Here is a 137,418-nt window from a genome sequence, read left to right on the forward strand (position 1 = left end):
AATAATGGACAAGAGCTCCTCAAAAGAACTAATTATTTGAGAGATTCCGAATTCAGTTTTTAAATGAAATACTTTTTATCAGACTTCACTTATCTTTCGATAAATTCCGTATCAAAATTCCTTCTCTAAAGAACCAGAGATTTAACCAAAAAAAATCATCAAAATAACAAAGAGAGAGATTTAACACACAAAAGAAAAACATAAATGATATTATTTGTGAAACATAAAATTAAAACTAAAAATAAATAAATGAGCAAATTGTCAAATATCATCTGAAATTTTAAAATTCATCAAATACCTGACTGAAATTTGGAAATAGGTAAATACCCCATAACACTATCGGTCAGAGTTCATGGCGGGATAATTTGATTGACGTTTTATTTATAATTTCAAAGAATATTTGTTTATTTTCAAATTTTGAGGGATATTTGACGAATTTTATAATTTGAGAGGATAATCGGCAGTTTAGTACTGTAAATGATAAATCCCGTAAGGATTAGGAGACAGTAATTTAGGGGTTTATTAGAGAATATATCAATCACTCACTTCTCTCCGCCGCCTCTATTTCTCCCATTTCCTTCCCTTCTAATCAACCTAGGGTTCTCTATTCGTCTCTTTACTCGACCAATCTTTAGCAATGAGTTTAGGAGCTTGCACTGACCTATCGCATTCTCTTGCCGCAGTAGCATCAGTTAAACCTAATTCTCGCAACTGTAATTGCACACCCGGAATCACCTACAGTTTGCGCAATGCAACAGGAGGTCACAACGGTGTATTATCAATGCCGATGTCGAAAAAGAACGAGAACAGAGTCGTTGCTGTTAAAGCTGAAGGTCAAGGTCTTACATATAAGGACGCTGGTGTTGACATTGATGCCGGTTCTGAACTTGTTCGAAGAATAGCTAAGATGGCTCCTGGAATTGGAGGTTTCGGTGGTTTGTTCCCCCTTGGTAAGCGATTTTTCTTAATTTATTCACTTATTTTCATTTGATTTTTGGAGATAAAACTGATTATGTTTGAATTGATTTTGCCACTAAAATTGATTTTGACTTAGTTTGGATTGACTTATTAAATAAGTTTTTAAGTTAATTAATAAGTTCTCACTAACAATATTGTATTTTTATAAGCTATTTATTCATAAACTACCTTGACAAACTTATGGATAATACATAAAAGTTTATTTATTTGCATAAGCTGTTTTGCATAAGCTCAAAAATAAGCCAATCTAAACGGGCCCTTATTTGAATTTACTTATTTGAGCTTTTTTATTCGCATAATCACTTGCGAAAGTGTTCTTCTTAAAGCTTATTTTCGTAATTTCACCGAATAAGCCAATCTACACGGGCCCTTTTTTGAATTGACTTATTTGAGCTTTTTTTATTTGCATAATCACTTGCGAAAGTGTTCTTTTTAAAGCTTATTTTCGTAATTTCACCGAGATAGCTCATTAAAACGCTTGTAGCTTATATGAAAAATTTGACTTTTATTTTGTCTTGTATTATAGAAATAGCTTATAGATCAGCATTTATATGATTAGTGTTTATGTTATAAGTCCTTAATTAAGATATTTGTTCAATTAGGTTCACAAGCTGTGATTTAGAGCTTTTGAGTCTAGAGTCTAGAATTGAATTTTAGTAAATTTTTAAACTCACTTTTATGTGAATTAATCATTTTACATTAGTTTACTTATAACCAAAATTCATTTAATTTTTGCTGCCGCCAAAGCAACCAAACTCTCAATCACTTTTGTTTGTTTAGTTCATTTATATGGGATTTTGATTTGGCTTGTTTTGATTAGGTGATTCATATCTTGTTGCTGGTACTGATGGTGTGGGGACGAAGTTGATGCTTGCTTTTGAAACTGGCATTCATGATACTATTGGGATTGATCTGGTAAACTTTTTGGATTACTGATGTTTTATCATGAAACTGTGTTTCTGTTGCTTTGGGCATGGGTTTTAATTGTTGTTTTCTGTTTAGGTTGCCATGAGCGTCAATGACATTGTTACTTCCGGGGCAAAGCCTTTGTTTTTCCTTGATTACTTTGCTACCGGCCACCTTGATGTGGATGTTGCTGAACAGGTAATGGATGTGCTCTTGCCTGGTTTGTTTTGGTTTTTTTTTTTTAAGATTCACCGTGTCACAAAAATGCTTATTCCTTATTTAATTCCCACCTTTGCAGGTCATAAAAGGAATTGTTGATGGTTGCAAGCAATCTGATTGCGCCCTTCTAGGTGGAGAGGTATTGAAATACTTGTGTTTGTTTATTTTATTTTTTAAAATCAGTATTTAATTGGATGCTCTGTTGTCTAGTTTTCCAAGCCATAGTCTAAGACTTTTACCATTCAAGGTTCTTATGTCTTGTAAGCAATCTAATTGGATGCTTCTTGTTTTATTGAACATTACTTATGAGGATAAGACCTGTTCCATTGCTTCTTCTTGTTGTTTTATTTGATGTTTCAAACTTGTTCTGACTTATTTTTTAGCATCACTATTCATCTTTTGCATGTTTAAATGGTGCATGGATTCTTGAATCTAAATTTATTCTAATTGACATTTTATTCAATACACATTAGATTATTGCAATCTTACGTTGTCATCAAAATAGACTATGCACATGAACATATTAGATATTACTGTCAGTTTCTCTACTAAAATACACAATCTCATTTTTCACACATGCTCACCTGCCTGTTAGTATAAATATGGATTAAGATAGAATATAATTTTTACTTATCTCCTCTCTTCTTTAATCAATTCTGTACACTTCCCAGACTGCAGAGATGCCTGGTCTATATAAAGAAGGCGAGTATGATCTTAGCGGCTGTGCTGTTGGCATTGTAAAGAAGGAGGATGTAATTAATGGGAAGAACATTACCGTTGGTGACATTATTATTGGTCTGCCATCCAGTGGAGTTCATTCTAACGGCTTCTCACTTGTACGAAGGTTGGTTTTCTCGTATGGGATCTTTCTGTTTTATAAAATTATTAGATTTTGAAATGTACTCAAATTAATATCTTGGCAGAGTGCTTGCTCAAAGTGGGCTTCAATTGAAAGATAAACTTCCCGGTGGTGATATTACAATTGCTGAAGCTTTGATGGCTCCAACTACTATTTATGTTAAACAGGTCATTTATCATTCTCTTGACATTCTTCACCGCCTTCTTTTAAAACTCCCTCCCTTTTTGACACGGATTACGGCTTTTATTCTTGAAACAGGTGCTTGACATAGTCAGCAAGGGAGGGGTAAAAGGAATTGCCCACATCACTGGTGGTGGTTTCACAGATAACATACCCCGAGTTTTTCCAGAAGGCCTTGGTGCTCTTATATATGAAAACTCATGGGATATACCTACAGTGTTCAAATGGCTTCAGGAGGTAATTCACAATTCTGACTTTACCTGAAAATAACAAGTTAGCAGCAAAGGATTTGTTTTTAATATTTTTATCAACAGTAATATATTTTAAATTGATCTTCAAATATTTTGGAGACAAAAGTGCACTTTACTGATAAGGTCTCATATTAGGCTGGGAAGATTGAAGATGCTGAGATGATGCGAACTTTTAATATGGGCATCGGGATGGTCCTTGTAGTTAGTCCAGAGGCAGCGAATGGAGTCCTTGCAAACCTAGTTGAGACTGGGAAAGCCTACCGTATCGGTGAAGTTATAAGTGGAAATGGTGTGACCTACAGTTAGTTCAGTTTAAGTTTAATAATGTTGTACTATTTAATACTTTCATGAAAAGTTTCACGCTGAGATATGAAAAAATTTCTAATTCATGCTATCTGGTCCTTGATAGCTTTCCGTACATAAATGTTAGTCATGGAACTAGCAACAATTTTGTGGATTCCCAGGTAGTTGAGTTGTTGGTGGAACATTTTGGTTTTTGCTTGTAGTGAAATACATTTGAGTTTAATGATCATAATGTGACTGCTAACTGGTTCACGGGGACATTAAATTTTATGTAAACCTAAGTTGGAGCTCTTTTTTAGTCGATGTACTCTTATTAATACTTACAAAAATGGCTACAACGTTTTCACATTGTTTTCTGTTTTTATGAATCTAGTACCTTGGCTCCTTTTTCACTAATTATGATATCTGTCCTGATGATAATAACCTCTCATTTTATATTGTTGTACATATATCTACTTAATTGGAAGTTGTAAACAGGGTATCTCCTACAATGGTGGCCATATTTCTGGTTGGACTAGAATAGAATTGTTCAAAGGACTATCTCAAGCTTCTTGCTTGACCCATTCATGCTAGTCCATAACGTCGAACCCGTAAAAATCAAGATATGAAACTGTATATTATTTGAATGGTAAACATGAGGTCAAGAGCTCTACAATGGTGAAAAAATATAAACCAGAGCTGAATACTCCTACCAGAGTACAATGCTCATAACTGGAGAAATTTCTCTCCTTACCAACTCTATCAATATTTTTGAATGAGTTAGGCGTTATCCTTCCCTCTTTTATAACACAAAGGTTCTCTAAAAGCAGTGAATTTTCCAACCGACTCTTATTCAGTTGTTTTCTCTAAACCGATGCCCTATCAGAAACACATCACTAAGATGACTCATTTTGAAAGGAACTAGTAGTGCCCTATCAGTAAACCATTTAGTCATTCAATTAAAGTAAATCTTTTGTAAATATCCATCAAAACTAAACAACTGTATCAATTTGAATAATCCCTTGATGCATCAAAATAAATTAAAATAGTAAATAGTGTTTCATCAAAACCAAGGAACTTTATTTATCGATTTGAATAACCTCTTGTATTACTCTGCAAAATTTAAAATTATATATATATATATATATGTAATTTTTTTTATCTCACTCCACTTATATATTTCATGTACTAACAAATTTTTATTTCATTTGGGTAAATATTTGATGTATGTAATAATAGTAATACTTTTTTTTTTGAGTTTAATAATAATAGTAATACTTAATTAATAAAATGGTTCCTTAAAGACATTTTTGGTTTCATATTGGTCCCTTAAAGAAAAAAATGTCTAAATAGGTCCCTTAAAGAAAAAAAGGTCTGAATAGGTCCCTTAAAGACATATCCGTTAATCAGTTTGGTCCTATTTAGACATCTTTTTAGGGACCAAACTGATTAACGGAGATGTCTTTAAGGGACCTATTCGGACTTTTTTTTCTTTAAGGGACCTATTTGGACCTTTTTTTCTTTAAGGGACCAATCTGAAACCAAAAATGTCTTTAAGGGACCATTTTATTAATTAAGCCATAATAGTAATACTTAATTGACCGTAAGTTTTAGCCCTAGTTCAATTGTCAATGTCAATATTACTAGTTTGACGTATTCGAACTCATCGTCACAATATGGATAAGAATTTTTTTCAATATAAAAAAATAATAATGTTTACCACTTTGTTTACTTTCACTATCAGTTTAATCTGATTCGAGGATCTGTTTTAACAAGTAGTTCTTGCCCCTTCAATCGCAATTGTAGGCAATGGAACTACCACTTTGTTTACATGCAACATAATAACTTTGAATTGAAATTAAAAATTGACTTCTAAATACTCCCTCCGGTCCTTTTTATAAGAAACACTTTGGAATTTTTATTTGGTCCTTTTTATAAGAAACACTTTGACACAATTCCATTTGTACCCTTATTAAATACAATCAAATAATTCATTATAATGCTAGTGCATTAATTAGAGAGACCTATTTCTCATGTTAGTCAAAAGTTAGTTTTGGAATATAACATAAAATGTTAGAATCATTAATGAGAAAATTTACCTTCCTTGGTCTGTGTGATTTTGTCAAAGTGTTTCTTATAATAAGGACCGGAGGGAGTAAGAAATATCATTTTTTTACAAAAAAAAAAAAAAAATTGTAATAATTTTTACAGTGATGTTTCAAATGACTTGGTACTCGTCTTCCGTCTTCTTTCCCTCCTCCTCGTTTGCTACATACTACTAAACTGAAAGAACGCTCTTTTGGGTTTAAAGCTACTACCTTTCTTTCTACAACACACCTTAATTGCCATATACCCGGTTAATTTTTTAGTATAAATTATTATTATTATTATTATTATTATTATTATTATTATTATTATTATTATTATTATTATTATTATTATTATTATCTTTTATATTATAAGCTTGTATACACAAGCAAACTCTAAACCCTAATTTGTTTTTCCTGTTTTCCCTCCATTTTATCTTGCAATTTTTATTAAAAAATAATACAATTTTGTCTTGACTAGGATTCGAACCCGCAACCCTTCAATGCAAGATAATATTTCCAACCAATATGGCAAGTATACCAATTGTGATTAAAATTATGTGCAATAATTAATAAGCACCATCAATTTTAAAAGTATATCATATCAAAATTATTGTTGACTATATTATTCATCACGAAATATTTTTATGTCTTTCCTGATCAATGATTTTTTTTTCTACCGGATCATAAATTTAGAGAATAATTATCATGTGAGATTTGGAAAGTTATTATCACGTGTAATTTGGAAAGTTATTATCAAACTCAATTCTACTAAATCAATTTTTTTTTGCAATACAACCAAACACAACCATAGTCATGTCACTAATCACATTCATTATTTTGTTTTTAATATTGCATATTTAATATTAACCGATGATCAATTGATATAATATGCACTAGCAGACCAATTGTGATTTAAATTATGTCCACAAAGTGTTAAGCTCCATCAACTTTCATAGGACAATTAAGCACCATCAATTTTCATTGCACAATTTAAACAATTAAAAATCGATAATCTCTTATATTATAAGCTTGCTAACATAAGCTAACCCTAAACCAAATTTTTTTCCCCTCATTTTCTCTTTCTTTTTATTGCAGCTTTATATTAAAAATATACAGATTTGTCATCGAACCTGCATCTCTTACTTACAATAAAACCTTTCAACCGCTAAAACATGTGCTTCAATTATGAAAGAATTTAGGAATCCTAATATGTTAACCCTGTTTTCAATAAATTTGAACGGCGGAATTAATCACAATTTTTATTTATTTATGGATGTCTACTTAAGTTTATGTTCTTGATTACGTCTTTAATTTATTTTTTTTAACCTTTAATTATCATCAATTTTTTAACCTTTAGTTATCAGCAATTTTTTTTAATAAGTAAACAAAACGATGGAGTTCAAAAATTATTTAAAAAATATATAAAATATAAAATAAGCACATAAACAAATATAAAATAATTAGTCTATGAAATTCCATATACTACTCTTATTGAAAATGCTCTTAGAATTTTTGTATTTTATTTTTTATTGTTACATATTACACCTAATTAGACCCATGCACCGCATGGGTGAAAGTTCTAGTTATTATTATTATTATGAGGGGTTTAAAAAAACCCTAGTTTTTTCTTTCTATTCATATGTGATTGTTGATCAATTTTCTTGTTTTCTTGTTACAGCTATTTGGTAGCTGATGAATAACTGCATCAATTTAATTGGCAATGGCTTTTCAAGACTTTGAACCAATCTTTGCTGAACCTAAACTGGAGTGGAAATCTCATACTTCTTCTTTGCGTCCTTTTTTGTTCCATGCTTATGCTCCTTATTCTTCTCATCTTCTCATTCATGTCACTGATTTTCACTCTGATACTTGGGAAGCTAATCTTTCAGTTTCATTGCTTGAGGACATTGTGAGTATCCTCAATCATGTGCTGTGACAAAAGTTGATTTTGAATTAATTCAATTGATATTAGTTTAAACTGAATTGAATGTGAAGTGATTTATGTTTGGATAAGGATAAAGTTTTGTTACAATTGCCAAAAATGTTTCACTCTTATGATATTATTAGATTAAGTGGTAAAAGTTAAGCTAAAAAGTTACTTTTTGTTGCCAGTTTTTCGATTTGGTGCTTAATTGCAAAAACATATATGTCATGCATGAATCACTAAGTTTATGATCCTGAATTTGAATTATTATTTTTTATGCTTGTCGTGAAGTTGTACTATTATGTGAAAGATCATGATTTTTATTTATAGTGATTGCCATCATTTAAACTTCTGTGCAGAGGGATATTATTGGAATAGGGGGCTCTTGGTCAGAGTTTGTTGATTATTTTGTAAATTCTCTCAAGTCAGAAGATCTGAAGCTTGTTCTAGAGGCGAATTCAAATTCTGATGGTAAACGATGCTTACCACGTCTACTTTTTGCTTCTTTCTGATGAAAATTTTATAGTCAAAATTCTCTGCTTTATAAGTAAGGATGAATGAACTAAATTACTTCTGTGATGTTTGAATAGGAAACATGAATAGAATGAGTTGAAATTTGAATTATTTAAAATTGTGTATAACCCTTGTTGACTTGCTTATGACAGTTGCATCTTTGTAACTCTTGTGGAGATGGTTTTAATGACATTAATTTGGTAAATTCTTACTGAATTTATAGTCTTGTGCAAGAGATATTATGATTTCCTCTTTATAATCTTCGTATAAATATCTTATGTGGACCTCTTTGATATATTGCAATTAAGAAATTCTCTGATGCATCATGCATGTGATAAAGAATGCTATGCTGTTTGTTTTGAGGAAGTATACTCGTTGTTCACTCCCATATGTTTTGTATTACGTATTTCAGGTGTTAGTTCTGCTAAATTAATTGCTCAAAAATCAAAAGGAATGCCTCTAATCACCATTCCTCTGACCAAACTTGTGGATTCTGGTGCTAGCGAAGCTGTGTCAAATTTATCCTTGAGCCTCTTTAAGGCATTCAAAAGTATCAAATATTCTCTTGTAGATGGTTAGTTCATCTTCCTTATGTTGTATCTTCGTTTGAATCTTAATAAAAGGACTTGATTTCCGCTTGGTTGTTTCTAATTATGTGCATAAATGATAATTATATTAATTTGAATTATTCGGCTCTATCTTTAGACGTGCCTTCCAAAAAAAATTGTGCAACTAATATATAACTTCAATTGGATCTATATGGTTTGTGCCGGAATTAACTGTTACATGTTTTTATTGTGCCATCAGGGCAAGAACGCTCTCTCCAGTTGACAAACGTGATGACAGCTGAGAAGGTACAATATCTAAATTGAGTTGAACTATTATGGCTTGCAGTATTTATTTATATCTTTTTTGGTTGATTGTTTAGATCATAACTTTTTGGTAGGGATTCCTAGGAATTGATTTGGAATTTACAGCAGTAACAAAATCAATAATTGCAGAAATTTATAGGGTCCTCAATTTTTTAGTGTGTGATTTGTTGACATATTCTGAAAGCCTTACAAATTATGCAGTATGCAATTGTTCCTCTCTTCTTTTTATAGGCTAATCATGTGTTTTTATCTGTCCAAAATGCAATTTTACTTCTTTTAAGTGACTCAAATTTGATTATTCTTCCCCACACGCACTGTTCTTATCTTATTATGCCTAACAGGAAAGAAATGAAACCATACAACTGGATCGATGGCAAAAGTTCCAAAAAATTAGTGACTCAGAGAAAGCAGGCGGTTCTAACAATGGAGTGCAAAATTCTCCAGGTGTGTTATGTATTCTGTCATTCTGAAGGTTTGGTCTTTAGCAGAGTTTAAGGTTTCACTGACTTCTGTGTGGCATATGTGGTGAATTCCAGATTATGAAAAAGTTTCTCAAAACAAAGTAAACAATTTAATTATCAAATTTGTCCACAATTTTCTAGATTTGCAACTATATATCTGTCTAGGAAAATGGTAACTGCATTAGGTCTATTTTTCATGTGAGAAGAAAACAATAACCTGAAAAGAAAAGAGAAGAAATGCTACTTCTAGCACCATTTTGAATATACTGGAATATGAAGAATAATGTCGGAGCTTCTGCTTACATTTTAGTGTTGTTCCTTGTTCATGATGCTAAAGAATTTGCTTCATCACTATGGCTTATATTTTCAAGGGTTAATTATTTTTTATTTTTCCACATTCCTGTTAATTTACAGACAAGCAAACAGCTCGGGATAAAGGTACTACAAAAGTTAAGAATCGTGCAGTGCCAGCATATCGCAGGCAAGTGTTCTTACTATCTTACAAATCTTAACTATGGTAGTGCAGATTCAGATTCTTGTAGGTAAGTGTTCTCGTGCTATTATGACTCACTCACCTTTTTTCTTGGCAGGACCAAAGTAAGAGGGGCCCTCTTGCGAGATAGCGATCCTGAGTCTTAGCCCTTAATTCGAACCAGTTGTTCTATATAAAGTTAAAAGATTGTCCCAACTCTATGTGTACTTCCTTTTCACTCTATTACCTCATTTATTGTATATCAATCAATATAGCATGGAAAACATATATTACTTGTTAGGCCATTCACATAAAATTTCAATGATTCGTTCACTTGTCAACTCAGCAAATGAAAATTGCTCATTTGATGCATGTTCCTCTCTATGCTTGTTTCGTTTCCGGGTAATCCCACATGTCTCCTACTCTCGAAGACAATTTTTTTTTGAAGTCGTTGGACACTAAATATAAAAACCTCGTTCACCGAGATTCAAATCATAGTTCGCCAGTTTTAGAAGAATTGGTCCTTTCAACTAGACTCAAGCCTTGTTGGTAAATGTAAACTGATCTTACATTATTATGATGAGCTTGTTAATGCTGAAGTTATTGATACATAGAGGGGTGCTAGGGTCACACCTTTTATCACACTTCTTTAAACACACTCTCATTTATTGGTCCACATCACTTATGTTTTTAATTTTATTCCTGGTCACCGGTTACTAACTTGGGGAGAGATCTTAATTTATTTATTTTCAATCTATATTTGAACAGTAACCATTCATCTTCCACTCTCCACTTTCCATTTCCTCGGCCTATCTCTTCCACACTCTTCCGTCGCAGAAGCACTGACAAACTGGCGGCAAAACAACCATTGACTATATATTCCAATGAAATCTAAAAGAAATATCACAAAATAATTGAGAAGGAATTAAATTGTACGGTAATAATAAATTGATGATGTGGCCCAATAGATAGTAGTGTGTTGAAAGGAGTGTGTTAGTCGGTGTGACCATAACATTACTCTTGATGCATAATATTTTCAATTAAACATCAACACTTTCTTCATTTTGAGTATATGATAAATCTTGTTTCTTATAATATCGGAGAAGGCAGAAATCTGTGATAAGTAGTCCACCTAAACTTTTAAAAAATCAGAATTAAAAATAAAATATTTATGATTAATTTGAGAAAAAAGCACTTATTCTAATCATAAGTAACACAACAAAAATAATTTCTACTTTATATAAAATCTTAAAAAATTAGTTAAAAAAATCTTAAAAAATAAATTGCATTTTTAGAACAAAGCTGATGAATTGCCTGAAATGAAAAAGAAAATTTGGAGGGATGAGATGAAGGAATCTTGATTGAGAAGAGAAAGACAATGCTGTGACTTAAAATAATCATATAAAAACAAAAAATCCAACATAATATCATGTTAGTACAATTTGTTGACACTGCCTGAATCTATAATTCTTTACACTTTTTTTTGGTTGATATTATCTTCTTTGGTTGCTATCACAAGTAAAATCCAAGACATGTGAACCTCAAGAGAAAGAGAGAGAGAGTAACAATAATTCACAAACTCACCATAGACTTTATCAAATGACAGAATTACCACTGTTAACACCTCTCTGTGAACATTTGTATCTTAGAATAACATAAGAAATGAATCTGTAAAACATGATGAAGCAAACAGTGACACCAACATTCTTCCATCTACTTCTTTCTCCTCCAAACCCTGCTTCTTTAAGCACATCCTCTCCCTTCATCACACATGCACCAAACATGTACTCCAAACACTTTTTTGAGTTGGAGAACTCATTGATCAGAAACCCTTCAAAGGGATACTTAAAAAGTGATATATAATGCATGAAAATCCAGTAACTAGGAATCTCATGGTTTGATATGAAGTAACCAGAGAACAAGAAGAAAGAACCTATAACACCATTAATCATTGAATTCCCAACAATGAAATTAGGCGCAAGAGCACTGAAACACACCACAATTGAATTGGCTGTGTAAAGAACAAGCCATATCAGTAACAGAAAGTGCAAAAAAGCAGTGAAGTTTCTGTTGAGTCCAACTAGCCAGTATAATGGAACTGTGAACAAAATGGCTAGGATTAGAAGAAATGGCAAGTAAACTAAGCCATTTGCAATAGTATAAGACGATACACGGTAGCTCCCACAAGATGTTTCCTTCATTAGAATCTCTCTTTCTTGTAGAAAAATTGGTAGAGCTTCTATGCTGCTTGATAACAGAAAAGTTAATATGAAAGCAAATAGACCAATCCTTTCTTGTGTTCCTCTTATATCATCTTTGAGGTTACAAAAGATTGATCCTAAAACTAGTCCTGAAATCAGCATCTGAATTGTCCTACATGCAAATAACTCTTTTGTACGAAATATGTTTTTGGAGAATCTATGAGTTAGAATCATAGTTTCACTCAATCTAGAATTTGCAAAATCATAAGAGAAATCCATTCCAGTACTATTGATGATATCTTCATCAATTACTTTAGATTGTTGAAATAGCTGTTGCAAAGTGAACTTACCACTTTTACTCTCACCTGATTGTTGTTGTTCATCATCACCACCTTTCTTCTGTTGCATTGTTCCTAACAATCGTCTTGGTGGTTCGGTTTCCACCTGACATTGTTGCTGCTGTTGTTGTTGAATGATATCAATGGAATCAATAGCAAATTCAACTAAATTAACATGCAGTGGAAGCTCTAGACCCATCAATCTCAAATTCAAACTCAGTAATTCAGCAGTTCCATGATGTAACACAGAACCATTAGCCAACAACAACAATGAATTGAACAGCTTCACTATTCTGAAACCAGGTTGATGAATACTTAGTATTATAGTTCTTCCCCTAGTTTCAGCCATAACCTTAAGCATATCAATTATTTGCAAAGCTGAAGTACTATCAAGCCCTGAAGTTGGTTCATCAAGAATCAAAACTTTTGGATCATGTATGACTTCAACACCAATAGAAACTCTGCGCCTTTCACCACCTGATATACCTCGGACTCGATCGTCACCAATTCGAGTCCTCGCAACATGATCAAGTCCAAGCTCTTGAATCAATGACTTGACCCTTGAACATAGTTGTTGTTGAGGAAGCTTTAGCCTTAGTTTTGCACTGAACATCATGGTTTCTTCAACTGTAAGTAAGGGAAACAAAGTGTCCTTTTGAGTAACATAACCTGATAGCTTTCTGAACTGAGATTTGTCAACAGGCTTTTGGTTCAACAACACTGACCCTCTTTGTGGACTGTGTTTACCTGCTAAGATCTCAAGTAGTGATGACTTTCCAGCTCCACTTGGTCCAACAATTGCTAGGATTTCCCATGGTCTTGCCTGAAAACTCACATTCTTGAGCACATGCCTAACTCCACTGCAACTTTTTTCAACTCTAGCTTCTTCCTCTTCTATTTCTTGACCATTGGCATTATCTAGTTGTGGAGATTTGCTGAAGATTTTAAAGGGGTGTTCTGTTTTGTTTGTGTGGATTTTGTAGTTTATGCCAATGGCTTCAACTTCACAGCCTTGCATTTTCATTTGTTGCATAGGTTGTTTTTTTGTTTTAGCCTTATTTTTTTCTCTCTTTGATTCTTCTACTCTCTTCTAGTTGTTAAACTCATTATTTGGTTTTCTTCTTCTCCTCTCTCTGTTGTTTGCTAAGTTTTAAATGAAAGATTTTGGACTCAACTACTGACAGAGAAACAATGGGTGGTTTGCAATGACACTAAGGTCCTCGAAGTTTGTATATACAAAGGTTCACGTGCACTTCTTGCTGTTTCTCTACCAATTTTATATATTTGGACACAACACAATACTAGTGAAAATCTAATATCATTTATTAATAACTAATATAAATCACAAATGTTATTCTATACTATATATGTGTGTGTTAATAGTAAGGATTAATATTCTTTTAATACCGGCCGACATAGGTTGGTCTAGTTTGTTTGGATTCAACTCAAATCTCACAAAAATATGAGTTCGAATTCTGTTGCCGGCCGATGTGAGGATTTCGTTGGTAGATAATATGAATGTATCTATGTCAACGTAAAAATCATCGATCTATAGTAAAAACCGGTTCAAGATTTTACTGGTTGAACCATGATTCTGTTTGGTTCTTGAAACATTGATTTAGACATTAATCTATATGTGATTGAAAGATAGAACATAGAATAATACAAGTGGATGTTTTGTTGCCTTGTTGGGTTTTTGTTGTTTAATGGACAGCTATACATTAAGCACATCTTCACTGTGGTCACCAATTGTGTCTATAAAACAGTTTGAGTTATGAGAAAACAGTAACAGTAGAAACTGATATGAAGTTAGGACTTACTCATCCAAGTGTTTGATACTGTACTGTTTTACCTTAGTCTTGGTGATTTTGTATCATTGTTTTTTTTAATCAATTTTAATCTCATTGTTTTTTTAATCAATTTTAATCTCATGTCGGCATGTTCACACTGAGTCACTGACACCCACCCAAAAAATTAATGGTAAATCTAATTTTGTTCTTGCACTAAAAATCTGTTAACAATGATATACTACATAGTGGTGGCTTCTAACATGAGGGAGCTATCAAATCCCTCACCGGTGAGGCACTTAAAAAATACCGTTAGATTAAATGGATGGTTAAGATCTTTTTTTAAAAAAAGGAAAACACCTATAGATATCTACATTCAATTTTACCCTCAATATTATTCTTAATTTCGTATAACATGTTTCGTATAAGTTTCTTTTTCATCCATGTGCAATCCACAACAAAAACAAGTCTTCATCAAATCACAAAAGCATCTGCAATCATAGCCATCTTCCTTAACAAAACCCTAATTTCAAAACTCTGGCTCTCTTCTTCATCTTCCACCCATTCCAAAATTGACTCGTCTTGTCTCCATAGATCATTAGGCACCGCCAATTCCAAAATATGAAATTATTATATTCTCTTTTCTGTGTTAATTCAAAAATAAACAAAAGTGCTTTGTTTATTTCTTACTTGCACTATTTAGCAGGTTTCTGAGAAAGACAGACAGAACGAAACAAAAACCTAAAAAATAGGTTTTTGAATCTTTTGACTTCATCTATGGCTGGGTATGTAACCTTCGTTTACTTACAATATCTTTGATTTGATTATCATGCTCAGTTTTCAGTTGATTTTCCATTTCAAACATCGTAGTACAAGATGAAACTGTTTTGTTACAATATTGAGGTTACCTAGTATCTTGTGAAAATTGATAGCTTTTTTGTGATCATGTTAGATTTCTAAGTTGGATTAGTTTGTCTTTGCGATGTTTCATGTTATATGTTTGAATGTTTGTGTTTTTGTGCAAGTTGTTAGTTTAGGTGTTTTATCAGCAGCAGCCTGCTCTTGTGTATATGCAGGCCATCATGGTTGGTTGACAATAGTAATGTATGTGTATTTTCTAAAAGGAAAATTGCTACTTTTCCTGATAATATTTTAGATACATTGTTATGCGATGGAAGTTGCGTCTTATATTAGGTTAATTCATATTGTACATTATATTCACTTTCAACATTCCTTGTCTCTAGTTTTGTACTTGATAGTTAATGGGTTATTTAGGGAGTTTGTCAACAGAAATAAGGCACATTGTCTTTAGACAGGAATGGGGTTAAGCTATCTAGTCAAAATCGTGCTATAGTCCCGCGAAGTGCCATTGAGGGTTGAGGCAATAGCGGCTGAAAAGTGGCGCAATCCCGGTATCACAGCGGTTTGATGGCTGCTATTGCAATTTTGGGGGAAAACTCTCAAAAAATCTAATTGTCTAAATTATTTTTTATTTGTTGTGGGTATATTGGTACTTTCAATGTTTCACACCTGTTGAGTAACCGATATAATAATGTTACTAAACTTCTGGTGAAGAGGAACCCATGAATTAATTACATATGCAATCTCTTTCATACTTTGTCATTCTCATATTGTGCCTGATGGTATTTGTAGACCAAATTAGATACTTGTAACATGAACTCGTGGGTTATAGTTACTAACTACAATATCTGCACAATTTGTTGGACCTGTCATGGTACATTGCTGGGGTTTTAAAAGCAACAATGTCGTCTGTTACAAATATTGAAACTTCATTCTTTTTTATCTATATATCCTATGTATGCATAGCAGTTAATTGTTATAAAAAAATTTGACATTTAATTTTGTTTTTATGTTGTAAGCTTGCAAAAGAGTGGCCGGGCTTACCAAAAGGTGTTAAATTTGATCCATCTGATAAGGAGATAATTTGGCACTTGCTTGCAAAAGTTGGTGTAGGAAATTTACAACCTCATCCTTTCGTAGAAGAGTTTATTATTACTCTTGAAGTGGATGATGGAATTTGTTACACTCATCCTCAAAACTTACCTGGTTGGTGGTTTGTTTGTGCTTTACTCAGATTTGAATTGATGATGAATTTTCAATCAATCTGATAAGCTTCGATGAAATTTTAGGTGTAAAGCAAGATGGAAATGCAACCCACTTTTTCCACAGAGCAATTAAGGCTTACAATACTGGCACACGAAAGCGCCGAAAAATACATGATCAGGATTTTGGTGATGTCCGCTGGCATAAAACTGGAAGAACTAAACCAGTAATCTTGAATGGGGCTCAAAAAGGCTGTAAAAAGATTATGGTTCTGTATATGAGCAGTGCGGGGGGAGGAAAAGCTGAGAAAACGAATTGGGTTATGCATCAATATCATTTAGGAACAGAAGAGGATGAAAAAGACGGGGAATTTGTTATCTCTGAAGTGTTTTACCAGCAGCAGCATGTCAAATTGGGTGATATAGATGAACAGGATATAACTGAAGCCACCGAAGAAACAATCATAAAAGTGGATCCGGTTACTCCCAAATCGGTGACTCCTGAGCCTCCTCACAATGAAAGGCAGTATTCAGATGTTGATCTAGGATAATTGCACCGTTGTTACCTCAGGCCGCTGCCTATTTGAGAAGTACCTGACCCATGGTTGGTATCAGTATCGTAAGGACATGAGATTGCAACCTGGTGATCTCCTTAAGTTTACCCTTCCTAAGAATCCAGGTTTTATGTTGGTTGGTTGAACTAATTCGTCGTCGTGATCGTGCTTGAACAAGTCTCAGTTGAAGAAGGGTTTAGAGTTATTTAGTAACTTCTGTTTCAAGATGTCCATGGTTTGCTTTTGTTTTATGTAATATATAATCAAATTAGTGTCCGTGCTATGTTTTTATCTAGGAAAAAAGACTCTGATCTTTAACTGATGTTTATATGTTATGCTTTGTGTTGGATTGCTCCCAGTGTACTAATGAACTATTTCTTGAAGTTTATAATGAATTAATCCTGGGATTGCTACTAATTGGCTTTTTATTATCTTTATTGTATATTTGAATGTTTGTTTAGTATCCTTTGATCATGCCTGTTTGTGTGCAAAGTATATACAATAAATTAGGGAGTAAATTATAATAAATTCCCACACATCACATTGCAATGTATAAATTATGTTCGATGGGCCTAACAATCTATATTTGTTTCATTTATAATCACTCAGTGCGTCTGCACAGGTAAAAAAAACTAGTAAACAAGAGTACAATGATACATGCAAGAGACCAAGACTGTTAAACATCAAATAACACCTCATCCTCGGAAACAATAATATTATTAAAAATTTCACTAAAGAAACTCAAAGTTTAAACCATGTTGAAGAAAAAAGAGTGTTGTGTGAAACAACAATAAGAAAAACTAATCAAAGTAATCGGAAAAAAAACTAGGCATTATTATCCTTCGTTGATTCTTTTGTCTCGTCTATTTCATCATCGTCCGATGATATGAAGATGACATTGTTAACATTGTATTTTGACGTTGAGTGTTCCATAATGTCTATGTTGTCATCATCATCAAATGATATGATGGTGATAGTTTCCGACAAAATTTTGGATCGACGAAATCGAGACTTAGCCAATTTGCGTTTCATGGTTTTTGGTGGCTTCTGTAGCCTGGCCTCTGTTATGACCAGTTTGTTGTGGACCAAGTTTTTCAATTCATCTATGTCGGATGAATCAACCTGCCATGATTTCTTGTCATTAATTACATAACTTATAAGGAAAATTAGAAAAGTAAAATCTCAAATTGATAAGGGATCAAAATAGTAGCTTACATCTTTTACAGCAGTTCCTTCATGTTTAATGGGCAAAGAACCCTTACCATCCCCATTAATAGTCATTCTGCCACAAATATATGAATATAAAGAGAAGAGAAGCTGTGTTATCTTTTTGAAGGAGAAACAATTTCAATATATACTGCTGCTTGGTTGCAACTATTCCGTAAAAAAATCAATAGAATGACAGAATTTGTGCAAAGCATGTTTTAAGTGTGTTTTATTCAAACTGAAAAGTGAGGATTTTAGGGAAAGTGGAAACAGCATACACTAGAATTTTGCTGGTTTTTTTTTTTAATCATGAATTATGCTAGTTTCTTAAAAATAAAAACAATGACACATGGCAATATAAAAGGAAGGCAAGCCTGAGATAATGGAAGCTCAAGTCAATGGGTGGAATGAATTTAACGATTAATGAACCAAAACTATTTTTCCGGGCCCATGACTCTTTTTTCCCCTGAAAATTCAATTTTGCCCTTAAAAAAAATCGAAACGCATAAACCGAATTTTTTTAAAAGTTTTTCTAGTCCAAATTCAGGAAAAATTTGGAGAACAGAAACCGAGGTTTTTTTTCAACACAAACAAAATTTAGTAAACAAAAATCGAAGATTTTACGGAAGGGCAAAAACGGAAATTCAGGAGAAAAAAGAAACATGGGCGGGAAGAGTATTCTTCTTAACCCCCAGTAAGTGTACAATGAAACTGCAACCACAACAACAACAATCCTTCATCAAAACTGCAACCACAACAACATCAACATCTTCATCAAATCGAACTTGCAACCACAACCATCTCCGTGAACGAAAACCTAATTTCAATTCTTACATCTTCTTCCTATTCCGCCAATTCCAAAATCGACTCATCTTTCCAAGCGCAACACCAACTTAGGCCACTCAAATTCGTGAATCTTTCTCTCACAATCTGTCTTCCTCACACCGCGCCACGTTTTTGCACCGGTAATTTTTTCTTTATATGGTGGATATGATAATTTCTAATTGATGATTTTAAATTGCTTCATTACAAATCTTGGTCTTCTGATTGCATAATTATATTTAGATATAAGTAATGGATGATTAACCTCTAAAGAAGGGAATAGATTCTTATTATCAATCAAACTCATGCATGAAAAAAGTATTATGTAAAGAAACTGATGATTATGAAATAAGTATTATGTAAGTTTTTCCTTACTGATAATTATGTTTCCTCTCTCTGTTTCATGCATTCCTACTCCCCCCTTCAGTGTGCGACACACACTGCTAGACGTCGATCCTAGAACGTGTTTGAGATGGAAAATAATGTTGAAGAGCATGTGCAGATGGATGAATCTGTTGCCTCTATGGAGGTAAAAAGAGAAATTTGTTAAATACTAGTATTAGTGTATTGTTTTGGTACATATGTTGAAACTATGTCATTTGTTGTGTTAGGGACTAGAAGACTCGTCAGTTGGAGTAAGTCGTGATGAAGCACCATGTGACACCACTGACGATGATGCCATTAGTGTTGAGGCTAGTGAAGGCACCGGAATTTTTTTAAATATTGATAGTATGGAGGATATTCTTAGCTTGAACCTGAAGGGGTTAAGTCCCCATGAGACAAGGAAATTTCAGTTTTCAAGCTTGGAAATGGCTTATGAGTTCTACAACCGGTATGCTAGAATGAATGGGTTTGCAGTCCGCAAGAGCAAGATCCTCTATAGCAAGAAAGGGGAAATATTACAACGAACGTTTGTATGCCATAGAGAAGGGTTTAGGGAGGATAGAGGTTTAACAATAGAAAATCGTAAGCGCGAGCGTAAACCCGAGACTCGGTCTGGATGTGACGCGAAATTTAGAGTTCATATAGATACTTTATCACAACGTTGGCAGATAACTGTTTTTACAAATCAACATAACCATGAACTTTTGGATGAAAAGTACTGTGTAATGCTTCCTGCACATCGAAGAATGAAAGAGTCAGATACAGTGCAGATGAACGATATGTTGAAGGGTGGTATAGGTCCGTCTCAATTCTATGCTTCTATGGCGAACCAAGCAGGAGGTTATGAAAACATAGGGTTTCGTAGGAAGGATTTATATAATCAGATAGGAAAGCAACGCCGTTTGAAACATTGTGATGGTAAAAATGCTTTACATTATCTTCGTGGGCTGGCATCCGATGACCCGATGATGTTTTATCGCCACACCGTCGATGGCGAAGGTAGGCTTGAACACCTGTTTTGGTGTGATGGTATTAGCCAAATGGATTACCAAGTTTATGGGGATGTGTTGGCATTTGATGCAACCTATGGAAGGAATAAATATCACTGCCCCTTAGTGGTGTTTTGTGGTGTTAATAACCACAATAACAATGTTATATTTGCCGGTGCTATTGTTGCAAATGAAAAAGAAGAAACTTATGTGTGGGTTCTTGAACAATTTTTGAAAGCAATGTCAGGCAAGTCGCCTGTATCTGTCATTACTGATGGCGATCTTGCAATGAAGAATGCTATTAAAAGGGTATTTCCGAATGCATATCATAGATTGTGTGCTTGGCACCTAATTCGTAATGCAACGTCTAACATTGGAGTTCCTGAATTTGTCGGTCAATTCAGGAAATGCATGTTGAGGGACTATGACCTGGGTGAGTTTCGACGCAAGTGGACTGAAATGGTTGACACATTTGGGTTGCATGAAAACAAGTGGGTTACAGATCTTTATGCAAAGAGAAAGATGTGGGCTACAGCTCATATACGTGGAAATTTTTTTGCTGGGTTTAGAACTACCTCCCGGTGTGAGGGGTTACATTCAGAAATTGGCAAGTTTCTTCACTCACGATATAATTTGAGTGATTTTTTACTACATTTTCATCGATGCCTTAATTACATGCGTTATAAGGAGGTTGAAGCCGACTTTGCTTCTAATTACGGTGATACTGTTCTACAAACAAGATTTCGAAGCATGGAGAGCTGTGCCGAGAAGTTATTTACTAGGGAAATATTCTTTATATTTCGTGAATTTCTTGCACGGTCTGCAGAGATGGTTGTGACAGCAAGCAATCAAACTTACACGTGCTTCATATACACGGTTTGTAAGTACCAGGCATCTAAACGGGAGTGGAACGTATCATTTTATCCGGATGATAATGTGTTTAAATGTTCTTGCAAAAAGATGGAATCATTTGGCCTCCCATGTGAGCATATTATTGCAGTATTGGTTTTCTTAGATGTTGCAGAATTGCCAAATACTTTGGTAGCAGCTAGGTGGACAAAGAATGCAAAGGAAGCAATATGTAGCACAAATAAGAATCTTCCGAAATATTGGGATTCACATAAGTCGTCTAGATATAGTGCTCTTATGTTTCGATATATGCGTTTGAGCAAATTAGTAAGTGAGAGTGGTGATGATTTCAATTATCATATGGAACAGGCTGCTGCTGATATTCATAAGATGGAAACAAAGAGGGGCTTACATGATGATGGTGGAGCCACAAATTCAGGTCAAACTGACCATGAGATATTGAGGGATCCTGCTCCAGTTAGAAGTAAAGGATGTGCCGGTGTATCTTCATCATCTACTCGGAAGAAAAGGAAGCCGGGTCAGTGTACTGTTTGTAAAGAGTATGGGCATAATAAGCAAACATGTGAAATACGTCGACATCGTGCTAACAAGACACACTCGGCAGATGCAGATCGTCACAACAATGACTTCAGTGATGACTCTGTAAGTAACCTTTTTAATTTTCTAATGTAATGGTATTGTGATATCCCACTGTTATAATTATTCATGGTACTTGCAGTTGCATAATGATCTTGACTGAATTGTAAAAGTGCATCAGCGAAAGAAGTATGGAAAGGGATGCAACTTGTAAGGTAAACATGTAGTTAGTAATTAGTTGGATGTATAATGAGTATAAATTAGATGTCTAAACATTGATATGTGGGGTCTGTATAGCTGAAGAGTATATTTTCTTTGAATTTGGTATTTTATATATACACGATTACTTTTTTCTTTATAATTTGTGCATTGATCTATGTTATGTTAGTAAACTAGTCATGCTTCAGCATGTCAGTACTTGGTCATAGTTAGTAACATAAATAGTAGTAGTTCCCAAAATTTCAGCCCTGTTATCAAAATAGATCAAGCATTTAGTATAGATTTTGTTCATAACCTCATGTTATTCAGTTAGGAAATGATTTTCAAAGTACACTATGTACTATGTAGACCACAAACTTCTGATTCATTATATTTATCAAATTATTCGCTTAATGAGTTTTCTATTTTCAAATGAACATAAATTTTAGATAATTAAAACTGATAATTTAAAGTAAACTGAACCTAAGATTTCAAATTATTTGATTTGGCGTACTTATCTTTTGTATGTGTCGTACTATTTCAACTGACACTAAAACACATGAACTAATCATTGCAGGTTAACACAATTTCCAGAGGAAGGATTATGATTTAGATTGGTTTGTAAATACTCTGATTTCTAAGTACTTTAACTTTGGTTAAACATCGAAGTTCCAAGGGAAGATTTTATGTACTTTCTGTTACTGATGTAGAACGAGTTTCAACAGTTTTTTTGTCTTCTTGATCCAATAAGGTTCATTGTTTCATTTCATTGTTCTATTCATGAGAATATGTTATCCGCTTCTTAGATATACTATCCTTTCATAAAAAATTAAATGTAAGGTGAATCCTTGAAAGAAATCTTCGCAGCTACTGTTTTAGGTGAGAATTTTAACTGTTTGTATGTGCAGATTGGGTGTATTCTTTTGACAGCCCAACACTGTTGTTTGACATTCTGCTGAAAGAGTAACAGCATCATGATCATCTACTTTCATTTTGAGAAAAAACGGTAGTGGAAAGCCAACTAATTCAATGTCAATTGTAGCAAATATATCCTACAAAACGGCTGTTAACTTATCAATTGTGTCATCCCTTCTTTTCTGTGTGTGTAGAAGTTCCCTAATTATATAAGATTCTACAGTAGTTTAGTTATTAGTTTTAAAGCACATTTCTTGAGCTAAGAAAAATTGGTTTCACATAACAAGGTATATAAGAAACTTCACAAGAGTCAATATTGATTATGTCAAATGTTTCAAATTAGTATGTATTCCAAAAATACACAGTTTTCGTAATAAATACATTTGTGAAAGAACTAGCAATTATGGGGAACAAACTTACATCACAAGCCTCTTCCAAAAGAGAGCTGCTATATACAACGAAAAGGTTTTCGCGAATGTATCACGAATCCACTTTCAATTCGATTAATTAGTGTATCATTATGTCAATTTTAAGAAGATTTTTTTTTCCAATTAATTATTTACTCAAAAAAAAATATTATGACTGAAAATGAACCAAGCAATTTCAAACTCGACTCAATAAATTGAACATGAAAAAATTAAGACTTGAACTTGATTCCTCATTGATTAAGTAACCTCACAATTCTAGCAAGAACAAGTTATTAGTAATGCGTGTCTACTTACGATTTTTTGTTAAAATATGAAATAAAAAAAATAATAAAGAAAAGAAAAAGGGTGCTGCTACTAGGTGTAGAACACACAACCTTGCAATTCCACATTAGTGTCTTAACCACTTAACAAATGGTATGGTGTGATTTAATTTGAAATTTATAAATACATATCCGTTTGGAACGTTTGAAACTCAGAATTATTTTCCTTTACTAAATGGCATGAGTACATATAGAAATACCTAGAAGCAAAAATAGATAAGATTTAGCTTTTGTAAAAGTACATGGTCTCGGAATATAAGTATATTATATTGAAGATAGATAAACAAGTTCTGAAGTCATTCAGAATATTTGTCAGTTCATGATTTCTGAATATTAATATATTATATTGAAGATAGATAAACTAGTTCTGAAATCATTCAGAAGCTATGTCAGTTCAGAAACTATAAGACCTTTAGAAGCAATATTCCATAAGACTTCAGAAACAAGTCAATTATATACGAAGAATGCTTATTTTTCGGAAATACTTATAAAACATCATTCAAATGATTGGAGAATAATCTTCTGCTATATTGTCAGTACATATGATTGGAGAATAATCATAGTACAATGTTCTTATCGTTTAAGGAAAGAACGTATAGTATTATTGTACTATTTTACTCTAAATGGTAGAGTACTATTATTCAAGGACAATGTAGTGGAATTATATTACTACATAAGGCAATTAATTCAAATTCCACTACAACAATAGTACATCATTAGCTGGAAATCTTATCTTCACTAACGGTCATTCACAAAATGTCTCTACATTTGCTTATAAAATGAAGACACATTTGTTGAGGAATGACTACTGCACTACTGCAAACTTTTGATATACATGCACGAAGCTTTCAAGTTCTGAACCTCTGAAACATTCATTTGCTAGAACACTTAGAAATTTTGTTTCAACTCTTTGTATTTTAGAATTAAGTGTTCAAGTCTTAAGTGGTTTGTATTATCATCTATTCTATCTTAAATTCATATATAATCTTTTTTATTATTTTTGTCGTTTTATTGTTATTATTTGTGTCTTGTTCCTATCTATAATCTGTTTTATTCCTATTTTTAAGCATATCATCTTTTTATTGTATTTATCTTATATTCTTTCTATATTTTTTAAATTTTTTTTTGTGTAATTACAATGAAGGATATAAAACTTGGAATATGGTTATTTTAAGCATATCATCTTTTTATTGTATTTATTTTATATTCTTTTTATTCTTTTTTTTTTTGTGAAATTACAATGAAAGATATAAAACTTGGAATTTTTTTTTCACCACCAATTTAATCTGGTTCGGAGGTCAGTTCTGGCATCAAGTGGTTCCAGCCTCCTCCCGATCGCAGTTGCGGTGGATCGAACTGTGGTCCTTCCTACTAAGGATAAATTAGTAACTTTGGTAGTAATTAATTTTATTATATTAAAAGTAGATATAAAATACTGAGATACGAGGTGGAAATCTATACCTATATATAAAGAGGATAAAAAAAATTGGTGTTAACTTTTCATAATAGCAACAATATTTTATTAACAAACTCTCCATGATATAAGACATTTTTTAACTGTAAAAATCTTTTATTAACAAACTCACTATAACATAAGACAAAATAGAAAACGCGGATCACACAAAAACCTTATTGGATTAGAATGAGAATATTTGTTAGAGTTTTGTTTGTTTGTTTGATGAGGATATAGGAAGATATTGTTGTTTGAGAGATTATGTGAGAAAATATATGGATACGAATTACCTTCTTGGAGATTAAGGGGGGTGTATTGGATTGAGAATTTGAGATTTCAAAAGACTATTTTGACAAAAAAATTTTTGAGGATTTTAAAAGACTTTGTGAGATTGTATTGATTTTGTGAGACTTTTTTGAAAGACTTTTACAATCAAGATTCCTAACACAAGAATTCGTGAGATTTTATAACACAGACTTTTGAGATTTTGAGGTACTATATAGACTTTTAAGATTTTAATGACTCAATAAATTCGATACAAATTTCTTCTAAATAATGAATCAATCAATAATTAATAATCAATGAAAATGAATTATTCCTTAAAAAAAATCAATGAATCAAATAAAACAAAAAAGGAAAAAAAAAAACTATGAATCATAAAAAAAAAGCAACTATGATGAAATTGGTTGTATCGAATTATCAGAAATTGCAATATACCAAAATCAACGAATCAATATACAATGAAAAAAAATAACGAAGACTTTTCTTTTTTATGACAAATTCGTATCAAATTATCCTTTTGGTTGCAAAAAGTTGCAAATAATGTTACAGAAATTTTTCACAGGCATAGATTGAAATGAACCATATATAGTTTGGTTGTTTATTCTTGCTTATGGATGTATACGATGAAGGATTTTAAACTGGAATGATATATAATAGCCATTCAACAAGACGATTGAAAAGTATAGGAGGTTGTAAAAGAAAGAAGGTGAACTCCAATTTTGTCGGCAGAAAAAAGTCTATAGAAGAAAAGAAAAGTCTTGAGGGTTTGAGTGAGATTGTTGAATGACAAAAGTATTTATATTCTCAACAAAAAAGTCTCTCAAAATCCATTTCACAAAAAAATCCATCAAAATCGGTAGACTTTTGAATACCTAGAGACTTTTTAAAAGTCATAAGAAATCTCAATTGAATACCCACTGATTTCGTTGCCCTGAAAAAAAAATCTTAATTTTCTTAATTGAATACCACAAGATTTATTTATATTTTATAAAAGTCTTGATTGAATACCACAAGATTCTTTTTCCACAAAAAAGTCTTTTAAAATCCTTTGAAATCTCAATCCAATACACCCTCATAAGTTGAGTAATATAACATAAATTTGAAACATTTTTTTTTTTCTTTTCATAAACGACAAGTACCATAATAAACTATAAGCTAGCTTATTTGTATTACCAATACACCATTTGTATCATTCCAACTCGACCTATGTAACAAAAAACAAAATCCAATTCAACCTAAGTGATTTTTTTTTACGGTAATTCAAGCTAAGTGATATTTTTTTTACGGTAATCCAAACCTAACACTGTGTTTGTTTAGGTTGATTTACAAAAGAGAGAAATAAGAAAGAGAGAGATAGCAAAGAAATAGGCTATTTCTATAGTTTGGATGAGGAGATAAATCAGGAAAGAGAGAAATGTAATAGTTAGTAACTGCCAAAAACAAATCTCTCCATATTAGGAGAGATTTGTGTGTCAAGAAGTGAAATAAATAATTTTACAACAATACCCTCATTTAACTAGTTTATTTTCTTGTAAAAAGGGTAAATTTGTTATTTTCTCATTTTTATTAATTTCTCTCTTCTCACTTTTCTATTCATCCAAACCATATACAATTTCTATCCAATTTCTCTTCTATCTCTCCTCTCTTTTATTTCTCTCTTCACTATTTCCCTCTTCACTATCTCTTTGGGCATCCAAACATAGTGTAAGTGATAACTAAAAGAAGAGGGAAAAAAAAGACCAAGTCAAAACAGAGAAAACTGAAATCGTGCACTTTTTAAGTATATCACAAATCATAGAGATAGTGGGGAAGTGGTGCGATTATTTCTCTAAAGCAGGGTGATGATCGTTTGTTTTGTAAACCGCAAAATAGTTGTATATATTCAAGTTGCTTCTCGTTGAAAAAACAAAACTCTTCTGCTCTTCTCCTCCTCTGTGTTCACAAATATATCTGGTGGTAGAATGACTATCAAAGACAATGGTAAGGGTAACTTGCCCATCAAACATCAAAGAGCTGCTGCAAGAGAAGAGGTAAGCTTCTATATTATTTTGATCCCATTCTTACTTATCAATTTGAGATTTTGTCCTTATTTTCATTGTTTTGGTTCCTTTGTCCGGCACTGAACTGATTTGTTCATGTTTATCCATATTCAACCACAGTCTTATGATGTACCTGATACAATGAAAGATTTAAAATCAACTGTCGATGATGCATTGGCTATTCTGCAGGTTTACCCAAATCTTTGTATTTTTTCACTTATCTCCAAGTTATTTATCTTTCAAAAAAACAAGTTCTTTAAAGTGGCCATCCTTATATGTTATGTTACTGATTACAACAAATCATGACAGGTTCATTCATCTCAAATGAATGAGATGAAAAACATGGTCAGCATCATGTTAGGCAAAATGGTCCTAATAGAAACCATGTTGCAAAAGGCACCAAAAACCAGCGTACCCAATTTGAGTCAAGTCCCTACAGTAGCCAAAAGAAACAAAGCTTCGGTCCCAGAACAAAAAAGTGTGGCTAAGTCTCCATACAACCAATCCAAATCTTCATCAAATTACATCTTGCTAGATTCAGACAATGATGATGACTATAAAGTCCAGATGAAAAAATCTAGCATTCAGTCCAGCTGCTCACAGGGAAGCAAGGTACAAAATCAGTTTGTAATGATTCTATGTTGAACTGATTATTTTTGTAGTAACTGAACATTACTAACTTGTCATAGACGAAGAAAAAGATATCTCCAACGAGGAACGATACAACAATGTCAAAGAGATTGTCTTTCTCAACTTCACCAATAGGGAGACATTTAAAGGTTCCTAAATTAGAGATTAATGAGAATAAGATAATGTCTAAGGTGAACATATATCAGTCAACTATATTATCTATATTTTGTTTTCTCACACTGCTTATGTAATCGATTACTTGTTAACAGCTTGTTCAGACCAACTTCGTAACCACAAAAGAAATGAAACTTCAACTAGTGGAAGAATATGTTTCATGTTATGTTTTCCATGATAAGAATGATCCCAGGTGTTGATTATTAAGCAGTAATTGTTTTCAAATTTCATGGTGACAAATAATGACAACGTATGTATCTTTAAAATTGATTTTTCATGCATTCAGTGAGGAATTGTTCAAGGTTGAAACCCTCAAAGGCTCGCGAAGGGAATTTCAGACTTTGTGTCCTGGAAGAGTAATTGATAGAGAGGTAATTTCACTTACTAAGTCACAAGTTAAATAATTATTTACAGCCATGTAATAATTATGTTAAATGATTGTAGATAATTCACATGATGTCCTTTAAGATGAACTGGATGGAGAGGAATGCTGCATCACAGACTATTTGGTCACTCCCCCCTTCATTTGCCGTATGTATTTGTTAATTATGATAACAATTATACTACTGTATGATTATCAATATAAAATATTTTCTAATTATGTAGGCTGTATACTTTTCTATTAAAAAAAAAAAAAGACAAATTAGTTTTTTACATAATTCTTTTATATTCATAGGTAGATGTATATGGTGGTGTGACCATTGAAGAGCTCATAGAAAAGTATGGGAAGAACTGGATGCCCCATTTCGAGAATCTTAAACATGTATGGCTTGTGATTTCACTGCGTGTTAAATTTACGATAAACATATTATGAATCCATTTGATTTGTCTAACGTGGCATACTATAATGTTGTTAGATTTATATTCCAATTGACGATTGTGTTGGAAATTGGTTTTTGATGGTTGCTGCTGTTGACGACCAAGTATTGTATCATCTTGACCCGGGGTTTGAAACAAGAACTACTATAACTAGACAGGGGGTCATTAAGAAAGTGGTAAAGTACTTGTGAAAGTTTGTATTTGAACTTTTTGTTAATCTATTAATTACCTTATTTGATTTTACCACTTGAATTTTGTAGTGGCAAGTTATCACCGAAATGGTACAAACTATGGCGCAAGCAAATTACTATCCACCAGAGTTTCTACGTGAAGTGGACAAAGACAATTGGGATATGGCTGACCCTGTAGGACTTGTTTCTGAAGGATTTTGGTAACAAAATATTTAATTTATTTTAATAGATGTATATTCGATTTCCACACACACATATATATATATATATATATATTCACCTTCCAAACACATGTGAATGTGATATTTGTACATTTTGAATAAACAGTCAGCACTCTGCGGTGTGGGTCTTACAGTGGTTAGCAATGGGTTCGTCCTTTACACCAAACATTCATGTCATGGTGGGTATCTTTAACTTAAAATGGTAAATTATTTATGTAATATTAAGTCTTTCTATCAACACTAATATTATCAATTAATTGTAACAGCTGAAAGAAGATGTTGTTAGAATGAAGGCGGCAATGGATTTGTTGTTGGGTGATCATAATGAACACAAAGACATCCTGGTGGAAAAGGCTAGAAAGGCTTGGCATAATAATATCAATAATGCCTAGAAATCCAAAAGTTTCAATTAGTTTTTGCTAGGACATTGTAGGCATGTCTACAATGGGTTAATCTGTTTTCCATTTTTCCTATGTTTTTTTGTTTTTCGATTACTTTGGTTAGTTTTGCTTATTGTTGTTTTACACCGCACTCTTTTCTTTTTTCAACATGGTTTAAACTTTGAGTTTATTTAGTGAAGTTTTTAACAATGTCATTGTTTCATGCAAAGGTGTTGTTTGATGTTTAGCAATCTTGGATGTATCATTTTACTTTTGCTTATTAGCACTTATGGTGCATAAAATCGTTGATCATACTTGCTTTATGATTAAAGAGTTGAGTTACATACAAGTTTTTAATATCAACAATTCTCTGTATATCCGCGATTTTATGAAATCAGCAGTGAATCCAAGCTCACACTTAGATGCCTCTTACAGTTGTGAACATGAATCTGTATATTGTTATACTCCCTTGTTTTGGCATTATTTTTTCACAGCATTCGCTCTTGTACTCATCTCTTCCCCCATAGTTTTTGTTTCTTATACCTTGGTGTAAAAAATGTGGAGAACACATTATTCATTTATCTATTTTTGCTGGAAATGTAAACAAGAAAATGACAAGTATTATATATATGTATATGAACAAACTAAGTAGTACACTAGGTTTTCTATTAACTTCTAACTCAGGCGGCAGCTTCGCTCCACCTTTGCTTATTCCTTTAGTATATAGAGTACAGTAAAAACAATAGTAGCTTGCTTCTTTATCAACAAATATTCTATTTTACAATCTATACTTCACTAATTGCATTTGGCAATACTAAATTTGTGCTATTCTGGTTCTTGTTAAATCTGCTCTTTATTTTTTCTTTTAAGGATAGCTTCACAGACACTTCACTAATGCTTTAATGGAGGACAGTGACTTGAAGTTATTCCAGTGAATGCATCCCTGACAAAATTGCAATTCTGAAGGCTAAGTAAGAGTGGAGCATAATGTTCCAATGCATAGCTTTCCTTAGCTGCGGCTGCGAATTGCGCGTAAATTTCTGGGGTCACCCTACCAACTGTAGTGCAAATACCCGATTCAGATACCTCACATACATAATTCTTCCAGACCTGAAAATTTTAAACAAACAGATTTAATGTGATCCTCTGTATATCATTTGCAGACAGAGAGACTGAAACATGATACAAAAATTTAGAACAATCCAAGAGCAAAACTTAGAGGTTATTCTTCAATCCAATTTCCCTATGTCGATGTTTCTTTATTCAGCTAACTGATTGGCAAATCATCAAAATAGTTAGAAAGTTTCTATTATGTTTTTAGCTATACCTTAAGAATTTGACAGAAATGTCTCATAATTAAATCCAATAGAAGAAACCAAAACTAACAACTTGTTGAATTTCTATAAAATTCTCTAAATTTTTTCAAAAACCAACTTGGTCATTGTTTATAAATCATCTTTCAACCCTGCATGTACACTTATTGATGAGTAAACCATAGAGTTATTAGGATTATTGTGCACATCATCAACAACCATCTTGCAATCCATTTCAAACAACACCTTAGTGTAGCCAAGTGTTGATATCCATTGAAGACTTTGCTGCAAACACCATGCTTCTGCTTCCGCTGCCGAAAACTTTGCGTTGATGCTTGCTGTCATAGCTGCTACAAACTGTCCTTTATCGACCCTTATGCACGCTCCCAGTCCAGCCTTGTTTTCTGTCGAGGAGAGTGCTGCATCTAAGTTGCACTTGACGAAAGTGGTAAAGACATGATATTTAAACAAAGCCATAATATATATTATGTATTAATTGAAGTATTTAAAGATACTCAAGAACACTACTAGCATGCTCAAAACTAGCCTGCATAACTTACCAAAAACCACCATATAACAGCAACAAAGGGATCAACAAGAAAATCCAATTCAAAGCAACATTCTTCACTAAAACATACATCAATAAATAATGTCACTAAAATACATTTACCTATGATAAAATGCAAGTGTCTCATTTAAACTTGTTTCTCTTCCTCATCTGAATCAAAGCTTTGTTGAAGTAGCCTTTGCACATCTCATAGTTCTGTTAGCATCTTCTAAAAATCACTTGAATCTATTCTTGAACCAGGAAGAGCTGAAAGTATTAGTATGGCATCTCTAACATTTTATCTCCACTTTTCTCTTTTCACCCATATAACTTTTCAGTTATTTAAAATCATATCAAACAGAGACAAATTATACATCTACTCTAGATTATCTTAACAAGTAACTCAATATATCTCTTTCTAACTTTAGATATCAAAGATTCATGACAGATCCAAGTATAAGAATAATACATCATATCAAACAGAGACAAATCATTGATCATATTCTAACAATTTTCAACAGTTCGTATAGATAGATGAAAACTAAGGATGCACAAATATAAATTTCAACATTCATGACAGATCCAAGTATCAGAATAATTTTTGTAGACAGAAAATACAAAAAATATGATATCCTTATGTTGATACCTGAAAGTGAAGCTTTTAATTTGGGTTCCAGTTATTGCAATTTGAAAAAAGAACGAAATAATCAGAAACAACATAAAAGAGGAGAGAAAGAAAGAAACAACAGAAAAATATGACCTTAATAACTTCACCGGTAAACTTTCACCACTAAGGTTCTTCTCCGAGACCCATTTGCTACCGTGACCACCAGACGCCGTCGCATTTAAAGCATCGCAATCGATTTGTGATTTCATTCGGATACGTAGGAAGAGGATGATAAGAGAATTCCAGATCTGATATTAATGTCTCATTTTGATGTTTACGGTGGCAAAACAAAAACCAAATTTGAGACTGGTTCAAATCAAAATCAGTTCAAAACCAATTCACTATAAGAAATCCAGTTTTTGTATCAAACAAGCTGGTTCAGATTTGAAATACAAACCAAACAAATATTATAAAAAGGAAATGAAGCCAAAAACTACCTCTGAAACAGTGTTAGAAGTACTGAATTATGCTCCCAAATCTCCTACTAAATTAACTTCATCATCATTACATTTAATGATTTATAACAAAACAAAAAATAGTCACTTGGATAGTTGGATTTAGGATGATTTTTTTTTTTTTGGAAAAGCAAAAATAGATTAATAAGTGAACTAAGCACAAAAAGTGCTGGTTCAGAAAACAACAGTATGATACAATACACTCCTCCCTTTCAACAATGGAACAAAAATACTGGTACAGCCCCTGTACTAAATCAATACAACCATAATGCAACCACCTACTCTAACAAAATATAAATCATGAAGCTGGACCTCTATAACACAAAACAGAACCAGCATAGCAGAAGCACAACAATACACAGACAGCTTCACTAATGAATTCAACAATCGACACCCAGCTAGCTCCTATTGAAACAAAGCAGCACTAATCCAACACCAACTAGGACATTTGCTTCTGCCAGCAGAGATGCAATTTCAGTCTCAGTTTGATAGTAATCACTAATCAGCACCCATCATCATGGTATCCTAGATAGCAAAATCCATAAGAAGGCGTATACCAAATAGAAGATGAAAAAGATTCAATACCTTGCATTTTTCTACTTTGGTGGGTGGTAAGAATCTCGGGGAATACCTTGCATTTTTCTACTCTGGTGGGTGGTAAGAATCTCGGGGAAGTGAAGAAAGGTGTCTTTGAATCATAGAATTGAAATTTTGGAGGCTGCAAGTAATGACACAAATAATTAGTAAATTTGCTACACTTATCTTTATGAGCAAGAACTTGCTCCAAAGTAAAATTATGTATTCACTTTTTCTCGGTTGAATCCGGCTGAATACCATTATAGTCAGTGAGCATGACCTTAAGAAATACTGTATGAACCTATATAAAAATAAAGGATTACCTTGATCATTCCAGAAAAATGAAGGATCATACAAACCACTCATATACTCAATCTGGTTCTGTCTTTCAACTTTTCTTCATCCCTTTCTGACTTCCATTCCCAATATTACTTATAGCTCTTTGCATCTGCTCTTGAAGCTAATTCTAAACTTTGAAAAGTACAATTGCTACTTGCATCTTGACTACTCAGAAGAACTTGAGAGTCTAGATAAACCATAAAACATAGTATAAACTTCATATAGCTACACCCATATTAATGCCTAACCAACCAACACATCATCATCTCATAGCTACACCGCCCATATTCTATGCCTCATCATCAACAAATTTCATATCTATGCCCTTACTAACAAACCCATAAGAAGGCGTATACCATCACTGAAAATATTCACACAATCCATTATTATAAACTGACAAGGAATTTAAATCATCATATTCATACATGAAGTAACAAAAATCGATTTTAATATATTAGTAATAGATAATGTAAAATGAAATAATAATACTGATATGGTAACAGTAGCTTTCATGTTTACAAATCCGTTTTTGATTTATATTGGCTACTTTATATATTTTGAACCTTCCCTTCCCTTCCCACTCCCACGCTGATAGATTAATTTGAACATAAGCAAGCAAGCATTATCATTACTGAGGGTCAGTCAGTCACAGATCGTGAAAGCGCCTTTTTACTCTCTTTCTTCTTCTTCCCTTCCTTCCTTGGGATTGGGATTTCTGCTCTTTTTACAGACAGATCTTTCTCGTTCGGTGACTGACTGCTGTTGGTTGAATTGGTACTGCCTGCTCTTCTTCTTCTTGTAACAGAGGTGGAAATTCAAGGTTCGCTGGCATTCATTACTTACACTACGCTTCACTCCACACTTCGCTTGTGTGTGTACGGCACGAAATCAAGTATTCGAAATATAATCTCAACTCTGAAGCAACAATCTATTGCTGGCTTTACCGTAAATAAAACTATTATTACTGCCGAATTGGTGGAAGATGAAGAAGAGGGTCAGAGTGTTGAAATTAGGGTTTTCTTAAGGGAGATGGCTATGATTGCATATGCTTTATGTGATTTGATGAAGAATTGTTTTTGTTGTGATGAAAGAAAACTTATACGAAACATGTTATACGAAATCAGGAATAATATTAAGGGTAAAATTGAATGTAAATATGTATAGGTGTTCTCTTCTTTTTTTTAAAAGATCATAACCATCCATTTGATCTAAAGGTATTTTTTAAGTGCCTCACCGGTGAGGGATTTGATAGCTCCCTCGTGTTAGAAGCCACCCTACATAGTACATACAATATTTATTCTCCATTTTTCACGTTTCCAAGGTACATAAAATTTATATTTTACAAGTACAAAATTGTGTTTACTACATGAAGATTGATTACGGTGTAGAGATTATTAGGAAAATCTGAAAAGCTAATGATGTAATAATAATACTTACTATTATTTTATTTTATTTTTGACTAAAATACTTACTATTATTTAGACAGGCAATAATAGTTAAAAAAAAATTGGTGCAAATTGTATATCATTTGTGCGTAACTACAGAGACTAATCTCTTAAGTCTTGTGAGACCCAAATGAATGACAAACTTCCCCTAAAAGTTTTAGCACTGTTGTATGCTCAAGACAGAGATCGAACCTAGGACTTTGGTTAAGCTAGAAGAGACCCGCGACATCTAATCTAAGTGTTCTTGAGTAGCAATAGTAGTTAATTTATTATGGACGAATCATAACTATAGACATAGTTTAGAATTTGATTGAGTCATACGGAAAAAAACTTCTTATATGTTTAGTTCAATAGAATTCGAGTTTAAACTCCGACTCAAATAATATTTGTCAAATTTTACTTACGAGTGAAAGAGATTGTTACATGTATCAAATTTTCAGCCTCTTTCTTAATATTCCTCCGGTGTCTCAATTCATATCACTGAATTACAATTTTTGACACGGATGATGTAATTATTGGAAAGTATAGTAAGTACAAACTAATAGCATTTTGTGTCACAAGTATGGAGAGTAGGGTTTGGGAACTTGCAAAGTGGTGGTCCCTTGGGTTCTCAAGTTTGTGGCTGAGATTTCATGATGTTCCAAAGTGAATCAAAATCTTGCTAAAACTGTAGAATTTGACAAGCTCATCAATTATTCAATTATCATCTTTGTCTTCAAGTTCAAGCATCAACTACTTGCAACTATGTCTATTGCCAGACGCAGGTTTCTCCGAATCTATTTTGGACTGCTTGATAAAATCATTCTCACAATGTGCAATATGAGCGCGCGCATACATCTATCTATCTGTTGTGAATTCGTATTGAATAATCACACCAATAATACTTTTGATGTGTGGAGCAAATCGAATAAGCAATCAAAACGTGGAAATAGCAATAATAATCACGAACAAAAGATAAGTAATAAAACTGTAAAGAACACGAAGCAATTGTTTACCTAGTTCAGTCAAAACCGACCTACTCTAGGGGAGAGAGCCACTCTCCGTTCCACTATCAATGAAAAGCTTGATTACAATGAGATTCTCAAAATAGAGTTGCAAGAATTAGACTTCAACCCTAATTCTACCCTTTTCCCGAATCTCTCCCCGTGACCAAGAGATTCAATCAATAAGTGTTTACAAGGTGATGAATCAATCCCCAACCCTAGAGTATGCCCAAGAGAAGTTCTCTAATAAACCCTAGTCTTTTGTTGGCTTTAGAAACCCTAAAATCACCTTAAAAATCAGAAAAAACGCATTGCCTATAAATAGGCTCGCGCAGGCTGCGCCTCGCGCAAACCTCACTGCGCCTCGCGCAGGAGGCAGTGGCTAAAGCTCCACCTGCATATCACAGCTGCGCCTCGCGCAGAATATCCTGCGCCTCGCGCAGGAGGCAGCAGCTTAACTTGTTTTTTTCTGATCATAATTTCAAGGCAATTACAACAATTCTCCACCTTGCCTTTAAATTGATGGTGATGCCAACTTCCCACCAACCATCATGTTGCTCTCTCCACTTGTTTACACCACATCCTCTTCGGCCCCCGGAGTCTACCTCTCCGTGCTCCCGAAAAATGCTTGCCTCCAATTGCCCTTGGATTTTTAGGACAATACACAAGCTAAACCATACCCTCTTCAAACCCCGGATTGTAGCTTTCCGTACTCTTGAAGATATGCTTGCCTCCAACCAACCTTGGAATTTTTAGGTGGTTTCACAAGCTGCAACCTCAAACTCTCCTTGTGTCCAACTACCTCCAGCAGTCTAACAAGTTACCAAGCTTGATCACCGTTGCTTCCACACAAGGTCTCCATAGCCATACCACTTTGGTATACCTCCACCTCAAACCGAGATTCCTCCACCAAAGCCTTAAACCGGTATATCCACTATGTCTTCCACCTTGTAACTGAGTATTCTTACCACCGCCTCTCCAGGCTGTTGTTGAGTATTATTACCACCGCCTCTCCAGGCTGATCAACAAACTATGGGTGTCAACTGGTGATTATGAGTGCTCCCGCACTCTCATAGCCTTCCTCCTCATCAACGGCAACATGAACTGACGAACTACCACTGCCCCTTCTCTGAGGACAGTCCTTCTTGAAGTGACCCGGATCTTGACAATGGAAGCATTTGAACTTGCCACCACTATCACCCTTTGGCCTAGACTTGGACCCATATTTCTTCCCCTTTCCTCTACCTTTGATCTCACTTTTATCCCTCATCACATTCAGCCCTTCCGCACTATCATCAACCCTCAAGTCTCTCAACTTTGTCAACTCCTTGGTCCTCAAAGCTGATTGAACTTCATCCAATGTGATAGTACCTTCTTTGCCATAAAGCAACGCATCCTTGAGATTTTCAAGTGATTTGGGTAAAGCACACAACAAATGAAAGGCCTTGTCCTCGTCTTCCAAATTCACGTCAATGTTCGCCAAGTCGTCAATGATCTTGTTGAACTCTGAAAGTTGCTCCACCACAGGCTTGTTCTCCACCATTCGAAAGAAAAACAACCGTTCTTTCAAACACTGCTTATGTGCCAAAGACTTCGTCATATACAACGCATCCAGCTTGGTCCACATAGCCGCCGCAGTTTTTTCTTTAGCTACTTCCCTCAACACATTATCCGCGAGGCACAAGATAATGACACTCAAAGCCTTATCATTCATCTCGCTCTTTTCTGCGTTCGAGAGAGTATTTGGCATATTCGATATGCCCAACAATGCTTCAACACACTTTTGTTGTGTTAATATTGCCCGTATCTTCACCTTCCACAAACCGAAGTCATTTTTACCGGTGAACTTCTCAATCTCCCACTTAGAACCCATGATACTTAATTCGTTTGATCCCTTGCCCCACGGTGGGCGCCAATTGTTGTGAATTCGTATTGAATAATCACACCAATAATACTTTTGATGTGTGGAGCAAATCGAATAAGCAATCAAAACGTGGAAATAGCAATAATAATCACGAACAAAAGATAAGTAATAAAACTGTAAAGAACACGAAGCAATTGTTTACCTAGTTCAGTCAAAACCGACCTACTCTAGGGGAGAGAGCCACTCTCCGTTCCACTATCAATGAAAAGCTTGATTACAATGAGATTCTCAAAATAGAGTTGCAAGAATTAGACTTCAACCCTAATTCTACCCTTTTCCCGAATCTCTCCCCGTGACCAAGAGATTCAATCAATAAGTGTTTACAAGGTGATGAATCAATCCCCAACCCTAGAGTATGCCCAAGAGAAGTTCTCTAATAAACCCTAGTCTTTTGTTGGCTTTAGAAACCCTAAAATCACCTTAAAAATCAGAAAAAACGCATTGCCTATAAATAGGCTCGCGCAGGCTGCGCCTCGCGCAAACCTCACTGCGCCTCGCGCAGGAGGCAGTGGCTAAAGCTCCACCTGCATATCACAGCTGCGCCTCGCGCAGAATATCCTGCGCCTCGCGCAGGAGGCAGCAGCTTAACTTGTTTTTTTCTGATCATAATTTCAAGGCAATTACAACACTATCGCATCTCATCACCGAGGAACACACGAGTACTAACCAGGAAGTTCATAGTTCAAACTCTAAAAACTAATATAATTTGCTAACATTTGTCTATACAAAAATCTCGTACAGATGTATATATGGTGCCATTTGAGCATAAGAACTATGTTCATGTGAGCATGGCTCAATTGGTTGGGGCGCGTTGCATGTAAAACGTAGGCAATAGGGTTTCAAACTCCGGTATTATAAAAAAATGAAATTTTAACCACTAAACTATTTGATAAAAAAATCTATAAATATAATTAAAAACAAATCAATTCCAACTTAGAATTAAGAACTTATGTGTGATTGTGTGAAATTTGAGGGTGTCATACAATCGCATGAAATGTGTCAAACGAATTCGTTAAACATTTGGTGAGTTTATCTTCTTCTATTTTTTCTAAGAAAAGTAAGTCCGTGACATATCCTTGGAATTGGGTGAAAGCCTCTTTTAGGATATACTATCAATTATCAATTATCATAGTACACTAATCATAAGCAAACCACATAATTATTTCCCAACAAAATATAGTATAGTTAGTAGTAGTAAATCTAATTAGTCCACATATGTTTGTTTCTTTTCTTGTTTTTTTCAAATAAAAAAGTCTAGGTAAATAAAAAAGTTCACAGTTTGGACATGTAATAGTGTTACAACTCTTAGGAAAAGTTGCCGCACATTTGAGTCCTACAAAATTCGAAGGATTAATATGTACAGTTATGCGCAGAAGATTAATATATTTGTAATAGAATTTTCACATTTCTAGTAAAAACTCGAATCTGTGTAGAATAGGAGTTTAATATTTACCAACACATTAGCTGTTGGAACATCTTAAGAAAACGGAATTAATAAGTAAAATGACTATCGTAACGATGAAAATCCATACAAAAAGTTGAAATAAATTATGAGTAGTAATAAGATTTTTTGTAGGCCATGATTAGACAACAATTCTATTTCTTGTAGGCATTTGTCTAATTGTTAATTTATTAGGACAATGAGGATTTGTTAGTAGAAGAGATCCATACATAATATTCTTTGGGGTTGTTCCAACTCATAATCATTTGATTGTTACTTTATATTCAAGCTACTTTGTCTGGATTCCAAATTTTGATTCATGGAAGCAAGAACCCGTGAACTATTTCTGTGGTCAATTTTATAGACCCCAAAGTTCTCACTTTCCATTTGCCCCACCTATACAACAAATTATAATCTATCACTTTTTTTTTCTATTGGACAGTTTTATCATTTATCACATATTTCCTCGTCTCAAAATATAAACAAAATTGTTAGTTGATCTAATGATGATTGATGTTGAACTTAGTTTGAAGGACCAGTGGACCATGGTTCGGTCTCTCACAACTGCGATTGGAACGAGCTGAAACTATTTGATGTCAGAACTGATCCCGAATAAGATTAGATAGTCTAGTGGACCGAATACTGATGGCGAGGGAAAAAAAGTTAAATATATGTAATGTAAAATTTAAACTAAATATATTAACTTTTATTTTGTTGATTCATTTTTATTTATATTTTGAGCCGAGAGTAAAATATAGCTTGATAAACAAAAGTAATTGAAGAAAGATAAAAAAAAAACAAAAAAAAACACACTAACTTAACCCGTGAACCCTCCTCTTTGACAATTCAATTATTCGACACCCTACCCCCATAAAAGTCTCATCCTTAACAAGTGACTTTAGAATATTTTGGATTTAAATGATTTGGTTTTTTATTCGTTAAGGAAATTTGTCTAGTAATCCATTAATAGTCCAAATGACTCTTTATGTCTTTATTCATATTTTTATAGTTTCTTCTATTTAGTATTTACCTTCACCTTCTATTGATGTGGATAATTTTTGGCCTTTTCTCTTGTCTTTACTTAGAAATGTGTCATGCTTTTACTAATGTACGAATATGATTAATCCACTATGATTTTCTCTTCTACACTGGATCCGATCTAAATCAAGAGAGCAACTAGCAAATGTTTCTAGATTAATGCATAATGTATTTGTTGCTTATTGAAAACATTTGATTATAAAGCAAATGTTTCTAGGTTGATGCCTAAAATGTCATTTGTATTTCAAGATTAAACCATAATATATTTTTTGTTGCAATTTGCGAGTTAATTAATGGTAAAGTGTGACATTAAATGAGTTCAAATCCTTTTATACACCCTAAAATATTTAAAAATATTAATAATAGAGAAAATGAAAAGAATAAGAAATAGAGAGGATCTCAGCTTACAATAAATTTAAAAACATTAATAATAGAGAAAATGGAAAAAAAAATAAGAAATAAAGAGGATCTGAACTTGGAATTGGTATGACTTTAATATTTTCATTCGAGAGCATATTTGTAGCAAGATGGTGAAGACCATACCGGTAGACAATTGTGTCTGCTTGCAAATGGCATTGTTCCCAAACTTTTGGGAATTCGAAAGCGAAAACAACAAATAGTTCAAGATGGATCGAACTTTGCTCTAGATATCATGTTAAAGTTTAGAGAGAAACACAAAGTGACGACTAGGATTTTAATAATATCATAATAACATTGCTTGATATAATAAGGGTTACAATACTAATGGACTACTATACTACTAACATATAAAGGTTAATATTTAAAGGTCTAATAATATTATTATCTAACAAGGACGACTAACACGAAAAATTTACAAAATGAGATTTACCTTTTCATTGAAGGCATTAACAAAACGTAACCATTTTTTGAAACGAACAAGGGATGAACAAAAGAAGGATAATTCGGGATAAACTTCTCATGAGGGATGATCATGAGTTTAGTCCACGAGTCGACAATTATGTATTCTTTCATCAATCACGCAACCCAATGAGTTTTGTTAACTTGATCATATCCAAAGCCTTTCGAAAAAGCTTCCGGAGATTTTTTGGATATCCGCTTGATGGAAGGGTTGCACAATCGAACACAATGTTGAGAGCTATCATATAGACACAACAACCCATCGCATGAACCACATGTAATATCATAGCATTGTTTCACTTTCATCATGCTGCTAAAGCCAACGAATTCATCAGGGGTTGATGAATTTTCGAATGATGAATTCAAAGGGTAAGATAAAATTTCCTTGGGTTCTGATAAAATGTTGAAGAGCAATTGTTGGTTTGTCATGCTTGCATCCGCAGTTGAAATTCGAAGATGGCTCTTTGCGAATTGGTGCTCGGAGATTAGGGTTTTCCATGATTTGCATCCGCGGTTGAAAAATATATAATTTTTGCATTCAATTTATCAATAATATACATTCTCTTTTCAAAATTACTCTTCAATTATTAAGAGAAATAATGATCATTTACTTGTCTTTCATTTTTTTTGTCATGTAGTCTAGTAGTTAAGGTGGATAAATGGAATGATGACCGGGGTTCGAATTCCGGCCTCATGCATATATAATCATCGTTTACTTCTTTTCATTTAATTAGGAATATTTGGTGTAAAAAGTTAAGTAATACACCTTCAATTTGGAGTATTTGTGTCGCTGCATCTTTCAACCAAGAGGTCTTAACATTAACGCCGATCAGCTCGCTTTTGTATATAAGTTCAAAAAGCTGGAGGATTGCTTTCATTCATTGTGAAAAAATTAAGCCAACTCTTTTTGCCTACAATTATTGTGTCATCCGCAAATTATAGATAAGATATAATAAGCTCTTCATCCCTCCCAATACCATACCATACCCCTTGAACTCTCTGTTTGGTACCACTTTGTACATCAGGACATTAAAGCCTTCAACTACCATAAGAAATAAAAAAGGGAGACATCGGGTCTCCTTTTCAAAATTAAATTAGTAGTAGTAATCAATCAATATGAGATTTTTTTGGGGACCAATAATAACAATTGATTTGAATTTAAACATATGCGAGTACATTTTTTGGCTGGTAATTTGTGAGGAGTTTTGTTGACTACAAATTTTTATGAAATGAGAAATGCTAAACAATGTATTTGGTGAAGCATATTAATAAAAAATAATCATATTAAAATTTGTGAGGGATTTTTTTTCCGGATAATTTTTATTTTTTTTGGATACAAAAGGGGCCAAAGCCCATTTTTCCGGATAATTTAGTAGTTAGAATTTTTTACACATTGCATGAATAAATAAAGTGTTCAGAGTTCGAATTCAGACTCATATATATAAAATGCGGATATTTGAGGGATTTAGTTCTCTAACTTAACTCTTTACATTTTTATTTTATTTTATTTTATTTTCCTATTGTTATAAAAAAGTTCAATATCACTGATGCACATGTAAAATAAATTATCGTCGGTGCAACTTATGATCTGTTAAAAAATAAGAGACTGGACAAAAAAACTTCTGATGTACTGTGTTTGATTTTAAAATTGTTTCTGGTACTGGACAAACTGGGGGCCAAATGACAGGACAAAAACTGAAATTCTTGTCTAAAATACTAAAATAACCTTTTGTCCACCAAACATCGTACAACACAAAGTTTGTTCAATACCTTAAACGTTTGTCCTGTGCTGTTTTATCTTGTACTGTCATGTACGGTATTCATATTTTACAGATCAAACGGATAAAAAAAAAAACTTCCTACTTTCCCCCCCCTTTTTCATATTCACTTAAATGAGATATTTTACCATTAATAGTTATTATTATTCATATAATAATAAAAGCAATTTTACAATCCATCCAATATTGACATAAAAAGTTTGTAATTTTTTCAAAATATATAAAAGTTAGCAATTGATGATCAAATTAGAGTACTCATGCTGGATCAATTTATAAAGAAAAAAAATTAATTCAGTAAATTAAACTAGTCATGTTTTTTTTTTCATTAAATAAATTTCACATAAAAACATAGAAATAGAAACAATTTTTGTTGATTATTAGTTATGTAGAAAATGAGAGAGCAAGTAAAAATAATTATTGAAAAAGATAATATTTTGAAACAACATAATAAATGTGTTGATAATTTCATATAATAATTTAGGGAGAAAAAAATAGTTTCTTTTTAGTACTTCTCCATCAAATAAAAATTGAACATGAATATAAAAAAAAATTGAACATTGTGTGGGGGTATTATTTTTCTTAATTATTTGCTGCATTTGGATAATCCACAAATTTTGTGCGCGCCTTAAAATAAAGAAAGAAGATATTTTGGCGGTGCGTTGAACTCTCACTGATCTCCAATGATGATGCTGCACCTCCACAACCCTCTTCCTCACTCTCCTCCTTCTTCCTCCTCCTCCTCCTCCGGTACTCTCTCTCCTTCACTCTCTCTGAACTTGAAATTTATCACTACAATTCTATTCTGGACGATGGTTATCATAACGGCGATTTCCAATTTCGTGTACGATTTCAATTCAAAATCTAAAATGTTTCTCAGTCCTAATTAAATTGTGCATGTCATGTGATTTACCAGGAAACTCATTATTTCTCCTTGGTAATCATCATTACCATGTAAACAACTGGAAGAGTAGTTGTCAATTGGAAGAAACTGTCAGATTCTTACATAACAATCATAAGAGACACAAGAAATGTTCTCCGATCCGTTCTTCTCTACCTTCTATTGATCAATTGATTAATGCTCGTGTTATATATTCCGTTGCTCCTTCCATGGGCCACAACCAGGTTTATTGCAACTGTTAGTTAATTGTTTTGAATTGGAAATCATACTTCAGATTGATGGTGTATATATATTAGTGTCAGTGTTGTGTTTGGTGTTATGTCTGTGTCAGTGCTTTATAGTTCATAAGTTTGTTTACCCGAATCGTTTACCTGTATTCCAATATATAATATTTGCTAGTGCTACTGTTGCATTTGAAACTACGAACTGCCATGAAAAAATTTAAAAGGAAAGAAAGTTGAAGGGTTGATCGTGATTTCATTACTTATACTGTGTTTTTAAATTCGTTGGAGAGACCTTTTTGAAGTATGTCTATTGGATTTCAAATAAAGCTATTAATCTCTCTGCATATCTGGCCATGATAGCTCACTTAGAAAGACCGTTCAAATAAAGCTACATAGAAGCCAAGAGTTTATTTAAACCTTTTCTCAATTGTCTTTGCTGATGATGCACAAGACCACATTTTCCATTCAATTGTAAATTGTGTGGAATTCCTTAACTCTGATACCTAATTTTGTCCACTGACGCACAACCAATGCACACATTTCAAGGATTCATTTGGTGCCTTTTACTTTTATCAATCACGGTTCTCTAGTCCCATGTAGGTTGGTTAGCCAAGGGATGCCAAAGAAGTTTTAAGAAAGAGGTCCAAGGATCAAACCCTAGAAGCTAATATAACCACTAACTTACTAATATAACCTAATATAACTTACTAACATGGTGTTACTTGCCACTACTAATATCTCTGAAATCACATTATTGTGATTGTAATCTAGATATTTCACTATAATGTCTGAAATAAAACCTCTCACTCACATTAACAGGAGGCTCATCCAGAATCACATTTTAGAGTTCCTGCAATTGTCAATGCTTTGGAAGAAATGAAACTCACTTCAAAGGTACTAAAAGCAACGGACATGTATGTCTTGGTGATATGTTCTTATGAGTCTGACATATTTTTTTGAAGTTCTTTCTTCAATTGTAGTATTATATATAGGCACTGCCATTTGATAACTTATTTATGTCTAAAATTCACAGAAAGAACTGTTGCATTCAAATCTTGATTTCGAATTTGAATTTGGATACCCTTAAAGAAAGAATTCACTAAATAGACTACATATTTTCCTAGTTCAAACATAAGCTATTTTACTATCCAGAATATATTTCCTATTTGTTTGAAAGACAAATCAACCGCCATGAACAATCTGTTGCTATAGATTATGTACAAGTACATGATTCAATTAGAAAAGTTTGTCAGTTTTAGAAAAAGACCAACTTAACTTGACAATATGTGCAACTGTATTATGATTAGCCATACTTTAGTGACATTAAACAGTAGTTATAAAGTATTTTCTCTTCCAAAACTTTTGTTTATGCATATGATTCAGTTTCGTGGCTCTGAGGTCATTGAACTTCAACATTTTGAGCCTGCCTCGACCGATGACATTGCAAGTGTGCATGCAAGATCCTATGTTTCTGGGCTTGAAAAGGTAACATTTTTTTGTTAAAAAAACCTCCTTGCATTTCATAATTTGTATGTAATCTCATTTTACCACGACACATAATTTTTTTTTGAAGTTTGACTTTTTTTCCTCTCCTGAATCTTCACAGGTTATGGATCAAGCTTTGGAGAAGGGTCTTATTGTCATTGATGGTTCTGGACCAACATATGCTACTTCTACTGTAAGTACAATGCTCAAGCTTTTTCTTGCTTTCCCAAGTTCAGAGTGTCTGCAGCAAGTCATTCTATTCTAGAAACTTCGTATTCTAGTCCATTGTGGTAGAAGATGCATTTATTCAGTAGAAAATCATATTGATTTCCATATTTGTGCATGCTTATTGTGGTATTTATGGTGCAGACCTTCCAGGAGTCAATAGTAGCAGCTGGTGCTGGATTAGCCTTAGTTGACTCAGTGGTGATCTCTCAACCTGGCATGTCCATCTCTTCGTGTTAATCTGTGTATTTGTTTTGGGTTGGGGTAAGTTAGATATGTACAACATATCTGCTTCTAGTAACGATGTGTATAATGGAAACTATTTAGCTCTTTTGTTGGAAATTTGGTTCTTTGGTTTCTCAGAACCAGATATTGACTGAAAATGCATATAGCTACCTTTCTCTATATCTTTCGATGGTTGGTGGCAGTGGGATGTCATGTCACAAATGTAACAAATTTTTGAATTAAAATGTGTTCCTATTTGGCTTTTTGAATGTCCAATGCATGGTATTAAAATAGTTATTGAGTCTCCACTTTCGAGCTTAAGTTTTAGAAACATGGTAGTACTAGTATCAATGCCTCTATAACCAAGTGGTCAAGAGTTTGCTCATTGCTACCTTTATTCTTCCTCTTCGCAATTGTTTTATAGCACAAGTTGAAGGTTGTGTATATGTCTACACTTTCGTAATTAAATTGTATTTTAGAGATTGTACTCGTTATATAAATTTCTCTTATTGAATTTCACATTCAGGTTGCAGCTTCAAAGATAAACAAAGATTCACCTACTGGTTTTGCTTTGATAAGACCACCAGGACATCACGCTATTCCACAAGGCCCTATGGGCTTCTGCATTTTTGGAAATGTGGCAATTGCGGCTCGTCATGCTCAGCGTGTTCATGGACTGAAGCGTGTGTTTATAATTGACTTTGATGTTCACCATGGAAATGGAACAAATGATGCATTTTATAATGATCCAGATGTATTTTTCCTTTCCTTCCACCAAGTAAGATACAAGTTCGGTCCAAAGTTTTGATTATATTTTCGTGGTTTTCTTCATTGGTATTCTTAAAAGCCATTCATAAATAGTAATATCCTCCCTACAACGATTATGCAGTTGGACAAAATAAACTAGCATAAACTTCATAAATGACATTGCTAGGAGAATACTTGTTTTTTAATGGCATTGCTAGGAGAAGACTTGTTATATTTAATAACTTCAATTTAATCGCTTAGGACGGAAGCTATCCAGGTACAGGAAAATTTGACGAGGTAGGTGCTGGGGATGGTTTAGGAACCACACTAAATCTGCCTCTTCCTGGAGGTTCTGGCGATACTACAATTAGAACTGTGTTCGATGAAGTTATTGTACCTTGTGCTCAAAGATTTAAACCAGACATCATTCTTGTTTCTGCTGGGTGAGTTTTTCTTTGAATCATTATCATCAAAACATAGATGGAATTAACAATTTACTATCAATTTCAGCAAGTTACATTCCACCACACCTCTTGATTTTTAATTCTACAACTACATGAAATTTTTATTAGATTTTTCATTCAGGAAAAGACTCCTTCACATAAATTCTTGAAAATCTTGTTTTTACCTTTGGAATTTCTTGCTATTTCATTTGTTAGGTATGACGGCCACGTGTTAGATCCACTAGCTAATCTTCAATTAACAACGGGAACATATTACATGCTTGCGTCCAATATTAAACAACTGGCAAAAGACTTATGCAGGGGTCGATGCGTATTTTTCTTGGAAGGAGGATATAATCTCAAGTCTCTTTCGTATTCAGTGGCAGACACATTTCGTGCTCTTCTTGGGGACAAAAGCTTGGCATCTGAGTTTGATAACCCAAACATTTTGTATGAAGAGCCATCAAAAAAGGTTAAGCAAGCAATTCAGAGGATAAAATGCATTCATTCCTTGTGATGTTAAAAACCAAAACCTGCCTTGAGTGGTCATCGTCCCACTTGTCACATAGAAGAAGCAAATCCATCGTGCAAGATTGCTGTGGTCTTTCAATGAAAACTCCACTCTTGTCTTAGCACTTATCGGTGTAAATAGTAATTAATTTTGTCAAATGATTATGGCAAATTATTCATGTGTAAACTAATTTTCTTATATTCCGTTGCCATTAAGTCAAAGGGTATTCTCATTCCAAAAACACTTGAGAATTTTACATATGTATCGTACATCCAAAGTTACTTCTGCTCGTTTCAAGTATTGGAATATTATTCCCAGAAAATCTACATTGTAGCATTATCGTCTCAACTTTCAAGTTACAGGCAAAAAATACGTAGGTATCGACCTGACTTTATTTCCCAACGAACTTATGCGATTTTTATATATTATTATAAGTTTGTCAAGGTAGTTTATGATAAAATAGTTTATAAAATTATAATTCTTACTAGTATAAACTTATAAAATAACATAAAACTTAATTTATATTGCATAAGTTATTTGCATAAGTTCAAAAAAAAACGGACCCAAGGGTAAAAAATCTACATTTTGAACTAACACTCTCCAATGCTGCACCTACGCAACCTTCTTCCTCACTCCGGTACTCTCTCTCTCTCTCTCTGGTTTTGGTAACTTTGATTTCCAATTTAGTGTACGATTTGAAATCAAACTCTAAAATTGTGCATGTGATGTGATTTAACAGGGAAGGCACTATTTCTCCTTGGTCATCATCATGTTAACAACTGGAAGAGTAGTTTTCAATTGGAAAAAACTATCAGATTCTTCAACAACAATCATAAGAGACACAAGAAGATCCAATCTTCTCTACCTTCTATTGATCAATTGACTAATGCTCGTCTTATATATTCCGTTGCTCCTTCCATGGGCCACAACCAGGTTTCATTTCAATTTTCTCAATATTATTATTACTAGTGTTACTTACTAGTGTTCAAGGTTCAAACCCTAGAAACTAATATAACCACTAACTTACTAATATAGCCTAACAAATCACATTATTTGGGATTGTAATATAGATATTCCACTATTAACAGGAGGATCATCCAGAATCACATTTTCGCATTCCTTCAATTGTGAATGCTTTGGGAGAAATGAAACTCACTCCGAAGGTACTAAAAGTAACGCCCATTTGTGTCTTCGCATTTGATAACTTAATTTGAAGTATTGCATATTTGTTTGAAAGATAAATCAATTTCCATACACAATCGGTTGCTATAGATTTCTGTACATGTTTCGGTTTTAGAAAAAGACCAACTTAACTTGACACTATGTGCAACTGTATTATGATTAGCCATACTTTAGTGACATTAAATACTAGTTAAATACTAGTAATTTATAAAGTATTTTCATTTCCACAACTTTTGTTTATGCATGATTCAGTTTCGTGGCTCTGAGGTCGTGAAACTTCAACATTTTGAACCTGCTTCAACCGATCACATTGCAAGTGTGCATGCAAGAGACTATGTTTCTGAGCTTGAAAAGGTAAGGTTTTTTGTTTGCTTCAACTATTTCATATGTGAGATGTTGTGTTTTCTAGATTATGGAATTTTTCAATTTTATATTATACTTATAAATTCCGCTTGACGTTTGCTAATATATTTTAGGCAAAATTCCATTTGAGTTCGCTTAATCAGTTAATCTTATGCTTCCTTTTGTGACCTGTATTTCTTTTCAATTCTTGCTGTTGTACTTCCAGCCATAGATTTTACGTCATACAAATTAGTAGTTGAATAAAGGAGAGAGAAATAGCTGTTCAAGAGAGAAAGAGCTGCATGCAATAAGTAAGGGGGTCTTCTGTGGCAGCAGGGGATTCATCCCCTTCTCTTCTTTTTGGTTTTTGATATTGGTTACAGATGCCATTAATCATTTTTCCCATTGTGTACACCTTACAATGCAGTGTATCGCAACATTCACCTAATAACTGACTCCAATTTTGATGGGATGGTTTTTCTGGGAGAAATATGGATGCACCCTAGCGGTTAAGTAGTTCTGACTTCTGACCTTGTTACTTTGTCTTTGTTATTTTATAAAATCTATTAATTAGAGTTGCATATGTTTCTTTAGGAGAAATAAGGACGACCCCAAATAATAAAGTGGGGTAAGCCTTATACTTAGTTTTGATTAGGGTATAAAATTACATAATTACAGAAAATAATGTAACGAGTAGGGGGAATCTCGTTTATTATGTTAAAGGAGAAGCCAGGCTCTGAAATACCTGGTGATTCCTTGTTTTTCCTATGCTATAAAACCAAAGTTTCCTCTGTTCTTTCTATAAATTCTAGGGTCTGAACAATTGTCTATCAACTCTGTCTTTCCTATAATGTTTGTTTCTGAACCAGTTTCACTTAATCATTACTTTAATTATGATTTAGTGCACAGTGATTATAAAACGTCATGGCGAGGAAGCGGATTTCTGCTGCACACTGAATTGTTCAGTGTATTTTAGCTTAAACACTACTAATGTATTCCAAGTTCTGACTAATTAGTTTTAAGTATCCTTGTTTTTAGTTCAAAATTTATGATCACTAGCTATTGGCTTAGTTTGTGATACTTAGGCATTTCATAATTTGTAGATAATCTCATTTTACCACGACACAGAATTTTTGTTTTGAAGTTGACATTTTATCCTCTCCTGAATCTTCACAGGTTATCGATCAAGCTTTGGAAAAGGGCCGCCATTCAAAAAAAAATAAAGATTTGGAAAAGGGCCTAGTTTTCATTGAAGGTTCTGGACCAACATATGCTACGTCTACTGTAAGTACTAAGCTCAAGCTTTTTCTTGCTTTCCCAAGTTCAGAGTGTCTGCGGCAAGTCATTCTATTCTAGAAACTTCGTATTCTAGTTCATTGTGGTAGAAGATACATTTATTCAGTAGAAAATCTTATTGATTTCCATGTTTTTGCATGCTTATTGTGGTATTTATAATGCAGACTTTCCAGGAGTCAATAGTAGCAGCTGGTGCTGGATTAGCCTTAGTTGACACAGTGGTAATCTCTCAACCTGGCATGTCCATCTCGTCGCGTTAATCTTTGTAATTGTTTTGGGTTGGGTTAAGTTAGTGGAGATAGATATGTACAACATATCTTCTAGATGTGTATATTGGAAACTATTTTGCTCTTTGTTGGAAATTTGGGTCTTTGGTTTCTCAGAACCAGATATTGACTGAAGTGCATATATCTACCTTTCTCTATATCTTTCAATGGTTGGTGGCAGTGGGAAGTCACAAATGTAACAATTTTTTGATTTAAAATTGTTGTTCCTATTTGACTTTTTTAATGTCCAATGCATTCTAAGTTTTTAGAGATATTCAAATAGTTTTTTTTTTTTTTTTTTTTGAACCAATATTCAAATAGTTATTGAGTCTCCACTTCCGAGCTTAAGTTTTAGAAACATGGTATCAATGCATCTATAACCAAGTGGTCAAGAGTTTGCTCCTTGCTACCTTTATTCTTCCTCTTCGTAATTAAATTTGTGTTTTAGCACAAGGTGAAGGTTGTGTATATGTCTACACTTTCGTAATTAAATTGTATTTTAGAGTTTGTACTCATTATATAAATTTCTCTTATTGAATTTTTCACATTCAGGTTGCAGCTTCAAAGATAAACAAAGATTCACCTACTGGTTTTGCTTTGATAAGACCACCAGGACATCACGCTATTCCACAAGGAGCTATGGGCTTTTGCATTTTTGCAAATGTGGCCATTGCGGCTCGTCATGCTCAGCATGTTCATGGACTGAAGCGTGTGTTTATAATTGACTTTGATGTTCACCATGGAAATGGAACAAATGATGCTTTCTACGATGATCCGGATGTATTTTTCCTTTCCTTCCACCAAGTAAGCTACAAGTTTGGTCCATACTCCATAGTTTTGATTATATTTTCTTGGTTTTCTTCATTGGTATTCTTAAAATCCATTCATAAATAGTAATCCTCCCTACAAGGATTATGCAGTTGGACAAAATAAAATAGCATAAACTTCATATATGACATTGATAGGAGAAGAGTTGTTATATTTATTAACTTCTATTTAACGGCTCAGGATGGAAGCTATCCAGGTACAGGAAAATTTGATGAGGTAGGTACTGGGGATGGTGAAGGAACCACACTAAATCTGCCTCTTCCTGAAGGTTCTGGTGATACTACTATTAGAACTGTGTTTGATGAAGTTATTGTACCTTGTGCTCAAAGATTTAAGCCAGACATCATTCTTGTTTCTGCTGGGTGAGTTTTTCTTCGAATCATTATCATCAAAACAAAGATGGAATTAACAATTTACTACCAATTTCAGCAAGTTACATTCCACCACGCCTCTTGGTTTTTTAGGTTCCCAAGCATAGTTACAAACTTAATTCTACAACTGCATGAAATTTTTGTTAGATTTTTCATTCAGGAAAAGTCTCCTTCACATAAATTCTTGCCAATCTTATTTTTACATTTGGAATTTCATGCTATTTCGTTTGTTAGGTATGACGGCCACGTGTTGGATGATATAGCTAGTCTTCAATTAACAACGGGAACATATTACATGCTTGCATCCGGTATTAAACAACTAGCAAAAGACTTATGCGGGGGTCGATGCGTATTTTTCTTGGAAGGAGGATATAATCTCAAGTCTCTTTCATATTCAGTGGCAGACACATTTCGTGCTCTTCTTGGAGACAAAAGTTTGGCATCTGAGTTTGATAACCCAAACATTTTGAATGAAGAGCCCACAAAAAAAGTTAAGCAAGCAATTCAGAGGATAAAATGCATTCATTCCTTGTGGTCGTCCCACTTGTCACATAGAAGAAGAAAATCCATCGTGCAAGATTGCTGTGGTCCTTGAATGAGAACTTCACTCTTGTCATAACACTTAGCAATGTAAATTAATTAATTTTGTCTAATGATTATGGCAAATTATTTATCTGTATACTAAGTTTCTTATGTTGCCATTAAGTCAAAGGTTATTCTCATTCCAAAAACACTTTGGAATGTACACACTTGGTTTCCTATATTCCTTAATCCTTGTTTATTTTAATTTCTCTTTATGAAAACTACGTTATTAAGTTTTGCATCTGAGCATGAGGACATGACCCTACCATTTTGCATGAAGAGCCAACAACAAAGGGTGGATAAGCAATGCATATAAAACACGTTCGTTCCTTGTGAAATGTTGAAAATCAAAACCTGTCATGCCAATCAACTTTGTCTACCATTAAAATTTCCATTTTGAGTAGGTCCCCTGATCCACAGCATTGCACAGGAGTTTTTTTGTGGTCCTTGAGGTGCGTGAGGTGGTAACAAAAATCTCTTCATAATAAAGAGTTTCAATACTCCAAACTATCTTGATGCAATGATTTCAAAATGTCACAGATTTATTTAACCGACATACACTTAACTATCATATCATGTGATTTTCTTTTCTTTTTTTCTTCTCAAAGCAACAAAGAAGAGATAAATACGTAAAAAAAGTTAAGTACTCTAACCTATTACTACAAGACATGTCACTATTGAACACATGTAACCATATGCAATCGTTAATTGCAAAAGGACGGCTAGATATATCAAACGATGAAAAATATCAAAAGCCATGAAATTGTATAATTTTATTTGACTTTTATATGTATATATATCTATTTAAAGTGAAATATTTTTAGTACGGTTGTTATTGATTAATAATATAAATACATATCAATAACTAAATGCTAATAAGAATGTCAAATATGGCCATAGTGTGGTATAAGTGGTAGATATCTCCTTCAACAAAAAAAAAGTGGTAGATATACAAATTCTTTAACCATTTGATCTGAGTTTGATCTTCGACCGGTGCATACAAAGAATCATTAATTTATTGAAAAATGTCAAACTCTAAAATGAATCTTAATTACTTCAAGAAGATTAATCTCTACAGTTGCGCATGCGCATGTAGAATACTTTACCCAAAAGAATGTCATGAGGCTAAGTTTTCTCATGGAACTGCCTTAAGAAAAACTACAAAATTCTCATGTAACATAAGGAAATTTTAAAGTAATCAAAAGCCAAAATTAACGTCAAAAATGGAAATGGTGGTAACAGGTTAAAGTGTAGCTATAGCTAATTATTCATTTTTTTTAACTTTTCACATTGAAATGTTGCCCCCAACGGTCACTGTTCCATGATTATACGTGGCTTTGATTTCCTGTCTATGTGATCCATGGATGTTAAGTTTCAATGATGAAGCTAAAACACTTGTCTGTGTTCTATAAAAAAAATATAAAACACTTGTCTATGCATCAATAATACATAGTGCTGCTGGGGCTGGCTAAACTAAGGTGTGCGTGACCCACTATCAACTGCATGAGCATGACTAGCGTGAGAATATGTTAGGTAAGTAGAGCTGTGGGTCGCCCCGCATAAATTCGTCTGTTGAATGATCGAGTTTGCAAATGAAAACGAATTATGATATGTTGGTCCGAGTTTGATTCACATTAATCCATAATTAAATAGGGTTTATTGGCACCAATCGGTTAGAATCTTGGTCTCTTAAGCATGTGGTCAAATGTTTGATTTCTAACTGGAGAAAATTTGATTCTTCATTAAGGTTCACAACAATGAGACACGTTATGAGACACAACAACTATTAACCAATTGTTATTTGTGTTTCTTCTATTTATCCGATTAAGTACTGAAATAGTTAAGGATAACGTTTTGGTTGTAGTATCCATACTTGGGATGAAAAAGAAGTTTGAAGAAGGAAGTGATAATTAGTACAAAGGAAGTGATATATTTATTCAACCTAGAAATTTATTTTGGGTAAATAAGCCAGGGATTTCGGATTCGAATGTTGATCTTGTATATAAAATACAATATTCATACCAATTAAATTATGTAGTTATCTACGGTGTCAAAAAAAAAAATTATGTAGTTATCTAGTCTTTATCATAAGAAGAAAAAAAAAATACTTTTTAGGTTACGGACTAAGGGCTCGTTTGGCCCAGCTTTTTTTAGAGCTTATGCAAACAACTTATGCAATAAAAATTAGGTTTTATGTTATTTTATAAGTTCACACTAGTCAAAATTGTAATTTTATAAGTTATTTTATCATAAGCTACATTGACAAACTTATAAAAATATATAAAAATTGCATAAGCTCTAAAAAAAGTTGGGTCAAACGAGCCCTAATACATCAAACATTATATAAACCTAAAATCTAATTTTTTTTTTCTTCTTATAATTAACATCAAATAGCACTATGTGAAGATTAGACCTAATTCGTTATTTATATCATAATTTCAACTCAACTGTAGAACTTAGAATCTTTTTTCAAATACATATAATTTCTATTTTTTGGTACAAGGGTAGGGAAATAATTGACCGTTAAAGAAAAATGTGAGTCATGCATTGATTTTGCAGATAAGCTCATCTTTGTTTAACTTAAATATAGTTGTGACAAAAATTAATTTGAGGTTAACTAAGACATTAATTCTTAAGCTCAAGTGGTTAATAAATTTTCTATATGATAAATTGTTTGGGACCCGAGTTCAAATTTGATGGTAAGAATAATTCTTAGTCAAATTATACTTACCTCTCGTGATCAAACCCTGAATTATCGGTGCTCATTTCCCGGTAACTAGAGGGATAAACCAAAAAGAAAAATTGATGTTAACTTAAAATATGAATGAGTGTAACTTGAAATTTAGGTTCCTTTGGACAGACAGCTGCCTTGTTAATCGGCGGCCCCACTTTCTTATAGTGGTAATCCACGCAAACGCCTAATCTCAATTCTTTTTCTGAATCACAATCAACAACCAAAGTCTCTATCTCTTTTCTAATATTAATTGCTATATATATATAATAAGTTGTTGTGATGAGAGTTACCAAAGAATCATATTCATATGATATATAGTATAACTCAACATAAATAATATATATAGTGCCAAAATCCGTTATATGATGGGAAGTGAAAGTAGTGTAAATCTTCCTCCTGGGTTTTACTTTTCTCCAACAGATGAAGAATTAATCCTTCACTTTCTATATTCCAAGGCTTCTTTACCATATCATCCTAACATCATACCTCAACTTCACTTGTCTCAACATCATCCTTGGGAACTATACGGTACATATATCTATGTCAAATTAATTACTAAAATATTAATATTGAAAAGTGACATACTAGTTAATTAGCCATATTATATATGCATGCACATATGAAACTTCATTCATATTCATATACTACTAGAAAAATTTGGACTAGCTATTAAAATTACATTGAAAAAATTAAATTTGTTATTGTTTTTTCTTAACCCTCACGATTTCTATTTGAGCCAACCAGTTAACGTTGTTTCACGATGTGTAGCAACTTTGATCACGATGTCTGTGAGTTACCATAATTTTCAAAAGATATATCTCTGATTATTCTAAAATCTATTTGAAAATTCTTACTAATTTTTATAGTTGTCGATGTGTGTATATATAAAACCCCAAAAAACGTAGAATATTTTTATTCAAAAAACATAAAGAAATTAATAAGCACGCACACGTCTCTCCACAGGTTCAGTCATCATTGACGGTGTTAGAAACGTTATACCAATATCATGGTAACAAAAAAAACATACATGTCTTATATCTAAGTATGATTTTATATTTACAGGTAAATCGTTGTCGAGTGGAAATCAGCACTACTTTTTCACCGAAGTGAAGGAAAATAGAAGCACTGAAAATGGATATTGGAAGGAAATTGGGGTCACAAAACCTATAAATAATTTGGGAATGAAGAAGTACCTTGTGTTCATCCTTGGAGAAGGAACTGAAACCAATTGGGTAATGGAAGAGTATCATATTTCCTCATATGAATCTAGGAGAAGTCAAAATCAGGTAAATAATTGTGTTTTGTTTTGTTAATTACTTAACCTATTGGTAATTTCATAACTACTAGTCCAAATAGAAATCCAATTTTTAACTAACACTGAATTGATTTAAGTGGTAATGATCGTGGGCACGTAAAAAATGTAGTCACTAGTCAGATGTTTGATCTCTAATTCTATATGAAAACAAAAAGTAGTTGGAATGAGAGAATTCGTCTTGTATATCCCACACATTTTTGATGAAGAATAATGAATCTTGTGTATCCTTCTGATCCTTGTGTGTTTTGTTTTTATCGTGGTTTGTTTTATTTAGGTGGTGTACAATTTATTTTTCTGGCACCCATTTGTATATAATTTTTTTTATGTATAATATTATATTTGTCATTTTAAAAAAATGGCGGTGAATACTTCATACCTATAACATAGTAAAAATAACAATTTGTATTAATTTTATGATTGTGCAAATAAGCAGGATGAGAGTTGGAGCAAATGGGTTTTATGCAAAGTTTATGAAAAGAATGTGTCACAAGAAGGTGCAAGTTATAGTGATGAGGATATTGATGATAATGGAACAGAGGTATCATGGCTAGATGAAGTTTTTATGTCCTTGGATGATGATGATCTTGATCAAACAAGCCTACCTAATTATTAGTAATTAAATATTAATTTGCTTCAATATATTGTGCATATACTTGGTGTCAATTAGGATGTTTGTACTTAAGGAGTTAAGAGGTTTGAATTTCTAGAAATTTAGTAATATGCTTTTGGAAGAAAAATCAGATCTTGAGTAATAATATATGTATTTATTTTTTTTTTGTACCAATAATAATAATATATGTATAAATTTATAGAAATCAATCCTCCAAGTGTCCAACATTTGTCTGCTATAATTTTTTTTATTACAAAATTTATCTGCTATAATTAAAATGAAAAAACAAAAACAAAACGGAATAGCACTAGTAATTACTAGATGCTATGCACACATTTGGACATTATTATTTTGTTACATTCTTTCTAAAATTTTCAATGATTTATTTTCAATGAAAAAATAGATGCTATGCACACATTTTATTAATTTCTAAAATGTAAATTTCCTAATACATTTTTCCTAAAAGAATATAGGCTTAATTAGTAAAATGGTCCCCTTAAAGATATTTTTGGTTTCACATTGGTCCCTTCAAGAAAAAAAGGTCCGAATAGATCCCTTAAAGACATATCCGTTAATCAGTTTGATCTTATTCTTATCTTTTTTTAGGGACCATTTTACTAATTTTGTATTGCATTGTTACATTATTATTATTTTGTTACATTCTTTCTAAAATTTTCAATGATTTATTTTGATTTATTTTCAATTAAAAAATAGATGCTATGCACACATTTTATTATTACTTACGCACGTTTTATTATTATTTAAAATGTAAATTTCCTAATACATTTTTTTTCTAAAAAAATATATAATGATACACACAAATGGAATGCATCCCAATATTCCCACATGTAGGAATTAGTGAATTAGCAATTAGGATACACTTCAACCCTTTGTGCCTCCACTAATTAACTAGCATTATTCATTTAATTGTTCCTAAAATATAGATCCATATACACCACATAAGCCATAGAAATCAACTAGTGTTCCCATTGGAGTGGATAACCACCAAAACAAAATCAACGTTCTCACATTCCAAATCTTCCTCCTCCCCCAAACACAAGATTTTCATCTCATTCTTGCATCTTCTCAATTTCTAGCTTTCAATTTATCAATGTCAACCAAATTACATATTCTATTTTGTTTCCTTTTTGGCATGCAAAACTCATTAGCAATGTTGTATGCATACTTCTTTGTGCCTTGGTAATAATAAGGCAATGCATATTTTGAATCATGTAATAAAAAGTCTCTAATCTATGCATTGGGATTAAATATAAGAGCAAGTGAAAGTGGTGTCAAAATACAGATCTTATATAGATACATAAAGAAAAATGGCTGTTTTGAAAAACACAACATTAGATGAAATGGTGTGTTATTCACCAACTATGATAACAACAAATGGGATATGGCAAGGAGATAACCCTTTGGACTATGCTCTTCCTCTCTTCATCCTACAAGTTATTTTAGTTGTTATTGCCACACGTATCTTCGTTTTCATACTCAAGCCCATTCGTCAACCACGCGTCATAGCTGAAATCTTGGTTAGTTTTTTCTAAATATATCATATATGTAGTATTATTTTATATAGGTAAAGTTATTTTGTTAAACATATATGTTATGATGTGTGTGTAGGGAGGGATAGTATTGGGTCCTTCTGTTCTCGGACGAAACAAAGCATTTGCAGAAGCAGTTTTTCCATTAAGAAGTGTGATGGTGATTGAAACAATGGCAAATGTTGGTCTTTTGTATTTTCTATTCTTGGTTGGAGTAGGGATGGATGCATCTTCATTACGACGCATTGGTAAAAAATCATTTACTATAGCAATTGCAGGAATGATATTACCATTTGGAACTGGAGCACTATTTTCCATTTTTTGGTTGAGAAATGATGGGGATGAAAATACTACAGCTTTTATCCTATTGCTTGGTGTTATTCTTTCGGTCACTGCGTTTCCTGTTCTTGCTAGGATCCTCGCCGAACTAAAACTAATCAACTCAGAGTTGGGAAGAGTTGCTCTTTCATCTGCACTTATTAATGATGTTCTATCATGGGTACTTTTGGCTATTGCAATTGCTTTGGCAGAGAATGAAAGAGTGACATTTGCATCTTTAATGGTTGTATTGTCAAGTGCAGCATTTGTTGCTTTTAATGCTTTTGTTGTAAGACCGATAATTATGTGGATAATAAGAAAAACACCAGAAGGTGAATCATTCAGTGACTTCTATATATGTTTGATACTAGCAGGTGTGATGATCTCAGGTTTTATCACTGATGCTATTGGAACTCATTCTGTTTTTGGAGCTTTTGTGTTTGGTTTGATCATCCCAAGTGGTCCACTTGGTTATGCTCTTATTGAAAAGCTTGAGGATTTTGTTTCTGGCCTTCTACTTCCTCTATTTTTTGCAATCAGTGGATTAAAGACTAATGTTGGACTCATCAATGGTTTTTCTACATGGGCAATTTTAATCATTCTTGTTGTATTGGCTTGTGTTGGTAAAGTGGCTGGAACTTTAATTATTGCTCTTAGTTATCAAATGTCATTAACCGAAGGTGCTGCACTTGGCATGCTTATGAACACGAAAGGCCTTGTGGAAATTCTTGTTCTTAACATTGGTAGGGATCAAAAGGTATTTATTACAATATTCGTTTTGATGCATGTTGTTACGAATTGATTATTCATAACTAACTAATTTCTTGTAGGTTTTGGATGAAGGGTCATTTGCAACTATGGTAGTTATAACTATAATGATGACTAGCGTGATTGTACCTGGAATATCAATTATATATAGACCATCGAGGGGAATGATATCCTACAAAAGAAGAACAGTTCAAATGTCCAAAAAAGATACTGAGTTTAGAGTATTAGTGTGTATTCATACCCCTAGAAATGTTCCAACAATGATCAACCTTCTTGAAGCCTCTAATCCATCAAAAAAGTCACCAATATGTGTATATGTGCTCCATTTGGTTGAACTTACCGGTCGAACATCTGCATTACTCATTGTTCATACCTCTAGAAAATCAGACAACCCTACTCTCAACAGAACTGAAGCTCAATCTGATCACATAATCAACGCCTTTGAAAACTACGAACAACACACCGAACATGTATCAGTCCAACCTTTAACAGCAATCTCCCCATACTCCACAATGCATGAAGATATATGCAATTTAGCTGAGGAAAAGCGTGTTGCATTTATAATCATCCCTTTTCATAAACAGCAAACAGTTGACGGAGGGATGGAAGCAACGAACATGGCATTTCGAACTGTTAACCAAAATGTATTAGCGAATTCGCCTTGTTCTGTTGGAATTCTAGTAGATAGAGGATTAAATAGTTCAAACCGTTTAGTTGCTGATCAAATGTCTCATCATGTAGCAGTTTTGTTTTTTGGTGGAGCAGATGATAGGGAAGCGTTAAGTTACGGTTGGAGAATGTCAGAACATTCTGGAATAAGTCTAACAGTTATGCGTTTCGTTCCCGGAGAAGACATAATGATGATGAAAGATAATGCCAACAATCAAGAGAAACAAAGAGTGTTAGATGTTGAAACAGATGAAAATAATAATGAGAAACAACTTGATGAGAAGTTTTTGCATTGGTTTATGATGTGTCATGTGAATGATGATTCAATTGCATATATTGAGAAAGTAGTTAATAATGGAGAGGAAACAGTTGGTGCTATAAGGTCAATGGGTGATGTTTTTGGGCTTTTTATTGTAGGAAGAGGACAAGGAAATATATCACCACTTACAGCAGGACTCACTGATTGGAGTGAGTGTCCTGAATTAGGAGCTATTGGTGATTTGTTAGCATCTTCTGATTTTGCAACAATTGCTTCAGTTTTGGTAGTTCAACAATATGTTGGTGTTGGTTCGGAAGATGGATTAGGAACACCAGTGTTAACAAACGAAGATTATGTTAATCATCATTCATCAGTTACCCCACCAAGGGGTCATCAAACTGTATTTAATACATAACGATTGTCAATTCAGGTTGTAGCATAATACCAAACTCAATATTTAGATAGGCTCAATGGACAGCTATAGAGGATTTAGAATTTAAAATGGTTCTTCAATGTGTAAGAATTACATACTTTTACAACACTTGTACAAAATGTACATACATATATATAATTCTATTATTTAATATAAGTACATTTTTGAAAGTGACAACATAGATGAAATAGTCGATTAGAATAATTTTATAATTTTGACCGGCATGAATAAGAATTAAGAACAATAGTGTAAAGAATCAAACAAAACTAAACTACTAGATGTATAACCGTAAGTGTTCATTTTTTCAATTCGTGTTATTAATATTATTTGAACATTTATATAGTTTCGTGGCAATTGTATAAAATAAATGGCTTAAATACAATTTTGATCTCCATATTCTTAATTTTAAAATCCAACTTTTTGATCCTCTATTTCAATTATTTTTTGACTTTTGACTTTTGATCTCCACTTCAATTTGGAGTCAATTTTGATGATGTGGTCAAATAAATTATCATGTGGCAAACGACATGTAGATAAATCAAAATACATATGTCATCCTTATTTAATTTAATTTTTTTAAAAAAATTATTAAATATTTACATATGTTATTTACCTTAATAAACCTATTATATAATACAAAACTAACGGAAATGACTAACTTGAAACCTAAAATAAACGTAAGGGACCAAATTGATACTTTTTAAACGTAAGGGACCAAATTAAAACCTAAAATAAACGTAAAGGACCAAATATGTAGTTAAGCCATATTATTATTATTATTAAAATTGAATTAAATAATAATGATATGTTTAATTGTTTAATCCACATGTTATTTGTCGCATTTTGCCACATCATTAAAATCGACTCCCAATTGAAATGAGGAACTTAAATTTAAAAAAAAAAATTGAAATAGAGACCAAAAAGTTAATTTTTAAAATAGAGGATTAAAACTTCAAATAATTAAAAATAGGAGATTAAAACTGCAAATAAAATAGAAGGGACAATTGAGACTTTTCATCGAAAATGTTAGGGTTTATGGTTTCCCTCTTATAAATTGTATTTTATGCACTTTTCGCACCACCGATATCAGTAGACCTAGAGATTTCGGCGGCGTCTCAACAGAGGTGACTCTCTCAATCTCCGTCGCATCCATTCATTGCTATTTTGCATAACGAAAATCTCATTGTTTTGTTAATTTTTGTTTTCTGCAGGAAGAAACAACTTTGTTTATTAAATCAAACAAGCAAATATGTCTGGGTATGTCAATTTTTACTTTACCTTACCTGTTTGATTCTACTTTTTAATTTTGTGTATTCAGAATTTATGGTAATTTTAGAGCAATGTTAGAAGATTTTATTTGAGTCCATTTTTTATTTATTTATTTATTAAGAGTTGGTATTGAAATAGTTGGATCTGATAGATGAAATTTAGAACACAGCTAATAGTATAGTATTGATTGCATTTTTCATAATGATAATCTAGGGTTTAATTTTTGGGTGTATTGTGATCCTTGATTATGTGGAGAATTATGGTCAAATGTGACTAATAGTAATACAGCCTCAATTGCAGATGAAAATTTTATTATAAGCTGCTGGTTAATATTGTCAACATTTGTTCAGTTTTTCGCGATTTGATTCATGTTTCTCTTTACTAGCTTATAAGATTTTTATGATAAGTTGCTGAATATTAAGAAACGTATAAGTTGTGTATTGATTATTCAATGTGTGGCTACTGAATAGGTTTTAAGAGATTCGTTGATAATTTGCTGACTGTTGAGTTTTTTTTTTTTTTGTTTTACAGTGAAGAAGGTGTTGTTGCAGCTGAGCCAGTTGTTGCTGCAGCCGGAATTCCAGGAGAGCCAATGGACATCATGACTGCTGTACAGCTTGTATTGAGAAAGTCACGGGCATATGGTGGTCTTGCACGAGGTCTTCATGAGAGTGCTAAAGTGATTGAGAAGCATGCTGCTCAGCTCTGCGTTCTAGCTGAAGATTGTGACCAACCTGATTACGTCAAGTTGGTGAAAGCTCTTTGTGCCGAGCACAGTGTTAGCTTGTTGACTGTTCCAAATGCAAAGACCCTTGGAGAATGGGCTGGTGTAAGTGCCCTTGCTTTACTGTAAACCTAGTTTAATAAAATTCTGTGGCATTCGGTTTTACAATTGTTGAATTTAGATGGCGAACAATGTTGTTTACTTATTCTTTTGGTTTCGTTTATGCTTTCACATTCTTGATGTATCATTTCCTCGTGTAATTCATTTCTCGTCTTCTTGCAGTTGTGCAAGATTGATTCAGAAGGAAAGGCTAGGAAGGTAACTGGATGCTCTTGTGTGGTTGTCAAGGTATGAATTTCATTCAAAATTGAAATGTTTGTAGTGTTTTTTCATCCTATATATGTATGTATGCTTAACCATTTGCATTTTGCAGGATTTCGGTGAGGAACATGAAGCATATAATGTGGTTCTTCAGCATGTGAAAGCTAACTAAGCTGCAATATGCCTAGATTTGTGGGTTTCAATTTGAAAGTTTTTGTATAAGTCTATGATTTTTGCCTTTTTGGATTATCTACTTAGGGATTTTGATGGTTTAATACTGTACCCATTCTCATTGCTACCTGTTACTTAAATTTGTTGAGACTGATAACTTGTTTGTTACCCATATTCTCTATTTATACTTCTCGAGGTTGGAAAACTTACTATCAGCTTAATGCAAATCCACTTAAACTGGCAGAAATAGAAATTTGATGATTTTCTTTGTTTAATAGTCATTTATGCCAACCAGTTTGTTGTTTGAGAAGACAAACCAAATGTGAATTGACACTAAGTTGAACTATCTGTAATTGGCCTGGTTACACATCTGTTTGCGATCCGATCAGCATGGTGGTTTCTTGCACCGTTGTTTCCATTGATATAATGATGATGGCTTGTATTAGATGTATAAAATAGCTTTTGCTTTCTCAGCTTAAAGTTAACTGAGCTTTAATAGCACGAAGTAAAATGATATACTTCAGTATCGGAAAGTTAAGTTACTTGCTTGGTTGTGTGAGGGATCAATATTCAAATGCATTTTGCAATTTATTTTAAATCATGGTTGGTTAGTAAATGAATGCTTGTTCAGTGTGTAGTAGTGAACAAATGTAGCGTGTTCAATGCCTTGTCATATGTTTGGGTGTGTTTTGTTCAGCACAACCTCGCCTTTTGTTGCATTTCACATTATTTCTCCAAGCTACAAGGATGTTCACTTTTTGCCCATTGACAATGTACACATGTTTATGCCTATTGCCAAACAGACACATACATACTGATCTTAGTCAGGCTAGGTTTTTTTTAAATGCACATGTTGTACTTAAACTTTGTGTCAGGTTCCATTCCATTGCATATCTAAATTCTAACAAGATCTGCTTCTTTGGATAATCTTTCCATGGACGAATCTCAATGACATTCCCGACGGCGACTTGTTCGGATCCCTATTAGTGACTTATCCTGTAACTTTATTCATAGCACAAGCCAAACCTACGACAGGTTCAACGTACAAACATGGCTGGCTGCAGGTTACTGTAAGAATGGAGTGTGGTTGATTACTTGAAATTGGTTGATAGCCATATATGTCTTTTGTGTTTTGATCCATCCATTTGAATGGCCTCTCAATATTGCTATACGAGAAAGAAAATAAAACGAATGGAGTTATAAGGTGGATGAGTTCGTTTGAGGTGAAGGACGCAAGAGTTGAAATGATAAGTAGATGATGAACTCAATTCTACCACTAATTACCAATATCTGCAGTTGACAAATGAAGAGTCACATCCTCATGATCTGAGTACCAGAGGGTCATCATGCATCTTTTGATCATATATTATAAGAGAAAATTGTCCTTGTTTTTAATGAAGTCATTGTTTTTTGTTTAATATTAGAGTTGAAGAAATACTAGCTTTTGAATTAGAAGCTATATATCATAAATTATCAGAAATACCTTCCGTTGCAACATCAAAGACAACAGCAAAAAAACTTATATCACAGTTGATTTACATTTCAGAATCACAAAAGTTAAAGTAGAAAAGGAAAAAAATGTAAAATAAACAGTGGTATATATTTGAAGTGGTAATCAAGGTCCAAAACCTGAGAGAAAGTTTTTATATAGCTGGCACTGCTAAGTATTGGTTAAACAATACGTATGAATATCATGTGTGGTCTTAAGATAGTGTAATGAAATGCTGAAGAGAACTAATCAAACTTGGAGGCCAGTGCTTTGTGTCTCTAACATATGAAAGATCTGTAAAATGAGGATCAAGAAGTGTTGCAATTGTAAACTGGTTTTCAGCAAGCAATGCGGCATGCTTATCTGCATATAAGGCTGCTGCAAGAGCTGCATGTACTTCTGCTTTGAGAAAAAAATAGCGTAAGAGAAAAGCGATGATTTTTCTTCTAGTGTGATTCTTAACGAAAAGGCTATGAAATTGAACTTACCGGGATACCCTTTTAGTGATATTGAAACATCTTCCATTTCTGCAATTGCTTCTTCTCTGTCACCAACTTCATATAGGGCTAGTGCTCTCCCTACCCTTGCATACTCTGAGAATGCTAAGTCTTTGTAGCTTTCAATCACCTGAAAAAACAGGTAGCATGTATATTCTAGTACAAATCAGTCAGATGATTAAACCATAGAATTAGCATAAACTTATTGACATTTGACGCTTAGAGTTTGACATGTGGTGCTTTCGAAATATTGAAGCCTCTAAATTCAGCTAAATTATATATCTCTGTTATCTCCGGTGATTCCAGAAAACAATCAACCCTTACATCAGCATAACAATATTACATTTGTTTGAAACTGAGCTTTAGTAAGTCCCAGATTCTTAGCATGAACTTTGAATAAATATGGTCCTCTACATAATTTTTGGCAGGTAACATTGCCGTTTCGAAATTCCAAAAGCTACTGCATACTATTCCCTGCAGTGGCAGATTGAGTGTCTGCGTATATCTATCCATACATGTATGCACAATATACATATGCATAAAGCCATAAACATGCATATAGATTGTATAATTCGCAAACACAAATTCATGTGTATGTATCTATGCATGGAAGCATATAAGGTTAGATGTAAGAGTATGAAAAGAATTAATCTTGTCAATAAAACCATACATGGATTGCTTTGCTTAAATTAAATGTTAATCCTCTATGTATGATTATTTGATCAGATTAATTCATCATCTTGCTCGACATGGCCTCATATCTCTCATCTACCATTTTATATTTTACTAGACTTATACACTCCTTATCTCTTACAATTTATAAATATAAACTAGTCATCAGAGGAATATAGAAAGCGCGTGATTTGCATTTCATATGAACAATGTTGCAACGGAATTCCATGAAATCATGCAATGAACAATGTCACCAACAACCAAACAACATCTTACATAGAAAAACAATCAACAGAGTTAAAGAATAAGAGGGTAGTTTTTTCTCTCTCTTCAAACAGTAATCTTAGTAGCAGGCATTACTGTATTAGTACTACTAGTAAAACTTAACTAGGTCTAGGATAGCAAATATTAATTTCTTTTTGGGTTATTCTATTAAAGAATAGATGGATCTCATCTTTTATTGATTTAAGAAGCAACTGAAAGAGCTTATTTTAGCTCACACAAACACTTGTGTAAGTGTTTGGAATAGCTTATAATATGTTCATATAAGCTCCCCTAATAGACCTATAATAATAGGGTGTTTAAGGTTTAACCTCATTCTCTCTCTGATTATAGAAATAACTTATATGATATGCGACTAAGATGGACATCAAAACATCCCTTAATTGATTTCTCAATAAAGGTGAACAGAAGAATGAGAATCTAAATTGATATGGTGACATTTACAAAGCCTACAAGGCTACTTTCTACAACTCAATCTTTTAGTTTGGCTAAGCAACTTAATTAAGCACTTATGCTATATACATAATTGCTTATGTATACTATAACAAAAGATAAAATAAAGTCAAATTGTTTTCAAGTAAACCATAAAATGTTTCCGTAGCTATCTGGAAAGCTTATGAAAATAAGTTGTAGACGGGTTATGGACATGTCTAGTTATGTCATAAGTTATTTCCAAAAGCAATCCAATAATCCATTACCAAATTGAAGATATAACATGTAAGAACCTAATGAAAGAATATTGGGTTGTTAAGTAAGCAAAAATGACCTGAGAAAAGTATTGAAGAGCACCATTGAAGTCACCCTGAGCCTGCAAATCCCTCCCTTTCTCTAACAACTCAATTCCAAGAGAAATTCTCTGTGATATTAAAGCACTTGCATCTCTTTCAGAACGAGTTACTGGGTCATACTCAGTGGAAATAACACTGTCACCTTCAGAAAATGCAGGAAGAGGAAGGAAAAGGAAGGTAGAAAGAGGAAGAGAGAAAAGGAACAAACGTCTATTTGGAAGTTGAGATATGGAGATGTGTGGTGGTGATGATGCTTTGCTCTGTTGAGAACAATTCTGAATTCTGAAAGTTTTGAGGTTTCTCAATGGAAGATGAGAAATGGGTGGTGCTGGTGATGCTCTGCATGCACCTACCATACTTCTCACTTGTCACCAAAATATTCAAGGGATCATTTTTATTTCAATAGATAGATTTTTCATACCAGATATTTTGTTTTGTTTTCTACCTCCTTATTAAATATTCAATGCTTCAAAATTACATGGTCAGTGGTATTTTTTAAATAGAAAATGTTAAACAGTGCCCCGGACCTATTTTAAATTTATTTCATTTTTCAGTTTCGAATCTTTTGATTGGATTACTTTTTGATTTTGATGTACGTTTTAAAAAAATTATTTATAAAAATTGTAGAAAATAATAAGTGAATACTGTTGTGTGTTATTCCTCAGCTCAAGGCTGGTTTAAATAGGAAGAGTACAAACATAAAAGGAAATAATAGATAAGCTTAGAATCTCCTAGAAATAACAAACTAGGAAACTAAATATTTTCCAACACCCCCCTCAAGTTGGTGCATAGATATCTGTCATGCCCAACTTGCCGATCAAATGCTCAAAGGTGGGTCTTGCCAAACTTTTGGTTAAGATATCTGCAGTTTGTTTACTCGAAGTTACAAAAGGTAGACATATGATTCCGGCATCTAACTTCTCTTTTATGAAATGTCGATCGATCTCAATATGCTTGGTTCTGTCATGTTGAACTAGGTTATGAGCTATGCTAATAGCGGCTTTACTGTCAGAGTATAATTTCAATGGAAACTCAATTTTCATCTTAAGCTCTTCTAGGACTCTGTGAATCCATAATCCTTCACATATACCTTGAGCCATAGCTCTAAACTCAGCTTCTGCACTACTTCTTGCTACAACTCCTTGTTTCTTGCTCCTCCATGTCACAAGATTACCCCAAACATAGGCACAATATCCAGAGGTTGATCTTCTATCAGTAATCGAACCTGCCCAATCAGCATCGGTAAAGATAGACACATTCCTTTCACTAGTCTTCTTAAAAAATAATCCCTTTCCAGGATTTGCTTTCAAATATCGCAGTATCCTATAGACTGCCTCAAGATGTTCTTCAAAAGGAGAATGCATAAACTGACTTACTACACTAACCGAGAAAGCAATGTCAGGTCTAGTGTGTGACAAATAAATCAGTTTCCCAACCAATCTCTGGTACCTTCCAGTATCAACAGGAACACTACCTTCTTCCCAAAGTTTTGCATTAGGATCCATGGGAGTATCTGCTGGTCGACATCCACTCATTCATGTTTCTTTCAATAAATCTAGAATGTATTTTTGTTGGGAAACTACAATACCATCTTTTGATCGAGCAACCTCCATACCAAGAAAATATCTCATGGATCCCAGGTCCTTGATTTCAAAGTCTAATGCTAATTTCTCTTTTACTCTTGCCATTTCAACTATATCATCTCCAGTAAGGACGATATCATCAACATAAACAATTAGGACAGCAATTTTTCCATCTTGTGAGAACTTTGTGAACAAGGTGTGGTCAGCTTGTCCTTGAATGTACCCTTGTTTCTTCATGGAATAAGTGAATTTTTCAAACCAAGCTCTAGGAGACTGCTTTAATCCATACAAAGACTTATTTAGTTTGCATACATTTGATCCAAACTTGTCTTCAAAGCCAGGAGGAATGTCCATATATACTTCTTCTTCTAAATCACCATTGAGAAAAGCATTCTTAACATCCAACTGATGTAGGGGCCAATCTAAGTTAGCAGCAAGAGACAAGAGAATTCTGACAGTGTTCAATTTTGCAACAGGAGCAAAAGTCTCCGAGTAGTCTATACCATAGGTTTGAGTAAAACCCTTAGCCACCAATCGAGCCTTGTACCTTTCGATTGACCCATCTGAATTATACTTCACAGTAAACACCCATTTGCATCCAACCGTCTTCTTGCCATCCGGTAGTGTCATAACACTCCAGGTTTTGTTCTTTTCAAGAGCTTTCATCTCCTCAAGTACAGCTTCCCTCCACTTTGGAACTTCTAGAGCAACCTGTACATTTTTTGGAATCTCTACACTAGACAATTTTGAGGTGAAGGCAGAAAAAGACGAAGACAAATTTGAATATGATATAAAATTGGACAATGGGTATTTAGTGCAAGATCTAACAGGTTTTCTAACAGCCACAGGATCATCGATATCAGGATACAAAATACGACTCTCAGAAACAGAGATAGACTTACCTTTTCTTTTTTTAGGAAGTTGATTATCCCCCGGTTCAGATTCATGACAGTGTTGAGATGTGGACTCATCACTTTCTTTGTGATTCTTTCTCACAAAAACCTTTCCTTTCCAAGTCTTGTTTCCTGCTTCAAACCTATTATCTTTATATGACTCATTATTTTGTGGCATTTCAATTAGATCACCATTATCATCGTTTTCAAGATTCTCATTGTTTTCTTCATGAGAAAATTTAGGCTCGGATTCACCAAGTTCACTACTCATAACAGGAGTAGGATTAGATAAAGAATCATAACCATTTTTTGTTGGTGCAGAAGTATAAGTCTTAGAACTTTGTGATACCGGCAAAGATAAATTATTAAAAAAACTCATGTCCTCAGTTTGAAACGAATCTTCATTTAAATTCCCCCCCTGAAGATGCGTGTCAAAAAAAGGTTTGTTTTCAAAGAATGTAACATCCATGGTGACAAACATTTTCTGGTTTTTTGGATCAAAACATTTATATCCCTTCTGGGTTGGAGAATACCCAACAAAAACACATTTTATAGCACGCGGTTCGAGTTTGCTAATATTCTTATGTTCATGAACAAATGCAGTGCAACCAAAGATTTTTAAGGGCAAATTGTTTGAAACACGATCATTAGGAAAACATTCTTTGAAAATATGAATTGGAGTTTGAAAATTAAGAACTTTGGAGGGCACTCTGTTAATTAAGTATGCAGCAGTTAAAACTGCTTCACCCCACAAATAATTTGGTACTTTACTTGCGAAAAGTAAAGCTCTAGCCACCTCCAACAAGTGCCTATTTTTCCTTTCTGCAACTCCATTTTGTTGGGGAGTGTTAGGACATGAACTTTGATGCACAATTCCATTTTCACGAAAAAAATCACTCAACATTGTGTTAAAATATTCTTTGCCGTTATCACTTCTAAATACTTGAATATTTGTTTGAAATTGATTTTGCACCATTTTAACAAAATCTTTTACGGCCTGACAAACGTCAGATTTCCCCTTTAACAAGTACACCCAACAAACTCTTGAGTGGTCATCTATAAATGTGATAAACCATTTTTTATGAGAAAGTGTACTCGTTCGGTTAGGGCCCCAAACATCACTGTGAATAACAGAAAAAGGTTTTGATGGTTTGTAGGGCTGTAATGGAAAATGAGAACGATGATGTTTTGCAAATTCACATGCTTCACATTTAAACAAAGACAAATCCTTATTACGAAATAACTCAGGAAATAAGTGTTTTAAATAAGGAAAACTAGGATGACCTAATCGTGAATGCCATAACATAACATCATCATTATTATTATTCAGAACTAAAAAAGATTCAAAGCATGAACTTATTGGTTTGGAAGGTAGTTGTGATTCAGGTTCAATGTCGAAGTAGTAGAGTCCTCCACTCTCCTTAGCACTACCAATCATCTTCCCCGAGTTCAAATCCTGAAAAACACAATGAGTACGGAAAAAATTAGTTTGACAATTTCTATCTTGGGCTAATTTACTGACAGACATGAGACTACAAGATAGATTTGGGACATGAAGAACATCTTTAAGGGTTAGACTTGGAGACAACACAACCGAACCTTTACCCGCAATGGCTGAAAATGATCCATCCGCAATTTTTATTTTATGGTTACCTGCACATGGACTATAAGAAGAAAACAGAGTAGAATCACCTGTCATGTGATCACTTGCACCAGAATCTACTATCCAAGCACGACTGGGACTGACACTAAAAAGGGCAGAAGTACCTTTTGGGGTAACAGAGCCAGAAAGAGTGTTAGATTCAAGAATTTTGTACAGTCTGTCTAGTTGTTCCATCGTGAATGAAAGCTGAATTGAAGAAGATTGTTGCTCTTGATCAGAATTACTGGCTTGGAATGTATGACCCTCACCTCCACCTTTGTTCTTCCGATTTGAAGGTCGCGGAAGACCATGTAATTTCCAACATTGAAAAATAGTATGTCCCAAACGATGACAATATTTGCATTCACGACGGTATTTGAAAGTGGATGATCGTCGTCGAGAATAAAAAAGCGTCATAATTAATAATCTTAGCCAAGTAGTACCGGAAGCAGCAAAGGAAAAAAGTAACGCCGGTGAACAGTACGCGCGAACAGTAATTCCGTGAACAGTGCGCGCCGGTGAACAGTACCACCGGATGAACAGTGTCGTATGAACAGTACCACGGGTAAACAGTGCCGCACAAAATTAGTTGTCGTGGTCGGATTGTAAACACGACGGCGGCTAGGGTTTTGCGGAAGCGAGACCCCTAAAATCGGGAGCTCTCGATACCATGTAGAAAATAATAAGTGAATACTGTTGTGTGTTATTCCTCAGCTCAAGGCTGGTTTAAATAGGAAGAGTACAAACATAAAAGGAAATAATAGATAAGCTTAGAATCTCCTAGAAATAACAAACTAGGAAACTAAATATTTTCCAACAAAAATAAATAAAGGTCGTAATAATATTCAGGTGTCAACTAGACAACAATATGTCGGAAATTAGATTCGGCAAAATAAATAAGAAGAAAAATGAGATGTGAGGTTTAGAACATGGATCATGAAAAAAGCTCTGCACCAGAAAATATTTATAAGCTTCATCCATCCCTCACAAGTGCTTAGGTAAGTGAATATATACATCAAATCTGAAAATTAGTTAATACCTATCTCAAAAAAAAAAGATTTAATACAAACAGGCCTTATATGATTTTATCCTTTCGTACACATTAAGATAGCAAAATGATCATCTGTTCAGATTTTAGAAACAAAAAGTTGAATGTCTTTATATGAAATTAATGTGTTACTAAAAGAAAAACAAGTCTCAAGAAATTGCAGATAACCGTCATGATCAATCTATATTACATCTACATATTCAAGACAAAATAGGAACCTAACATATAGAAAGGGTCTACTTATGCTAAAATAACTGCAAATTATGTTAGAAATCCATGAAAATGGATGCAATGCCCTTCTATTGGAGACTGTGATTCTTAAAATGCAGCTTCTGGTGAAGTAGCTTAAAATCAGCAACAACCGCCTGTGGATGCATCTGACTGGGCTGGCTTGTCCTTAAAAAGGTTCTTTTTTACCCCCTTAGAGCCCTCAGCTAAGAGGCTAGGTGTATCAAGAATCTGCACACAACCAAAGAAAAAAAATCCCTAGTCACCAACGTTATTGTTCATCACAAATTAAAAAAGGGCATTCAACTCATGTCTCAATCCATTTTATTGTCAGCCATATAAATTGTGAAAAATACTCCTTTCCCCGAGGTTTCACAAGGTCATTTTCTCACTTGGACATTTATTTTCCTTCTAATATGTGCATGACTGCAACTTATGCAGCACACTAAATATTGACCTGTTAGGAACCCAAGTCCTCATGAATCCTAACATGGCCGAAATTAGGTTAAGAAATGGGTATATACCTTCAAAACAAGCTCTTCAAAACATTGCTGCACGTTCACTCGAGTTTTAGCACTGCATTCGATAAAAAGGCAACCATATTCCCGAGCAAAGTCTATTCCCTCTTTCTTTGTCACAGCTCTATCACCCTCCTGAAAATACACACACATATATATAACTAACACATGCCAATGCCAAGTCCTCTAATGAAATAGCAGCAATAAGCTCTGATACGATGCAGAAGTCAGAACTAGAAACAAATGTGATATGCAGCTGACTTTCAAGAGTAGAAGCTAGAATTGAAAACCTAGAGGACAAAATGGAGTCCATGTCCATGCAAATCATGATTTGTATATTCTTAAATACCACATAAAAGCACGCAAACAAACTTCCGTCCTTGTCTTCTTTTAGTTAGTTTTAACATGCTTATAGGGTTATTTTTTTCTTCATAAATTTATCATTTCCAGGAGGATAAGCAATCATGCTAGAAGAACCATATGCAAAAACACAAAACTAAAAAGAAAGAAAAGATATGTAGTAGAAATTCCTACAAAGACGTTCAGATACCCAAATGGAAAATAGAAAAATAACTTTATTCCATAGCAGATGGATAGGATGAAAACTTCTAATAAAAATGTGAGTGTCATGCTTCATCCAAAAACGCCATAAAAAGACAGTAGTCTCAAAAATTGTCTCACCCTCCTTTTGCGGAGCTTTCTAAAATGAAAAGACGTAAATTGGTTGAACAGACAACTATTTTTTGCGATCTGCAATTAACTTAAAATACTAAGGCCTCTAGAAGGAAAAAAAAACTAAAAAGTGCTGGAATGACATTGATTTTGAACAATTCAGGCATGTACATCCTACATAAATATATGAAAAACAGAGATCATTTAGACCAGCCAAAAAATAAATGCATAAATGTTGTACTCAAAACATATTCATTGACATGCTTCAAAAACAAGGGAAGGTTAATAGAAATAAATATTAAGAGACAACTCTTGTGCGGATGCTATGGCTAATCTGAGGCGCCACCAAGGTTCTAAGGTGATTTATTATGAGCAAGCTCCTGATAAACTTAGTCTTTTATTATTAACTGATCATGCTGGTTTGTTGTTTTTGGGCTTCAGCCCTCTTATATATTAAGAGAACATGTGACAGTAAATTTCTTAAAAGAATACCTTATCTACTTTGTTTCCAACAAGCATCTTCATGCAGTCTTGATTTGTTGAATAGAGGTCTATTTCCTTTGCCCATATTTCAGATAGATTTGTAAATGTTTCTCGCCGGGTTACGTCATAAACTGCATCAGTTTTGGGGGCAAAATATTGAGATAATCAGCTAATCCAAAACTTAATTTTAAAACGCATCAACTTGAAGAAGAGGACATCTCCCAACTCCAAAGATCCATTCAACAGATTGCAGATTGCAGCTAATACAGATATTGCAGTCATTTTGGCAGTGAATCTCATAACTAACAAAGAAAGTCTACTTTGGCCATTGAATACCAATTCACTAACAAACCAGGTGATTCCAGGATCTACACTCTGATATACATATTAGTGTTCAACTTATCTTACCAAGCAATATGAATGATATCAACTCTTACAAGGATCCAAATAAATAGAATCTGAATTTGATAAGAATAGATATAGAAATTGCATTCTAATAATCAAGATCATTGAGTAGATACTGACATGCTTTGATTTTGTGAGCCAACAAAAAAACTTTTAGGATGGATTAATTAGGCATACAATACAAATCTATAGGCATGGAGAAGTTTTAGCCTTAACTCTACTCAACTCTACTTGGAAAACAAGTAACTCTAAACTCATCACAGAATAAATATATCATAAGCAGTGCCAGCTTAACAAGATAATATCAACCCAGAAAATAGTCTTCTATTCTATCCACCAAATATATCCTAGTCTAGGTTATCATCAAAATTCGAGCAGTAAATAAATACAACAATTGGGAAAATGCAGAATCAAATAAGTGAGAATAGAAACTTGCCCATGATGATTCCTTGCGCCCCTCGATAGTAAGAACTTGTGAGTGTTCTAAATCTCTCCTGACCAGCTGCATTATTTAGTGAAAAAAAAAAACAACTAAAAAGGTATATCCCTATATATACAATCAGACTCTAATCTAATATAACCAACATTACATTGGTCCAGCCATTGTCTCTTTCGAGTCATATGGATGTAAAAATGTGGTTGCGAGGGAAGACTCCCTAAAGGTGGCTAGCCAGATTCACCGACAGAGATTAATCGCTGGTAAAAGTCGATAGTAATTTGCACCAATAACAAATAAAAATGGAAAGTGAATAGCATAGTATACATACCAGTATCCCAAACGGCAAGCTTAAGGTTTTTACCATCCATCGTCAAATATTTGACCTTAAAATCAACACCTGTAATAGTAAATAGTAATAGTAATAAGGAGACACAAAACAAATGAATGGAACAAGGAATGCGAAAAAGAAAAGAAGAAAAAACGGACGGACCAATGGTTGGGGAGAGATCTTGAAAATCATCGGAGGTAAACCTGAGAAGAAGACAACTTTTACCAACACCAGAATCACCAATCATTAACAATTTGAAAGAATAATCGAATTCTTGCTGCCCCGAACTCGAATCCATTGATACCAAACAAACTTAATCTCTGATTCTGTTACTCACAACACACATTAATTAATGAATGAATGAATGAATGAATCTCAGAAGAAACCAATATTAATTATTAGCGGTTCGGAGATCCAGTATGTTTGTATCTTTCACTAATAATGTTTCAATAAGGAAAAAGAAACTAGTTGGTACTAACGTGCATTTACTTAACCAACAAGCATCTCTTAATAATTAAATTCATTATTTTTTATCATAAAATAAAAAAGCAAACTTCCATAATTAACCATCCACCAATTCAACTTTTTTGCTTTTCAATAATTAAATTCATTTGTCAAAAAAAAAAAATTAAATTCATTATTTATTTGTGTAAAAAAAAATCACATTATTTTCTGTCAAAAAAAAAATCACATTATTGCAAAGGACTTAACATTTTTTTTTACAAAACTCAAAAGACTTAAGTTGGTTTATGTTAAAAAACAGGGGATTCTACTGAACTTTTTTGTTGTATCCGATACGGTTTTATCATGTCACATACTATCTTGTTTTTGTTTTGTACTCAGTTGTGTTGCAAATCAAACGTTGGTTTATCATATAAAAATAAGATATGTAAATCAAAATATTTAGATTTTTTCATTAAAAAAAAATTAGATTTTCAAATTGTAAAGTTTTTTATAAATGGTTTTTCTTTGAAAAAAAAACATAAATGACATCAAAGTTTTTTTATAATTTACCCTAATCTCTAAACTATTTTAAGGCGGTTGTATATTTCCCATAGGTACTTAGGTGTGTACACTGTACATTGGTCACATTTGGTCCAAACTACTTCCTCTGTCCTTAATTATAAGCACTCTTTCAAACATAAAATTTGTCTCTAAATATAAGCTCATTTTCAATTCCCTAGACACATTTATTATTAATTTTTCAAACATAACTCTACTTTGCATTGGAATCCGTAAAGTCAACTACAAATAATCTTTTTACCAAGGACAATTTAGTAATTGTAACATCTAAAAAGTACACATTAATTACACTACAAACTTTTCTTAATATGCGTGAAAAACACAAAGAGGTGCTTGTAATAAGGGACGGAGGGAGTATTTGACAAAAATGAGAGATATCTATGTGAAGTGGAAAAAAAAAATAGAGTTGTTTACATCAATTGGAATAATATTTGTTATTTCATGCTCCTTGATAATTTATTTACTTTTTAAAATGTCTTGTTTGTACACTTCTGACTTATTACATTTTTGTAAAAGAGCCTTCCCTCACGTATAATTTCCTGTAGACTGTAGAGGGAAGTGATGAAGAATTTGAGAGTATTCAAGTTGGCCTTATTGGAAAAGTAGGTGTGGACTGTGGAGACTAAAGATGGAAAAAGAGTGTTGGGCCAGCTGGTAGGGGATAGAGACTACGGAAGTGAAGGAGTGTCATTGCTGAGAGTGCTAGGGGGAAACCAAACGTGTTCTTCTGCTGGCATCCAAACGTGTTTCCCAATGTTGAATTGCCTGCAACCTGGCAAAGTGGTAGGAGAACTCCCTAAGGACAGAAGATGATCCGTTTGGGGACTTGTTTTTGGATGAAAAGGACAATGTATGTTTTAGACAACAACAAGAAAATTTAACATTTGTTTGTTCTGTCGGCCGAAAGGTACAGTGGGATTTCTTTATGGACTTTATGAATGAAAAGTCTCTGCTAGCATTTGGACCACACAAACTGCTACGTATATAACACTACAATTAAATATAAAATATACTGCTTCGCATAAAACCACAAAATGATCAAATATTTTGGACACTGGCTCTATCAAAAGTCAATTTTGTTCACACTCCTGTGACTGTGACTGTGACTATGATGTTGTCTTGAAAAAAGTGGGTGTGAAATTCTTTTCTTCTTCTCTGTCATTAACTAGCAATATACAACATACAGGTTACTACAAACACAGTACATTTCCTTTAAAAATAATCAAGAAATTGATACAAACAACAAGGTATCCCCAATCAAATGCACTGAGAGCTTAGGGCCCCTCATTTCTAATGTATAAAGAATAGACACGAGTTTGTGCTTCAGAGTCCAATTTGAAGTGCACCCACATAACAAAAACAGCGCATGCTGGGAAAACCTGTATGTATTTACAATCAACTCAAATGAATCTCATTCTTGGGGACCCACCAGGTGGTGTGGGGGCTTTGTATCTGGATGTTTCATGCCATGGATCAAGAGTAAATGTTGCATTTGATCTCACTGGATAAGAGGGTGTGTCATTCAAAGTGTAACTATTTTGTCCCATTATTGTGTAAGATGGATGAGGAGGAGAATAGAAACAGCTCCTTTGATCCGTTCCATACTGTCGCAATGGACTTGAAGAGGGAGATACCGGTAAAGATGTGATCATTCTTGTGTGATCTCTAAACAAGGGAATTACAAAATATGTTAATCTAAATACTACAAAAATGAAATATATATGGAGATGCAAAAATGAAAAATATGGTAAAGATGTGATCATTCTTGTGTCAGGAGGATATTTTACCTTGGACTCCTTACTGCACGTGGAGCTGCAATAGCTGACTTTGTTGCATAGTCTCCATCAAGTGAAGTTATACTTCTTCGATTTGAATGGGGCTCTAAAACAGGCTGCAAACAGACACAGATAGTGAGAAAGTGCAATCCAGCTCAGCATTAGCAACAGAAACCGAACTTTTGCAACCATGAAATGACATCACAGACATACACATACATATATATATATATATATATATATAGAATCATGACTATATAGTAGCATTGGAAATGTGTAGTTGGAATTATTCCCAGAACCAAGCTGTCCCTGGGGTATTATCTACCTGTTTCTATTTGTATATCCTCATTATGTATGTAATAAAGTATCCATAACATCTTCAGTTAACCAAACCTTAAGACAGCTAAAAAAAGGACAACCTAGTGCTATAAAGCTGTCATCCTGACAGGTTCTAGTCATGATTTATAATGAATATTTATAACTAACCATGATTTGAATGCAAGAGTAATGTAAATTTTCAAAGAAAATAAATAACGCCAAACACTTTACCGGTGTTCTTGTTCCATCAAACATGTAAGAGGAAACATCTCTGGTTGCAGCTTTTGTTGCTGATTGATCTCTAATGAATGGGTGCTCTAGTAATTTCTGGGCTGTTGGGCGAGCTGATGGGTCCCGCTGTAAACATAACATAATGAAATTCTTCGCATCATTTGAAAGATGTTCAGGAATTTCAGGCATATCTTTGCTGTTCCCAATTTTAAATATGGCAGCTACCTGTCAACACAACATAAAAACAATTTAAGTCATACTCATCAAACTGGATCATACACGTCAGGATTAGCTCTGATATATCCAATATCTTACCCCTTCATACTGACTCCACGGAGGTTTCGATGCTGCCATTTCAATAAGTGTGCATCCCAAGCTCCATATATCAACTGCAAGGCTATAGCCATTTGCGTTCATTACAACCTAAGAAATACAACATTGGAATACAATAATCATGGTGAGATAGAAGAAGAGGAAAAAAATGCTTACTTTGAAAGAAATTTCATGATTCAATAAGAAGGGGTGGGTGGGGAAACCTTACCTCAGGTGCCATCCAGTACGGACTTCCTTTGAATGAAAGCATTGAAGCAGCATTAGTTATCTGTTCCAGAAAAATAAAATCTCAGAAAATTCACCATAACTTAGGAATCAATCTAAACATAAATTATTTTCTTGAGCGCTCTAGATTGCATTTTCTTCATACCATTAAAATTATATTCTAAAATATAAAACACTGAAGAGAGTGAGGGATTTTGTGTAATTGCAATGGATCCATCATATGTGAGAGTCGTAAGTGTGCTCGCTCTCATGTCAGCCATGTGCATCCAAGAGAGAGAATGAGATATCTTCTACTAAGAATTAGTAGAATTGCAACTTTTTAACCTTGAGCAAGAGAGTATGTTGTTCAACAACTCTCAACTAATTCTACATCATGGGTGTAGTTAAACTATTTTTCTGTGCCAGAAACAATAAATGCCAGTTACTATTGAAGTGAGCTAGAAGCAATTTGTTGTTTACAGAATCAGATGAACTTACATGTTTAGCCATTCCAAAGTCTGCTAGTTTGATTTCACCATTAGGATCAACTAGTATGTTAGCCCCTTTGATATCCCTGCCAAAATGAAAAGACAATAAAAAATTGAATGAGAATAAAGTAGCTTGAATGGCACATTATAAATTGAGTAGGAATAACCAAACTACCTGTGTACTGTATTCCTTGCATGTAAATAAGCAAGTCCAGAGACAATCTGCCTGGTGTAATTTTGAATAACAGGCTCCTTGAACGGGCCATATTCCTGAAGTAGTTTATGGATAGAACCACCAGAGACAAATTCCAAATAAACAGAAAGTGACTCCTCTCCCTGAAAACATGGCATGTATATTAGATAAACACATGACTATGTTCATTATTCAATTTCTCTTTTGGGTGTGCACAAAGCAACAATAGGTATATGCATGGCTGGGATTTTCTATCATACCAGTTCACTTCCATAGTATTGAACAATGTTTGGATGACAAAGCTGATTAAGCAAATTTATCTCCTGCAATCAAATGGAGAATATGTCATTACCTTAGGGACAAGAAATTAAATTCGAACTTATCAGACTTCAATGCAACTGTACAAAGATAAACAGCAAAAATATTATATATTTGTTCAGGTTGAGGGATCATGTTTAAATCTTCATAAAATTACTAAAATTACCTGGTTAAGTTGTTTGAGGCACTCATTTGAATTTTGATCATCACAGCCAACCCTGACCTCTTTTATTGCACACATTTGCCCATTTTCACTATGATGCATAAAAGTAGAATAAAAATGTTTAGTAATTTGAACACAATAGTGACGTTTGGGGAGAGACTAAAACAAGGTTATGAAGTAGTTATGATGGCCATACTTCAACATCAGATTATTTTATTGGAAATAACAGCTAAAAAGTGGCATTTTAATATTTAGTTCTTAACATAAACATATCACATCCTCATACATTATAAGGACAAGAGCAGAAACCACAATTCTGCCTTAAGATATTCATACATACATGATAAAAAGCTTCTTAACCGCTTGAGGTTACCCCAAAACCATAAGAGTGTCAATAATAAATTCCCATCATAAGGAGAGTGACTGGAAATAATAACAATATAATTACCTATTAAATCCCAGATAAACATGACCAAATGTTCCCCGGCCAAGAAGCTTTCCTTTCTTCCACTTGGACAGGTTAGGGACAGGATTTTCAAACGGTCCATTTGGCCGTGTGTTTGAAAGAGCAGAAGAAGGACTAGTAGGAGATCCCGGTGGAAGAGGCAATGGATGACATTGACTCCTTCCTTCGTCTTGCTTTCCCGTAGGTGAGTCAAGACTCAGAGCCTGCTGCAACCTTGGATGAAGAGGTGATGTAGGACTAGTGGGTCCTCTTGATGCAGGACCAGGACTTTTTGGCCTTACATTGAACTTCACCTCATCTTGTCCTCTGCACAAACAAATTTCACAGATTATTAGTTAAGAAGTAAATTGAGTGAAGTAGCATACTGAACATTTCATATATATTCTTTCAGTTCTGTAACAAGGCATGTATTTACACTGGAATTGGTTGCAATTATTCACTAAACACGGTGAAATTGATGTAACTCGCATAAGTCACGAGGAATTAATCTAAATTTAATCGATGCTTGGAGAATTAATCTAAAATTAACAAATTTGTTGATCAAAACTAATATCTTGAATTCCCCCAAACAAATCTGATAGGGCTAATTGAAGCTTTTAACATCAAATTAACTAACAGAAGGTACTAAAAAGTGAAAAACCCCAAATTTTTCAATTAACCTAATACTAGATCAATCGATCAATCAATAATAATTGAAACAATCAACAAACAATTAGGTTTTAAACCGAATAAGGAATACAAAATTGAATTGAAGAAAATAACCTATTGTTGGAAGTGAATTGAGGAGAGATTGGATGATCACCAAAAGAGGTAGAAGAACTAACGCTAGAACCAGAACCGGAAAGAGATCCTTGATCGGTGTTAACAGGTAAAGGTAACGGAAGTCCTTTGTTTTGAGTGGCGGCGCCGCCATCAAATTCTCTACTAGTCCTCGGTGAATTCCGATTGAAAACTTCATCAAAACTCTTCGGCTTTGAGTTTTTCTTCTTATCCTTCTTCTTAATACTATCACCGTTGTTGTTGTTGTTGTTGTTGTTTCTTATTGCGTTGATTGGTGATTTCATGAAATTGAATTGAAGAACACCAGCAGTACCAGAACCAGAACGTGATTGTTCTTCTTCATCTTCTTCATCATTATGAATATCACGCTCTTGTTTGTTCTTTGATGACTTTCTACTCCACCACGCCGGCATTCTAATATGGATAGATACAGTTACAGCGTAACAGTAGAGAGAGAGAGAGAGAGAGAGAGAGAGAGAGAGAGAGAGGTTATATTATTATGATGATGAAGATTAAGATGAATGAATGGAATTTGGTTATGGGTGTGATTTTTTTGTAATAAGGTAAAGAAAACGACAAAAGAAGGAGGGACCATACAGCTAAGGAAGAATAAGGAGAGGTTAGATGGAAATGGATTAGAGATGGATTAATGCTACTTGTTGTTATAATTATTAATTAATTGAATAATTAATTAGTGATTATGATGAGTGAGATGAAATGAAAAAAATGAAGAGAAGTGAGTGATGATATTAACAACCAACCGTGTGTGTCTCGTGCTTTATTTATTGTTGTCCTTTATTAAAAACAAAATGGGTTTGGTTTGGTTTTATTTGGTGGTGCTGTTGGGTTTGGCTTGGCTTCTTTAGTTGTGTTGTGTGAGAAGAGAATAATCGAGCTTATTACCGTTTCCACGCGGTGGACCCAGAATAGAATAGCCACCAAGAACAAGCCTCACCCACTTGACCAAAACACTTCCCATACACATGCTATCATATAATAATCATTTTTAATTTAAAAGGTTTGCTCCTGGTTATTGACTTGATCCAGTACTACTAACTCTGTTATCCTTTAAGAAATTTTTTTATTCCTTTTTATTTCAAATTTTCAACCATTATTATTTTCTTATAATTCCTCCGTCTCTAAATATAAGACATAGTTGATCATTGCAAGTACGTTAATGCACAATTTTGATCATTAATATCTTTAATTGTCTATTTGTAAAATATGTTAAGTGAGTATATCTTTAATCCATCGCATGAATATGTTAAGTGATTAGTTAATGATATCTAATTCCAACACGAGAAGGATCTCTCAATTTTTTCTCCTCAATTTTCCTCAATTTTTACATCTTAAAATATTATCACATGTTTTTTATTCAATGGTCTAAATACAAATATTATTTTCTCAATTTTATTTCTAAGGGAGAGAATTCATTCTCTTCCAACACAACTTTTTAATCTAACGTTTTCAACAACTTCATTTTGTTATATGCAAACAACAAACAATTTTTACAATCAAGTTTAAAAACACCTAGAACAACTTAAATGGACGTACTAATTCCAATGAGGGTTATCAATACTTCAGAATTGGTTGAAACGTAATACGACTAAACAATTGAGCATTATGTTAATTTTCATGTTAGAAATGTCATTAACCTTTATGAAAGTCTAGTCACTATGCTACTTGACAACAAAATTACCATTAACCAAGTATGACGAAGATTGCGGAAGCAACAATGCGAGAAAGTTATGTATAAGGTTGACATATCATGTTAGAAAATAGAGAATGTCAAGCCGAACACGGACGACACCACAATTATACAAGAATAGGGAACTCACACACTACCTTGCTCAAATTGTCAAGCAATGTGAATATTTGTAGGCTACCACGTTCTTGCCAATAGGGTTAGATTTTTCCTTGTAAATATTGAGTTTGTATTAATTTTCAAAGAGACTCGATCAATCCAAACAAATTATTTACACATTTTATTTTTTTGTTTTACTTTATTTTTTATGCATTTTTTAAATCACTAGTGTGAAATCCCCACACATCATCGTATTTAACGTTTTTTGGAGTAGTTAAATACTCTCTCCATTTCTAATTATAAGCATCATATAAAATAGTATAATATTTTCATCAATCGAACTAAACTAAAGTAACATTTTATTTGTCCAGTGCTATAATATTAGTATTTGGCTAGATACGCCAGATATTTAAACAGTGTTTAGAGAGGGGGTTTTGTATTTTTTAATTGATAAAGTTGCAATCAATCGGGTGCTCGTCGGCGTAGATGTGATGTACATGTACGTCAGTTATCTCGTCGCTAATATCCTTCACCCACCTCAACGTGACGTACATCTTTCTCCCACAGAATACTCTACTCTTATCTGTCACTTTTAGTACAACTATTTCTTTTCTAATTAATCTCTATTTATTGTTATTATTATTAATCATTTTTCTCTATTTTAGATCACTCTTGCTTGCGTCTTTTTCATCTTTTTAATGTGACGTTAATATTATTGTTACTACTAGTACCAATGTTTTAAAACCCGGACCGGTGATCGACCCGGCCAAGACACTGGGTCACTGGTTCACTGGTCGGACCAGTGGGTCACTGGTCAGACCGCATGACCATTGACCCAGCTTATAATAAAAATTTAAATATATTTACTTCAATTTCATAAAATAATATTTAATAAAAAACATTTCCTTTGAAACTTGTTTTCAATAAAATTTTATGTATTTAAAAGAAAAAACACGATTATGCTATAATAATATTTTAAATAAATTAAAATATTTTATTGACTAAATAAAAATATTATTATATCATAATTTTGTTAGAACAACATAACAATATATTAGGTTAAAATAAAACGATGAATATATATGTATGAAAATCAAATTTAAAATAACAAGAAAAAAAATGATCAATGCATTTATTAATACATGTCATGGTGTTTCTTAAATAATATTAAATATAATTCAATGATATAAATTATCATATAAATTCATGTGGCCAAGTGGTTCTAGTCATGCTTTCCTTTGTAAAAGGCTTGGGTTCGATTCTCCTGTGCAACATATTTGAAATTTTTTTGAAATTAATGTTTATTCTCTCCCCAAAACCGGTTCGGTTCGCGGGCGGGTTTCAACGGTTCCCGGTTCAACCGATGAACCGGCCGGTTCAAGACGGGTTACCGCGGGTCATTTGCAGCAGTGTTTTAAAAACCGGACCGGTCATTGAACCGGTGAGGGTGCTGGGTCACTGGTTCATTGGTCGAACCACTGGGTCACTGGTCGAACCGCATGACTAAACCGAATAAAACCGGATAACTCGGTTGAATAAACCGGTCTCTATAACCAAACTATATAGGTATTAAACCGGATGACTCAATCTCTAAAAAATCATAACACCTAAAAAATATGAAAATTTTAAAATATCATAATTTCACAAGTTTATTCTTTAAATTCAAATTCTAAATATAATCATCACACATATAACAAAATAGTACAAAATACAAATTCAAATTTTTTTTTTTTTGGTTGATATTCAAATAAATTTTTAATAAAGTCTATTTATATTTTCTAATATAATTTAATAAAAATATAGATGGTGTAAGAAAGGTAAACAAGTTTTAATTTTTTTTTCCTATTATATTCCCCCCACTTTTTATTTTGTAATATATATATATATATTGTAATTATACTATATAAAAGTATATAGTGATAAAAAAATAAAAAATAAAGTACCCATCTCTTAATATGTTTTCCTTTAATTTTTGAATAAAAGTATTCATCTCTTAACATATTATTGTATATGGGCTTTGTTTCAAAAATAATATATGGGCCTAAAAAAACCCAATGCCTATCTTTTTTAAAATAAGACAACCCTAATCTTCTTGTTTTCTTCTAGCCGCCAGCCACTTCTTCTTCCTCCATCAGATTTCACTTCTCCCTTCTTTGTTTCTACTTCTTCTATTTTCATGACATACATCATTAATACTTATGAGAAGTACTAAGATCATCATGAAACAAAGAGAATTTTGACTATAAAGTTGCAAGATTAAATCTATGTTACACTTCCTTTGTTTCTATTTAATTTCTAATAAATCTGTTCAGTTTCATATATTGTTCTTTTTTTAGAAAACTGAAAAATTCTTCTAAATCTTCACTTCCTTTGTTCATTTTCTATTTAATTTCTTCTCCATGTTTTGACCGTAAAAATGTTTGGGTTATACTTTTTTTTTTTTTTTTAATATGCATTTAAACCGCCCGGGTTTGAAAACCGCCGAGTCACCGGTTTTGTCCGGTTTTTCCGGTTTTGTCCGGTTCACACCGGTTTGATTACATGTCCGGTCCAGTTAACGAACCAACTCGGTGACCCCTCCGGTTCACGGTCCGACCGGTTCGACCGGCCGGTCCGGTCCGGTTTTTAAAACACTGATTTGCAGAACCGGTTATGCAGCTTATCCGGACCGCTCATGCTACCGGTTCCCGGTCGGACCGGTCAGACCGGCCGGTCCGGTCCGGTTTTTAAAACTATGACTAGTACTATTCAATTTTGTTGTTTATATGTTTGGGAATAGGTCTGACGGCCTACAGGAACCTTCGGTCTGGCATGTATAAGCATGACTTGGCTTGACCTGATCATTAAAAATATCAGGCTTAGGCTTTGAAAATGGTTTGTTTACGTGAATAGAACAGACTTAGGCTTCTAAAAAGGCCTACGAAGTCCGATAGGTCGGCCTGTTTATAATAATTATTATTTATATCTTATAAAAAAATATTATTTATATAAATACAAAATAGGCTTAAATGCAGTTTTGCCCCTCCCCTATTTTGATTAAATCGGAATTTTATGCCCTCTGTTTTAAAACGCGGACTTTTACCCCCTGTTTTATAATTTTTTGGATTTTGCCCCCCCTAAAATTCTACTTTCAAGTCACAACTTCAAAGTTTCGCACACAACCCAATTTGGATCAATAATTCACCAAACGGATATCGAAATGACCGTAATCGAGTTATCTTTCCACAGAATCAAACCCCACTAAATTTGGAGTTACAATGAGAGATTAATTACCGTTTTAGTGAAGGTATGTCCCCAAAATTCTGCACAAAATCTGCTTTCGAGTCACAACTTCAAAGTTTCGCACACAACTCAATTTGGATCAATAATTCACCAAATGGATACCGAAATGACCATAATCGAGTTAGATTTCCACATGATTAAACCCCACTAAATTTGGAGTTACAAAGAGAGATTAATTACAATTTTAGTGAAGGTTTGTCCAATTACTAATTTTGCAGAAATCTACTTATGACCTTTAAATTCAACATCGTCTACCAAACACATCGTAACTCCAAATTTGACGAAATTTAAATGACAACAAGGGTAATTTCGTTAGATTTCCGGAAATGAAAATACTATTGAAAAATGAGCTACAGGGTGAGAGACATGACAAAAATATCAGTAGTAGTTCCATACATTAATTGATTTGGACAGACCTTCACTAAAATGATAATTAATCTCTCTATGTAACTCCAAATTTTGTGGAATTTGATTCTGTGGAAAACTAACTCGATTTCGGTCATTTTGGTACCAGTTTGGTGAATTATGGATCCAAATGGAATTCTGTGCGAAGTTTTGAAGTTGTGACTCGAAAGCAGATTTTGTGCAGAATATTTGGGGGACATACCTTCACTAAAACGGTAATTAATCTCTCTTTGTAACTTCAAATTTAGTGGGGTTTGATTCTGTGAAAGATAACTCGATTACGGTCATTTCAATATCTGTTTGGTGAATTATTGATTCAAATTGAGTTGTGTGCGAAGCTTTGAAGTTGTGACTTGAAAGCAGAATTTTAGGGGGGGCAAAATCCAAAAAATTATAAAACAGGGGGGTAAAAGTCCGCGTTTTAAAACAGGGGGGGTAAAATTCCGATTTAATCAAAATAGGGGGGAAAAACTGCATTTAAGCCTACAAAATATCATAGAATTTTTTTTTTTAACAAAACAGAGAAAATATATTTGTTTTTATATTTCACGCATATAAATCAAAAATAGAAACCCTACCTCCATTTCATCTCCCATTCTCTCGAGCAAGTAGAAACTCATCCTATATTTTGGTTGTTGGCTTGTTGTTGACTACACTTAGCAAACAATTTGTATAAGGCGACTTTGTCGTAATCGTATTTGTTATTTTATTAATTTTTAATTATTGTGCAAATCATATTATTAGCTTTTTCTTAATGTTGTAGAAATTATAAAAATTTAAATGTGAACTTTTTAAGGCTTGTTTAGTCTATTTAAAAAAACTATATATAGAAGCTTTAATGTAACACAAGCTTTTAAATAGGCTACAAGGCCAGACTTTTAAAATATTCAGGCCAGGCCAAAAAAAATAACATTTAATAGGCCGCAGGCCAGACTCAGACCTGAAGAAAAATCGTAGGCCAGGCTCAGGCCCGGCCTGTTCCCAACTCTATTTATCAGCGTGTCTATATTAAGGATAAAAAAAATCTAATTCGAATAAATAAAGTAATAATTTTTTTGAAGAAGCCAAAATGAAATATATTAACACAAACAGCCTCCTCAGCACAAGACGTGCCAAGGTAGACTAAAAAAGTTTACAATAGAGTCATAGAGATGCAATCACAATCAAATCATACAAGGCCCAAACACAATAATGGACTAGACCACCAGCTAGGGTAGTTCAAAGCTAACGTAAAACTCGTCGACTTCAACCACCTAAATGAAAAAAGCTTGATCTTATCCAACAAAAAATGAGGTGTGCTTGTTGAGCCTTTGAACAAACGATGATTTCTCTCTGTCCATATCACCCAAACACAAACTAGCCAGAGGAGCTGTAGAAAAGACCGTCGCGCTCGAGATACCCCTGCCGAGCTGTAAACTGGACAAAATGATCACGCAAAGTAGTGAAATCCATCGGAGAAATGCCAACCCACGCATAGACTAAGTCCCAAAGAGAGCCAGCAATGCTACAAGATAAAAATAAGTGATGGGCCGACTCATAAAGTAATAATTTAGTTTGATTTTGGATGACTCCTAAAACTAATTAAAGTAATGCTAAGTTTTTTTTTTTCCTTTTCAAGTTGTTTAATGGTTAGACTCTCACACATTTAAATGTGGAGAAATGTGAAATCTGGGTTCGAATTCCGGCCACTCTAATAATATTTTTGGTAGCTACCATTTGAGTTACACTTATAGGACAAGTAATGCTAAGTGTTATGGAAGCACTCTTTAAACATCTTATGTGATAAGTTTTTAATTTTTTTTTATAAAAATGTGTGAAGTCAACGTATTGAAAATTGAAATGTTTCGCCTTTTAAATATATATATTTTTTAAATGGAAAGCTTAAAAAATGACGCGAATCACTTTATCCTTGTCATTAATCAAACACATTTATATCGAGAAAATTCGGTTGGGAGAGAACAATCCACATTGCTAACAGTATTAGAAACTTTATACCAATATCATGGTAAGTACCCAAAAAAATCGCTTATATCATCATATGTATGATATATGTTATGTCACTATTTTTATTGTCAAAAATATTTTAGGGAGGGAATTATTTCAAATATGGATTTAAGATGAAGCCAAACTATTTGTGTAAAAGAAAAATTGCTACCGCTTTTACAAAATCTTGGTTGGCATTGCATGAAGAACAAGTGCAGTGAGGGTACATTTATAGAACTTCAAAGTGAGACATTGTTTAGCATAATGTTACTAGTAATTATGATCAATTTAGTCAATTACTCCGTACTGAGCTAGTACTTCGTACCAATTTGTATAAGTATGGCACTTAACCTTACCGTACACACAAATATGTCAACTTATAATTTATGGAGTTTTCAGAATTTGGAGTATCCTATTTTCACGCAATTCACATTGCATATTTCATTGTGCGTTTTGAACTTACAGAAGATGTCTTATGTCAACTTATATCTATCGCCAAAAGTCCATATTATTACCACTCTACTCAGGTCAACCCATATCCATCCACTGGAGATATTTTTTATGTGCCTAAATAATCATGCTCTTCAATGTACTCCTACAACTTATGCCAAACTAGTTGCGTGGCTAATTTATCAACTAGCTAGTATATCATAATTGTTTTTACTTTAATAAAATAAAATCCATACTTGTATAGTGGGGGGAGCAGATCCTCTCCATTAAAATGTTTTCCGGTGAAATTTGAACTATTCATTTTTTTATGTGCTGAATTAAGAGAAAAAGATAAGATATGCTGTATTGGTTTTAGGAGATATATATTATTCTTTGAAAAATTATGGATAAGTTTGATTTTTTTTTTTTATGTGAAACCTTTTGACAAATCTATTTTTTTTTATAATAAAATTTGACAAAATACTTATGTGCTTTTAATACAAATATTAGTATTTGTCAACCGTATAGAATAAACACAACAAAACTAGTAGATATTTTATCCTATAAAACTAGTAGATATTTTGTGAAAAAAAAAAAAAAAAACTAGTAGATATTTTATCCTATAATAAATAGCAGCCCAACTTGAACCACTTTCTTTGTGTTGAATAGCAGATGAAAGTAACACAATAGGATGGAAATATTTCCTACTTGTTGAGACTTGAGAGTGATAACTGAGTAAGAAAATACTCCTTCCGTCCCAAAATATAAACAAAAATTGGTCAATAAAAATGAATGTATTTGGTTTAAATTTTTGACCAAATACATCAAGTTTCTTTGACTCATATTTGCTTATATTTTGAGACGAAATACTAGTTTAGTTTCTAAAGTACTCTGGTTTCTATTATGAGATTCCTCCTAACATGTTTTCAAATTATTTATTTATTTTGAAAAAGCAAAACAAATTTTAATATATAGTTAAAAAAATGAAGAGTACTTAAGAGAGAGTATAATTCATCTCTCATTATTTAATTAGAGAAATGTCTTTTTTATCTTCTTCTACTTAGTAAAAACTATTCTACTTTTTTTTCTCGAACTAAACTCGGTTGGTAGGGACATAACATTTTATATGTTAAAGTTGAAATTCAAAATCTGAACACTTCACTTATTTTATTTTAAGGATGAAATTTCAACCACTAAATTACTTAATCCAAAAATAAATTATTCAACTCTAACATTGTAGTTTTCACTTATGTGCGGAGATTTTTTTTTACATAAATATTATGTCTTAAATTGATCTTTTCTCGTATTTTATTTTAGTTCGTGAAATTGTTCTATTGTTAATTCTCGTATTTGTAGGGATGTTTTTAAAAACAATCTAAAAAATGTGGTATTTTGAAATGATTTTATTGAATATATATATATATATATATATATATGTAATTTTATTTACACCATTCCTATGTACAATTGAAATCCTTTATTATTCATCATTATAACAATAAAAATTACTATGTTACTTAGTCAAAAAACACAGTTATATTTGACGATTGTTCTTCACTCTCCTTTAATTGCTCAGAGCTCTTCCAGATTTCCGAAATTATATAGAATCCGGTAGATTTTTATACAAAAGACAAATTTACAGGATTCTATCTCCGAGTAAATGTAGCCAACTAGCCAAGTACCGGGAAGGGGTACATTTCGGTCTGCCGAATTATATCTCCCGATAAGTGCCATCGAATTTTATCTTTCAGTTTCAATATATAATTTAGGGGCAATTTTGAAATTTTTAGGAGTACTCTGAGCAACTTGGAGGGGACAAAGAGCAATTCTCTCTAGATTTCTAATACCAAACTCAATTTAAAGAGGCCCATCAGTTATTCACAAAAGCCCATTTAACCAGAAAAATGCAGCAGCCGCTGTCTGCTACCACCAGTTTACCCTTGTTTCATCAGACAACAGTAGAGTTGTAGTTGCACTGAACGCAACTTCCCGTAAAAGCAAAAAGCTGGCCGGAAAACGAGAATCTCGCCGGAAAATTCATGCTAAGTCGTTCGTCGGAAGCCAGAAACATCTAGAAACTCGTCCAGGTTTTCCTTTTATATTTACTTTCGATTTTTCCTTCCCATTTCCTATAGCATGCGCGAAAACGCGATTCCAGCGCGATTTGCAAAACGCAACGCACCTCGATTCCACGCTATAGCGACGCAATTGTTAACATATAGTTGTAGTATCAATTTTAACGGAATCAATTTTACCTAGGAAGGATTGGTTGATATAACATAACTATACTAATTTATATATATGTAGTTCAAGAGAATTTAATTTGATTTTTGAAGTGTTTCATAAATGCAATTGATCTGATTTATCGAGTTTTGATGCAGAGATAGAGTAGCTTAAATTTCGAATGGGTTATATTCAGTATGGTAGACACATTGGTAAGATATTGAGATTTACAAGTGTAAGCAATGTGGTTAGAAACTCCGCGAGATCGCAGTTGGGGTGTGAAAGTACTGCATTACCCTCCTGTTCTCGTTTTCATGGCAAGAGTCTCTATTCCACTACTTCTGGTCCCAGAACTACTTCTGATGCCAGAACAGTGCAGGACCTTCTTGCTCAGGTGGAGAGGGATAGGCAGAGAGAGAAGAATGAGAGAATAAGGGCTGGTTTAGACACTGCTGACATTGATGCCGAGACTGAGGAGGATTACATGGGTATAAGTTCTCTAATTGAAAAGCTTGAAAAGGAGAAGCTTAAGGAAACCACTGAGTTGAACCGATATGAAGAACCAACTGATTCTGATAGTGATGAAGAAGATGCTGATGCTTATCAGAAAAGGGTTGATGATTTTGATAAGAAGTGCAAGAGGCATGAAGAGATGCTTCAGAATTTTACTGATGCTGACACGCTCGATGATGCTTTTAAATGGATGCAAAAAATTGATAAGTTCGAGGATAGGCATTTTAAGCTGCGTATTGAATATAGGGTTATTGGGGAACTCATGAATCGCCTCAAAGTAGCTACAGAGCAAAAGGATAGGTTCATTTTGCAGAACAAGCTTAACAGGGCTTTGAGATTGGTGCAACGAAAGGAAGCTTATGATCCTGATAACCCTGCCAATTACGGTATCATTCAACATGAACAGGTGGGGCCTAATGTTGATACTTTGCAACAATCTGGCTTTGAAAAGGAGAATAAACCTGCACAAGGAGATGAAGATGCTGCCGCTGCTGACAATGACGACGATGAAGAAGAGTTTGATGACATGAAAGAAAAAGACAACATAATATTGGCCAAACTTGATGTTATTGACAAGAAACTTGAAGAGAAGCTAGCCGAACTTGAGTATACATTTGGAAGGAAGGGTAAAGCTCTAGAGGAAGAAATCAGAGATCTTGCAGAGGAGAGAAACGAGTTAACTGAGAAGAAAAGAAGACCTCTTTTCCGAAAGGTAGTTTCACACTTGCTTAATTATCGTATCGTGTGTTGATATTTTGGACCATATCACTGTTTACCTTATTATGTATCATACTTTTACTCGGCATATATTTATATCACGCAAGCCTCTTTTAAAATAAACTTCTCTCTGCAAAGTAGGGATGTATTAATCCTTGAGTTTTAGTAGGTTAAATCACAATTCATTTTAAATGAATTGAAGGGTGGACACACCCTTACTTTCTCACTTAAGAGACAAACTTAATAAGATTTCCCCCCTTTTTTATACCCAATCTACAACATTGGGGTAAAACTTTTGTCGGTGCCTTTTGCTCTGCTTATCACCCTAGCTAGATACAGTTTTTTATTGTACTCCTCATAGAAAAAACACTTATTTTTGTTGTATGCACGGAGTAAACCTGGTAGATCTCCCAGTCCCACCATAGTGGAATCTAGGGAAGGGTCAGGTCGCAATCGCATGACCACATCCATTGTGGTTGTGGAGGATCTATTGCAAGCACAAGCAGAATGTTACTTACATTTGCAAGTGGCTCATTTCATGACCCGAATATGTGAGCTCCAGTCATATGACAGCAACTGTAGTCGTTGATTGGTTTACATTCGGTGTATAGCAGGGGCTGGCCACTGCTTTTGTGAATTTTCTTGTTTGTTTTTTGTTCCCATATCACATTGATTTTTATTTAAGTTTATATAAATTTGAATACCTTGTCCTTCTTTGACTATTCTTTGGGAAATTTGTTCTTTTTCTTTTATCAAACATGAAACAATATTTTGCATTTTTAATGATATTGCATTTTTGTAGGCTAATGTTTGTTATAGTTTCCATATGTGGTGTACTTTTATTGTGCTTGTGTCTTTAAATGTTTGTTAATTCTCACATTCTTATTTTCGCTATAATTAAAGCTCACTTACCATTTTTTTTTATATAATTGTGTTAATTCTTGTATATGGTTCCAGGGTTTTGATGTAAAATTGATAGATGTGAACCGAACATGTAAAGTCACAAAGGTAACCTATACAATTCCGTTCTTCTATGTTTTCCTCGGTTGCTCTCATATTCTCATGCTGTTTCAAATCTCATGATCTAGGGTGGACAAGTTGTTAAGTACACTGCTATGTTAGCATGTGGCAACTATAATGGTGTTGTTGGTTTTGCGAAAGCCAAAGGCCCTGCAGTGCCAGTTGCCCTCCAAAAGGTACTGAAAATATCTTATTAGGTCTTTCAAGTCATCCTTAAGTTGGTTTGCATGGTATTCTTTTTTTTTCCCCAATCATTTTGTGTTTAACATAGAAAGTTTTGCAATTTCACTACCCACCATAAGAGATATGGATCTATTTTTTGCTTCGTTTCCTAGTAGTTGCAAGCTCATTAAATTATTGATTCATGTTTTTTCTGAGATTTTTATTGGCTGTTATACTGGGCACTGTTCTTTGGCCAATGCTGTGATGTTAGATTGATATAGGTTATGGTTAGTCCTTGAGATATTTGGTTCATAATTGGTGGGAGGGTCTGGATTGCTGACTGCAATACCTGTTCTGTCACCAGAAATGTTCAATAGAAAACATCTGCATTATGCTGTGTACACAAAGTTCTTCAAACTTTCTTCTGTTTTAACAAGTTTGAAACTAAATCAATTAATATATCTGGTCGACTATTATATATTGTATCCGAAAAATTTCCACTTTTCATCTTCTATTATACACAGCTCTTGCCTCTTGAGTTGCAAAAGGTTATTAACTGGTTTTGTGTCTATTTTAAATAACATGTTTCATTTAGATTTTCAACCATGTAATTTAATATTTTTTTATCAAATTGTGTTGATTGGATTGTTGAATCACCGAGTGCTTTTACTTTGCTTTAATTTGAAATCTGATTTTGAGTAATGTTTTAAATTTTGTTTTGATATTGTGTATTCTGATATCGTCGTTTAAAATCATAAAACATAAAGTATCCCCAAAAACTTTTACATTTTTATCTTAAAATAAACCCATGTGCACGATGTATAATGCAGTTTTGATGTTTTAGGGTTTTAATAGTATTTTGAACTAATGTTTCATTTGACTATAATCAGGCATATGAGAAATGCTTTCAAAATTTGCATTATGTAGAGCGACATGAGGAACACACAATTGCGCATGCAGTACAAACATCTTATAAAAAGACCAAGGTAGTCAATTCCTTATCCTTCCTTCACTCCCATCTATATCATAAAGTTTCCATCTGTTATGAAAAAAACTAAATCAAGTATTTTGTTTTACTTGTGTTAAATGAGTAAGTAATGAACTAGGTTATGTTGCCTGTATTTATCCTGTATGTCTTATACTTATCATTTGCAATCTGTATTACTCAATAGGTTTATCTCTGGCCTGCTTCCACGGCAACTGGCATGAAAGCCGGCAGAATAGTCCAAACCATATTGCATTTAGCTGGTTTTAAGAATGTCAAGTCGAAGGTAACTAACTGACCAAAAACAGCTGAATATGGTCCTGCAATTTTGGTGCTTGCTCTAATTTTTATTGTTTTCATAGGTTGTTGGTTCCAGAAATCCTCATAATACAGTTAAGGCTGTTTTCAAAGCACTTAATGCGGTTAGTAACTCATCTCTTCTGCTGTTGCAAAGCAAGCATTTTAATGAACTTTTACCCGTCATTTTATTTGATATTGCATTGGTTTTCCAGATTGAAACTCCAAGGGATGTCCAAGAGAAGATTGGCGCAACTGTAGTTCAGACGTATTTGCTGTGATGGACATGATGATGTGCCGAGTTTAGTGCTTCTGGTTGTTTTCCATTGAATATATTTTTGTCTTTTTCATGTCTACTTGCCAAAAAGAGTTGGTAGCAGTTTCTTAAATGCATTTACTTGTGAAACATTAGGTATGGAATTTTGCCTGAACTGTACTTTTCATTCACTAACGCAGAAAGAAGAAATAATTTAGGAACGTTCTCTTTGCTTTATGTTTGATCAAATAAAGGTCAGTTTGTTTCAACTGAGGGGAGGGATTTTAAATATTGTGTTTGGTTTGATGAAGGGAGTTCATGTTCTCTCCATTTATTATCCCTCCATTTATTCTCCATTTGGAGAGAGATAGACACATTAAGAATTAGTGGGACCCATTAAAAGTGGGCCCCACTAATTTGTGGACCCCACTAATTTTTTCTTCTGTCTATCTCTCTCTAAATGGATGATAAATGGAGAGATAATAAATGGAAGGAACCCGAACTCTGATGAAGGGAGGGGAGAGGAGAGGAAAACATGTAATGGAGGAAAATTGCAAAATTTTATTCTTTTGTACGATAATTTTTTTTTTTTTGTCTAGAAACATATTTTCGAAGTGACTTTGAGGTGTAAAAATTGCTTGGAATTGATCAAACCATATTTTGTTTAGCCACATATTTTACTGTGATTTAATCCAATTTAAAACACTATGGTTTAGGCCGGGTTGGAAATGTGTGACTTTAGAAAGGGAAAATCAGCATGACTTTTTCTCTATCTCTCCTATATATATTATTCTCTTTCATCTTAACTATCAACTCTCTTTTACTATTTATATCTATCCAAAAATACACTAAAGTCATGGTGGCTTTCCCACCATAAAGTCACCTAATCGGACTTAGTGTATGTTTGGTTTGGCGGCGAAGAGAATTGAGTTTGATAGAATTGAGTTTGAGAGAATTGAGTTTGGTTAAAAGTGAGTTGAACAGAATTGATTTATATTTGGATACATTCAGCAAAAGTAATTTTCACCAATTTATATTGTTTGCTTAACTTAGATCAAAATTGCTTTTAGGGTGACTAATTACCAAAATGGGTTTTATTTTATATAAGTGTATCTATAAATTTCATGTTTGTCTGTATATGTATTTTCTTTTTTGCTTTCTGCTAATTTATTTATAAGTGGTACAAAATTATATAAAAAAATGGTACTTTTTAATGCAACTTTTCTTCTTTAATATATAATTATTTTTAGAATTTTTTTTTTAATAGTTCCTATGAGTTTAATTCAGTTGTTAGAGACATCACATATATTATATGGAAGTCGGGATTTGAAGTCTGAACACTCAATTTATTCACCTTTAAGATGAAATTTATAGTCACTAGGTTACTAAAAAAAACTTTTTTAATAAATTGGCAAAATACTTATTAAAAATACTTTCTTTTTATTTGTCGTTTGGGAATTGTGCGCACTATTTATATAATCTACTTTGGTCGTAATTTTCTACTAATATATAAAAATAAATATTATCGTATAAGATGTTCAATTTGTCTTGACGAGTATTTTCAAAATATAAAATTTTAATAATTTTTTATAAAAGATAAATAAATATATTAGTTTCAAACAACTACTATAGTACTATGTGGTATTTTGGTAAAAATATAATAAACACTGTAGCATAAAGAAGATAATTGATTTTGGTCCAACGTAGAAGCTAGGACTTGAAGCTTCACGGAAACGCACGTTTAAGGATAAAAGCAATTCATATATATTAAAGCCAAACATCTCAATTTACTACTAATTCACGTTCCAAGAACTCAGACGTGCGTATAGGTGATATAGAAGCTGTTCCAAACACATATTTAGGTCACACCAAGAAGCCACTTTCGTGCTACTAGCTTACTAAGCTTCGTTTCCTCTATCTCTACGAAAAATATGACTTACGAAGCTGTGTAAAATGTGAACTCATCTTGATTTGATGTACTAAAAGGTTGAACTAAAATGATCAAGTGTTTGAGACATGTAATTATGAATTTAAACCTATCACTTATGTCTGTCAAGTTGGGCCAAAACAGATAAATCTACTCGTGTGTTGAAAATTCACATGAGAGTGGAGAGAGTTTGCCATATATACCTAACAAAATTTTCAATAAAAGTGGTTACCATTGAATATCAACTGGATATGTTACTATTATAAAAATATATTTATTTATATTTAAAATCATGCAAAAATCAAAGAAGAGGGTGAGACAACTTTCCAACATACATGTCTCTAATCATCCAACATAGGAAACTTGATATTTAAACCAAATGAATTTTTTTTTGACAAAAATAAATTAATTGAACTTAATAAGTGGTATAAATATTAATTTCAAAGATGATACTTTGATCCATAGCGGGGGAACTCATGCCTAATAGTTGAGCAATGAAATACAATAATCAAGTTTTATCTCACTAAAAAGTGGCTATATAGATCAAACAACACTACTATAATATTTTAGTATATATTCAATTTGTTAATCTCTAAATCTTTCTTATGTAAAAAAAATCTTATGTAAAAATGAATCATATATTTTATCAAGAAAAAAATAAAAATATATATTTTGTTAAAAAATAACAGATAACTGATAAGCTAACTTTTAGCTAATAGGGAATAATTTAGCTATTTTTTTTGGATGAATATAAGTTAGCTGATTAAATTTGTAATGTTTGTAAAATTAACGGTTGAATTAGCTTATAAATATGAAATGATATGTTTAATTAATATTTAATATTTAACTAAGATGACAGAGGTAAAATTGAAAGAAAAAATATAAGTTATAAGCTGATAAGCTACTTGAAATAGACCCCGTTTGGATTAGCTTATTTTTGAGCTTATGCAAACAGCTTATGCAATATAAATTATGTTTTATGCTATTTTATAATGAAAAATGTATTTTTATAAACTATTTTATCATAAACTACCTTGACAAACTTATAATAATACATAAAAATTGCATAAGCTCAAAAATAAGTTAATTCAAATAGTGTTGTGTTGGAAAAATAACTTATAAGTCTTGTAAAATGTTTACCAAACATGTTTTTTTTATCCTATGAAATTATAAGCTATAAGTTCAAAAATGGTTTTAGCAAACAGAGTCTTTAGTAGCAAATCCGTTAGAATTTTTTCACACAAAAAAATTAAAAAAATCGTTAGAACTATTTTAAATTTAAATTTAAATAAAAATACAATAAATAAGTAACTACAGCACAGTAGCAGTAGTGTGTGGTGCACTGCAATGCATTGCATAGCAATAAGCAAACGCTTCAAAAACGCTTAAACTGAACTCGCTTCTTCCTCAAACCTTTTCCTATTTTTGCCTTCTCCTCCCTCTTCTCTGCGTGGAGAAGAGAAGAGAGAGAGAAAAAAAAATCACATTATTTCATTTTACCAATATTAGCCAAAAAAAAAAAAAAAGTAAATCATCTTCTTCTTTCTCTGTTAGGGTTTTCTCTTCCGCCATTACAGACCTCACCAAAACCACCCGCACATCTTCTCCCTCTACAGGCATTGCTCTCAGATCATCTCCATTCTCCAATTCGAATCCAATTCTCTCAATTCTTTATACTTTTTCACCGTTCTCGTCGCTTTCTCGCTGAATCCCTTTCTTTCGAAGTGCGAGGTAACATTCTTCTATTTCGCGAATGAATTTTTACTGTATGCACATTCTTCCTTGTTTGGTAAATATCGCGTTTCACATTCAGCATTTGCTTCGATCGTTGTTACTCATTGTATCGATTTTGTGTATTGTTCGTAGTTGTAGATATACTGGAAGTTGGAGAATGGAGGTTATGGCAAGGCTTCTAACCGCCGGAAGTTTCTCTCAAACTGCAGCAGGTAGTACAACGAAACTCTGCTTCTTAGGTTTTCAGTATTTTGTGAAATCATATTATTATTGATTATTACATATGTTTAGTATACTTTTAAGGTGATTTTCAATTTCTGATTCACATAATTTGTTTATGTATGGCCTTGGAAGACGACTCTGCCAGACAGAAGTCGGCTGCTGAGTATATTTATAGGCAACTGCGCGAGGCAGATGAAGCAAATTTGCTCAGTGAAGAAGGTTGTCTTGCTCTCTTTATCTATGTATCTGTCTTTCACTTTAATGTGAATCAGACTTTTTTAATTCAATGTGTGGATACTGGATAGTCACCATTAGATATTAATTTAATGTTTTTTTTGTATATTTTATTTAATTCAGAGTTTTACTTGAGCTGACAGCAGAATGAATTTGATGAGTGTCACATATTGAAAATAAATAGATGTTTTTATTTTATTTTTTTGTTACGGGGGTGGTTTAGGACTAGGACTACCAATAGTGAAAAGCTTAATATATTAAACCAAAATCATCTATATCTTCACATTAAAAGTCTTCTTATACCCAGGAAAGCCAAATGTTCTAACAAACTACTATTCCAAGCTGGAACAATATGATCTAAAACAGAATAAACACCTTAAATAACAAAAAAGTATCTCTAATAAAAAACCTCAGTTACAAAAGGACCCTAAATAATTAACTAAGAGCTTTACCAGTGTGAAACGGCTTATGGTTGCACCAGCATGTGCAGTTTTCACAATTTGGCTATTCTGCTCTATATTTCTAATTTCTATCATTGCCTTTGCTACTACTTCATGCATATAATTCTTGATTTCCTTTTTTATTTCAGGCTTCATTTTTTTGTAGGTAGTCTTTATTATATGTTTCGGGGATATTTAAACTGCTGCTTTACATTTTTTATATTACAGATATGCATGTCTATGGTGAGAGACCCATGACCGATCCCTTAAAGCTGGTAAGGTTTGCCTTTTAAATTTTTATACCTCTGTTTTTGTGCATACTGTTTTTGTGCGTTAGTGGACTAGGATTAGTGTGCTTCCCAAGGGTCTGTGTTTACAGAAATTCAACGGATCCATCCTTTTGATACTGGGTATAGTAGATATATTTTATTCCCAACAATTTCATCCTCATGTTCAGGAATTAGGATACCTTAAGTTGCACATTTCAGTTTAGTCTTTTAATGACCCTCTGCAATTTATATGATATTTGCAGTCAGTAATATGATTATATAACTGGTGTTGATTGCTTGTGCAGTGTATGAGTTGAAGCCGAGTACATACCTTGTCCTTTAAGGGTTTTAGAGTACAGTTTGAAACTTCGAGTTATTACCTTACCATGGCTTTTCATATAAATGAACTCTTCAAAATCTATTGCATGAACTTATACAATTATTGTATTTGTAATCTTTGGTTTTTTAATTTCTTTCTCTAGCTTAAGATGCCTAGTGGGCATTAAGTGCTGTAGCCTGTTCAACCTTTTGCTTGATTTTATTTTAAAAAGTTTCTCTAATATGCTACTGCTACCTGTAGAGCTGAGTGTTGCTTTTGTGCATGTATTTTTTTTTTGACAACACAAAGGATCTTGTATTTTAACCTTCTCACATTTAAAGAATGGCGCATTCATCACTCACAAGGCACGAGTAGCTCATCCAATAGTTTATTTGAAACTGTTTATGATTTTATAACTACTTTCTAAAGTTGATTTATTTTATTACAAATTTATTCATAGGCAGACATTATCTGATTGAATTATAATCTGGAATCAATTCATTTAACTGATTGTTTGGTATCCTTTTTGAGGTATGCTGCAACAATTGCAAGAAACCAGTCAAGGACAGCCAATTTGCTGCTCATACAGGTCTGGTGGCCTATTTTCCATTTGTTTTATAACTTTTTGGTCCTTATTTATGTGATATTTGAGGTTTACAATTACAACCATTTTCAGCATGATTTTGTCTCAATCTTATATCCTTTCAATTTTCTCTTGCTTTGGAAGGCACTAACAGTAAAACTTCCTTATGTTTACCTCCCTACTTTTCTCTATTTTGTCAGAGCTTTGTAGATCATTAAAGCTCACAGAACAAACTTGCTTGGAGCTTGATGGCAACACAGGGCATCAAAAACCTCCAAGGAAACAAAGGAAAAAGTTATCAAATTCTTGTGCAAGTATCCTTAAGATGAGAATTAATTAGTCAGCTGCAAACTTTTGAAGATACTAGTATTAAATTATTATATAATAATCACAGTTTTTGAAATTTGTATTTAGAATTTCTTGAATGTGATTTCCTCTTTAAAGGAACTCCTTTATTTTTCTCAATACATTTTGTGCCTCATAACCCCTCACAAACAAGCTACTTCAGTGGCGGAGAGGAGAAGTTCTGAGTTTGTGGGTAATGTTGACACTGCTATGTCGCAATCCCACTTGAACGGTCAAATCAGGGGGACTCCCTGTTCTACTAAGGTTAAAGGTAAAAGCCCTTTTTTTAGTTCTCATTTTCTCATATTGTGCAATAAGTCATCGTTTATATTATATCCTCACTCACTTCTTTTAACCAGATTTTTAATGTTAAAACAATGTCAATTTATTGTTGGAAAAATAATACGATATCTCGGTGTTAGTAAGATTTCTTAGTTCATTGGTGCGAATTCTTTAACTTGTTATGTGTGCCCCTGGAAAATTATGTCATGCCCTCGTAAAGCTTAGCTCGAGTTAATTAATAGTGTAATACGAGTTTACTACACTAGGTATTATCAAGATTGATAAGTTAAGTTTATTTGGTGTATGTTATACACTAGGTATAATACGAATTTGACCTATTTTCTCTGTAATACGGTCCCATTTTCTGTGTAAAATGGTTGGGTGTATCTCACAAAATTGATTTCTGTAGTAGGATTTTACTTTCCGGGTGCCAGTTTCTGTTATGTATAATATTGATGTTCTAATCAATTTGAAGACTCAACTTTTGTAGATGCAGCATCTAAATTGGATGATACTGGAATTAATTGTGGAAACAGAGTTCTCCAAGCTTCAGTAATGCATCCTCCAACAAAGCGTCATAAATTGTATGCTTTCTTAGTCCATCACACATATCTTGTAGTTTGAATTAAATGAATTTAAAATCTTTCGTTGTGTTGAATACCTCCACTTCTCTCCTTCCACCTTGAAATTAAAATATACATATAGAAAACTGTTTGCAGAGCTAGCAAGAAGTTTCTCAATAAGAGAAGTGCTAACAACACTCTCTCTAACACTCACTCTCTAATTGGGTGAAACTCATGTGGGTTTCACCACTTTATGTGGGACCTATTTTCAAAGTGAAGGACCCACATTGATTTCAACCAATTAGAGAATGAGTTTTAGAGAGTGTTGAAAAGAGTGTTCATAGCACTTCTCTTCTCAATAATCAAATATTTGGGCTTGTAGTGATTGTTTGTCATTTGATCCCCGGATAAACTATAACTAATATGAATTGCCTTATTTGCCATATTAATCTTGATTGCTATGTGAAGTTATGTTTGGAATTCAATGTTTCTTCCCATTTCTTCTTTCAAGTAAATTTGTTCTGAATATACATGTCTAATGCAGGACAGCAAGCACACATCTTGATGTACTAGAAGGGCACAGAACAGAGTCTGGAGTGACAAAAACTGTGAGTTTAACAGATGGAATTACTGGTAAGTGTCCAAATTCATGTGCCAATGCTGTTTGTTCTTGCAGGAATCACCATGGTGAACTTTTTCTAGTAGATATTGGCTGATGAAACATTTGATTAATTTGAAGAAATAAATGTTGTAATGTTGTATTTGCTGTACAAACAATTAACGTTTTTCCCATCATATCTCATTGTTTTAGACATGCTAGAACATGGGCATGTGTTTTGAAAACACGTTAGCGTGCGGGTGTAGACACTGTTGATACTTGAAAATCCTTGAATATTAATAATTTCGAGGTGGCATGAATATTATGATTTACTTTTCGCTGAAATACAGTTGTATAAATAGGGTTAACCAAATCAAGTTTATAACGTATTCATAAATTTAAGATTTGGATATAAGCATGCCCCTCTCCATGTGTGCCCAAAGTTGCAAATCTCCAATAAATGTACATCTAATTTTTCTATTGGGAAACTACTTGAGCAAGCAAACTTCTTACTGTACTAGAAAGCCAAAGAAGAGGGAACAACCCATGAGTGTCCAATTTTATGTGCGGAAGTTATTTGTTCTTACTGAACTCGCCTTGATGAATTTTTCTTGGCTAATGCATTAACAATTTAAAAATAAATGGTGTAGATTTAGAAACAATTTTTAACTTTTTTCATCATATCTCCTTGTTTTAGACATGCTAGAACACAGGCATGTATATTTTTATATCAATGACTGCTCTACTATTTCTTACCGTATGTTTTGTCTTTTGGGGTTTGGATCCTTTCCAGGGATAGAATAACCCAGTTATTTTTCCTGATTTCATTTAGGGAAGGATTTGGTTGAAAAGACTGTTTCAGAACATGGAGACCCTGTCCATCAAAATGTTGGGCAGGTCCATATGCAACAGCAGCACGTGATGACAAATGGTATGAAAGTATAGATATTTTTTTAGTCTACCAAGTCCTTAACCTTTCTTAAACTCTTGTGGGGAATCCCATTTCTCAAATGCTTATTTCCTTCAATTCTTCAGTTTTGAGTAGTTCGTATATGACTTCTCATTCTCTCTCCCTTTTTGGTGTTGGTTCAACACCTGCATGTTTTTGTTAGTTTAGATTTTCCTGCACCTCTTGCTACAAAGATATATTATTCACAAAGGACCAATCGATTGCGTGCTGCTATTCGTCACATGTACTTTGAGAACTTGAGTGAGGAATTATGTACTGATGGTGCGGGTCAAAAGACATCATCACATGGAGAGATGGTTGCATTGCAAGATTCATCTCAGGAGGATCCTTCATTTGAACAAATGAACAATGTCCCCAACAAGGAGGTATGTCAATCTTCTTAATTAAGGGTGATTTGTATTATAATGTTTTATGTCTGTGGCATAAGTTATGTGGCTTGTATGTAATTCACTATTGGATATTTAAATCAGACGAACATAATTTATTGTTTTGTATGTTGTTGGCTATAGGTGTATTTTTTTTTTAATCTTTTGTTGATATTAAAAACAGAGAACGAAGAAAGTTATGACAGATTAAGACCTATCACGTGCTGGCAGGCTACAACTTTCTGTCTGAATACTAAAAGACTGAATCACCTGCCATCCCTTCACCCCAGAAAATAAGCCAAGTTTCATGCAAATGGCCAAAAATTGACTTGTTATTTATTTTGAAAAACAGAGCCACTCGGCAATGACGTACTCCACCCAAAAATCTGATCATATTCTTGCAAAAAGCTCTGAAGTTTGCTTGCTTAAAGCAGGAGGTGCGCCTAGTGGTGGCTTATCGAATCAGTTTATTCTTGACAATGTTCCAAGGTCTGCAGCTACTAATGTTGGTTTAACTAAAGGCAATTTTCTTCCAAAGGCTTATTCTTTTGCAAGCAACACAGGTGATCTGTTATTTATGTTGTCTTTTTAGTTTAATTAGTATTATACTACTAAGCCACATGTGTCAAGGATAACATATGAGCATATGACATGCTAAATTAAAAAAAAAATAAATCAGAAATCATCAAAAGAATGTCGCCAACCATGTGATTGCTAGTGTCTTTCACAGCATTTTGATGCTCCCTGATATGATACGACTAGTGTTGAAGTGCAAGCTTTGACTAATGAGCAACCATAAATGTTAGAATGATTGCATTTAGATAAACCAGAGCACGTGTTTCTTGTCATACCCTCAATTCTTTTCTCTCTCTTTTTTTTTTTTTTTTGAACTACTGGAATAAATTTCCATAAGGGTTATGTATTTGTTTTGCAGGAAATCCCCTGGGAACCATGCAACAAACAAATGGCAGTGTTCCTGTTGTTTAGTGCCCTTGGTAGGAAGTTTTGGGTTAGGTGAAAGTACAGGTATCCAGTACATTGAGGTTAGGATTTAGCCCATTTTTTGAAGTCTATAAAGTAAATTACTCAAGTTGTTTTTTCCTGACATATGCTTTGTAAATGAAAACTTCGGTTATATAGTGGATGAAAATGAAGAAAATTTTAACCTCATGTCCGAATTTCATGCTTTTATTGCTATCTCCGGTTATTAAGGCTGCTTCCTCTTTTCTGTTAGATATACCTAGATATCCTCAAGTCTAATACAGTATAACAATTTTTAATAGAATAGTTAAGAGAAGCTTGCGCTATAAATGCAGTAACAAGGTTTCTGTATATAATAATATTTATAAGGGAGTATGAATACTTATATATAAGTTGTAGGTGCCTAAAATATTGGTGGCATTTAGGATGGGGAAGTTAAGTCTTTTCCCACCATGGACAAGTTGGCTTTTTACCTTTCGATCAAATAAGGAACATAATTTTATGGTAGACTCTCAACACTAGATCAAACCATCCATCTCCTCTTTGCCTCCACCACCTCATCAGACCACCACCATACTCAAGATCCACTTCATCACCCATCGGTCCTTCACTCTCCATTAAAGTCTTATTCACAAATTAAAAACCACTTCAAGTTCAAACCTTTCTTCAAAAACAATAAAAACCCATTTCACCCATTAAACTATACTTCACTAATCAGTACTCAACTTCCCTTCCAAATGCTAAGCTCAATAAACTCGTCCACAAACCCATTGAGTCAACTCGCTCATAATTGAAAAATATGTGTTTCCTTACTTTCTTCAACTTCCATGAGACTACAATTGCTAAGCAAGGAATTGAACAATACCAAATTGAATTTAATGAAATTATTTAAAGATTTTCTTCCTTTTGTTTTCAATTATAACAGATGAAATTATTACAAGTTTTTTGAATAAAAATGTTAAGGGCTCGTTTGGTGCGCAGGATAAGATAGTGATAAGATATGATATAAAACAGGATAAGGATAGGATATGATATCACAAAATAACAGTTATCCTTAGTTATCCTATCTTGTGTTTGGTGCACACAGGATAACAAACATGATAACTATTATATCATGTTTTTAATACATACTTGTCCATAATAATATGATAAGATATATAAAATATTTAAATGACAAAATTACCCTTGTAAATCAATTGTTATTTTTAAAAAATTATTTTGTAATACTTTGAATTTTTTAAATAAAAAATATAAATAAGTAATCAAATAACTTTATATAGTTTTAAATAAAAAACATGAGAAAATAATAAAGTTTAATTTTTTTATATGAATCATGATCAAATAAATAACCCAATGGTATATACATGTTAGATAAGCTAAATAAATATATGATATATCTCATACGAAAATAATAAAAATACCATTGTAAAATAATTATATTTAATTTCTTATAAAATTTAAATTAATATCCATATTTTACGATTTTTTAATAATTAGTTTACTTTAAAATATTGTAATTTTAGTATAATTTTGATTTTTTTAGATTATGTAAATTACAAAATTATCCCCGTGAGAAAATCACTTGTATATTTAAAAATTAATTATTTTATTATTAATTTACTATCAAATTATTTTATTATTTATATTTTATTAATTTTCATTTTTTTTATTTTAAAATATATTTTATAGAATAAATCAGTAATTTTTTTTTATTCTATCCTGCTGGTAACTCAGCTCAAGTTCAGGATAAAAATTTTAACTATAGAGACAAAATAAGATAAGCTACCTGATTAACTTATCATATTCTGTTGTGTCACCAAACACTGGACTGAAACAGAATATGATACAGTTATCATATCCTGTCTCTTATCCTGTGCACCAAACGGCCTTAAATATATTTTTAAATATGGACACTCATTAATTTAGTCTTTGGAACTTTGATTTGTGTTTGTGGGTTGTTGGTGGTGGCCGCTCAAATGGGGGTGGGGAGCATGGTGGTGGCAAAGGGGAGAAAAAAGAGAAATGATATAGTGTGGGTGATGTATGATAAAATTGTTAGAACCGCAAAATCTAGCCAATAATTAAAAGTGTACCATCATGGACAAATTTTATACTGGTCCATACTAAATGCCACCTAAAATATTAGGTGTGTCCTACTAAATAATTTAAGGCAAAATTATATCGTAGGTCATTTATCTTATTTATTTGTAACACTTTAGTCATTTATCTTTTATTTGTGACATATATGTCCTTTATCTTTTAAAACATGAACAAATTCATCCTTTTTCCATTTTTTGTTAAAAAGTTTCTTACATGTTGATAATTTGGCAGTAATATCACAATTTTTTTTCATTTTTTCTCCACATAATTAGTTAAATGAAACTCGGAATTTTTAAAATTAAAAAATTAAAAACATAACAATCTTCATATTCTTCATTTTCATCTTCAACCCAAAATACTCATAGCTATAAATCTTGAATCTCCGATAAAGAGAAGACAACACTCCTAAGGCTGAAGCTATTGCACACAAAACAAAACACCACCTAATCCGTCTTATTTTTTGTGAAGAACTAGTAATAGACCCGTGCATTCGCACGGGTCGTAATATTACGCCGTTAATTTGTTAAGTCACACTTTGCTATAGCAGATTACGAGACAAAATTTAGGATTTACACACTAATTATAAATTAAGCAGAAATTATTCAAGTATCCATTCAGTACAAAATATTTTATCGACAACTTATTTTTAATTGCAGAAAGACATAAATAGTGATCGTATCCGAACCAATCCAAAAGTAAAACCGCAAATCGAACCAAACCAAACCGAAAACCGCAAAAACCGCATTTGGTTTGGATGTATTTGGATGGGCTTTCTTACTGAACCGCAAACCGCAAAACCGCAAACCGCAAAAACCGCGGATAACCGCAAAAACCGCATTAAGTTACTATTATATATTTATATTCCAATATCGTAAAAGAAAATATATTTATATTCCAATATACATGCCCAATTACCAAGTCAGTCGACCAAATTAATCGAACTTCAAGTTGTTTTTATTTTTTGTACTGAAATTTTATTTTGGTGTTGTAATGTTATTTTAAATAAACAAATTTTATCGGTACCGTGATGTTATTTTGAAAATTCAATTTTTTTATATATTTAAAATTGTAAGTTACTATAATGTTATTTTGGATAAATAATTTTTGTTGGTACTACAATGTTATTTTGGAACTTCAATTTTTTATTTTTTTTTTATGCTTAAAATTGTTCGATACAATCGTTATGTTTTAAACCGCACCAACCGAACCGATCCAAACCGCATTGGTTTGGTTTGGTTTGGTTTGGATGACTTTTTAAAAATCAACCGAACCAAACCGAACCGCATGCATTTTTATCTCGCGGTTAGGATGACTTTTATGCTCAAAACCGAACCAAACCGCACCGCGATCACCCCTAATAGATAGTACAACAATCATTTGTAAATAGCATGTCAATAATATTTTATCAATGAAGCAATTGATGATGTAACATATCAATGCCATTTGAGTATAATTTTATTGATCGAACCATTGTAGTACTAATGTTATATTCTAACACACCATGTGATAATAATGTTTATATAGTAGCATAACAGATTCATACCAAACATGATTTACATGGAGATATTAGTACAATGAAGTTAATGCTTATATAAGTATAAAATTGGAAATCAAGCATGGAACATCTTACATAAACCATGATAGTTAAGGTTATATAACAATGTTAATACATCATAAAAGTCATAGAAATAGATAGCACATCAAACTTCAACACCAATGAAGTTTGAATTTGTTCATCTGCCCTACAATACAAATTACTAAATAGAGCACATACAAGTTACTAAAATTCATTGTTAATGTCAGCACATATAACTTCACATTACATAGATCATGTCATAAATTCCATAGAACTTCAGATACAACTTCAAATTACATACAACATGTCATAAATTGTCATAATTGGTTTACCTCGTTGCACACAAAACAAAACACCACCTAATCTGCCTTATTTTTTGTGAAGAATGAATTGAGAAAGAATGAGGTTGTTGTTTGGAAAACTCTTAAAATTCAAGATCTAATTGAGAGGAAAGAATGAGATTGTTGTTGTTTGAAAACTCTTCAAATTTAGAAGAAAAAAAATCAAGATCTAACTGAGAGAGAAGATGAAGAGTTGAAGTTTGAAAACTCTCTTAAAATAATTTGGTTTACCTCTACTAGATCTACCATGATAGAGAGAAGGAAGATTTGAGAGTTGTTACTGTTAAAGAAGTCCCATATCGCATGTGAGATGATCTGACTAAGTGTTTATAAACTAGAGGCAATTCTCACTTTACAAGCCGATTTTGTAAGGTTGAGTTAGGCCCAATACTTAATTCTAAGATGGTATCAGAGCCTATCAACGATTCGCAGGGCCACTTCGTCGGGCCGCCTGCAATCAGGTTTCTGATCGGGCCCTCCACCATTTATATCCGCGCAACAAGCCCAACAGTGCTGAGCGCGAGGGGGTGTGTTAAAGAAATCTCACATCACATGCGAGATGGCCTGACTAAGTGTTTATAAACTAGAGACAATCCTCACTTTACAAGCCGGTTTTGTAAGGTTGAGTTAGGTCCAATACTCAATTCTAAGAGTTACTACAGCAACAAAAACTCAAAACAACACACATAACCTGCTATAGCTAAGCAGTTAACTACAATTACAAGACTCACAACAACATACCCACACAAAAACTTAAAACAATAATCCTAGACTCAAACAACAACAACCTAAACCTAATAAACATTGTCATGTTATTTTTCACAAATGAATGGTTTAAATTACTGAGTTGGAGAAGATGGGTGGGAGTTGAATCATAAAGGCAGATGTAATTTCTGGGTTTGAAAACAAGAATTTTAAAGGAAATGAAGATACCCAATTTTATTAATTTGGGATTTTATTATTTTAACAAAAAATCATTTTAAAATGGATTATTATTTATAATCCTACTTGGCATTGTCATTTTAGCATTTTTATTAAACATCTGCGTTTTTTTTGACAAAAAATGAAGATAAGGACAAACCTGTGCACATTTTAAAAGATAAAGGACCTATATGTTACAAATAAAAGATAAAGGTCCTGGTTACAACTCATAAGCTTAATGTTGTTGCATTCACATGATTCAAACTCACACATCTGATTAGTGATTATTGTTAGAACATTGTCTATGATCAACACAGAATTTGTGCAGCAGTGTGACAATTGTGGCTTAACGAGAAAATGTTGCTAAGCGAGACAAGCAAGAAGATGAATTTTATTAAACTTGATACTAACTGAAAGTAAAACTCAAATTCAGAAGAGAGAATAAAGATGATTTTGTTAATATGAATTTCATTGAGATATTGAAAATCACATCACAAGGTTTTATTTATAGGGGTGACACAATTGCTTGCAAGACAAGTCATCCACAAAGCAACTAACTAACAATTTGTAACCAACTTCTCTAACAAACTAACAGCTATGAATTACACATATTTTACAATTATGATAGAAAAAACTCTTATCATCTCATTCAATCACTCTTGAATTCTCAATGATTTTTCTGTTGTTGAACATACCATGATGGTATACAACTTGATTGTGCTAAGGTTATGATATTGGGCGAACAAGGAGAACCTCCTTCGTAAAAAGTTCAGAATCTGATATGTTTAGACAGACAACTGTTGAGGGTGTCGGGGAGAGGGGGGTGGGGAGTTAATTTGGCAAAATAGTAAGCAACTTTACACTGACAATCTATTTTTTATTTTTATTTTTAAATCCATATAGTTATCGATGATTGTTAAATAAATAAAGTTAACAATGTCTTTGTGAATAGGGGCAATGCAATATGCACGCACGCAACAAAGTTCAAATTCAGATTCACCACTTATTCTCTTTAAGGGACAAAATTTTGCCCCACCAAACTATTTGACAATAACAAATCCTCTAGCCTATGTTCGATATTCATTGAGTACAAAAAATAGTTAATACATTCCATCTAAATCATCAATAAAAAAAAAATCCTCATTATGGTTAGACCTTAATTATGAATGAAAACCAAAATATAAGTGACGATATAGTATTGTATTACACACCCTAAAAAATATTTATCTATGTTATTTTTTTTTAAAAAAAATATTTAATTGATTTTTCAGAAGGATTTTACTTGTTTTATATGCCATAGAATAAAAAAATTGAACCAACATAATGGTGACAACGACTGTAAAAATCCAGTTTGGTATTCAGAGGTAGCCAAATTTTAAGGACCTAAGCCATGAAGATACTTTGAAATGCCTACCACAGATAAAAAAATTTCAATTACTGTATTTTAGAAAGAAGTTTTTTTTTTTTTTTTTGACTTAAGAAAGAAGAAAAATTTGCTGTAATCTTTTTTAATCATTTCAATTTGTTTGTCCACTAATCAACTCCATCTATCAGTTTAATCTAGTTCGGAGATTAGTTTTTACGTCAAGTGATAAATTAATTGAAGTGAGTTTAGTAAATTAATTTTATAGTGATAAGGAATAAAAATAATTATTAATTGAAGTGAATAAAGGAAAAGTGATGAGTTAGTTAGTTAATAAAAGTCACACTTTCTTCAATTGCATTGCATTGCACCCGCGCTCTCACACTACACTCTCTCATCACTCTCACTTCTTCCCCTTTCTTTCTCCGATCAATCTTCTTCATTTCTTCTTCTTCTTCTTCTTCTTCTTCTTCTTCTTCTTCTTCTTCTTCTTCTTCTTCTTCTTCTTCTTCTTCATCACTTTTCTTCAATTTTCCCTCCACATTCATTCATCTCATCAATCATCCACGAACCATAATCGCGTACACTCCTCCATCGTCATCCAAATTCCACTTCCGCATTTTCATTCTTTCATTTTCCGCGCCAAAAAACAGGTACATTAATCGATTCTAAGTTCTTCTTCATTTCTTGCAGATTAATTAATCGATCTATACTTTTTAAATTAGTAATTAGAATTCAAACCGTTCGTTCAGTTCTTAACCGTTCGCTAATCGCTTTGTTGTTTGATGTTTGAACAAATGCAGTTATGCCGACTCAAAATGTAGATTCTCCGAAAGCGCAGATGAGGAGAGCACCGTCGAGAAGCGCGGCGGTGACGACGGTCTCTATGGAAGTATTCGACAACGAAGTCGTTCCTGCCTCACTCGCTTCCATCTCACCTATTCTCAGAGTCGCTAACGAGATTGAATCAGAGCGTCCTAGAGTTGCATACCTATGTATGTATAATCATAATTAGTTTATAATAATCCTTGTAATTAAGTTTTAAGTTGTAACTGCTTTGTTAATTTGTTAAAATTGAAATTATGCAGGTAGGTTTTACGCATTCCAGAAAGCACACAGGTTGGATCAGAGTTCCACCGGTCGTGGTGTTAGGCAGTTTAAGACGTTGTTACTGCAACGATTGGAGAGGGTAACTACCTTTTATTCTTTCAAATTGATCTACGTTGTTCATGCAAAATGATAAGTTACTTTAACTAACAAACCGTGCTTAAATTATTCAATAAGTTCTTACAGCATAATCAAATTATTCAATAAGTTCATGCAAAATGATAAGTTACTATAACTAACAAACTGTACTTAAAGTATTCAATAAATTCTAACAAACTGTGCTTAAAGTATAATACATGCATGAGTCTTAATTGTCACTCACTTAAGTCAATTTGAAAATATCAAAGGAAAACAAGAGTTTTTTTGTTTAATAAAAAATGTTTGGGGTCCATCCTCTTTTTCCTACACCTGTAATATATGATTAATTAAATGTAAAATTATACGGTAATTAATTCAGTTAAGTAAATTATTAATCTATATCACATTCAAATTTCTGATTAAACATTAACTATGTGTTGACCACTTTTTTAAACATAATTAACTAAAATACAGTATCATTGATGTAAAAGAAAAAAAATGTCTTCATATCATGTAACTTTTTGTACATATGCGCTTCTAATAAGTAACGTAATTAGTAATGTGTGTGATATTCTTATTTGGCCACACAAATAATAAATTATGCATAGTGACTGTCTTAGTGTCAACTGATGTGTGTGTTGACATAAGCTATTGATGTTAAAATTGGATGGTCTAATGAAAAATGAACCTAATCATCTCAAGACTCAATTTGAACTTGAAGGATAAAAAAACAATTTAGTACTAGTAGTATTCATACACAAAATAAACATATTATTTACATGAATAACCTAAGCAGATTAAGAAATCATTTGCTCCCTTCCTATTAACTGATAGTCGAGGAAAATATATAAGCTAAAATGTAAATTGCGCGGAAATATTACCTTTTTGTTAAACGTGCATAATTTTTCGAACACCAGGACAATGCAACAAGTCTTGCCACTCGGATTAAGAAAACAGATGCAAGGGAAATCCAGGCTTATTATGAACAATACTATCAACAATATGTCAGAGCTCTTGACCAAGCGGATCAGGCAGACAGGTAAACACTAAATACTAATTTCACTTGTGTTGTATATAGACTTGTAGCAGATTCTGTAAGTTACATTGAAATCCCTTTACAGGACTCAGCTCAGTAAAGCTTACCAGACTGCTGGGGTGCTCTTTGAAGTGCTTTGTGCCGTTAATAAGACCGAGAAGGTTGAAGAAGTAGCTCCCGAGGTTAGTCTCCATTCATATTCGTTCACTTTTTGTTTAGTTTAGTTTTTTTTAATAAGAAAAAAAAGTAAATTTAATTTTTAACCTTTCAAATATTCAAATCTGGAGGCATTGTTTGTGTTTGCAGATTATCGCCGCTGCTAGAGATGTCCAGGAAAAGACGGAGATTTATACGCCGTATAATATTCTTCCTCTAGACTCTGCTGGTGCTTCTCTGCCCATTATGCAGTTTGAAGAGGTGTTCTTGATTGACTAATGATGAATCTTTGTGTTCTGTTAACTTGACATAGTGCTGAGTTTGAACTGCTTTCTTTTGCTATTAGATTAAGGCTGCTGTTTCTGCGCTGTGGAACACTCGTGGCTTGAACTGGCCTGTCTCATTTGAGCAACAGATCCATAGATCTGGAGATTTAGACATTCTTGATTGGCTTAGAGCAATGTTTGGTTTCCAGGCATGTATTTTGTACACATAATACTATGGGAGAAAAAAGATTTATTATTGACCAAATTTTTGTATGGCCTCCTTCAATTGTTAATGTATTCGGTTTATTTGAGCACAGAAGGACAGCGTGAGGAATCAAAGGGAGCATTTGATTCTGCTTCTTGCTAACTCTCATATAAGGCTAAACCCTAAACCCGAGCCTTTTAACAAGGCATGTATTTGTTTCCCACTTTCCCTGTTTCAGGAAAAAACAAAGCTGAAATTGTAATCAAAAGAACTCTAGTAATTGAATTCACTTGTTTTTTCTCTCTGCTTTCTTTTTGATTTTATCATTCCAGCTCGATGATCGTGCTGTTGATTCTCTGATGAAAGATCTCTTTAAGAATTACAAAACATGGTGCAAATTTTTGGGACGAAAGCACAGTTTACGGTGAGATATAACAATCTCAGAATCAATGAACATTTGCATTTTTATCTTTTGCCTTAATAATTTCAAGAATAAAATCTGAATTTTTTTATGGTAAAAAGTGCTTATAGTGTTCTTTTACTCAGACTGCCTCAAAGTCAACCGGACATACAGCAGAGGAAGTTGCTTTATATGAGTCTGTATCTTCTCATTTGGGGTGAAGCGTCCAATGTTCGCTTCATGCCAGAGTGTCTATGCTACATATTTCACAATGTGAGTACACACACATATATACCGTATGTTTCACAATATCTTGTGCCATAGTGTCTTTGCAAATGTAATATAATGTCTTCCCTGTAATCTTTATAAATTTGCTAGTGATTTGAGCATATTTGCTAACAATGGCCAAGTTTGACCTCAGATGGCATATGAACTGCATGGTTTATTGGCTGGAAACGTCAGCATTGTCACTGGTGAAAATATCAAGCCTTCTTATGGTGGAGATGACGAGGCATTCCTACGAAAGGTTATCACACCCCTATATCAAGTAATTGAAAAGGTGTGATGTTGTCTCTCATGGACATTGTAGTAACTTCTCAGGTGCCTATGTTCCCTGTCACGGCTTGCAAAATTGTAATAACCATGTTGATCAATCCAGGAAGCTAAGAAGAGCAGAAATGGAAAGGCTGCACACTCAGCATGGTGCAACTATGATGATCTAAATGAGTATTTCTGGTCTGTGTTCTTTCAGGATTTTATTGCTGAAATTGACTTGGTTTGTTTCAACATTCATTACTTGACTGTTTTTTTGTTGTTGCTGCAGGTCACTTGATTGCTTCTCTCTTGGATGGCCCATGCGTGATGATGGCGATTTTTTTAAATCCACAAGTGATTTGACACAGGTTATATTTTAAGAAGTTACTGGAATGATTTTAAAATACTTTATTTTTAGTTCTTAATATAAATTCCATATCAGGGAAGAAAGGGTGCGCCAAGAAAATCCGGAAAAATTGGAAAATCAAATTTTGTTGAAACACGGACGTTTTGGCACATCTTCCGCAGTTTTGATCGTCTCTGGACCTTTTTTTTACTGGGTTTGCAGGTATTCGTGTAATAAGAGGACATGCTTAAGTTGATATTTCCCCTTATTGTGGTTATGACAAGTCTTGAGAATTCTTATTACAGGTGATGTTCATTATTGCATGGGATGGGATTTCACTGATGGAAATCTTTCAGAAGGATGTTTTATATAAACTGTCTAGTATATTCATCACAGCATCCATTCTGCGCTTGCTTCAAAGTATGAAACATTCACTAAAGTGCTCATGTTAAAACTTATCAGGGTCACTCGGAACAATATTTTTTATATTTATGGTCTGATAATGCTATTTGTGTTAGAAGGTTGATGTTTAATTTGTAGAATTTCATAAGTCATCATGCGGGAACTACAAAACTCACGTGTCTGATACGAGAAGCAGAATTAGCACTAAATTATATTTTAGTGTTTGACAAGTTCCAATGGAATTTGAGTGTTTAATTAAATGATATGTTGTTATCAGAGTTCTTTCTCTCCTCTATTCACTGTTGAGGTTTTATGTACGTTATGTGCTTATGATTTGTTCCTAACATATCATTTCTATTGATTTTCAAATATTTTTATTCAGAAAATAAATTTTGTAAGGACAATTTATATAAAATCAATCAGATTTTTACCTTTAGGATTTACCTGCCATGTATTATTTGGTGATCAATCAATTAATGCCTAAAAGTTTTGTTATGAAAATTTCTAGCAAGATCATGTATAGAGAATGTTTTCTTCAATGTCGGTTCTCATTTGTATTATTTTTTTACTCTAGTTGATTCGTTTTCTAAATTGGAATCTTGCTAAAACTTATAATGTTTCTAGCTGGAAAGTAAGGATAAGTTATTATTTCTATAACATTTTACATTTTCTTTTTGATGTGTTATTGAAGTATGTATATAATATATTATTGTCTGGTTTTTTTCTTTCTTGCCTGTTCCTTTTTATTTGCTTTAATTTCTGTTCCTCTTTGTATTGATTTAGGCATCTTGGATCTGGTCCTGAACTTCCCAGGCTATCATCGATGGAAATTCTTCGATGTGCTAAGAAATATTCTTAAAGTCATTGTCAGCTTTATATGGGTTATCATTCTTCCACTCTTCTATGTACATTCTTTCAAGGGTGCACCTCAGGGTCTCAAGGAGTTGCTTTCTTTTTTCAAACAAATAAATGACATTCCAGCACTGTACATGCTGGCAGTTGCATTGTACATGTTACCAAACTTATTAGCAGCTGCACTCTTTCTTTTCCCAATGCTAAGGCGCTGGATTGAAAATTCAGACTGGCACATAGTTAGATTCTTCTTATGGTGGTCTCAGGTAGTCATGTTTTCTGTTCTCTTAAACATTTAAGTGTTTTCTTCATGGTTTAAATTGAAACTATTTTGTTGGTGATAAGTGTTTTTCAACGTAATTGTTTGTTATTTTGTAAGTAGTGCAAATTGCCACTTGTGCCTAGAAATCTGCGGGGAACAGTTTTTTTTTTTTTTTTAAATGGAAGGTAAATACATGATATCTATCATGTTAAGAGCATAAAGCTAATATTAATGAGGACTTTGTAGAGAGAACGATCGTTGAAGACTGCATACATATACATATATTTAATAACAATTAATTTATATATATGTAAGATAATTACACTTGAATGAAAGACAAACATGCAACAAAATTCTTATTTACACACACACACACAAAATTCTTATTTAGTTGATTTTAATTTGTGTCCTCACTCCATAAGATATCTTCTGACTCTACTATGTATAACTTTCTATACACTACAGTTTTATTAGTCCTATAGTTTAATTATAACTATCCATTGTGTTCTAAGTTACAGTTTTCCCATAAAATTGATTATTCATTAATAATAATAATAATGATTTTGTATAGTATTTATGATGACAACATTTATGGTGCTCCATAAATTTTGCTTCAAGCCATTTTTCTCCATATTTTTTTGAATGGGTGATAAATGTCTGCTGATAAATGTCTACTTTTCTCGCTCATTGATTTGGGTTCTTTGAGTATCATCCGTCCATTAACTAACTGATAATTTCTTCCCATGCAGCCAAGAATATATGTTGGAAGAGGAATGCATGAAAGTCAATTTGCTCTCCTAAAGTAGGATTCACGCAAAATACTGTTCCTGAATTAATTTGTGTTAGTTTGCCCTTGTTTATTGTATGAAACGTGTTCCATCATGTATATTCTTTTATGAATTTCAGGTATACTATTTTCTGGGTGTTGCTATTGGCTTCAAAATTTTTATTCAGCTTTTATGTCCAGGTAAACTATTATATATGCAATCATTGTTAGTTACATAACAAGCCAACCTTGTGAAGTTGGGCCTCTTTTTTTAAGTGTTCCATTTGTTATCAGATAAAACCTCTAGTTAAGCCAACCAAGGACATAATGAGCATTCAACATGTTGAGTATGCTTGGCATGAGTTTTTCCCCAATGGTAATTTCTTCTTCCTTTTATCGAAGACTTTGCAACTTGTGCTTGTTGATCTAATACTTTCCACACTATGCAGCTCAAAACAACTATTGTGCAGTTGGTGCACTGTGGGCTCCTGTACTTATGGTTTGTATGTTAATATCCTGTTTATGTTTACATATATTAATTTTTCACTTATTCAGATATCTCAGTGTATCATGTCATTTTCAATACAGGTTTATTTCATGGACACTCAAATTTGGTATGCGATCTTCTCAACTATGTATGGCGGCATTGTTGGAGCCTTTGATCGCCTAGGAGAGGTCCTCATCAGTTTCATCTTATTTTAAATTAATTTGAGATTGATTATTTTCTTGTGTTTTTCTTTTAATTTTTTTGTAAAATACACACAAACAGAAAGTCAAACATATGCAGTTGAGTTAAGAAATTTATAGGACCCGTTTGGATACAAAGTACTGGATCATCATTTTCTTATATTTTTATGAAATTCTGAAATCCTCAATTGTTAAAGAACCTTGGGCTTTTCTTTTCATTTTTCAATGGAACTTCAGACTGGATTGCATTTATGGATTAAAAAAAGCAAAATACTTCAGTTTACAAATTTTAACAGTCAGCTATCTATTTGCTTGCACAGATACGCACTCTGGGCATGCTAAGATCACGGTTTCAGTCAATGCCTGGTGTATTCAACACATGCTTGGTTCCTTCTAATAAGAAAAAAGGAAGATTCTCCTTCTCAAAGCAATTCTCTGAGGTTCTTGCTACCACATTTTCATTGCTAAGTACATTAAGATAAATATTTATTCATCTTCATTTTAGTTCCCGTGCTTGTGTAGAGTTCTGCAAGCAGAAGGAGTGAAGCTGCCAAATTTGCCCAATTATGGAATGAAATTATTTGCAGTTTTCGTGAGGAAGATCTCATAAGTGATAGGAAAGACCTCAAAGACAAACTCTTCAGTTTTATCCCTTTGTTCTCAATCATAGCTTCAAGTCTTCCTCCTCTATGTTTTGTTCCTCTGTCCAAAACCTGTTTAGGATTAAACTATGTTTGCATGACTTCAGGGAGATGGATCTTTTGCTGGTTCCTTACACATTGGGTCCTGATCTCAAAATAATTCAGTGGCCACCATTTTTGCTTGCAAGCAAGGTCAGGGAGATTCAATTTTGATATTATGTTTATGAGTGGATCATACGATGACAGTGTCAACCTTTACAGATTCCTGTAGCATTGGATATGGCAACTCAATTTCGAGGGAGGGACTCTGATCTGTGGAGGCGCATCTGTGCAGATGAATATATGAAATGTGCTGTGATTGAATGCTATGAATCTTTTAAACAAATTCTACATGATTTAGTGATTGGAGAAACTGAAAAAAGGTATATCATTTTGGTGCATGCCAATTTTAGTTTACACTTCATGCTAAAAGCATTAAGATTAGAAATAGTAGAACCATTTTTTGTGTGGGGAAAATTAGGCTCTGTTCCAATAATACTATCCTGCTTAGATATGTTTTTGTAAAAAGACAACTCTTGCAGTCTATCAGTTTTCATAAATAGCAATTTCACTAATATGCTTTTATTTCTCCTTTTTTATTCTGTCTATACTTTAAATCTCTTTCTGGGTTAGTATTTGACAACATGAAGTAAATAACTGAAAAGGACAAAATGGTTAACTTGTATAATCAGTATTAGTTTGACTCACATTAATTCAAAATTTTACACAGCATTGCAAAGATCATTTAATATTTCTTATTAGCTGTATGCTGTTTTCCTTAAATGGAGCTTATAATTGAATCTATAAATTTAATTAAAATTGAATCATTATCAGTACTTCTGAATTCATTATGATGGACCAGGATAATTTCCATCATTGTTAAAGAAGTCGAGAGGAACATGTCAAAGAATATACTTACTATAAATTTCCGGATGGGCTTCTTACCCTCCCTTTGCAAGAAGTTTGTGGAGCTTGTAGAACTTTTAGTGAGTCTTCAGAAGAAAACTAACTATATCTGTAGTTTGTATTCTTTTTTTTGAAGAAGCTATATCTGTAGTTTGTATTCTTGACTGGTTCTTGCCTATAACCATTCTAGTTGGAAACTTGTGCATTCCTTTTTGTCTCAGAAAGATGCAGATCCATCGAAGAGGGGTACAGTGGTGGTCTTGCTGCAAGACATGTTAGAAGTTGTTATTGATATGATGGTGAATGAAATCAGGTTAGTTTAAAATAACGACACTGAACTTGAAATATATTATATATTAATATGATAGTGTGAATGGATCTTTCTTTGAAAATAATAATGCTTGCATTTTCTTTTTCTTGTCATGTTCATCAGTGAATTGGCAGAACTTAATCAAATTAGTAAGGATACTGGAGAGCAAGTTTTTGCTGGTACTGAGGCAATGCCTGCTATAGCATTTCCTCCTGTGGTTACAGCACAATGGGAGGAACAGGTCTTAGTATTGCAATTTTAATTTTAGTTCTTATTTTTTTAGGTTATATTATTATTCAACAATCCATAAGTGCCTATAACCAATGAATAATTTTGGTTGTTCCAGTTAAGACGTCTTTACCTACTCTTGACGGTGAAGGAATCAGCTATTGAGGTTCCAACAAATAGTGAAGTACGCAGAAGGATTGCATTCTTTACAAATTCATTGTTCATGGATATGCCACGTGCTCCCCGTGTCCGTAAAATGCTCTCATTCAGGTTACAGTTCCTTGATTCACAGCCATGCCATAATATGGGACCAGGATGCAGTGCATTCATAAATGGGTGCAGTTACTGCAGTCAAAGCCCCACCAACCATTGGATTTATTTTCTATCCATTATCCACCCTTAGATTGTTTTGTCCAAAAAAATTTAAAAAAAACACTTGTAGAGAGAGATAGAGAGAGGTGACTGCAGCTAATCTGCATCCCATTTATGCCCATGTTATCCTTTCTAGAGAATATAAACTGCAGAACTGTAATTATTTTTTTGTGGACACCAAATGGTGCAAATTAAAAATAAAGCTAATAGAAGCTATATCCATCAGTGTTGTTTTATTTTTATTTTTCTTTTCCAAATCATTAAAAGTCATGTATAGGTCTTTTGGTTCCTCCAATATCTCTCCATCAGCACTCTTTTTAGCACTTATATGGATTCCATGATCGGTTTGTCCTGCATGAAATCAAATTGATTTTCTGTTATAGTGGTTGTCTTATCTTAAATTGATTATTATCCTATTTTTATATATAGGTTTAAAAATGATTTTGGTCCCTGCAAATATACAACTCTTTGCTTTTAGTCTTTGTAAAAAATCATTTTTGTTTTTAGTCCTTGCAAATATTAAAAAAATTGTTTTTGGTCCTTGCAATTTCTTTTACTCCCTGTAAAGTTTGTTTACTTTAATTTTCGTCCCTCAAATATTGAGTACATTATGACCAAGTTTGATATTAGGCACATTTTACAATATATATTTTATTTATTTAATATTTCAAAATGTGATGCAGCAAGAAGCTGTCCTGTATCTTATATATAACCTTTTGCTTCTTTTCAGTGTCTTAACTCCATACTACAGTGAAGAGACTGTGTATTCTAAGAATGACATTGAGGTTGAAAATGAGGACGGTGTGTCAATCATATATTATTTGCAAAAGATTTTCCCTGGTTTGTAATAACTCATACAACATAGCTTTATTGACTGTATAATGATAATATAGAATGGACCAGCTGAAATTTAGTAATTTTGCCAGATGAATGGAATAACTTCATGGAGCGACTTGATTGTAAGAAAGATAGCGAAATATGGGAAAAAGATGAGAATATATTACAACTACGTCACTGGGCCTCATTAAGAGGACAAACACTTTGCAGGACAGGTATACAATGATTCCCTTTTCCCTCCCCTCTGGCTGGATTTGGTCGATTGATATTTTTCCTCTTACTTATAAACTAATGTAGTTAGGGGAATGATGTACTACCGGAGGGCGTTAAAGCTCCAGGCATTTCTTGACATGGCTAGTGAAAAAGGTAAGGCAAAGTTGGTTTTATTCTATGTGATATTTAGCAAAATGTATAGGTACCATGGAAGGCATCTGATTTATTGTTTTTTGCAAACCCTGGGACCTTAGTCTTTTCTTATTTGTACACATCTTCAACAAACATTTCCTTGCTTATCTCATATCCAGTAAATAGAACTGTCCTATTCATTATTAAGGCTCAAAAGGGTAGCTATCTGCCAAGATGATTGCCCTTTCTATTTTCTATTTTTATTTTTTATTTTTTTCATTTTTGGCTTTGTGCAGATATCCTCAATGGATACAAAGCTATTACACTTCCATCCGAGAAAGATAAAGAGAGTCAGAGCCTATATGCAAATTTAGAGGCTATGGCTGACATGAAATTCACGTATGTTGCTACCTGTCAAAACTATGGGAATCAGAAGCGTAGCGGAGACCGGCGTGCAACAGATATCTTGAATTTGATGGTTAAGTATGTTCGCCTGTTGTTAGACTAATCTGTGTACTTCAAGTCAATATAGATTTGACTTTTAGTTTTTCAAGTTCACTTGATTGAAGAATCTAATTTTTGTTTCTTTATTTATAGCAATCCCTCACTCCGTGTTGCATATATTGACGAAGTTGAAGAAAGAGAAAGTGGAAATGTGCAGAAAGTTTATTATTCTGTATTGATCAAAGCGGTGGACAATCGTGACCAAGTAAATGCATATTGATATCAGATAAGTAGTTAATTCCTAATGGCTGTCTCAGAAATAATTGATTTTGTATCTTCTCTGAAGGAAATATTTCGAATAAAACTTCCGGGTCCAGCAAAGTTAGGAGAAGGGAAGCCTGAAAACCAGAATCATGCCCTTATTTTTACTAGAGGGGAAGCCCTTCAGACAATCGACATGAACCAGGTAAAATATATAATTGAAGCCTTATCAAGTTGACAGTGGATGTCAGTGCAAATTTGAAGATGGTGTATTTGAAAATTTCTTCTAGGACAATTACTTGGAAGAAGCTTTAAAAATGCGTAACCTTCTGGAAGAATTTAATGAGGATCATGGAATGCGCCCGCCTACCATATTAGGTGTTCGTGAGCATATCTTTACTGGCGGGTAATGATATTTTTATACATAGAGCTAACACCATCAAGTTTAGATTCTATATTACTTAATTTTATCACTTGTTACAGTGTCTCTTCCTTGGCTTGGTTTATGTCAAATCAAGAAACTAGCTTTGTCACAATTGGTCAAAGAGTTCTTGCAAGACCATTAAAGTAAGCTTTTGTTTCTTTTCTGTGTTTTTATTACACGGTTAACCATGCAGTATATGTTTATCTTGTATGATAAAGTAAGGCAGTGTTTTCAATTTAAAACCTGATAAACGCTTGGCTAATATAAAACCTCTGCCCAAATTAAGGCAGTGTTCTCAATTTAAGAGTGTGGCATGTGCTGGATGTTTAAAATTCAAAACTAGTTTCAAAGGCTAACATATTCGCTTTCAAATCGTAGCTGTTCTAGTTTCTCTTACTGATGATTATTTTTATTTATTTTTTGTTACTTTCTTCCCCTCTTATTTGATTTTCTTCTTTGAGTGTCATCTCCCCTGCTATTTAATGTTTTTGGTGACAATAATCAGTTAACTAGTAGACTTTTGTTTTTGCTATCCTCAGCCATTTTTGTGAGAAAAAAAAACTGAAATATATATAAAAATACATATTTTCCGCCTTATGAACTATGATAGATTTTTTCAATTGTAGGGTTCGATTCCACTATGGTCATCCGGATGTATTTGATAGAATTTTCCATTTAACCCGCGGAGGAATCAGCAAGGCTTCTTGTGGCATCAATCTGAGCGAGGATATATTTGCTGGTAATATTCTTGATACATATTTTTTGCAGTGATATTGGATAGTTATTTCTCTGCATCACATGCCTTTTCTTATTCAGGATTCAACTCAACACTAAGACGTGGGAATATTACTCATCATGAATATATCCAAGTTGGAAAGGGTAGGGATGTCGGGCTCAATCAAATCTCTCTTTTTGAAGCAAAAGTGGCCTGTGGTAATGGAGAGCAAACACTAAGCAGGGATATCTACCGGTTGGGGCATCGATTTGACTTTTTCCGCATGCTATCGTTTTATTTTACAACCGTTGGATTTTATATCAGCTCAATGGTAATGATAAAGCAAAAAATATAGTGATTATATTTTTTTTTATATAAAAGCAATAATTGTTTTTTAGGAAATTTTGTTGCTAAATTTTATACCTGATTGTGTGTTTAAATTAAAAATAAGAGTAATGGGTATGGAAATTATTTTTTGATGCGTTAAACACTAAGATGACCCTCTAATTTGTGAGTTTTCCAATGCTTGTTCATTGAAGTAGCTAGGAGTTTTGTTCTCTTTGAGTATATCTTGAGATTCAAGTATTGTGAATAAAAAAAAGGTCTTGGGAGAGCTTTATCTCCTTCAAGTGATTGCATCTAACTTGACTTAGATTAGTCAGGATCTAAAAATAACGGGTCCCAGGTAAAAGAGAAATCAACACTAAGACTTTGTTTGCGAGTTTAGAGGGGAGGGCTTTGGAGGGAGAAAGGTAGGGGGAAAGATAGAGAAATCTTTCACATTTTTTGAGAGAGTATTTTTATAGAGAATGATAAATAAATGTTTATGATTAATATATTTTTAATTTTAAGAATATTATAACAACATAAGTTAAATTTGAAGAATTCATATAAACCCTCCAATACAATTTTTGAGTTCCACCAAACTAAGTTTTTTGTGTTATGAAGAAAAATATACCCTCCAAACTCCTCCCCTCCCCTCATCTATTCCTTCCACTTGTTTCTTCCTTTTTCCCAAAACTCTCCCCTCCCCTCCCCTCCAAACTCGCCAACAAAGCCCAAGAGTTGACAGTTTATTGATCGAATCTATACAATCGTCTTGGTTACATTTCTTTCGGATTTTATCTTTTTGTTCTTAACTAGCTGTGTGCACTAAAACTTTCTTCTGCTGTTCACAGGCAGTGGTCATCACGGTCTATGCTTTCTTATATGGCAAACTTTACCTGTCATTGAGTGGAGTTGAGGCTGCTATAGTTAAATTTGCTAGAAGGAAAGGAGATGACCCTTTGAAGGCAGCAATGGCTTCTCAAGCCCTTGTGCAAATAGGTCTTCTAATGACTCTGCCGATGATAATGGAAATTGGACTCGAGAGAGGGTTCAGAACTGCTGTAGGTGATCTCATAATAATGCAACTGCAGCTTGCACCCGTTTTCTTCACTTTCTCACTAGGGACGAAGATGCACTATTTTGGGCGCACTCTTCTACATGGAGGGGCAAAGTATAGAGCAACTGGGCGTGGTTTTGTAGTTCGTCATGAGAAGTTTGCAGATAATTACAGGATGTATTCCAGGAGTCACTTTGTAAAGGGGATAGAGTTAGCTTTACTGCTTATATCTTATATGCTTTATGGATCAGCAACTCCTGATACAACAGCATATGCACTTCTCTCAAGCTCAATGTGGTTTTTGGTGTGTTCTTGGTTGTTTAGTCCTTTCCTGTTTAATCCATCAGGATTTGAGTGGCAGAAGATATATGAGGATTGGGAAGATTGGTCAAAATGGATAAGTAGTCGAGGTGGTATTGGTGTTCCTTCAACCAAGAGCTGGGAATCATGGTGGAATGAAGAACAGGAACATCTACAGCACACTGGAATGTGGGGGCTTATTTGGGAGATAGTACTTGATCTTCGTTTCTTCGTATACCAGTATGGGATTGTGTATCATCTTCATGTAGCCAGAGGTGACAAGAGCATCATGGTAATTTCACTTCACAGTTTCATGTCAAACTCTAGAGTCTGCACCTCAGGCTTTCACTGCTGTCACATCTATATCTATACTACATTGTAGCATTTTAAGACAAGAAGTTCCCTGGCTAAAGGAGAACTTTAAAAAAAAATTGGGGGAGGCTGAATATTATTATTTATTTAGGGGGAGGCTGATTATTATTATTTATTTAGGGGGGGGGGGGGGACACTAGGCCACATATTCCCCATTCGGGAATCAAAGTCATCCCCTTTAATTTACAAAGCTAGACAGCAACTACTGTGGTAGCACTTACGGATGACAAATGATTGCAATGAGACAATATTTAGTCCTTATTAAGTAACACCTACCCCCAGTAAACTAAAATGAAAATAAAAAAGAAATAACAGACATGGAGTATATATAGATAAGAGCTTTCTGACATTCGTACTCTCCAGGTTTATGGTCTGTCCTGGCTAGTCATAGTAGCTGTGATGATCATCTTGAAGGTCGGTTTTCAATGATCAAATTTTTCATTATGAAATAAAGCTTTTTCTATTATAATTTTTCAACTGATAATTGGTGGCATACTTGCGTATGAAACTGCAGGTAGTGTCCATGGGTAGAAAGACTTTCAGTGCTGATTTTCAACTTATGTTTCGTCTCCTCAAATTGTCTCTGTTTATTGGAGCAGTTATCATTCTAGTCTTGATGTTTACTCTATTTAGTTTTACATTTGGAGACATCTTTGCGAGTCTTCTAGCATTTTTTCCAACAGGGTGGGCACTTATACAGGTACGTATCTAACAGCCCGCTCTTTGTTTTGATGGATATTTTGTTAGTATGTTTAGGCCCTCTATGTTTTGTAGTCACAATCCCCAGGTTTTATTATTTATTTTTGTTTGTCTCGTGTTGAATATAACAAATAAGTTTCATTTATCAAAGCAATGACTACTTAACTGAATTATATTTCTCTACATAAATCTCAAATTACTTTTTGGGTTGCCAGAAGGAACATTTGTTGCTGCTCACAAAAAATAATGTGAAATTTGTATCCATCATTTTCCACTATATAGCTAGGCACTAAGTTCTTTCTTTTTCTCAATTCATGCTATTATTAGAGAAGTTTCACTAATGAACTTTTGCTGTAAATGTAAAATTGACTGTCTGATCATCTGGTATATGACCAGATAGCACAAGCATGTAGGCCGTTTGTAAAGGCAATTGGAATGTGGGGGTCTGTCAAAGCTTTATCAAGAGGGTATGAATACATTATGGGGGTGATTGTCTTTACACCAGTGGCCATATTAGCTTGGTTCCCATTTGTTTCGGAATTCCAAACTAGACTGCTATACAACCAAGCATTCAGCAGAGGGCTTCAAATCCAAAGAATTCTTGCTGGTGGCAAGAAGAATAAATAAGACAACTGAATCATTTGCAGCAATACTGTTACAGACAGAAGATGAGCCTCATGCGTGCACAGAAGTTTATAAGCAATTGTGATTCGTTGCAGACCGCATATTGAGAATGCAGACGAATTTTTCAATCTCACGTTGGATAAATTCTTGAATATGGGGGAGACGGTGAACTAGATATTATCCAGGAAACAGCACATTTATCTAGGGTTCTTTTAGGATTAACAAATAGTAGTTTACGATAGGAATTACATGATTATAGGTTTGAGAGACAGTGGTATATTTTGATCAAGAGGGGAAAGGGGCAGTGGCATGTTTGGTCCTAGAACTTAAAGGATTAGTGGTTCCCATGTAGAAGAATTGTGTCTGAAATTATGTAAATCTGTATCTAGTGGTTTTCGTCATTCATATTCTCTACTTTTACTTCATAGTTCAGATTTAGAAACACACAAATGTTAAAAAGTAGATGAAAAAAAAATGAATATTACGCTTGTCAACATATATGTATATCAGTATTGTTCATCTTCAAATACATTAGATTTTTAATGAATCCAAAAAGTAAACTTTCTCTTATATATAAGACCGGAGGGAGTATTTAGTATGAACGTAGTGATTACTAATATTGCAATTATCAGTTGGTTCAGTGGTAGTTAACATTGAACTTCGTAAGGATGACCGCGGTTTGATCCCCGCAACTGCGATTGGTAGGGAACTGAAATCATTTGATGTCAGAACTAACTTCAAACCAGATTAAACTCGTGATGAAAGAAAAAAAAAAGGTTATTACTAATCTATTTGTTTTTAATTTAATGAAAAACACATTCAAAAATGGTAAAAGTTAAAGGAAAACTCTTGGGTAGGTTTCGCCTTTCTGATATTTAATACTTTTTTATTTGTCTCCTCTCCCACGACATCAATGTGCAAGCAATTTTCATTTTTGCCATTTCCCTTAAAAAAATGTTTGCCTTATAACTTTGCGTCACATGCAGAAGTCGGGATAAGGATCAAACATATACAAATTCATATACTAGTATATCTCATGATAAAAACAATATAGGAGTCGACTCTGATATTTAGAACAAGGTTTGCCTTATATTTGCTTCACATGGCATGGCAGGCACATGCACTATAATGATGTCTCAGCATTGTCAATTTTTTCTAATGAGTCACCAGGACCTAAGTTCACCTACATTTCTTTTATAAAAAAAAATTGGAGATAATTGATTTTCATAATTACTAGTCCATTTTTGTTATATCATAAATAATAAATAATATTAAAAAGTTCTGCATCAATATGAAATGGTATCTGTATGAATTTATAAAGCAAGGATAATTTTTACTCTCCAAGTTGATTTTGTAGAATTGAATTAAATAGTATTTCATCACTCACCACCATAATTAGACCACCACTATAGGCAGTGATGCCTCTGAAAAGTTATTCAAAGTAACTAGAGAAATTACGTATATTAGGGAAACTAGGTCAAAATTAAAAAATAAACAGTCAAAGACATATAAATGACATATCTCTTTAGTATGTTACTATTATATATTGTCCAAAATGTGAACATATATCTAGTTATCCACGGAGTGCTCACTAGAATTATGCATATAATTAAAATAGCTTTAGAAAAGAATTGGATTTTTTTAGTAGAATTTCAATTGGTTACTCTCACTTTCAAGAATCACATGGCCTTATTCTTTGAAGATTAATCAAGACCCTCTTTGACAATAAGAAAATCACAATCTTGGGTAAATATTAAAAAAGTAGATAGATTATTTAATGATATAATGTTACTTAATGAGTTAAAGATATAATTTCCTTTATGAATAGACAAGTGAAACTGTCCGTGGAGGTGCAACACGTCCCGCGCGAGCACAACAAACGGGCAGATATCCTGTCCAAACTGGCGAGCACAAAAAAGAAGGGCGGAAACAAATCCGTCATTCAGGAAGTACTCCCCCGACCAAGCATCGAGAAGGCGAGCAACGTCCTCGACATAAATGTCATTGGCGACCAAAACTGCTGGATGACCCCCGTATACAATTTCCTCGCGAATGGAACCCTCCCTGACGATCAGAAAGAGGCGGCAATAATTAGACGTCGAGCATGCGCTTATGTCGTCCTCGACGGAAAGTTATATAGAAGAGGATTCTCAATCCCACTCCTTAAATGTGTCGACGAGGAAACGGTCGACTATATCTTGCGCGAGGTACACGAGGGAATCAACGCCCAGCATCTGGGAGGAAGATCGCTGGCCAGGAAAGCTCTTCGAGTAGGATACTACTGGCCCACCATGCAGCAAGACGCAAAGGACCATGTGAAGAAATGCGACAAATGTCAACGACATGGGGACATGCACCTAGCTCCTCCCCACGAACTCAAATCTTTGTCGTCACCATGGCCCTTCGCTTGGTGGGGCATGGACATACTTGGCCCCTTCACAAAGGGACTCCACCAAAATAAATTTCTGATAGTCGCCGTGGACTATTTCACCAAGTGGGTAGAGGCTGAACCCCTCTCCGACATAACGTCGTTCAGGATACTCCGTTTCTTTAAACGCGACGTACTCTGCCGATTTGGGATACCACAGGCCGTCGTCACGGACAACGGGACACAATTCACGGACAAAGGTTTCCAAGACTTCCTCGCTGCCCTGGGGACTAAGCAACATTTCACTTCCGTGGAACATCCCCAAACTAACGGGCAAGCCGAGGCCGCCAACAGAGTAATCCTGCGCGGCCTACGTCGAAGATTGGACCAGAACAAAAAGAAATGGGTCGAGGAGCTCGAAAGCGTCCTTTGGGCCTATCGCACAACACCACACTCCACAACCGGGGAGACTCCATTTAGAATGGTATATGGAACAGAAGCAGTCATCCCCGTGGAGGTGGGCGAGCCGTCTCGCCGAACCGAGCAACCGCTCGAAGAAGAAATGAACGACGAAGCTCTCCGTGAAGAGCTTGATCTCGTCGAAGAAATCCGCACGGGGGCATCCCTTCGGGAAGCCACCCTTAAACAAAAAATAGCTGCCCGACATGACGTCAAAGTCATCAAAAGAGAATTCGAAGTGGGCAGCCTCGTCTTAAGACGAAATGCTAAGGACTCCCAGGATGGTAAATTGGCGGCCAACTGGGAAGGACCATATCGCGTCATTGACAAAACAGAAAATGGCGCGTATTATCTCGAGGATCTTCGAGGAAAGAAACTTCCTCGACCTTGGAACGCCCAAAAATTAAAACAATATTATAGCTAAGTTATTGCCAAACTAAAAAACACTTCTAAAAGGCTGCTCGGATCCTCTAGCAAAGAGCCCGACACCTCGACAACGGAGAGCACGCGGGCACACGTGCTCGATCCAAACAATTGAAAAGGAGATACTCTGGCTCAGGAAGGGCAGAGCGTCTCCCCGACGAGGATGACCTTTGAGACAAGCTCCTCGTCTTCGTGCCAAGGCTTAACGCCCAGCTCGCGATGGGAAGTTCAAGCCGCGGGGGCGGGCACAACAACGTGTCGGCGTCCGTATTAGCCTCAGAAAACAACTCTAGGCGCTTAGTTAGTTCCCTAAACTTTCTAAGTTAAATCCGAGGACGACCTCCTCGACGAAACGCGCTCGCAACTAAAAACTTACAAATATAAAAACGGTTTTGTCGAGCAGGCATACAACAATGTCGAGCAAGCATACGAATATCAAAACCAAAAAGTTGTTAAATTAAAAACGAGCAAGCATAAAGACATGCACATTCCACGCAGGCATAACTTAGCAAAACAAAAGCAAAAATAATTTAAACATACAAACGAGGAGATAAAATAGACGAGCAGGATGAATAAAACGATCATTGTTATAAATACCGGGCATAAAAACCCATTTGTCCGAATGTTACAAAAACCGGGCACGCAGGCCACCAAAAGTAAATTGTCATGAAACGAAAAAGACGAATAAAGTACAAGTCATTGGTGCGCAGGCCCAAATAAAAAACCGGGGAGGATCAGGAGCTTTCATCATGACCCTCTGGGTTGTCCTCCGGTGCCCTCTCCTCCCCGACAACTTCCTCTTCGACTTCCTCATCCTCCTCGTCCTCATCATCAACCGCCTCCTCATCCAACTTCTCCTCCTCGAGCTCCATTTCCCTGTACTCTTCCGGAATGATGATCTGCCCGTTCTCAACCCATTTGAGTTTGTGAATACCTTCAGTGATCAAGTCACGCTCGGCATTCACAACCCTAAGTTGGGCGATCGCATTCTTCCATCCATGGACCATGCTCGCCAACATCAGACCACGCTGCCTCTTGATCTCCTTGACTAGGTCAGCCCGACTTACCATCTTGGAAATCTCAGCACCCTCATCGGCAGCAGGAGCCAGCTTGGACTGTAGGTCAGCTATCACCCCTTCCAACTGTCTTTTCTCCTCGGCACTCCGAGCCTCCACTCCCTCAAGATTTTTCTTCACAAGTTCCAGTTCATCCCGGCTCTCCCTGACATCTTTCAGCAGCTGGCCGTAATTCTCCTGCTTCCCCCTCAGATCGATCAGCTCACCCTCCATCAGCACAATTTTTCCCTCCAGCTTGGCATTCCGAGCAGCCAACTTCTCCACCTCATGAGTTGGTCCCCCTTCATTCAGCACCAAGGCTGTCTCCGCCAGACGGATGACAGCAGCAACATCCTCGTTGAGCTGCTTCTGTCGGGCAGATGCAGAAGCGCCCAGTATATAATTCTTCTCCGATGCAGGCACCTGGAGGGGATTTTTGTCAAAAAAGCTCCGGTTGCTCAAACACGCGGGGAGGACAAAGCCACCGTCCCCTTCCGACAGGTCGACGATAGGCGTCATATGTTCCTCCCGATGCCTCTTCGTTCGACCACCCGGAGTCCCAGCTGAACTGCCTACCGGGGAAGATTGTGAGACGCTCCCCGAAGCACCCTGATCACCCATCAAGATGGTTGGCTTGGCCCTCCTCGCCTTTTTCCTAGCCTTCTCTCCCTTTTGCTCAGAAGCTATCCTCATCAGCTCAGAAGCAAGATCTGCCATCCTACCTGCAAAGTTAAAAACATGGTCAGAATCACGGGGAGAGAATCAAACATAAAAATAATGAAATTTATTTTAAGTAAAAGACGGGCATGCAGAAAACGGATACCCAGCAGAGTGTCCTCGGCTGAAACAGTCTTGCACGACAACAATAGCTTGGTATTAACAAAACGAGGCTCGATCCTCGGTTTACCATGCTTGTCCAAAGCAACCTCCCCTAGGCTGGTCATGACCTTGCAAGGCTTAAAGCCATCCACGTATGTTTTGAGCTTTTGAAAGCCCGCCATTTCGGCCGGGGTAAGATCCTCAGCAGCAGTTAGATACTCGTCGGTCCGCAAATCAAAATGCTCCGACGACCACGATAAGGGAAACCGGAGAACCCACTCCGTTACCTGTCCCCCCTCCTCGTCCAACTGAGGAGTCCCGTCCTCGTTGAATACAGGCTTCTCCATGTGAAGGGAATCTTCGGCAAACTCCGTCAATGCCCTCACCACATAATATCTCTCCTTGAAGCCCCGAGCAGACTCAACGAACATCCTAAAAATCTTGCTCGACTGATGCTTTAAGGAAATCCAACCTTGCCGATCCCCGACTCTCTGGCGTTGGATTTGGAAGATATAAAAGAACAGGGCAACAGTAGCCTCCACCTCCAGATATCGACAAAGGATCTGGTAGGCCCGGATAAACGCTAGTGAATTTGGATGAAGCTGTGAAGGAGCCACTCTTAGCCGACCAAAAATTCCGGCTTCGAGATCGTTGAAGGGCAGCCGAAATCCCAACTCCTTGAACGCCATCTCGTACATGGTGAAGCTGCATCCCGTGTACGACGAGCAAACCCGCTCCCCTTCGGCAGGTGCATGAACCTCCCAGTTCTCCGAACCAGCTTCCTCGACGATGGTAAAAAGCCGCGGATCCTGCGCGGTAATCGTCGAAGCAATCCCCCGGGGCTCGGGCGCAACCCAAGCCAGCTCTGGGTCAGTAATAGTGTCGACCAACTTGTGTTTCGACGTAGCTTGGCTCCCCGTTACTTCCTCCACGTCGGACATTTTGAGTACCTGAAAAGCAGCGAAAATAAAGTGAATTCGACAGTAATCAAATCCACCCTTTCACCGCAAATCAAGTGAAAAGGCGTAAATTAGGACGAGGACGCTGTCCCCGACCAAAAGCCCTTATCAAAATGGCAAACAAAACAGAGAAACCGGGGAAAACCACCTAACAAAGCCTAAAAACGGGGAGAAGGTCCCCGACACAAGACATGGCTCGACACTTGAAACCAAACTCTAATTTGGATAAAATCCCAAGTTAAAAACGGGGAGAAGCTCCCCGACATAGAGTTTTTACAAACTCATTTATCCACAAATTTCCCAGCGAAATAACGGGGAGAAGGTCCCCGACAGTTAAAACATTCGCGAAAGCGAAAACGGGGAGAAGGTCCCCGACATAGAGTTTTTACAAACTCATTTTTCTAAAACAAAAATGACGGGGAGACGGTCCCCAACATAAAGTTCAACTAATTTTCGCTACAATAAACGGGGAGAAGAAACAGCATTTTCCTCCCCGACACAAAACGCATGGAATCCCAGAAACCTGAACATTGTTCTTCGCGTTCATCAGGTTTTTCCAGAAACTTATGAATGTTCATCAACATTCAAGGGGATTTCCCAGAAATTCATCACTATCCACCCCCGTTTTCCAGAAAAGTTCAAACGAAATACAAGGAGCATTCATAATGTTCTTCTCTGAACCCAGAAAGTCAAGCCAAAACGCTAACACATATACGAAAGGCGATGGTAAGGGGCAAATCAAAGCCCAAAACAAGCCATTTCAAACGAAAAACAGACAAAGGATTTAAAACCACCAAACACGGCGGGAGTTGGGTCATTAAAAACTCAAAACACAGTCTCTAAAACATTTGAAAATAGAGAAAACATGGGGATCTAATGAAATACACAGCTAGAAGATTCGAAAGAAAAGCTTATGAAAAGCACTAACCTTTGTTAAAGAGGAAGCAAAAACTCAAACTTTAGAGCAAGAAAAATCTAAACTCGGAAGCCAAAAGAAGAAAAGCCTGGGAGTGCAGTAACAATAGCAGCAACAGCAGCGAAGGAAAAAGGGAAGTGAAAAGTTCAAAATGAACCTTTCCCCCTCTATTTATAGACTCCCCATCACTGCACCTCTATCACGAACCAGTGCGTCTCACCACATCATAACCGTTGATCCAAATCCAACGATCCTAATCAAAAGCCATCAAATGGCTCTGATTCATTATGCAGAAAACGAAAGGGCGCGATCAATCCAACGATCATCACGCATCCTCGTAAAACGAAGCAGCAGTCACCTATTCCCAAGGCCATCATTACGCCTCTTCATAGCCCACACACGTGGCAACATCAGACGAAACGTCTGTCTCTTCAAGTCCCATCAAACAGACCACGCGTCTACGAAGGCATCTTCATCGTTATCACCAACGCAATTATCTCCTCGACTTCGCGGATAAGCGCGAGTTACGGGCAAGCAGAACAAAAATAGATAAACGTGCCCGCTAAAACGCGCAGCGTCAACAAACATTGAATTAACACAATATGTCCTCGACAATTTGTCGAGGAACGAAAAAGCCAATAATTTCAAAGGGTAAAACCTTCTCCCCGTAATTTCCTCCACGAACATCGTGGCACGCGTTACGAGCAAAGAGAAATTTCCCCTTTGTAAAACCCTCCTCGTCATGCCACTGAGGAATTTACGAGCAACATATAAACTCTGCTCGCGCAAACGAGCAACAACCATAATCCATGAATTATGGAATCCTCCTAGGATTGGCGAGGAAAACAACTCCTCGACACACGGGCATGGACCTTAAGTCATTACTCCTATAGCTAGGAGCAACGACTTGGGGGGCTCCTGTTCTGGACTGGGCCAAGAGCTGGCCCAATCACTTATGCCCGACATTTGGGGCATGGTCCAATAAGGGGATACTTCCCCGACACGTCAGCCAATGACGTGCCCTGCTCGACATAACAGATTAGCTCCACGCTAATCACGTGCTCGGCTATCCGTGCACGACGACTCATTCAGCCTTAGCTTAACAGCTAAGCAGCATGTTTAACACGTGCTCCATTGACCAACCATATCCGTCACGGAGTCATCCATTACCCGCCAATAGCGGAACGACTCCAAACCAGGATAGAGGCAAATAACTGCCTTCCCCTACGATACAGGGGCTATCCTGGCAGTTGGACCTATTGGGCCGGTTATCCAGGCCCAATAGACCAACCTTTGGCCCAGCGCTGGGGGCACTATATAAGCTCTCCTATACAGGAGAGCCAGGTATTCAAAACCATTCTACACTTTCTTTCTCTCTCTTCTTTTGTATCTCTCTGTTCACTTTGCTGACTTAGGCATCGGAGCACCTGCAGGTACAAACCCCCCCTTCGGTGTGGACGCTCGCTCAACAGACCGGCCATCAATCTATTCTGATCACCAGGTACGATCAGAAACCTTTCACAAAACATGTAAGAAATAAGAAATATAAAATTTGATCCAACACCTCTTAAGCAATATCATATAGGAAAAAAATATGTAAAAAGGCATCCAAGAAATTAAGATGAAAATGAATTATCAAATGGAAATTGGAATTGTATGAAACCAAAATTTCATCCTGTATTGTATATATCTATTATATATGTACAAGCTTAACTAAATATATTAGTATTGAAGATCGATCATTAGGAACACTGATTGAGTTGTAGTACATATATATTTCAATTTGAGTATAGCTATAGCTAAAAAGGTGCAGATGCTATATCCCTGAATGCTTCAAGTGATGCTTCTTGGGCTACTAATTCCACTTCTTCACCCAAATCCATGTTACTAGATCCCATGCTACAAGCAGCACTAACCACTGGCTGCAATCCCTGCCATTTCAAAATTAGTAGGTG

General features: G+C 34.1%; 18 protein-coding genes and 1 long non-coding RNA gene across 30 annotated transcripts; 13 read left to right on the plus strand and 6 right to left on the minus strand.

The window, feature by feature from the left end:
- The first annotated feature begins 472 nt into the window (after positions 1-472).
- LOC123916873 (phosphoribosylformylglycinamidine cyclo-ligase, chloroplastic/mitochondrial-like) lies at positions 473-4,045 on the plus strand. Its single transcript, XM_045968447.1, has 8 exons — positions 473-950; positions 1,799-1,893; positions 1,981-2,082; positions 2,183-2,242; positions 2,775-2,947; positions 3,027-3,129; positions 3,221-3,379; positions 3,529-4,045. The coding sequence occupies exons 1-8, from the start codon at positions 638-640 to the stop codon at positions 3,697-3,699; spliced, it is 1,176 nt and encodes a 391-aa protein (XP_045824403.1). The 5' UTR covers positions 473-637; the 3' UTR covers positions 3,700-4,045.
- Positions 4,046-5,881: 1,836 nt separating this feature from the next.
- On the plus strand, positions 5,882-10,379 carry LOC123913752. Its single transcript, XM_045964598.1, has 8 exons — positions 5,882-6,031; positions 7,444-7,674; positions 8,049-8,160; positions 8,615-8,776; positions 9,010-9,056; positions 9,416-9,518; positions 9,950-10,016; positions 10,126-10,379. Exons 2-8 carry the CDS (start codon positions 7,486-7,488, stop codon positions 10,172-10,174), a joined length of 729 nt encoding a protein of 242 aa, XP_045820554.1. The 5' UTR covers positions 5,882-6,031; positions 7,444-7,485; the 3' UTR covers positions 10,175-10,379.
- A 1,190-nt stretch (positions 10,380-11,569) lies between these two features.
- LOC123913750 (ABC transporter G family member 5-like) lies at positions 11,570-13,904 on the minus strand. Its single transcript, XM_045964595.1, has one exon. It carries the CDS (start codon positions 13,577-13,579, stop codon positions 11,603-11,605), a length of 1,977 nt encoding a protein of 658 aa, XP_045820551.1. The 5' UTR covers positions 13,580-13,904; the 3' UTR covers positions 11,570-11,602.
- Positions 13,905-15,194: 1,290 nt separating this feature from the next.
- On the plus strand, positions 15,195-17,367 carry LOC123913753 (SUPPRESSOR OF GAMMA RESPONSE 1-like). Its single transcript, XM_045964599.1, has 3 exons — positions 15,195-15,236; positions 16,214-16,400; positions 16,484-17,367. Exons 1-3 carry the CDS (start codon positions 15,210-15,212, stop codon positions 16,945-16,947), a joined length of 678 nt encoding a protein of 225 aa, XP_045820555.1. The 5' UTR covers positions 15,195-15,209; the 3' UTR covers positions 16,948-17,367.
- Positions 17,368-17,716: 349 nt separating this feature from the next.
- Positions 17,717-18,400, minus strand: LOC123913754. Its single transcript, XM_045964600.1, has 2 exons — positions 18,166-18,400; positions 17,717-18,072 (listed from the first exon to the last, which is right to left on the minus strand). Exons 1-2 carry the CDS (start codon positions 18,229-18,231, stop codon positions 17,776-17,778), a joined length of 363 nt encoding a protein of 120 aa, XP_045820556.1. The 5' UTR covers positions 18,232-18,400; the 3' UTR covers positions 17,717-17,775.
- Positions 18,401-18,869: 469 nt separating this feature from the next.
- LOC123913749 (protein FAR1-RELATED SEQUENCE 5-like) lies at positions 18,870-23,067 on the plus strand. 2 transcript variants are annotated; one of them, XM_045964594.1, is made up of 5 exons: positions 18,870-19,121; positions 19,406-19,507; positions 19,590-21,863; positions 21,940-22,012; positions 22,573-23,066. In XM_045964594.1, the coding sequence occupies exons 2-4, from the start codon at positions 19,451-19,453 to the stop codon at positions 21,958-21,960; spliced, it is 2,352 nt and encodes a 783-aa protein (XP_045820550.1). In that variant the 5' UTR covers positions 18,870-19,121; positions 19,406-19,450; the 3' UTR covers positions 21,961-22,012; positions 22,573-23,066. The 2 variants fall into 2 exon arrangements, with proteins under 2 accessions (XP_045820550.1, XP_045820549.1); XM_045964593.1 differs by having other exon boundaries at positions 19,590-22,012; positions 22,573-23,067.
- A 4,021-nt stretch (positions 23,068-27,088) lies between these two features.
- On the plus strand, positions 27,089-30,161 carry LOC123913751. The gene is made up of 12 exons (XM_045964597.1): positions 27,089-27,423; positions 27,553-27,621; positions 27,742-28,044; positions 28,122-28,253; positions 28,332-28,429; positions 28,523-28,607; positions 28,681-28,767; positions 28,913-28,999; positions 29,094-29,231; positions 29,316-29,446; positions 29,574-29,646; positions 29,734-30,161. Exons 1-12 carry the CDS (start codon positions 27,355-27,357, stop codon positions 29,857-29,859), a joined length of 1,398 nt encoding a protein of 465 aa, XP_045820553.1. The 5' UTR covers positions 27,089-27,354; the 3' UTR covers positions 29,860-30,161.
- Positions 30,162-30,479: 318 nt separating this feature from the next.
- LOC123913755 lies at positions 30,480-34,859 on the minus strand. Of its 6 annotated transcripts, none has more exons than XR_006811704.1 (5): positions 33,729-34,856; positions 32,354-33,547; positions 31,831-31,953; positions 31,407-31,595; positions 30,480-30,957 (listed from the first exon to the last, which is right to left on the minus strand). It is a non-coding gene; the product is annotated as an uncharacterized LOC123913755 (long non-coding RNA). The 6 variants fall into 6 exon arrangements; XR_006811703.1 differs by having other exon boundaries at positions 31,831-31,958; XR_006811702.1 differs by having other exon boundaries at positions 31,407-33,354; positions 33,461-33,547; positions 33,729-34,859.
- Positions 34,860-43,799: 8,940 nt separating this feature from the next.
- Positions 43,800-48,312, plus strand: LOC123914084 (histone deacetylase 14, chloroplastic-like). Of its 3 annotated transcripts, none has more exons than XM_045965072.1 (9): positions 43,800-43,979; positions 44,146-44,354; positions 45,174-45,248; positions 45,738-45,839; positions 45,961-46,032; positions 46,209-46,265; positions 46,816-47,067; positions 47,298-47,479; positions 47,696-48,312. In XM_045965072.1, the coding sequence occupies exons 1-9, from the start codon at positions 43,913-43,915 to the stop codon at positions 47,994-47,996; spliced, it is 1,317 nt and encodes a 438-aa protein (XP_045821028.1). In that variant the 5' UTR covers positions 43,800-43,912; the 3' UTR covers positions 47,997-48,312. The 3 variants fall into 3 exon arrangements, with proteins under 3 accessions (XP_045821028.1, XP_045821029.1, XP_045821030.1); XM_045965073.1 differs by having other exon boundaries at positions 43,823-43,975; positions 44,145-44,354; XM_045965074.1 differs by having other exon boundaries at positions 43,823-43,972; positions 44,145-44,354.
- A 263-nt stretch (positions 48,313-48,575) lies between these two features.
- LOC123914085 (histone deacetylase 14, chloroplastic-like) lies at positions 48,576-53,017 on the plus strand. 2 transcript variants are annotated; one of them, XM_045965076.1, is made up of 9 exons: positions 48,576-48,627; positions 48,730-48,923; positions 49,079-49,153; positions 49,425-49,526; positions 50,691-50,798; positions 50,975-51,031; positions 51,629-51,880; positions 52,085-52,266; positions 52,510-53,017. In XM_045965076.1, exons 1-9 carry the CDS (start codon positions 48,594-48,596, stop codon positions 52,868-52,870), a joined length of 1,365 nt encoding a protein of 454 aa, XP_045821032.1. In that variant the 5' UTR covers positions 48,576-48,593; the 3' UTR covers positions 52,871-53,017. The 2 variants fall into 2 exon arrangements, with proteins under 2 accessions (XP_045821032.1, XP_045821033.1); XM_045965077.1 differs by lacking the exon at positions 48,576-48,627 and having other exon boundaries at positions 48,782-48,923; positions 49,061-49,153.
- A 2,855-nt stretch (positions 53,018-55,872) lies between these two features.
- LOC123916452 (NAC domain-containing protein 104-like) lies at positions 55,873-57,725 on the plus strand. The gene is made up of 3 exons (XM_045967915.1): positions 55,873-56,119; positions 56,654-56,877; positions 57,340-57,725. The coding sequence occupies exons 1-3, from the start codon at positions 55,954-55,956 to the stop codon at positions 57,517-57,519; spliced, it is 570 nt and encodes a 189-aa protein (XP_045823871.1). The 5' UTR covers positions 55,873-55,953; the 3' UTR covers positions 57,520-57,725.
- A 1,119-nt stretch (positions 57,726-58,844) lies between these two features.
- LOC123914536 (cation/H(+) antiporter 15-like) lies at positions 58,845-61,568 on the plus strand. The gene is made up of 3 exons (XM_045965738.1): positions 58,845-59,054; positions 59,146-60,141; positions 60,215-61,568. The coding sequence occupies exons 1-3, from the start codon at positions 58,845-58,847 to the stop codon at positions 61,493-61,495; spliced, it is 2,487 nt and encodes an 828-aa protein (XP_045821694.1). The 3' UTR covers positions 61,496-61,568.
- Positions 61,569-62,518: 950 nt separating this feature from the next.
- On the plus strand, positions 62,519-64,273 carry LOC123916611 (40S ribosomal protein S12-2-like). The gene is made up of 5 exons (XM_045968116.1): positions 62,519-62,637; positions 62,725-62,770; positions 63,314-63,611; positions 63,789-63,854; positions 63,940-64,273. The coding sequence occupies exons 2-5, from the start codon at positions 62,763-62,765 to the stop codon at positions 63,997-63,999; spliced, it is 432 nt and encodes a 143-aa protein (XP_045824072.1). The 5' UTR covers positions 62,519-62,637; positions 62,725-62,762; the 3' UTR covers positions 64,000-64,273.
- A 1,195-nt stretch (positions 64,274-65,468) lies between these two features.
- LOC123916612 lies at positions 65,469-68,147 on the minus strand. Its single transcript, XM_045968117.1, has 3 exons — positions 67,705-68,147; positions 65,976-66,114; positions 65,469-65,886 (listed from the first exon to the last, which is right to left on the minus strand). The coding sequence occupies exons 1-3, from the start codon at positions 68,080-68,082 to the stop codon at positions 65,702-65,704; spliced, it is 702 nt and encodes a 233-aa protein (XP_045824073.1). The 5' UTR covers positions 68,083-68,147; the 3' UTR covers positions 65,469-65,701.
- A 4,829-nt stretch (positions 68,148-72,976) lies between these two features.
- Positions 72,977-76,429, minus strand: LOC123918727 (ras-related protein RABC1-like). Its single transcript, XM_045970866.1, has 6 exons — positions 76,128-76,429; positions 75,966-76,034; positions 75,635-75,700; positions 74,803-74,924; positions 73,645-73,773; positions 72,977-73,351 (listed from the first exon to the last, which is right to left on the minus strand). The coding sequence occupies exons 1-6, from the start codon at positions 76,261-76,263 to the stop codon at positions 73,244-73,246; spliced, it is 630 nt and encodes a 209-aa protein (XP_045826822.1). The 5' UTR covers positions 76,264-76,429; the 3' UTR covers positions 72,977-73,243.
- Positions 76,430-77,984: 1,555 nt separating this feature from the next.
- LOC123913372 (mitogen-activated protein kinase kinase kinase 3-like) lies at positions 77,985-83,130 on the minus strand. Its single transcript, XM_045964089.1, has 11 exons — positions 82,240-83,130; positions 81,460-81,783; positions 81,015-81,102; positions 80,791-80,853; positions 80,513-80,673; positions 80,348-80,423; positions 79,854-79,913; positions 79,628-79,735; positions 79,313-79,537; positions 78,776-78,879; positions 77,985-78,653 (listed from the first exon to the last, which is right to left on the minus strand). Exons 1-11 carry the CDS (start codon positions 82,668-82,670, stop codon positions 78,389-78,391), a joined length of 1,905 nt encoding a protein of 634 aa, XP_045820045.1. The 5' UTR covers positions 82,671-83,130; the 3' UTR covers positions 77,985-78,388.
- Positions 83,131-92,068: 8,938 nt separating this feature from the next.
- LOC123915892 lies at positions 92,069-96,602 on the plus strand. The gene is made up of 8 exons (XM_045967170.1): positions 92,069-92,247; positions 92,542-93,608; positions 94,571-94,621; positions 94,702-94,809; positions 95,686-95,781; positions 95,968-96,066; positions 96,143-96,202; positions 96,293-96,602. Exons 2-8 carry the CDS (start codon positions 92,565-92,567, stop codon positions 96,356-96,358), a joined length of 1,524 nt encoding a protein of 507 aa, XP_045823126.1. The 5' UTR covers positions 92,069-92,247; positions 92,542-92,564; the 3' UTR covers positions 96,359-96,602.
- A 2,992-nt stretch (positions 96,603-99,594) lies between these two features.
- LOC123917753 lies at positions 99,595-106,354 on the plus strand. Of its 3 annotated transcripts, none has more exons than XM_045969576.1 (13): positions 99,595-99,991; positions 100,127-100,206; positions 100,349-100,435; positions 101,119-101,165; positions 102,010-102,067; positions 102,262-102,375; positions 102,561-102,677; positions 103,179-103,272; positions 103,796-103,884; positions 104,682-104,780; positions 104,967-105,184; positions 105,537-105,747; positions 106,119-106,354. In XM_045969576.1, the coding sequence occupies exons 2-13, from the start codon at positions 100,152-100,154 to the stop codon at positions 106,169-106,171; spliced, it is 1,242 nt and encodes a 413-aa protein (XP_045825532.1). In that variant the 5' UTR covers positions 99,595-99,991; positions 100,127-100,151; the 3' UTR covers positions 106,172-106,354. The 3 variants fall into 3 exon arrangements, with proteins under 3 accessions (XP_045825532.1, XP_045825531.1, XP_045825533.1); XM_045969575.1 differs by having other exon boundaries at positions 99,604-99,991; positions 100,133-100,206; XM_045969577.1 differs by lacking the exon at positions 106,119-106,354 and having other exon boundaries at positions 99,604-99,991; positions 105,369-105,676.
- Positions 106,355-112,980: 6,626 nt separating this feature from the next.
- On the plus strand, positions 112,981-129,000 carry LOC123918041 (callose synthase 5-like). The gene is made up of 43 exons (XM_045969977.1): positions 112,981-113,119; positions 113,270-113,461; positions 113,555-113,655; positions 114,569-114,690; positions 114,773-114,869; positions 114,994-115,104; positions 115,190-115,318; positions 115,427-115,519; positions 115,647-115,738; positions 115,861-115,987; positions 116,136-116,273; positions 116,373-116,449; positions 116,538-116,616; positions 116,691-116,816; positions 116,900-117,014; positions 117,780-118,114; positions 118,860-118,912; positions 119,017-119,077; positions 119,171-119,252; positions 119,326-119,375; positions 119,465-119,551; positions 119,884-120,003; positions 120,086-120,177; positions 120,309-120,396; positions 120,466-120,626; positions 121,106-121,229; positions 121,371-121,462; positions 121,583-121,700; positions 121,806-121,957; positions 122,790-122,899; positions 122,986-123,111; positions 123,194-123,262; positions 123,538-123,724; positions 123,839-123,950; positions 124,032-124,151; positions 124,237-124,352; positions 124,430-124,513; positions 124,997-125,109; positions 125,187-125,416; positions 126,264-127,061; positions 127,505-127,555; positions 127,656-127,841; positions 128,237-129,000. The coding sequence occupies exons 2-43, from the start codon at positions 113,272-113,274 to the stop codon at positions 128,465-128,467; spliced, it is 5,745 nt and encodes a 1,914-aa protein (XP_045825933.1). The 5' UTR covers positions 112,981-113,119; positions 113,270-113,271; the 3' UTR covers positions 128,468-129,000.
- The last annotated feature ends 8,418 nt before the right edge of the window (positions 129,001-137,418 follow it).

Source organism: Trifolium pratense, linkage group LG3, assembly GCF_020283565.1.
Source record: "Trifolium pratense cultivar HEN17-A07 linkage group LG3, ARS_RC_1.1, whole genome shotgun sequence".
NCBI classification, from domain to species: Eukaryota; Viridiplantae; Streptophyta; class Magnoliopsida; order Fabales; family Fabaceae; genus Trifolium; species Trifolium pratense.

Excerpts from the sequence above, each read along its gene's own strand:
- LOC123913749 (XM_045964593.1), top strand. The coding sequence starts at position 19,451 with ATGGAAAATAATGTTGAAGAGCATGTGCAGATGGATGAATCTGTTGCC. Across the intron at positions 19,508-19,589 it reads AATCTGTTGCCTCTATGGAG|GGACTAGAAGACTCGTCAGT; the intron begins GTAAAAAGAGAA and ends TTGTTGTGTTAG.
- LOC123918041 (XM_045969977.1), top strand. The coding sequence starts at position 113,272 with ATGCCGACTCAAAATGTAGATTCTCCGAAAGCGCAGATGAGGAGAGCA. Across the intron at positions 116,450-116,537 it reads GATCTAAATGAGTATTTCTG|GTCACTTGATTGCTTCTCTC; the intron begins GTCTGTGTTCTT and ends TTGTTGCTGCAG. Across the intron at positions 118,913-119,016 it reads AGTCAATTTGCTCTCCTAAA|GTATACTATTTTCTGGGTGT; the intron begins GTAGGATTCACG and ends TATGAATTTCAG.
- LOC123913752 (XM_045964598.1), top strand. The coding sequence starts at position 7,486 with ATGGCTTTTCAAGACTTTGAACCAATCTTTGCTGAACCTAAACTGGAG. Across the intron at positions 7,675-8,048 it reads TTTCATTGCTTGAGGACATT|AGGGATATTATTGGAATAGG; the intron begins GTGAGTATCCTC and ends ACTTCTGTGCAG. Across the intron at positions 8,777-9,009 it reads CAAATATTCTCTTGTAGATG|GGCAAGAACGCTCTCTCCAG; the intron begins GTTAGTTCATCT and ends TTGTGCCATCAG.
- LOC123914536 (XM_045965738.1), top strand. The coding sequence starts at position 58,845 with ATGGCTGTTTTGAAAAACACAACATTAGATGAAATGGTGTGTTATTCA. Across the intron at positions 59,055-59,145 it reads GCGTCATAGCTGAAATCTTG|GGAGGGATAGTATTGGGTCC; the intron begins GTTAGTTTTTTC and ends ATGTGTGTGTAG. Across the intron at positions 60,142-60,214 it reads ACATTGGTAGGGATCAAAAG|GTTTTGGATGAAGGGTCATT; the intron begins GTATTTATTACA and ends AATTTCTTGTAG.
- LOC123913372 (XM_045964089.1), bottom strand. The coding sequence starts at position 82,670 with ATGCCGGCGTGGTGGAGTAGAAAGTCATCAAAGAACAAACAAGAGCGT. Across the intron at positions 81,103-81,459 it reads GTTTATCTGGGATTTAATAG|TGAAAATGGGCAAATGTGTG; the intron begins GTAATTATATTG and ends TATGCATCATAG. Across the intron at positions 79,538-79,627 it reads CGTGGAGTCAGTATGAAGGG|GTAGCTGCCATATTTAAAAT; the intron begins GTAAGATATTGG and ends TTGTGTTGACAG.
- LOC123913754 (XM_045964600.1), bottom strand. The coding sequence starts at position 18,231 with ATGACTATTAATGGGGATGGTAAGGGTTCTTTGCCCATTAAACATGAA. Across the intron at positions 18,073-18,165 it reads AAGGAACTGCTGTAAAAGAT|GTTGATTCATCCGACATAGA; the intron begins GTAAGCTACTAT and ends AAATCATGGCAG.
- LOC123915892 (XM_045967170.1), top strand. The coding sequence starts at position 92,565 with ATGGGTTATATTCAGTATGGTAGACACATTGGTAAGATATTGAGATTT. Across the intron at positions 95,782-95,967 it reads CATCTTATAAAAAGACCAAG|GTTTATCTCTGGCCTGCTTC; the intron begins GTAGTCAATTCC and ends ATTACTCAATAG. Across the intron at positions 96,067-96,142 it reads TTAAGAATGTCAAGTCGAAG|GTTGTTGGTTCCAGAAATCC; the intron begins GTAACTAACTGA and ends TTGTTTTCATAG.
- LOC123914085 (XM_045965076.1), top strand. The coding sequence starts at position 48,594 with ATGCTGCACCTACGCAACCTTCTTCCTCACTCCG. Across the intron at positions 48,628-48,729 it reads CAACCTTCTTCCTCACTCCG|GGAAGGCACTATTTCTCCTT; the intron begins GTACTCTCTCTC and ends GTGATTTAACAG. Across the intron at positions 48,924-49,078 it reads CTTCCATGGGCCACAACCAG|GAGGATCATCCAGAATCACA; the intron begins GTTTCATTTCAA and ends CACTATTAACAG.
- LOC123918727 (XM_045970866.1), bottom strand. The coding sequence starts at position 76,263 with ATGGATTCGAGTTCGGGGCAGCAAGAATTCGATTATTCTTTCAAATTG. Across the intron at positions 76,035-76,127 it reads AGATCTCTCCCCAACCATTG|GTGTTGATTTTAAGGTCAAA; the intron begins GTCCGTCCGTTT and ends TTACTATTACAG. Across the intron at positions 73,774-74,802 it reads TTGGAAACAAAGTAGATAAG|GAGGGTGATAGAGCTGTGAC; the intron begins GTATTCTTTTAA and ends GTGTATTTTCAG.
- LOC123914084 (XM_045965072.1), top strand. The coding sequence starts at position 43,913 with ATGATGATGCTGCACCTCCACAACCCTCTTCCTCACTCTCCTCCTTCT. Across the intron at positions 45,249-45,737 it reads AAATGAAACTCACTTCAAAG|TTTCGTGGCTCTGAGGTCAT; the intron begins GTACTAAAAGCA and ends CATATGATTCAG. Across the intron at positions 46,266-46,815 it reads TAGCCTTAGTTGACTCAGTG|GTTGCAGCTTCAAAGATAAA; the intron begins GTGATCTCTCAA and ends TTTCACATTCAG.
- LOC123913751 (XM_045964597.1), top strand. The coding sequence starts at position 27,355 with ATGACTATCAAAGACAATGGTAAGGGTAACTTGCCCATCAAACATCAA. Across the intron at positions 28,254-28,331 it reads AGAATAAGATAATGTCTAAG|CTTGTTCAGACCAACTTCGT; the intron begins GTGAACATATAT and ends ACTTGTTAACAG. Across the intron at positions 28,430-28,522 it reads CATGATAAGAATGATCCCAG|TGAGGAATTGTTCAAGGTTG; the intron begins GTGTTGATTATT and ends TCATGCATTCAG.
- LOC123913750 (XM_045964595.1), bottom strand. The coding sequence starts at position 13,579 with ATGCAACAAATGAAAATGCAAGGCTGTGAAGTTGAAGCCATTGGCATA.
- LOC123916611 (XM_045968116.1), top strand. Across the intron at positions 63,612-63,788 it reads CCCTTGGAGAATGGGCTGGT|TTGTGCAAGATTGATTCAGA; the intron begins GTAAGTGCCCTT and ends GTCTTCTTGCAG. Across the intron at positions 63,855-63,939 it reads GCTCTTGTGTGGTTGTCAAG|GATTTCGGTGAGGAACATGA; the intron begins GTATGAATTTCA and ends TGCATTTTGCAG.
- LOC123916873 (XM_045968447.1), top strand. The coding sequence starts at position 638 with ATGAGTTTAGGAGCTTGCACTGACCTATCGCATTCTCTTGCCGCAGTA. Across the intron at positions 2,243-2,774 it reads GCGCCCTTCTAGGTGGAGAG|ACTGCAGAGATGCCTGGTCT; the intron begins GTATTGAAATAC and ends TACACTTCCCAG. Across the intron at positions 3,380-3,528 it reads TGTTCAAATGGCTTCAGGAG|GCTGGGAAGATTGAAGATGC; the intron begins GTAATTCACAAT and ends GTCTCATATTAG.
- LOC123916612 (XM_045968117.1), bottom strand. The coding sequence starts at position 68,082 with ATGGTAGGTGCATGCAGAGCATCACCAGCACCACCCATTTCTCATCTT. Across the intron at positions 66,115-67,704 it reads CTCTTCAATACTTTTCTCAG|GTGATTGAAAGCTACAAAGA; the intron begins GTCATTTTTGCT and ends CTGTTTTTTCAG. Across the intron at positions 65,887-65,975 it reads ATCACTAAAAGGGTATCCCG|AAGTACATGCAGCTCTTGCA; the intron begins GTAAGTTCAATT and ends TTCTCAAAGCAG.
- LOC123916452 (XM_045967915.1), top strand. The coding sequence starts at position 55,954 with ATGATGGGAAGTGAAAGTAGTGTAAATCTTCCTCCTGGGTTTTACTTT. Across the intron at positions 56,120-56,653 it reads TCATCCTTGGGAACTATACG|GTAAATCGTTGTCGAGTGGA; the intron begins GTACATATATCT and ends TTATATTTACAG. Across the intron at positions 56,878-57,339 it reads CTAGGAGAAGTCAAAATCAG|GATGAGAGTTGGAGCAAATG; the intron begins GTAAATAATTGT and ends GCAAATAAGCAG.
- LOC123913753 (XM_045964599.1), top strand. The coding sequence starts at position 15,210 with ATGAAACTGTTTTGTTACAATATTGAG. Across the intron at positions 15,237-16,213 it reads TGTTTTGTTACAATATTGAG|CTTGCAAAAGAGTGGCCGGG; the intron begins GTTACCTAGTAT and ends TTATGTTGTAAG. Across the intron at positions 16,401-16,483 it reads TCATCCTCAAAACTTACCTG|GTGTAAAGCAAGATGGAAAT; the intron begins GTTGGTGGTTTG and ends ATGAAATTTTAG.
- LOC123917753 (XM_045969576.1), top strand. The coding sequence starts at position 100,152 with ATGGAGGTTATGGCAAGGCTTCTAACCGCCGGAAGTTTCTCTCAAACT. Across the intron at positions 100,436-101,118 it reads AAATTTGCTCAGTGAAGAAG|ATATGCATGTCTATGGTGAG; the intron begins GTTGTCTTGCTC and ends TTTATATTACAG. Across the intron at positions 101,166-102,009 it reads TGACCGATCCCTTAAAGCTG|GTATGCTGCAACAATTGCAA; the intron begins GTAAGGTTTGCC and ends ATCCTTTTTGAG.